The sequence below is a fragment of the Argiope bruennichi genome, chromosome X1, assembly GCF_947563725.1.
Source record: "Argiope bruennichi chromosome X1, qqArgBrue1.1, whole genome shotgun sequence".
Classification (NCBI taxonomy): Eukaryota; Metazoa; Arthropoda; class Arachnida; order Araneae; family Araneidae; genus Argiope; species Argiope bruennichi.
Genome location: NC_079162.1, coordinates 66,513,513 through 66,637,691, shown reverse-complemented (window position 1 = coordinate 66,637,691; position 124,179 = coordinate 66,513,513). Strand labels below are relative to the sequence as shown.

General features: G+C 29.4%; 1 protein-coding gene across 3 annotated transcripts; it reads left to right on the top strand.

The window, feature by feature from the left end:
* Positions 1 to 12,482: 12,482 nt before the first annotated feature.
* Positions 12,483 to 113,882, top strand: LOC129958227 (ankyrin repeat domain-containing protein 50-like). Of its 3 annotated transcripts, XM_056070514.1 has the most exons (8): positions 12,483 to 12,708; positions 42,739 to 42,836; positions 72,111 to 72,285; positions 96,186 to 97,915; positions 99,063 to 99,184; positions 100,839 to 101,249; positions 104,738 to 105,238; positions 107,837 to 113,882. In XM_056070514.1, exons 4-8 carry the CDS (start codon positions 96,277 to 96,279, stop codon positions 109,247 to 109,249), a joined length of 4,086 nt encoding a protein of 1,361 aa, XP_055926489.1. In that variant the 5' UTR covers positions 12,483 to 12,708; positions 42,739 to 42,836; positions 72,111 to 72,285; positions 96,186 to 96,276; the 3' UTR covers positions 109,250 to 113,882. The 3 variants fall into 3 exon arrangements, with proteins under 3 accessions (XP_055926489.1, XP_055926490.1, XP_055926491.1); XM_056070515.1 differs by lacking the exon at positions 42,739 to 42,836; XM_056070516.1 differs by lacking the exons at positions 12,483 to 12,708; positions 42,739 to 42,836; positions 72,111 to 72,285 and adding an exon at positions 86,180 to 86,352.
* The last annotated feature ends 10,297 nt before the right edge of the window (positions 113,883 to 124,179 follow it).

Genomic DNA, 124,179 nt, shown 5'->3' with positions numbered 1-124,179 from the left:
TTCCCCAATTTTTTTCTTTTTCTTTTTTCATACCAAACTGTACAAATACATAAATAAAAATCAATAAAAAAATATAGTAGAATGCAATTTCTTTTATTCTCATTTCTTTCCAATTTCCACTAACAGTTCTAATCATAAGCAATTTCATGTTGAAATAGAAATATTCATGCTCAAACACGATAGTTCATGTCACGGTCATACTCAACTTGAATTTGACTCAAGCAGATCATTTCACAATTAGTTACTGAGTATGGCATATTTTTCTGAGTAGCTTTTGTCCATGCTTCAAACTTAACTTAAAACAGATATAATCAAAAAATCATCTAAATATCATTATAGTGAAATAGTTTGAAATGGTATTATAAAAATGACATGAATATCTTAGTTTATAACATTTAGTATTAATAGTATCAAATATTAAACCTTCTATTTTAACCTATAGACATTTGACTTGTCTGTCGGATGTCAGCATCATTAGGCCAAGTAAAGGTGCCATTAAGAAGTTCTCAGTATTTATTCTATTAAATTTTCTTCGTTTTTCACAATAATTGTTTCAGGAAAAGTATTGACCAATTATTTTCAATACCAAAACTTCCATCAAGAAAAAGAGAAGCAATATCTACTGCTATTCACAGAATAGTAGAATCCTGATGAATTATTGAGTAAATAAAATGTTTGAATTTTCATAAACCTTCGTTAATAAAGGATACGAAAAGGAGTATGTGCCCTTATTGAACAAAAGATGAGCAAAGAAATGCTCTGAATGGCTTGTCGTAATCGTGTCCATGAAATCATGCTTGAAGCAATTACTGCTAAATCAATTGGGGAACAGTGCCTGGTATACTGATATTTATTTAAACGACTCAAAAATTTTTGAAACTCAGTTGACTGAATTGATTTTCATATTGTCTATTTGATGTTTCAATTCATGAAAAAGTAATCAACAATGCTAAAATGTCACTGAGTTTGCTAAAATGATAAAATCAGCTTGAGAAATTCCACCCTCGAGATGATTATAAAAAGCTTTTAGAGCTTACCATCACATTTCTTGAAGATGTTTACAAAATATAGGCTATAAAGCTCCAGAGAGACTGTATCATGCCCAATCGATAGGAAAAGCAATTTATTCGCTCAAAGTATATTTATTCAGAAATCTACATTGCCCGATCAAGAAGAATATGGATTTCGTGATATTTGCTCGTTTATTGTGAAATGTTACGCACTTGGTATCAAGAAATATTTGCTTGTTTTGCCACAAGAAATTATTTGTAGCACTTGGGAAAAAACCTAAGAGAATATGAAAGTATCAATATGTGCAATGAACAAGTTCTTTGGATATTTGTGGTACTTGTCAGAGCAATTTGTTGCTTTTGCGTTTATTGACGACTGTGTATCTCAAGAAACGAAAAAGAAAATAGTTATATGCTTTAAAAACGAAAGAAAATGAGAAACTCTTGAAACGAATAGACTTGATTCAGAGGTAGTCCTCGAAAAAGAGTTAACATGATTTTGTATTAACTAAAATAATGAGATTTTTTTTCAGTCATGGATATAACATCAAATTTTCTGAAAAAGACGTGAAATAATGGAAAGAAGACGAATGCTACAAGAAATGCAAAATAATTATGGGCTCATAAATGCAAAATAATGATGGGCTCATAAATGCAAAATTATGATGGGCTCATAAATGCAAAATAATGATGGGCTCATAAATGCAAAATAATGATGGGCTCATTAAGATTAGAAATTGATGAAGAAGAATGATAAAGTGACACTGATGGAAGAGTACAACAAATTTCACTCAAAAGAAGAACAAAAACAATACATGTTGTTGTTAATTAAAAATTAAAAGCAGGTATATGGACTCGAAAAATTCAATTTAATGTCTTAAAAGAAAATATATAAACGAAATAATATTGTTTTTAACTTCATAGGTTAAGTTCATGCGTAAAAAATTGAAATTCTCTTAGATTGTAATGAAATATTTAATTAATAAAATAAAATTAGTTTAATTGAAGTTAGTTCAATTTTAATTTCCCTTGAAATTCAAAAAATTTCAGCTTTGGTCGTGACAGTCTAAATATTGATTTAAAAATCTCAAAATAATTAACATTTTTATAAAGCAAATCAGAACAACAGAGTGCCAGATTAAAAATTTGCAAAAAAATTACTCTTATATGAGGGTTAACCTAGTATATATGCTGATTTAATATATGAAAACTTTAACTTCTGTTTTAAATATTTGTTATGTTATAAACACTTCAAAAATAACTTTCCTCAAAAGATAATGAATCGTAAGGGGTTTAGTGTATTTTTTGTGACAATTAATTAAAGAATTTTCCATTAATAAAAAAATACATGAAAATAATAGTAAGTATAATAATTTTTAATAAATAAAACGTTTACTGAAGATTAGAAAGTAATTTTATTATATTTTGTTGTTGTATATTATGAAAAAGAATGTGGCAACAGCAAAGGAAATAAAGCTGGAATTTAATTTGTAATGTATTAAAATCAACTCACATCATAGATGTTATATGCGTCTTACACATTTAATTTTGAAAAAATTGAATCAAATCTATTGCGCGTCTTGTAACAGAAAAAATGGACATGATATCACAATAAATTGTAAAATATTGTGCCGAAAGGTCAGCTGGCATAGACAGTTACATTTGTCATTGATTAAGGAGTGAATTAACTTGAACCCATTCCCAGTGACTGATTTAGATATTTTCTTGACGTGGACAATACATACTATTAGACCCACTTTTTAATAAATTGGTAATTCAGTTTCACATCTCAATACATTTTAACTTAATATAATGCTAACGATTTATTTATTTTTGATTATTTACTCATATTGGTAATTTTGTTAAAAAGATTATGTCTTTATTTATTTATTTTGGCCCATAACTTCAAAACATCTACGTTTGTATATGTTGTCATTTAAGTAGATTCTTGGTGTTTGTAAATGCGTAATAACTAAGCAAAAATAGTGAAAAAGATAAGAGGCTGATCAATTATACTTGAAAATGAGGTAATTTTATCAAAATATGAAAACACATTTCATGAAAATCATGTTTTTTTTATAAATATATATAATGTAAAAACACACATTTCTTTAAGCAGTTTCGTGGCCGAAGACAGAATACACTTTGAAATTTTTTAACTTCGCTTTATTCCATCCTGGGAGGCATAATTTATTTACAAGCAAGAAGCAACGAGGTATGTCATTCTACAGCATGACACAAAAGCAAAGAGAGACAGAAATATTTTCCCCGGTGGTTTTATACTATATGATTCTTATAGGGATTTCTTTACACGTGGCGATTTAGGAAACGGGATTTAAGTATCTTTTAAAAAAGCTTAGCATGACAGATTTTTAGATATTTAGGTAAGGGGATTTAGGTATTTTTAAATGAAAGTGGTAAACAGTAAGGATTTTTATTCTTTCACTTGGAGCATGTAAAAGTGCGGATTAAAGCAGTTTTGCAAAGCTCGTGTAGCATTAATTAAATAAAAAAGGTGGAATTGGATCAGGAAATCGGAGAAAATATTATAATTAAGTTAATATGTCTTATATTAAGAAAAAAATTAGGAAATTAATTAAGATTTAATTTAGATTTAGTAATTTCATTGCATATATATATTTTACAACTAAGCTAATAACATCTTCCTAATCAGTTTGCCTGCGTCTCAGCTTAGCGGCCTTAGGCAGATGCCTAGTCCAAAATCCGCCATTGCAATAAATGCATATATAAAAACCTAAATACAATTTCATATTTTGGTATTCGAATGTAAGATACAGCGAAAATGTTTGAGTAGCAAAATCAGTGAATCTTAATTCGTTTTACTTCGGAACAAACAAATCTTTCTATTTCAAAAGTAAAATCGTAAAACTTATAATTTTCTTTTTCAAAAGGAAAAACAAATTTTCTACTGCATTGTTTTAATTAAGAATGCAAAATTATACAAACACATTACGTAAAAGTGTTGAAAACTATTATTAGGAGCTATCGCGGTTTCACAAGACAAGGCCAGTTGTTTGTTTGAAAATTACCGTTAGGCATTTCCCGCTTTATTTCTCAAACCGAAAACTTCGTGTTTTGTAAAGTGACAACATTATGCAAGTACGGTGTAATAAATTATTGTTATGTATTTTACTTTCCCCCTGTATGATAATTTGCTTTTGAACTAAGCGAAGAATGCAAACGAAACAAGCAGAGAGTCACCTGTACAAAGACAATATTTCCAACCATATGATCTTACGTGACTACATTTAGTTGACTCAGCAGGGTAATGAAGGATATTCTCAAGATTTTGTTTCATATTTCTCTTCCACTGTTGATAATAATTCGGTATGGAATCATACAGCCTCAAGAGAAAGAAAAAAAGAAAGCGAAACAAGTTTTTCAAGAAGCTCTCTAATTCAAAAACGCATTTGTGTGATAAGGAAACGTTCTGCTGTGGAGGATGTGGTTCACCGTGGTAAACTTAGCATTTAATTAAAAATTTCGCTTTTTTTAATTCTATGATAATGTTCATGTTGATAATTAAAGCTTTTATTTTAATAATTTTTCAAAGAAGAAATATTAACACATTTTCTAAAACTAAATTTACCTCAGAAACGTTACTTTTTTAAAATTGGTAGTATCATCTGGGTTGATATGACAGTTATGCAACCTTTAGTGTTGCATTCTTAAGCTTATAATTTTTGAGTTGCAACTTTTATTTTCAAAATGCATTTCAAAGTTAAAAGTATTTAGATACAAGTAATTTATTAATTGAATTTACCTCAGAATAATTATGTTCCTAGTTGCTCGGTGTCATTTGAATTGATGTAAACCAATGTGGCAACTGATTTTGTCATTACTGAAGGCTTTCAGTAGCAATGAGTCACACCAGTCTGGTCTCTCTCATAGGCCAGTCTTTAAAACTTTTATTGCTCTTTTCGTTCTCGGAGATACCGCTTAAGACCTGTAGAGGCTTTTAAGCAATACAAGTTTATGTATATATATATATATATATATATATATATATATATATATATATATATATATATATATATATAACATTTTTTATATAATGTAAACATTCTTATACAAAGTTTGTCACAGCTATTGATACGCGAGGTATTTAGCCACTGAAAAAAAGACCATACTATTATGCAAGTGAATTTAAAAACATGAAAAAAATTCATTGAAATAAATATTCTGAAATTTAAGCGAAACATTTTATATTAATTTGAGTAAGTTTGAATACGTTGTCTTTGTATATCAAAGGAAAGCATAAAATATATTACCCTGAAAATAAGCCCCTCTACCAATAAAATCTCGAGGCTTTTCGATCCTCCAAATTTGTAGGATTTTTAGGCAGTTGATAATCCGGCCTTGGCTTTCAGAAGAATGAGTGGTGAGCGTTAGAGGAAAAATAAATATGAATTTCGGTGACCTTGGTGCATCGTAAACAATAGGATTTTGAATTTTATTTTATAATATTTATTATACAGTATAATTTTCTGCTTAATATTGTAATATTTTTCGTAATAAAAGATTCTGCTATTGAAATGCCTTTTTTAAATGAACATCTTCAACTTTAATAATCTTTTGCCCTGATATCAGCCAGATTACTGGGTGTCTGCAGTATTTAAGCCTTTCCCTCTTACTATAAGCACTTATTTCATAGGAATTACGTTAAAAATTTGTGCTGCAGATATGACCCAATGATCTTATAAATTCAGCAATAAGAAACTTTAAACTGCATTAATAGATCCAATGGCGGATCTCCGTCTAAGCTAGCTGGGCAGTTGCCAAAGAGAGAAGGACCGTACACTCTTCGATTGAAAAAATACTGTTAGCCTAAACGCTAAATAAATAAATTTATTAAAAAAATACAAATTTTATGATTTATATAATATCAGAGTAAGAATAACTTTGCATTGAGTCCAATTGACCAGGCTTCTATCTGTTTCTTCACGTTTACTTTGTTATTATCTTAAATAAAGATGAATGTGTGTGTTTGAGCTCTATAGGTCAGACCGTTTGACCTAGAGCAGCCAAATTTGGTATAAATGATGTATTTTGGAGAGTGGGAATGCGCATATTGGAGAGATTTTTTTTTGAAATTTTAATTAAATATCAAATAAATTTTGACGTTTTCCTGCGATAACTTTCAAAAATATTACAGTGTAAAAATAATTTTTACATCATCCTAAAAAATTTTTTTAAAAAAATATCTTTTCTATGATATTTATTATTTCGCCCTGTAATTCATTTTTCAATTTTTAAAAAATACTTTAAATATAATTCCCAGTAATATATTTCATACAAAATAAAAATAAAATTGAACCTACACGAACACGTTATGCTTGAATGAAAAAATTAGCTTTTATCATCGTGTTGCCACCACGCCGACAAAAGCTCAAATTAAAAGATTAAGAAGATAATTTGTTTATGTAGTTTGTCTATTTAGTAATTTTTTTATTATGTTTTTTTTTTTTTTTTTTTTTTTTTTTTTTTTTATAATTTATGTAATTTGAGTCAATAAATGTTCCAATGCATTACAGAATTGCAATTTTTTTTACACAGAATCTCGACCTTATAAGTCATATCTAATAAAATATTCTTGAAGCTCTAATAAAAAAAAATTAACTCTTTTGTGACAAAGACTGATTTGAGGTATGAAAATCTGAATATCACTGTTTTATAAAAACGCTTGATTTTAGACCATTCTATTAACCGTCATGTAAAAGACACCAATCAAAGTTCGGAGTTTGCCCAAGTCTGATTGTCCTAAAATAATATTCCTCATAACTTATTCAGACTTAGTCTGAGAAGATTGAAAATTTTGTTTTTATTTAAAAGTTTGAGTGTTAACAATATTTTGCTGAATAAGTTTTATATGACTGATGGACTGTATAAAATTTAACCTTCATAATTTTTTCAGAAATATATTTATTGACGGAAACAAAATAAATTATTATTATTAATTACGTTTATTTAAATCTTTCTGAAAGTAAATTTAGAAATTGAATTGCATGATGATTAAAAAAAATTTATGACTCATCGTACAGAAATCGTACACTATTTAGGAACAGCATACATTAAAAAAATATATTCTATATTATACATAAGATTTCAGTACTGAACGATTTTATTTTCCTTCACTCATAATTTTAAAAAAAAAAAAAAACATATTTGGTTTCAGAAAAAAGAAGTGTTAGTTGAAGTTTGATCACTTTCGTTTCAAATTCAATTTCAAATTTAGGACAGATAATAAAAAAAGTAGGGAAATGCATAGAAAAATGAACAGAGCTATGTAAGGCTTTTAAAATAGTATGAGTTATATAACTATCAAAATTATACTGAAGAAGCTATTAATACCAAGCTACATAAAATATTTTAATTGACAATTTTAGCGACCATGAATCCCAGCGAAACATCTAGTCGCCAAAGGCGATTAGTAATACTTATGAACACTGAGCGTCTGCTCAAATAATTTTGCTTGTGAACATTTACGTTGCGTAGTCATTTAGACATAATAAATAAATAACATATGCATTTTTACAAAGTTATTAAAGCAAAGAAAACCTAAAATATAAATCATTAAGATAAAAATGTGTTGAAATATGAATTAAATTGTATAAATTAAAAGATGGCATCTCAAGAAAGCTCTTTACAAACTTTGAGAGTGTGTCAGGAATATAGAAGCAAATAATTTTTGCAATAGAACATAGGGTTGGAAATTCAAAGGGTAATCATTGAAGGGGGCCTTTTATTAGTGAATTGGGGAAAAGAAAAGGATGCACCAGACTATGTATAGGTTAATTGGATGCACATTTACTATAGTAGAAGGAACGAAGTTGTATGAATAAGAATATACGAAGCATACGCAGCTTCAGTTGGCAAGCCTTTTGAATACTTATATTAGGTATTTTAAAATTTTACTGTTGATTACTAATGTATAACGTTAATCATGCAGATCTGTTTTTGTGCTATGGTGAATTTGAATTTCATTAAATCTGCATATAATTCCATTTGTTCAGCTTTCCATTGAATCGTATATGCTTTTTTAAAAAGTAAAATAACTAAGAAAATACCACACTGCAACAATCACCTGCTGCATTTGCGATCCTATGTTCTATAACAAAAATGGCATGTTTCTGCAGCCGCTTGGTTCTATCTTTAAAGTTTGCAAAACATTTTTTGAAATAGCCTTTGTTCATTGTTAGGATTAACATTATATGACCTTTTGCTTCTTTTTTCTAGCATGAGCTTTGTTGCTATAAATTGGCACCAGAAAACATTCCTGAAAATGATTTTGGAAAGTGATCAATGAAATTATAACGATGATCTGTACCGCTTATGTTTCTTTGACAATTATAAATAGATACAATTAAAATTTAAAAATATTAATAGCCCTTAAATGCCATGAATTTATAACTAAATTTATACAGTATTAATAAATTAAATATAATAGATTATAATTATTAAAACAATACAATAGTTTAAGTACATTTACGCTTTCATACTCAATGATGCCTCATTAACTCATAAACAAAGTGAGGTAAATGAGACTTTTCTAAGGTTGAATGCTACTTCAGCTCCTCGTTTTGAAGCTATACAAAAATTATTGTGATCTAACCACATAAATGGAAAACCGTGCTCCAGTAGCAAAGTAACACTTCTAAAGAATTAAAATACATTTAATCCAGACAAAAAATACATCGTATATTTTATTAAACTAAGATTCTTGCATTTAATATCAAATATTAAATAATATTTAACAACTTCTCTATAATTGAATAATTGATTTTAATAAAAAAATTAAATAAATAGCATCAATGAAGACAGAAATGTTTTCTTTTGAAGCATATTAAAGAAAACTGAAGTAAAAGAATAAACGCAAGAAAAAAATTTAAGAAAGACGGAAAGAAAATGTAAGATTTGCATTTTTCACAAATACAGCTTAGAAGGCAAAATCGTCTCCTTACCTTCAACATTCGACTTTTTCCATAAGTTCAAAGAAATGTTTGCCATAAACTTAAGCTGGAATGTTCTACTTCTGAAATAGTGATTTTGTTTATTTTCCTCCGTTACTGAGGTTTCACGAAACAGTTATCATTTTTCAAAGCCTAGTAGCGGTTACCAGATATGTTTGACTAATGATTTGACATATATCTTTATTTCAGACTTTCGTTATTCAGATATCGATTATTTGAGTTTGAGCTGAATGCTGTTCATCTTTATTTATTATTTCAAAACACAATAATCTAAGACTATTTAAATGGTCGCCGTATTACTGCTACGCTTTTCTCCGGGTTATCGATTTCAATTGCCACTGACTTTGGGGCTAAAAAATATTCTAATGTGCTTAAAAAGAAGAGGTAAAGGATCCCTTTTTGGAGCAATCGATTGTAAGTGATACCAATACTGAGCAACTATATTTTTTAAATTTCAGATTATCAATATTTTAAATAAGATGTATATTTGAAAATTATTCTTCAAATAAAAGAACTCTTTCATGTTTCCGTTTTATCTTTTTTGTTTTTAAAAATCTATTCAGGGACTTGAAGCTGAATAGAAGAGGGGATTTTAAAAGTATGGAAAAAGAACATAAATAAGACAAAGGTTTATATCTATCAATCAGAATAGTAAAATGTTTTTCTTTAAAAATAAAGATTTGCATGATTTTATTTGTTATGTTAAAATATCAACCTCATGCTACGTAATATGATACTGAGACAGGATATCGCAGTTCTCACTATATTTGTTTGCATATATTTCTGAAAGAAAAAAACATCTTGAAAGTTTACCAATTTGGGATTATAGAGGCAATAATTAATGCTTTCCAATTCAAATTATTATTTAAAAAAATTAGATATTGAAAAAAAACGGTATAAAAATATGTTATATTAGTTTCAATTGATTAAAATTATTCCTTCTTTATAAAAAATAATCATTTTTATTCAAATAATATATCTTTATCTTATCTATGTGACATTTTTGACATCCCTAATTTGAAATACAGACGAGATTTTTTTCATGTGTTCTGTGTTTTTTTAAAGAAAATTATACATAATACAATTGATTGCGTTAACATATTTAGATGTATTCTTTTCAGCGAACGAGCCAGAGTATTTAATTGAATTGATAAATTCTCGTTACATATTTTATAAAATTTTTAATAATGATTCTGAAACACTTGATAATTTTAATATATTCTTTGGCGTTTTTTAAGGCTAAGTGTTTAAAACTTTTAAGTTTTTAAAGTATTTTTAATATTTTTAAGACTGAACGTTTTGATTTTTTTATGCGTTTTTAATGTTTTTTAATGGTTAGAGTTTACTACTTTTGAATTTTTGAGGTATGCAACTGCGTTTTGGATGAACTTTTTAAAAAAATGCTTTGTTATATATAAAGCGTTAGAGCATTATATTTAAAGCTAAAATAGTTATGTTTTTTGAATTTTTGCAAAAAAAAAGATTGAAAAAACATCGATGAAACCAAAGCATACCAGTTAAATGACAAATGTTTTTTTTTTTTTTTTTAATGCGGAAAAAAAGTGCTGTTTTTTTTGGGGGGGGGTGTTTTTTTTAGTTGAAAATAGATATAAAGAAAAATTATTCATTTAAATGTTTATTAAATGATTTGCTTAACATTTTGAAGATAGCTTCAAAAATATATTATCTAGTTCCTGAACTAAAAATAAGCTGTATTCCTATCTGTTCATTAAATATTAAAGTTCGACTAATAAATAACAAGAAATTTTCAATTTTTTTCGCATTGTGAAGCATTAGAACAACTATAGAATATTTATAAATGAATAGATTTCCGATTCTTTAGTTCAGGAATGGCAGAACATACTGAAAAATTATTACGCCAAATTTGAACAAAAAATATGCATTAGATATTAATTTATGAAATTTTTCTGAAGAAAATTTCCTAAAGATCAGAATTAGAGAAAATAGCATCTAAACATGTGAAATAACATTAGTATATAAATGCAAATATAAAAATGCAGTGTAACTTTCTAAAAAATGTAATTAGAAACATATTCAAATGCTTTTTTAAGCAAACTGATCCAACGTTAAGAATATTAAATTTTAAAAAAATTGTATTTTCGCAAAAAAAAAAAAAAAAAAAAAAAAAAACGATTTTTTTTTTAACATAATCACCTGCTTTAATATGCTTTATTAAGATTGATTATTAAGTTGACTTTTAAGATCATAATACATTCTTCGAGGTTTTTAACATTCACAGCTTGTAATTTTTATTCTGTATTTGTTTCGTGTTCCTCTTGTGTCATGAACTTTGTAACTGAATTTTTTGTCTTGTTTTATTTAATTAAAATTGTTGATTATTAAAAGCAGATTGCTCTACTGAGAAACTTAAAGAAACAAAACTTAAGACTAAAGCTTAAACAAATATTTGCAGGAAAAAATAGAATATGAAACAAGTAACTGATATTCTATTTTTTCCTGCCCTCATTAAATGTGAATTCTACATTTTTATATTTTAATACCCACTCACATATCATTTAATAAGTATAATTTATTTATTAAATTTTTTTGTCAAACTGTGTTTGTCTTAATTGATTGTGACATAGAGAAATGATCGTTGAATTGTATATTGTCTTTTCAAAAAAGTTTCAACGAAAGCTTTTCGTTGAATCACTCAATACCAATAATTTGAAGTAAGGAGATTTGGCGAAACTGCTGAGGATTTAATGGCTTTGCATATTCAAAAAACTTCCATATTCACACTAAGAACTAAATGATAATAGAAATGGAATGTTTTTAAATAATTATACTGACCTAGATTTTTTAAATATACATGAGATCGTTTCAGCTTTAGATCGTGATTTTAAATGAAAATCATACATAATATATTTTTCATTATTAATTGGAAACTATATTATGTATAATTGACGAGAAAAAAACATATAAATCGAAATTATATAATTTTATGTCTTAATCTTTTTCAATTTTCTTACGATTATACGTTTTAACTCTGCTTTTTTTAAAATTAATGGGTTAAGTTTTAATAAATATATGTATGGTAATTTTTTCCTCCGCTTAATGACATTGATGGATTGCATTAAGTACTAGAAATTACTTTGATTCGAATACGTAAAGCTCATGTATTCTGTATTAACTTCGCTATCGGATTTCATCACTAAATCTTTCTTTCACTGATGTGTCTAAAATTACGCCTTCTTGGATTTAAGATTCGATCTCGCTTTTTTTCTTATCACACTGCAAAAAATTTCTTCCTACCCCAGTTTTGTTACAAATTAAGAAAAATGAATATAAAAAAATATATTTAATCGCAGAAATCAAGGAACATTGCTAGGAGGAAGGCGAGAAAGCGAAGAAAATGTTTTGGCGTAAAATATCGCGATTGGCGTTTATCTTGGCGACATTTCAGAGAGCGAACACATTTCTTTTCTAGCCATTCGGCATCAGTATAACCCAACTTGCCTCTAGCGACAGTTCTGTAGTTCTGACAAAGCATTGATTTGCCGTGAAATGTGTTGTTATTGTTGAGAGCAGTTAGTAGGAATCTAGAATTAAAGTTAATATAGTTTAGCGAACAGTGAAATGAAATTATAGAATGGTAGTGTGAAGTTTCCACACTGATTTTTTAAAAAAGTATCTGAATATTTTGATCGATCCATGAATAGAGAAAAAGAGACGGAAAAAGTTTGGTAAGTACATTTGATCGTTTCAGTGTGTGACATAAAGACAGTTGTTTTGAGTCGTGCATTCTAGAGTTGTACGAAGGATACATTCGGATAGCGTGTAACGGTCCAACTCCTCCCCCCTTCCACTCGTCTTCTCATCTCTGAAGATTTTCAGTCGTATGGAATATGAAGTATAAATATTCCGCAGTGAATGTTTTTTAAATTTCTTCATTTAAAAGAATTTTACAAATATTTTTTTCTGAATTAATTAGAAGTAGTAATATAGAAAAGATGGATAAGCGTGAATCAAAAATCGTTTGGAATGCGAATTTTAATCGTTTACAAATAAAATTATCTAAATATCAACATAACAAATATTATCTTTGTTCACTGAATAGTACAATTATGAAATTGATTGACTTAAAATAACACTTCAGTCGTGCTGTATTTTATAAAATTTTCCCATTTCTATTATTTTATATCATTTTATTTACAATTTTATCATGATATATTACAAAAAGACTTCTTTTATGTTTTGTTTACTCCAATCGAAAACGGAGCCAATTGAGTGCTATCTCATTATTGAAATATCGTGGCAGTTATATGGGAAAAATAATAGATAAATTTCGAATTCATATTTTTCATTTATTTACTTGTTTGTTTTTGGGATATTTCACGAAAGATTACGTTAATAAACAAAACGGAAAGAAATTACTTCAGGATTATAAAGCCGTGTTGTGATTTTATTTTTGAAGTTTATTTTTTCTGCATCGTTAGGTACCTGGACTACGGATAATTTACTCACCTTCACTGAATGGTTATAGCCAGTTATTGATTTGTTTGCAATGATTCGTCTTTCTCTGATTTGGTGTGAAAGAGCTTTTTACAGACATATAATTTTATATAAACAGATGAAGTAAAAATTTGTGTGTGCTTGCATTAAAATATGTTAATTTGAATTTAGGCATGACATTTTATTGTGCTTTTCATTAATTTTTTTTATTTAATTCTTTTATAAATAATTGTTAAAAGATTATTTTTGAAGTTTGTTGAGTAAAATTGAACATGTATGAAAACAGTGGTCTTTGAATTAAGACCCCAATTTAAATAAAAGTGAAATAAATACAAATTTTAAATTCAAAATATTCATTTGAATAGATTATATTTCTGAATAAAATGTTTGTTATATTGTATAGAGAAAACTCAGAACTTTAGCTCAGTATGTTCTGATGTCAGAAGTAAAAATGTTATAATGTCTTTAGAAAACACTAGAATCTTTTGCTCAGTTAATAATATCAGTGATATTAGAGGTTTATTCTATTTGTATTTAAAAAAAAATATTTTTCTGATTTTTCTCTACTTCAAAACCTTATCATACTATTACACATGACCTAATTTGCTTTCTTTTCTTTCCATATTCACTAAAAAAATAGAAGGGGGGATATTGCTGTAACCATGAACTTAAAATTTAATTTTCACATTCTCTCATTCACGTTAGACTTAGTTTTGCATCAGTTCATTTCTAGTATCACACAATCGGCATTTATTACACTTCTTGGGTTAAACATGACTTTAAATAACTTAACTGACCATAACTTAGGTATTGATACAGTCTGCATTTTTTGTACTGATGTATTTATTGTTCATCATTTTATTTAAAATTTTTCTTATTATTATTAACAAAATAAAGTTGCTACATAAGATAAGATATGTAAGGAAAGTTTCAGTTACACAGGTTCTTGTAAATCATTTATTAGTTTGAACCAAATGGTTGATTGCACATTTTAAAGTTTCAAACTAAAAATTATGGGGTAAAAAATATCAATTACTTTTTCTCCTTATCAAAAAGATTCAGATTTGGACTTTTAATGCAACAAAATAAATGTTCTGTCAGATGTTTAGTGCAAGCATATATATATCAAATGAGAGTTATTTTGGAGGTATAATGCCTATTAATTTAAAATCTGTATTTTAAATTTCTAATGTTGTTAGATATTCCTATTATAAGTTACTTAACATTTTTTAAAACTTTTTTAATTTTTATAAATGTTTTATTGTGTGTTTGTATGAGTGAGTTAATGGCTCAGTTCCATTAATTTCCAGTATCTGGTTTTGAGATCAATTAGGGTCAAAACTGAGAATTGCAACCTTCACCAGAAAGGAGTAGTTAGGAGTATTTCATTTTATTTCATTACCAGATTTATTTAAATGAGTCAGTTTCATTTTTTTCTGTTCTATATGTAGCTTGGGTTTCTCCTGGCAACATTCTATTTTCACATAAAAAAAGGTTTTATGGGCTCTTCATATCTTAAAAAAGTTTCAGCTGCATATCTAAGTAACATAAATTTCTGTTTGTGATTTGACTTTCACTTTGGAATGTTTAAAATAACAATTACCAAAAGAAACAAGAATTGAAATCATGTAAATTATAATGAATTTATATAAATTACACTATTAAATATCAAAATATTTCCTTGTAATGATCAGATTTTATAATGTATATGTGAAATAGGTACTTTAAGCATTTTGAACATTATGTGAAGGAAGGATGCTCCTTACGTGATTAGGGAAGAATGTATGCAAGTTCAGTAAAGTGATTGTCGTGAAATGGAAAATTCTTTGTTATGGAAAAAATACAGCATCTACTTAGATATTTTGAGAGTTTTATCTGTGAATTTATTTAGAATTGGCATTTAGATATAAATCAAATATTTGATCATGAAACATTTTTAAATTAATGCAAAATAGTATGAACTGTAATAATTTTTTTTCTGGTGTATCTGAGTTTGAGATTAATTTGTGTAATCTACTGCAATCTATGTATGGAAAGAGAGAAACTGTCTAAAATATATTTTAATAATTGTAATTCTTCTTATGATATATATGGTAAAAAGTAAGATTATTAAAAACTAATGATGGTAATAGTTGCTGATGATTTTTTTCAGCAACTAATAAAAAAAATAACTGAATGCATTCTTTGGCTAAAAGAATGTTTTATATCATAAAAATTTACAAACTCATTAATTTTTTTCCCCCCATTGACATCTTTACCTTGTTGGAAAATTCACGAGTTAAAATTACTTTTTTAATGCTGTTTCTTGCATTTATGCCAGAATTTATACAACATCTCACTCAAGAACCAGTTATATATACTTATACTATAAATATTTTGCTCTATTTTTTTTAATAAAAATTACTATGTTTGTAGCTGTCTGTGCTGCAGATAATTACTTACAGTTCCTTAAACTTCTTTGCAATTTGTTAAAATGATTAACCTTTTTTTAAATTAATTTTTAAAATTAGGTCAGTGATGTTTCTTTTAGGCAAATAGCTCATAATTAGAAGGCAAGATGCCAAGATTGTTCTTTCTAGTTAGCAAAGATATCGTGTAACAATTTATTCCATGTAGAACTAAGAAATCTATTCAAGTGTGGAAATTGTGGATACTAAGCCACCTATAGAATGTTTCACAAATGCCCTGAACCACTGAAAAATATAATTAGTTATTGGGATTAAAGAAAGATGGTATGCTTCTCTAAAATGAACTAACACTAATAAGTTGGAGATAGGAATAAATTTAAGTGAACAGTTTTTTAAAAGACATACTTTTATTAGTATATTAAAAAGTATAATTTTTTTATAATACTTATTTTCTATTTTTAATCTTAAATTTATGATTCTTTATTATAAATGCTATGGAATATTGGAATGAAATTTCTCTCAAGTTCCACATTGTAAAATAAAATTTTATTTAAATTGATGGATAATTAATTCAGAGAATATTAAAATAGTGTATCATCACCAAGAACATCCAAATGTATAGTAATTCAAAATATTAGCTCATCAGGAAATGGATAAGAAATTTATTAAATAATTCAACTTTACAACTATAAAAATACTCAAGTTATATAAAAGTATTTAAAAATGTCCTCAAAGTCAATTTTGTTTAATTTGCAATTTTAAATTACTGTTCATTTTTACTTAAGTTTTATCATTTTTGCAAAAAGCTGGTTAGTCACTTAAAATAAACTTGTTCTGCAAAATCTTACAAAATTCCTAAGATAAATGATTAATAACACTTAGAATTCTTATTTCTTATAAATCTGTTCTTATAATTCTTATCTGTTTGTTTGAGATCTGTTTTGTTTTTAAATTCTACAGCTCATTAAATTTTTAAAATGTATTAAATTAAAATAATAATTAACTGTTGAGATATATGATAATCACAAATATAATAAAACAGTTAATCTTCTCTTGCCTGTATTTCCTTTTACTTTGTTCACGTATTGCATTTAAAATGCCTTATTTAGATGCATTCTTATGCAGAACATAATTTTCTTAAACAAAGAATATGAAAAACAAAAGTGACCACAGGCCAAGTATTCATCTTGTCTCCCATAATTGTACTGATTATTAATTTGATTATTGCATTTTTTGAATGGCTAAAGCAGTTCTATTTTATAATTTTCTTACAAAATAGAACTGTAGTTTCTTATGAAGTTATATTCCTTAGTAAATGTTTGTAATAATATGGGTGGTTCTTTGAAGCTTGTGAAATATAGTTTCTCTTTCTCTCTCTCTCTCTCTCTCTTTCTTCTTTTTCAAGCTGTGGTAAAATTGCAAATTCTTTGATTGAAATAGCATAACTTAAAAATTAACTTAAATATTTTTTAAATTTTGATTTGAATATTTTTTCCCACATTTTTTTTTTTTTTTCTTTTATGCTTCTATCATCTTAAATTAAATTATTTTCGAAATATAATAATTTTCTTCCCTAGCAGGTAGTATCTTTTCAGTTTTTTTTTTTTTTTTAAAGATCCTTTGTAGTTTTGTTTTTAAAAATTTTTTAATATCAGTGTATGATTTGATTGCTAGATAAAATGCTGATTATTTTTATCGTGAAATTTATTATCAATTTATTATTTTTGGTAAGATAAGTTAATATGGACTTATCTCTCCTCTGGAGATAATTTTCTTATATAAACAATTCTTTTATAATAAAATAAATATGCGATAGTAAAAACTTCGTTTATGTCAATGTCATAAGAAGCTTTACATTTTGTTATTTCATGTGATTTTGTATTATACTAGTGCATACATTATTTTTATTCTATTTGCTTTCTCCTAAATAGTTTATTTTTCAAGTTAAATTTGTATAATTGAAAAATCATATTTTAAAGGATAAAATTATATTCTTAACATATTCTCGAATTTCGCTCACTTATTTGCAGTGTATTTTGGAATTTTTTTGTTGTTCATTCTAAAAAACGCAGCTGAAATATATAAAGCATATGAAAAATTGATTTTTTTTTGTTGCAAAATTTTTATGATAAATTAATTGCATTCGCATTTTAAGAAGTGTTTTTTTTTTTAAATTTAAATATATATAAATATAAAAACGGCTGAAAATGAGAGAAGGGTAGTAATAGTTACTTGATTTAAATATCTTCTGATCATTTACATATGCAAAGAATTAACTTTTATTTTTTTTTATTTTTGCCATTTCCTATTTTCATTCTTTTTTTATTATTATTATAATAAAGTACAGTCGTTGAAAATCGAATATTTTTGTTAAGCATTTTATTTCGTTATTTAAATTACATGTAACTTTTCAAAATTTGCAAGTTTTTAAGGTTTTTGTTAAATTGCATTTTGAATGCTGTAAAAAAGTCAAATAAAACATTTGATTTAATTTACAAGCTATTGAATATATATATTCATTTATGGAGGTTGATAATGGTTTTGTTTTAAAAGGTACACTATTGTGGAAAAGTATGATTTCGAAAATATAACATTCGATGGTTATTTCTAGTTACTCAGATTCATTAGGGCAGGTCTTACTTTTTCTTCCCGCAACATTTTTTCTGGGCCGAAATGCTATTTGAAATTTCAAAGTATTAACATTCAGATAAGAGTTGGCTATTCTACGACAAAAAGATCGATTTAATACACTTTTTTATATATAAATACAGGTGAAATATTTTAAATAAAAATGGCTTGATTGTTTATTCTTTGCAATTGTTATCCACGTCTTCACGACCTAGGTATATTTCTAGGTGGCCCCATTTGGGATAGCGAACTATAGTTTCCTTGGAGCTAAAAATTTTCAATTGTAAAGCATTTCCAGTAAACTATTTTAAGAATAGGAAGTAAAAAATACAAAGTCCTCTGTTTTCAAAAGATAAGCTTTAAAATTGTTCGAATAAATGACGAAAAAGACGAATCAATCATAGCATGATTCAGAGTAAAAACATTTCTTACTTTTTTTCGGAAGGAATATTGTGTTTCACCATTTTTGACGTGACTTTTTTCCTCTCTGATGTATTTCCCCAAACTTTCTTTCTCCTTCTCCCTTTTTTTCTTTTTCAATTTAACCATTTGTATTCTCGGTTTTTCAAAGTTCTCGGAGGGTACAAATTTATAAAAGTAATACTACTGATGTTTAATGATTTTTAGATGATTTGGTTTAGATTTTCTTGAAATGTCAACTAATGATGTGATTAATGACTAATGATAATGACTAATGATTGCGAGATGTTATTGTATTATAGTGGCAGTGAAACTTAGAAATCTCTTGTTAATTTGTGCCCTCTCCCTATTATTACTTCCTCTAACGTTTCAAATTTAACCATCAACTCATTTTTATTGTCTGTGTCGACTTTTCACTGCGATATTTTCAAATGTAATGAAAGTTTTTTTCTTTTTCTTTTGAGATCTTTTTGATTGAATTCTTCTTTCTGGGGGCAAAGGAAACGAATAAACGATGGAAAAATAAATAAAAGACATACTTGAAAGAAATTAGTTTTGGGTATCATTTATCTTCTATTTATAATTTTAACCAATTCATTCTACATGCCGTTACTGTCGCGATATTTATAGTTGAATTCAAAGCAAACGTTTATTTAAAGACAAGGACTTAGTAAGTTGTGTTTAAAACCGTTGGGATTTAAATTTAATCGGATTTTTAATTATTTACGAACATATTTATTTATGAACATATACATAATTAACACAGTTATTATTTCCCTTGTGATGTACGAAATTATTTCTAGTTGTTTATATTTGATTTATAAGATATTTTTGGTGTATCTTAGTTATTTTAATTATATTTGAATCGAAGTGTATCAAATTCAAAGAAGATATGGAATTTTCAGAACTTTAATATCCACTTTTAAAAGATTTTAATCGCAAATTTGCATTTTAATCTGTTTGTGGAGAAATACTAATATAATTTCCAATTGCAAACTGTAAAAGTTATTCGTATTGCCAATTTTGTGTGAAAATTAAGTAAATGTTTTTATCTTTAATATCATATAAATTTTATTTTAATCTCATCAATTTCTGAACCACACCACACAGTAGAAAACGCAAGTGCTATTTTATATTTTTTGATTGGTATCTGATAGTTGATGAGATTTTCATGTACTCCTTTCTTCCAAGATTTATACATCAGTTAATCCAACCATCTTATTTCCATACGTGGAAGTCATAAAATTATAAAATATGGAAATTTGTGCATGAATTCTCGACTGATTTCGGAAACATCGGAAGTCGATTTCTTATTATCATATTTGTTTCCCACTTAAGAACACAAATACTTCAAGTAGCGAAGTTTAAATTTATCGGTCTTTGTTTTATATTGAGAACCGCTGACTTTTGTTACTCTTGCCGATTCGATAAATGACTGTTTTAGTATAAGTATTCTGAGAACATATGTAAAATCCATATTTACGACCACCGCGATTATGCTGGATTAGTGTAGCATGCATTGTTGTTCGTTGTTTTAGTTATATTAATAGAGATGCTCGAACCAGAGTAATAGTAAATGCTTACCAAATGCAATGTCAGAATAGATCATAAGTTTTGTTATGTCATAAGGCTTTTTGATTCATAAGTTCAGATGAATCATCGCAATTTATAGCATTTAACTTGCAAATATGGTCTTATTTATACTAATAAAATGCGCACGCCAAAAGTGAAATAGTCGATAAAAATTAAGTAAACAAAAAAGAACGAATAGATAGATAGGATGAAGCTATCATTTTCTTTTTCAATGCTTTTCAGTCAATAATAATATTAAAAGAGAGTATTATCATTTTCGATTTTAGGGTATGAAAATGAAATCGGCCATTATAAGTATTTCTCCGAACCCATTAAATTTATATTGAAATAAAGAAAAGACTATTTGTTGTTTAAATACTTTTATTATTAAAAGAGTCAGTGTTTCTGATATTCACATATTTTATATTAAAAAAAAAATACTTTTGCTTAAAATACAAAATGATGTATTAAGAATTCAGTGAAGGTAAGTTTAAGAAGTTTTTTTTTCCTTCTTTCTGTTTGTATTGTATCCCTTCTTGTAGCCATCCGGTTAAATGCAAAACGAAGTTCAAAATTTAATTTAAATAAACATTTATTTTCAATTTTTAGAAAATTTATAGCTAAAAAAATTCCATCAAATTGTTTTTCTGGAATTTGCCTAAAATTCTAGTAATACTGTGGAGGCAAGTATACTCAGTTGTGAATAAAGTAAGACATTTTTAACCTTAATAACGATTATTATCGCTTCCAATTTAGTTTGAATGACCTCTAGTAAGTATATTTACAACTCTTAATTTCACAAATAAATCCTTTAACTATTACAACCGATGTTTTCTGGTTTTACACTTTGTCACATTACCCCCCCCCCCAGTGAGAGCACGACTAAAAAAAATAAAACACATTAAATCTGTTTTAGGTGAGTTATTTAACATTTAAAATATAGCTTAAACAGTAGTATTACCACCTTATGCCAAGAAACCTAATAATAAATCCAGTGAAAGTAATGATTCTACAGATAAAATTTTTATATGATTACCACTTTTAAACAATATGAAGACATATAGACGAGGTTATGTATTTGAAATACAGTTAAATATGATTTTTACTTTTTTTTTATTGCAATTTCATATATTCATATAGATTTTTCTTTTCGTACTGCGAATATATCCTTCAAGTGCTGGGTATTGACTTTTTTTTCTTGCGGCATATGATCTCTTTAGAGATAAAGTTTGTGTAAGCTGATGATTGTATTTTCTAACGTACCTGACGACGACTCGTTCCTTCATAACTTGATTATCACCATTCCTCATTTCAGGAAAATTGGTCGGAAATCGATGCGATTACAAAACATTTTATTGATTGGTGGGGAGGCACACCTTTCTACTGTGAATTTATCATATGTGGGAGAAAATGTGTGAACGGTTATGGACTCGATTATCGTGTTATATGTTGATGGAATTGGTTGGATTATAAATCCTGTTGAAGGAAAATGTTAAATATTTCTATTTATCAAAGTCAATTTGATTATCTTCTTTTTTTATCGTTTGGTTTATATTTTAATAAAATTCTATTTCCGCTTGTGTTTTTTGTTATGTTTGAGTTTTTGATACAATTAAAAATGAAATACAAACATTAATAACTTATTCCTTGAAAAAAGTATTTAATGGTGAATATACTTTATATTCATTTTTAATAAAAAACGAAATGTGTTGGTTTTCGTTAAAAGATCTTTAAGGATCACGTATAAATCAGAATGTGATTTATACTATATACAAAGACAGTATCTGAATATGTAATTAAATTTTAAAAGATAGTATCTGAATATGGAATTAAATTTGTAAACCTGTGACTTTTTAAAATATTAACCTGACTTGAAATTTCTTCCTGAATGTCAGATCAGATTCAATTATTTTGTTATTGAATGACCATTTATTTTTGAATTAAGTTTTTGCTATAAAATAAAGTTTCTTATTTATTCAAAATTTACTTCAAAAATTTTATGTTATTTTCAATATTAAATTTTTAGTGTCTTATGAAAGTACATTTTTCTTGTTTGGAATACATTACGTGGACACAGAAAGAAATGACGAAGGATGTACATACAGATGCACACATTTTCAATTTAATGGCCGTAGATTGAAAAAAAAAAATGATCATCATGAAGTGTGCTTGTTGAGAAAGAATAGAAGCAATATTAAAAGATTGTTATTAAATAATAGTAAAAATAATAATAAAATTTTATCACTGGAATTGTATTTTAGTATTCATTTTATGATAAAAATAAGTATTCCATTTTCAAAAAAGTTGAGAAAAGGTTTTCTTTGATATTTGTTATTATAAATAGAAAGCTTAATGAAGATATTGCATTTCGGTAAATTTGCTTTTTGATATACTTTAAAAATAAAATCTTTCCTATTGGACTTTTTGTCGAAATTTTATGTATTTCGTATTTAAAGATATTTTTATATCTGAGTTGGCGATTTTTGGAAGCCAATTAGAGAAAACGATTTTTTCTAAAGATATGAAACAGAATTATTTTTAGTTCCAAACCAATTATATTTGTAATTATAAAATATATATCAGTTTTCTAAGACAAGTATAGTTATATATAAGTAGCCGTAGTATATGGTATGGGCAGAATATTTGTTCCGTTTTGGGCTGCCGAATATCCGATTTCTCGTTGTTTCCACTACAATAATATTTCTTATAACCGTATTTCAGAATGCCATATAATAATTAAATATTTAAAAAATGAATATGGGAGTATCAAATTAGGCTGAAATTTCTAAAAACTTTCTTCTTTAAATATTTACTATATAATTAGAATGAAATGTTTAGTTCAGATTTTTTTTATATTTATAGTTTTATTGACGTCATAGTTAATACTGGCTCTGTAGATAAAACTTTTTGATTTAAATTTCCTCACAGATTGGTTAAGGATCATGGCAATATCGTTAAAAAAAACCAAAGACCCAAATTAATGCACTTTATTCACTAAATACATGAATTCACGATTGTTGTGATTTATATGCCAAAAAAGTTAAATATCGATCACTGGCGTCCAATTACTCGATTGGATTGATTTTATTCTACTATAGCGCGGAAAGTGCAATAAAATCATAAAATGTTTACATTTTAGTGACCTAATGTAGAATCGTAATCCTTAGATTAAATTCTCTCCAACTGTATGTCTAAGCCCGGATTATAATGAACTAATTTCTGCGGGGACGCGAATGCGGAGTGATGAGTTAGTTTCTGATTATGAGATTACCCACTTCGGGCATCTAATGATGCTATAATTTAGTTCCTGGCTTTTGATTTGGCGGCGCAAATAACTTCCAACTCGATTGCATTCCTGCATCTCCCAGCAAGCTTCTCTTGCTTTCTGAAGAGACGAAAATCAAGACGTAAGATGGCGGCATCTTCTAATCTTTTTCAGCTCACATACACTCATTCTATCGTAATTGAAGACAACTACATATTTGTGTTGATATCTTTAATAATACTAGAAAACTTTTAATCTTACAGCGTATTAATTTTGCTATAAGAAATTAAAATCTTATTAATTTTCAGCTTACATGTATTTAGTTTTTGTTCTTTCATTTCTTATAATTACATTTCTGGTCATATTGATGTAAAACAAGACAATTTTTCTCAGAATTGTTTAATCAGATCAGTACTTTCTTAATATAATTATATAAAATTTTCTGATAAATCGCAGTTGTTATAGGTATTGTTTTTCCAGCGTACCATGTTTTAGTTGCATTATGAACGTGCTCGTCATGCACACCATCATATATAACGTTATTATTTCAAGTTATGCGGTTAGAAATCAAAAAGACTTATGTCATCTAATCTGCAGAACACTTAGCTAATGAATTCTGCTAATACATTTGCAGATATTTCGAATGCGGTCAGTAATCGTATAATAAGTGGTTGCATGTATTTTTTTCCCCTCCATTGCGGGTTTTATGAGCTCATCATTTAGATTTTTCTTTTTAAATAGAAAATTCGGGAAAGTAATAATGATTATTCACTAGTGGTTGAACAGAACTAGTTACTATATTTACATCCTAAACAATGTGCTTATTTAGTTATATCTCATGTACATTCACTCTCTAGGAATTTTAAACTTTCTTTTAATTTTTTTTATAATTATTTACCTGTGATTTTATTCGCGTGGAATAATGTTTACTTTCAGCTTGATTTCTTTGTCTTATCGGTTGAACCCCTCCCCACCAAAAAGAAACCGGCCTAAAACGTTTATATTTATTGAAGAAAAATTATACGTGAATATTCTTTGATTAGAAAATGTTTGCTTTTTGTTTTGAAAATATTAAAAAATTCATTGAATTTTTGTTACCAGTTCTAACATACGTTTTTTTTATTATTTATTTAGCATATGAAATAAAAATGAGTTTTGCAAAATTATGTTGCGATTTATATTGACTGTATAAAATGTTAAAAATAATGTTTCATGTGATGCAGTGAAGTATATTATCTCACAGATTTCAATAGTAATTACTTTTTTCAATTGCAAATATATCAAGTCTTTTCATAAAAATCCACGATGCTATGCTATATATATATATATATATATAAACTTATAGGAAGTATTGTCTCCTCAATGCACCGCTCCTTTGAATTCAGTGATTATAAGAAACTATGATTAATTCAAAAATCGTAAAATATTTTCCTGTGATCACGGAAAACCTTGATTCATTCATTTGTAATTTTTGATCTGTCCAAATTTTGTACGTTTTCCTATTTTAGTACTGATATTCAGACCTTTAAACACACTGGAATCAGTCGGTTAGCTCCTTTACCTGTTTCTGAATGCAAGGGGTTAGTTATTCAAGAAATAAACTTGCATGTATCGTTAAAATATAATGAATCTAAAGATCCCAATAAAGACTTTCAAATTTTACGAAATACTTTTAAAAATTACTGTTTGCTTCAATAGTTTGCATATAAATATGTGTCCCAGATTGAAAAGTACTGTTTTGCATTATAATTTTCTACATTTGTTTGTTCATATTTCATTCGCGTGTTTGTTTAAAGTGTAATTCTTTATAATCATATTCATTTAAAATATCAATTATAAAACACATTTTAACAAAAGAATTATTTTTATTTTTATAAGTGTTGAAGTAAAAAACCTTTATTATTCCATAAATGAGTTTTCAAAAGTAATTTGGCAGATTACTTTGTACGCAAACACAATAATTACCTTTCTTCATTTCCGCGTTAAAATTCTCCGAACTCTGCCTACAATTAACCTTTGTGAGTTCATGCGATGTTATTCTTGAATATTCATTCTCCGATAAGCGTCTAAATTTTACGCTGGTATTTATTTACATTACAGTTCTGTCAATGAAGGAGTGAAAACTAAAATAAGAAGTTGATTGTTAGGTTAGGGTGTTCTTCTAACGACCTCTTTAATGAACAAGCCCACATTGGAGGCGAGATTCCACGATCTCGCCGACCATGGAGCCCATCTGAGTAGCGTATCTTTATGGAGTAATTCATAGATAAAAATAGCCTTCTAGAGATTGGGAAATGGTAATTTTAGATGTTGCCACTTCCGGTCGCTGTTGGGGGAAGATATTCATCGGTTGGAGGATTCTAGTGTTCGCTGCTGTAAATTATTGCCTTGACTTCTCCTGGCCACTTTAAAAAAAAAAAAAAACTTACTGTTTTTTTTTTTTTTTTTCTATCTTTTTTATGTTTCTCGGTGCTTTTGGTTTAGTTATGTGGCATAAGAATAAGTTAAGACGAATAAAATTATGAAAGAATTGCAGTAAATAATTTTGGACGAAAATTGGGAAATTATGTGCCACTGTTTTCGCTCGTCGCACCGCTGTATTTCTTTTGAGTTTTGACGTTTTTAATAAGATGACATAATTTTATAAAATAATAATAACGAAAAAAATAAAGGATGGGAATTTTGTTCTAACCTCACGTCGAATTCTTTGTATGGTTTGTGAAAACGAGAGTATAAAATAGTTTGATGTGCATTATTTTTTGTTGATACATTGGAGATGTCAGTAAAATAAGCAACCAGTGTTTAATGAAAGTTTTACCTTTTTTTCTCTCATTCGCTATAATTTTTTAATTAATTATGAAATAAGTTCGTTGTATTAGCATGATGCAATTCGTCCTTTTTCTTCTCTCTTTTTTTTTTCTTTCTTTTTATTAAATTAAATATTTATCTAAAAAGTTAAGACTCGCACCTATCGGTTTTTCTAAACTATGTTTTTGTTAAAAAAAATTCTTTCTTTATCTTTAATGCTTTATTTTTATTTCATTATCGATAGGAAAGTTGGGGAAAGTTATTAAACAAATAAAAAAAATATCGCAAAAAAAAAAAGGAATCTTAAAAAGTATGAGCAATCAACTGCTAGGAGGAAAAAAGCGCATCTGAAAAATTATTTCTTTTCATCAATCTTTGCCATCTGATTTAAACGTAAATTATCAACCCTTTTGTGGAAATTCATAAATGCAGTTCATTTCTGGGAATAAGATGTAGAATAAAGCATTGATATTCTTCTTAGGGGGAATGCAAATCACATTTAAAGCATAAAATCTGCATAGTCCCGCTGAATTTCCCCGCTTTATATTCAGATTTTTCAGCAAACAGTTTTTCTCATTCGTTCTTTTTAACCTCGAAAGCTCTTTAAGTTAGAAAATATTTTTGGTCTTTTTATTGAATCATATTATGCTTGCGATAAAAGAAGAAAAGTTTCGGAGGCAAAAATTCAGTTTTACCTTTTAGTTTTTTTGTGCTAACTCAGTTGGTTACTATCTATTGAAAAAGATGCGTCTAAGTGTGACCTCTACTAATCCGTAGATCACGCTTTCGCTTGAGACTTTTATTTCCAGTAATTTGAAATTCATATCAATTCATATTCATTTGCTTTGTGACAATGCTTATCTGATTCTTGAAAGATTCTGTTTCAACTGTCCTTCAGAAAGAGAAGGCGTGTGCGCGGGGGGGGGGGGGGGGGGAGAACGGAGTAAGCTTTGTAGGCCCTTAGGCAATGTTCTTCAGGGCATTCCTTCACCTCTCAACTTTCAAAGTAAGAAAAAATATTATTGAATTTCTTTTAATATTTATATAAGCAGGTTTTCAGTCATCAATATTATAACAATTTGACATAGCTAAACATTTAATTGAGGGCCAACTTCAACAGAATTGAATTCAGTGACTTGCATATAAATCTTTTTAAATTTAAAAGATATTTAAAATAAACTGATAAAAATATTTTTAAAAAGACTTTAACATAATCTATATACTCTAATGCAAAGTTTGCCAGAAATATTGAGATGCCATTCTGTCATCCAATCATGGAAAAGATTGGATTACACTAATCTGTAGGCGAATTTGAAAGCATGAAAAAGAATCCTGAGTGTAATATGTCCTGAAATTTTAATTCCTTGATATTAATTTGAATAAATTCGAGTACATAACTTCTAAATCAACTGGAAATATGAAATTAGTTTATCCAATAAATATCTCCTGAAAATAAATCTGGAGGCATCGAAGCCCCTAAACAGTTGCCTGTTTAAATAATCCGGTCCTAGGGAGGGGGGGAGTTGCTGGGGAAGGAGGGGGAGGGGGAAGGTAGCTGAATCTTACTGAGAGCCATGTCTTCTTCAAACTTAGTTAGCAGAGTTCTTGGTAACTGTTAACACCTTTTTGATTTTTTTTAATGAATTATTTTTAAAAGCTAAAAAGCTGTCGTCTATTTATTAATTAATTGTTGCTCTTTATTAAGCTTGTTTTATAGTATAATTGAAGTAATGTGTTGTCTCTTGTACTAATACATCGCGATCAAAGACAAATAAAAACGTAAATGGATTTCAGAGGCGCAACGGAATGGATTTAACCCTTCCCATGCCATTTTTTTTCCCTACAATCCAGTCCATTAAGTCGTTTGAAATTCTATTTAATCATAAAAGAATTAGATGCTGCACTGTAATAGGTTTAAATAATAACTTCCTTTGATATAGACTAAACGACTTTGTTATAATCCATTTAAGGTGTTATGACGATGAAGTTCATTTGTTAAAAAAATTGAACACAAGTCTGAGAATGAATTCTTATGAAATTTTGTGGAGGGAAGTTTCATAAATGAATTCCATGAAATTTAGTGGCGGAACTTATTAAGGCATTGTCTTATTAAATAAAAATTTTCATGAATTGTTTTAAAATAATTATTAGTTAAATGCAATTTTTAAAAGAAACGTGATTTTATTAGGGTTCTAAAAGTTGAAAAATAATAATTTGATCAAAAGTCTGGAGATGGAGGGAAAAACTTTAAGTGCTGATGAAAGTTTTCTTTATTGAATTATAATCACATTTATAATATATTTTAGTTCTTTTTGGGTTGTTTAGTATTTCTATTTCTTTTTATTATCATGATTATCATACTGGTGTCAGCACCTGGCGCTTTTACGTTTGTTTCCAGATCTCTAGATTCTAGCTATAAATAATTTCATTTAACTCCCGATTGTCTACGGTTGGCATGTTTGGCATGATCGGTTGGCATGTAGCCACAAATAGCCCGCAGAATATGTTTTTTGTTAAAAGAAGCGCATCAATACCAAAATGCTTTTGAAAAATTTTTATTTTCGGTAAGGGGTCTACATATAAGATATCTGGGTTTGCAAGTTTTACTTTTTTGCAAAATGATTGATAAGTTATTATTGTTTTTATTTTCATGGGGTTTTTAATGTTTTCGCATTGGAATTTATTTTTTCTCTGCTTTTTATTACACTAATAAATGTGAACGTTTTTTTTTAAAAATTCGTTTCATTAATAATCATTTTTAAGTCTTTATTTCATAATTCATCATTATAAATATAGTATTTTGTATTCATTTTTTAAAATTCTTTACTTGATGCTCATGCCTTGTTGAATTAAAATTTAACAAAAATTAATATGTTAATAAATAACTAAGCTGTGATAATATTAAAATTTTATTTGTCTTTGAGAGAAAAAGATATAAAAAATTCTAGAACAATTGATTATTAAATATCATTTTTACTAAAGTGATAGGCGCTGAGTTAAATAAGCAGGTGTAAAAAGCAATTTTATAAAAACTTTGATATTAATATTCTTCATTTCTCAAAACATTTTATAAACTGTGTATAAATGGCAAAAAAAAAAAAATAAAAAAAATACCACTTTTCGATGTCCCCTCTGTTGTTTTTGATTGTTGGTTTTATACTTTAAAAAAAAAATAAACCCGTTCTATATATGTCTGCAAATGACAGAACAAGTTCCAACTAAGTAATGGATTCGTTTTGTGGCCATTTTTCTTTTTTAATATCGAAAAATAAGAAATGGTCGACTTATACCACAAAGATTTGTTCTTTCCATTTATTGATCATACTTTAAACAACCGTTATGACCCATTCTTTTCAAATGAACCCATGACTCATAAAGCAATGTGTGTTTGTATGGCGAGCAATTTTTTGAAGTACTGTGCTTAGAGTTGGGGGAGAAAGTTTTATCAGCCATACCTTTTAAAAATGAACTTAATGAGTTTTCTGGTATCGACTGGTGTTTGAAAATAGTGTTTTCATTTTTTCCCCCCTTCTCATTTTGTTGTGTGTTCTCCCGTTTTATCTCTCTCTTTTCCTGTTAAATGTATGAAAAGGAAAAATAAAAAAAAAGTCTTGAAATGTATATGTTCTTTTTCGATTTGTATCGTTGTTTTTGGAAAGTGCTTTTTGTCCTCTAGTTTTTTTGGAAAGTGCTTTTTTTAAAAAAAATAAATTCTTTAATCCTAGATTTGAAAGCTCATTTTATCAGGGTATTTTGGAGTGAATGGAATTGGCTTTCATTTTGGGGTTTGAAATTGTGATCAAACCTGGTCCTGTTTCTTCTACTGATTTGAATGATTCTCGGAAATGGATGAAGGAACATTCTTAGTTTAATGCGTTTTTATTTTAATTATTCTTTTGAAAATAATGGTGCCTTAAAAAAAAGGAGCTTGGGTTATATAAAATAGAAGATGATTATGAGGGAAATATAATGTGCGAGCTTCATAAATCAGTGCAAAATATTCATTCGTATAATTTAATATTATATACACACGATATTTATTTTAATTAATGTTGCGATCTATTTGCTAATTTTTGAACTGTTAGAAACAGGTGCATAGTTTCAGTTGGAAAAATGTTTTTAAAAATTATTCTTTATTTTATTTTATATTGTTTGAATTAATAAATGTGCTGTTGAAAAAATTACAATAAAACTAAATATTTATAGGCTCTCGGTCCTGTTAGTCCGATTTAATTAAACGTTTTTTGACACCTTAACAAGAAGTTCCACTCTACTGCGACCAAAATTTACCGAGTTATGAAGCTTGGCATATCATTAATTTAGACAGTTCAACGACTGTCTGAAGGAAGGTAGTCCTATCAGTGGACTGCTAATCCAAACTAAAGCGGTCATATTTTCTAATCAGAGACGAGAAAGGTGTAGAGTACGGGCAAAATCCAAAAATACATAAATAAATAATAATTCAGAAAAAATGAAATAATTAACTATTTAAAAATCGAAAATAACTAAATAATAAAACATAATTAATGTACTTTTCTATTTCACCTTCTCTCCAAGTTGTTTCTTTCACATTAATATTATTAGTCTTACCATATTCCTTGCATAGGTGAATTTTTCAGAAGCTGATTTCAGAAAAATTGTACCTAGTTCATCTTTTTTATATATTAAATTTTTTATTGTAAGATTTTTTTAAAAAAAAGCTATAGTCCGGAGCATTTAATTAAATTCCATGAGACCTTTACGCATTGCAGAATTTCGAAAATTAAAATTAAACATTTTTTATCTAGCTTTTTAAAAATAGAATTTAATTAATAATTTTTAATATGAATTGTTTATTTATAAATAAAATTCCAAACAGAGTAGGACCTTTAATTAAACTTGATAACAATCTTAGTGGAAATATTAAAAATTTGGAACGTCGGGCTCTGAAGCTTATTTTATCTGGCCCACTTAACTAAATGCAATTTTTTATTTACTCTCTTTTTTTTTTTTTTTTTTTTCCTTCTTCTTTTTTCTTTTTTGTTTACTACTTTTACGGAGGAATAAATTTTAATTAACGAGATTGGTCAGAGCAGCGGCTTTTTATATGTTATAGCATGTCATAATTAAGTTAGAAATTTAATCCTCGTTGTCCATGCTATGGCACCGGGGTCCTTAAAGTAGAAATGTATAGATTAATTAATAAAAAGAAATATGATTTATATAGAACATTCTTAAGGTAAACAATTCCTATTCTCATTCTGTTTTTAAAAATGCAGTAACTTTCTTATAACCTGTTGTACATCAAAACTTTTTTCTTTAATTCATGTCAGACCTTTTAATTAGATTTTAAATTCCGTCTCTAAAAGGAGTCTCGAAAAAAAGTATGTGCTTTTGTCAAAATTTTGAATATTACTAGGGAAAATAATTTCTGAAAGCCATCTTGATTTAAAACATTTTGTCAAATTTTCTCAAAATTACTTTATTTCCCTGTTTTTATCATTGATGTGTTCTCTTCTATTTGTTTCGATTTCCAGCGTGAAGTACATATATGACTATGAAAAATGGCTTGATATATAGATTTCTGTTCCATCTAAGGGGATTCCCAAAAGATTTAAAACCCGTAGCCATAAATCAGTGACTAATGGATTGCTACATTGTGGCTGAAAAAGTGCTTTTAAAAGGCAGTTTGATATTCAGCCATAACTCAATAATGTACTAGTTCAGGAATGACCATCCTTTTAAAAAGCCCTGGTGAATGAAAAAATGCTTTTAGAAGGCTATTGAATATTCATTCGGAACCCTATATAACATCAGTCCATGAATCTTTATACGGTACAATTTACATAATATACGACACAGAAAAGCAAGTTCTGAAACTAGTTTCTGTCTTTATCATGACTACTACATTTTTAAAGCATTGAAAATATTGGCGGCAGTTATTCGTGAAAATTTTTCAAGGGTTTTTTTTTTTTTTTTTTTTTCTCCACCTTTTCAACGTGTGCCAATTGCATAAAATTCATATTCGTAAACTATTTTGTGATTTTTATTTTGAGGAAGAAAAAGTTGTTATTATAAAATTTATATAGTCACGAGAAAAAAATTTCGGTGAATATTATGAATTTTATATCTGATTTATAACGTATCTTTTACGAAATTCTTTTACGTATCTTACGTATTCTATAACGTATCTTTTACGAACTCTTCATTTCAGAATCAATTAAGGGAATCCTTTATGCAAAAATGTGATATTTGACAAATTTAATTCAATTTATATCCTTCGCTTTAATAGAATCATAAGGCCCATTGAATTTTATAATTTATTTAAAATGCTTGAAAACCAAGCCTTAGCTCCGGAACTGGTTTGCACTGGGTGCATCGATTAATTGCATTTTTGCTTTTTTAAACAGTTAGTAAGCTGTTCATAAAAGTTATAATTCAATAAAAAGTTGTTTAATGCCTATCTCAAATATTCAATGGATTCCCGTTTAAATCAAAACGATGTAATATTCCCAAAATCGGTTGTCATATAATTAGATAGAAAATAATATAAATCATTTAAGGGGCAAATGTTTAGTTAAAAATAAATATTTAATTGAAATTCACGATGTTGTAATGAGTATCCCTCATTAAATAAGTATTCCTCATTCGTGATAGGCATTTTGTTAACTTGAAATTTTACCATCTAGTGCAAGTAGTACATGGACCACAAATACAAATTGTGCATTATGAGATTCACCCCATTTACTCCCTAGAGCGCAGCGAGTTTGAAGATTATACAGAACTTTTCTTTTAAATGAATACTTTTATAGAAATGGCTGTTTCAGAACTCGTAGCCTTCGTATCGAATCGATTATAACCGCAGCGCCTTGACCCAGTAAGTCATGGTTGAATCTGAAGAAAAGTATCAATAGCAATTAGAAGGTTGTGAATTCAATTTCTTTTTCTGGTATTTGACAGAAAAGAGGATAAATCATGAGAAAGGGCAAGATTTGCGATTTTTATTAATTTTGACATATCCAAGGCTGTGAAATTAATGAACCAGTGTATTTTTTAGGCAAATAGGCTTGATTTCTAAGCAAGGCATAGAACACGAAGGATGTTATATTTGAGCTGAATGGAATGAGTTTTATTATTTTTTTTGCGAATGAAGTGGCTGTTGTTACATCCGAATCAGTATTTTTCCGTTAGAGCAGAAAAAAGATGGTCGTATTTATTGAGCTTAATTCTTATGTTTTATTTATTTTTAGTCATATATTTAAAAATATTATTGCAATTTTTAAATTAAATAAATTTTTTAATAAAGAAGTTTTGCATTTAAGCTGATTTTTATTTTTTTATTCTATAATAATTTTAACCATATATTATTATAAAGAATATCTAAAGATTGTGCGATAGGTTTTTTAAAAACATGTTAATTTTTTCACTTCGATTCGGAAAAATGAGTGGTATATTGCCCTGTATGGCTCTTTTTTTTTATTGTCGAACACGATTCAGTATCTTAATATTTTCATTTTTATTATAGCACTGTTCTAGACATGAAATTGCCATTCCGAACATTGCTTTTAATACTTTTACATATTTGTAAGTAATATTTCTAGTTTAAAAGAAGTAACTGGAATATAAAAGTGTGGTAATCTACAATTGCGAAAAGTAAATTCGAGTTAAAATGCAACGTTCTCATAATCTGCATGTTGTTATTATTTTTTTAACCAAAATATATCATCTTATCTATTGATTTGAGTCGCTAAAAGAGTTTTTGCAAGGATTTCAACTTCAAACTTCTTGCAAAAAACAAAAAAATCTTTATATGTGAGTTTTTTAATCTCATTTTAAGCCTATATATCCATTTATTTGTGATTAATAAAAAGTCACCGATTTTAAATAAAATTCTGTTGAGAATTTTAAATAAATTTATGTTTCAGTGTATATCTGTTATATTTATTATATAAAACGAGGTTCATGCTCCCAAATTATTTGGGAGGAGATGCTACTGGTTTCATTGCTTTCTTCTAGTAGAAGTTATACCGGTCCTGTAAATGCGTAACAGGGAGTAATTAAAGACAGTGTGACGTTTCATTAAAGCTGAATTATACATCCCATTTGTTGTCATGAATTTTTACAAGAAATATTTGTCTCGGTAGTTTTAATCAAACGCTATCCTACTGTGGAATGATAATACATCGAATTGTTTGGTCTGATCTTTCGATTTAGTTGCAGTGAGGAATACGTTATGTGAAATATGCATTTGCTTTAAATATTTAAAGCATTATTTGGAATATTATGCACCTTGAGGGGAAAAGATTTTGTTTCTCCTGAATAAATATTATCTGTGAATAACTTTTGAATCTTTTCATCGTTTCTTTAGTATGTGAGTAATGAGTAACCAGTTGGATATTTAATATAATTCGAAATTTTTTATCTGACACTTTTAAAATTACTTTTGTTTAATGATTTATCGTTGAATTATGTAATTAAATCTACATAAAAAATCATTCGAAAATCGTATATTATTTCAATTATTTTTCCATGGATGCATTGCCCTATAACCAGTGATTCTAGTCTTGGTACTTCTCAACTCCTTGCATGCACATTAAAATTAATATTTAAATTGAATAGGTTTAAAGAAGAGCAGCACAAATCAAAATTCCACTTTTTTATGAGTGGATTTGATAAATGTAGATTAAACATTGTGTATAAGAAATGCACTGTACCAGTCTCCCCTTATTGGTTCCAGGCTTGTTTTAGAGCGTCGCTTGTGTAGTAGTGACATGCCAGGCTTGTTTTAAATGTGGATCTGTATAGAACAGTACCTGTACAAACTTATAACCTGATTATCTCGAATCGTGAATTTCGGTTTAGTACAGTTCTTTCCACTGATTCAATTATGAGCCTCTTTTTACTCAATTAAAGGTTCAGTCAGCCCCTTTAAGTAGATTATTATAACACAGCAATAATTAATACTGCAATAAAAGACTGTTTGCTTAGATCCCTCCGAATGAAATGAGAAAATACTTAGAAAGACTTTGAACTGCTCTTATTTCTTTGATGATAACTACAGAGTGTCTTCTGTGTTTCCATTTCTAATTTGATTCCTATTTGTTTGGATGAAGAAATGTGTTCTTTATTATCACAACATAAAGGGATGCACACGTGTCTCATTAACAGAATTTAGTTTTGTTCCTTAGTGACTTGAGAAACAAACTTTCTTTTCATTTTATTTCGTTCTTGTGCTGTAAATAACTAGTGTTTTAGCACATTTTCATTTTAATGCTACTTTGTAAAGCCTTGTTTACTATATGCAGTTTCCGGATTTCTTAAAGAAGATTCACCGGATAATTATCTCGGGGTTCTCTTTCATTCTGTTGCCTGTTGTTCGAAAAGATTTCCTGCCACTTGGGTGACTTCCTTCCTTCCCCGTTGCACTGCACAATACTATTATTTCTTAATTAATGTTTGTTTCTTAGGTGAAAGTTTTATAAAAACACGGCGGGGTGCGAAAACATTTTAAACTTTTGTGTGACGCATTTCTGCCAAAATTAATTAACCGCTGAATTCTTAATATTCAAAATGTTATTCTGGTTGTCCTGATTGGCCGTTTTCAAAACTTAAGGGTAAATCAGGCACACAGAATCAAGTCATTTTTGCGATAGATTTTGGGAGCGGGAATGCCAAGAGATAGCTGCAGGGGCTCTTTGTTAATAAATTGAATTAAAAAAAGGGGTACACCAGAAAAAATATTCATCGCAATGGAATATAAATTTTTAATTGCACAACAACCCAATTGAATGAATAATAACAAATTTGAAAAGAAGCGTTTTTTGTTTAAGACAAGCATATTTTGAAGTCCTCTAAGATTTCTTGTTGGTACTGCATCTCCTTGCTCTTATCATGCTGCGTACGACTTGTTATTTGTGCAACTAAATTGTTGAATTAACCCTTTAAATGGCCATTTTTTTTCTAGTCATATTGTTAAAATATTTTTAGGCTTGAAATTAGAATAAGAAAAGGGATTCATTTAGCTTATTAGATAAATTTAATTTGGTTAATTAATAATTAAGTAACAAATCAAGACACATCATTTTGTCTGAGATAAAGAACTGAAGCATCAAAGTTTCTGACTTACTAAAAAAAATTGTCAGAACTTATATGCCAACCTACATAATTTCATACAAAGGTTGAAAAATTTGGTGGGAAGCATACTTCCCACGGCCCTAAAAAGGGTTAATGTAAATTTGTAATCCAGTCAATCTATGTTGCGCATCTTATCGATTGTATACTATTAATTCATTAGAAAAAGTCACCTATTGAATCTCCCCTTCCCTTTTTGCATTTCCGATCCCATGTACTATTGAAAAATTGTAATATTTATAAACAATGCCTTATAATTTATGTAAAAAAATATGCATAAGGAGCCAGTGTTTTCTTTGAAGGGATCACAACGATAATTTTTACATTTTAGGATCTTAAACTTCTTCCACTAGCGATTCCATCTATGAGTAAAGAAACCTTTTGTGATTATATCTTTTATGTAAGTAGGATAATAAAATAGGTCACCAAAACTTTAATAAATGCTGAACCGAAAATTTAGTTTAATATATGTATGTCAGGGATACTGGACTCGATGGCATTTCTTTACAGGAGAATAATATGAACATGTTTGATTTGTATTCAAATCGAGCGAAAAGTAATATTTTTTAAACCATGTAATTTACCAAATTATTGAGGTAGAGCATAATGTTCTGTATCTCTGTAAAAGGCGAAAAAATACTTATAAATTCCATTTCGGTTTAAAAAAATTGACATAGTGCCCTATACCTAAGAGATATATTTATTAGAAAAGTTGAAATGTTTCAGTTTATTGTGTGTGTATGTGTGTTTAATTCTTTTTGTTAATAACGAAGAATCAGACAAAAGAATGTGCTATTATTGTCTTTAAGACCCTCTAAATCATATACAAGGCCCTATTTGGGGTCTTGATTCACAATTTTTGACTTGAAATAAAGAATGTTTAGTAGATTGAAAAAAATATTGAATCGGAAATCTGATGTGCAGTTTTCGAGACAATATTAAGTACCATTTCCTTTGAGATCTGTCGATTGATTTCGGTGGTTACATACTTATTTAAGAATATTTCACTTTCTTTTCTGTGACAAATCAAAATCTTGAAAAAGCGGTCCACCATGGCTCAAAATAGTAATTATTTTAAACACCTGAACTGAACTTATGGTTGGTCATTGCAGTAGGTGCTTGGATCTGATAAAAAATTAATCTTTGTTTTTTTTTAATATTAAATAAAATAGCATGATAATATTTAGAACACTGCTTAGGTCGCGGACCTATGTGAGGTTGCACAAAAAAATATTGCTTTTCAAAATTCGCGTAGCCTTTTCTCAAGGCTTTTTAACCTCTGTAAGCAAAAATCCGAAGTTCGAAAATTTAATAGTGGCAAGGCAAAATCATAGTGGATACAACTGCAATATTAATTTGAAACACTTATAGTTCTTCGTTGTAGCCACCGGCTTTATGTACAACTTTCTTCCAGTGTGCTGGAAGTCATACTGGAAGAATACTTGAAAAAGAACCAATTTTCCTGATCGCTCCGATGAAGTTGTGTCCTTTTTAATTTGTAACTATTCGATAACTATTGCTTCAAAATGTTTCACCTGTCTTTGGGATTAAATCATTATCATAGAGTAGGGATGACGAACCAATGGCACGCGACACAATATTTTGGGCACGCCTCTGATCAAAACGGTTTGCATTTTAGTTCAAAATAACGAAGTTACCTATGAAGTATTCCGAACAAACGCGAGTGATCAGTAGCGGTGTGCATATTTTCATTCCCTACCCTATTTCATACATGGAAAATAATCAGGCCATATATCGGGCTCGTCTTTATCTTTGTTATTATATGCGAACTTCAAAGTAGTTTCATTTCGTATTGCTGGTATTGTACATCGTAATTTCCGAAGGACGAATTTGGAATAATCGCTGGAAGCACACTCGTTTGTTAATGTCTTGCCTTTGTTACGTCGTGGGCTACAATTGCTAATGATGCCATGTTTGTCTACGCATAGATAGTCAATTTCTTTGACACAACTGTATTTTAAAGTTTATTTGTGTTATATTTATGATTTTTAACTGTTATTTAACATGGCTAGTTCAGCAAAAAAAAAAAAAAAAAAAAAAAAAAGTACAAGACAGTAAGTGTAACAGAGAATTTCAAACTTGGTGGACCGAGAAATATGGCATAATAAGTAAAGGCGACAAGGCGATGTATGTTTTATGTTCTGTTACACGAACATATGCCGTTCATTCAATGCCGTTGCATCTGAAACGGCATTTTGAAACAAATCACAAATTCTTTTGCCAAAAAGGCGAACCAGAGCAAAAAGAATTAATTGCAAGTGCAAAAAAAGACAGAAATAAACAGTCGACGTCTGTGAATAAATATGTTAGCAAAAATTGTCATACAAGTTACTCGGCTTCAAATGTCATTGCTCGGCATAGCAAACTTTTTCAGGAGGAAGAGTTTTTGAAAGAACCTGGTTAGCATGAGCGTCCTCACTTTTCGATGATTTTGATAATAAATATAAGATAATTCAGCGCATCAAAGATATTCCTCTATAGAAACACAATAAAAGAAAGAATCTTAAAACTGGCCGGAAATGTATCAGATCAACAACAACAACAAAAAAAGATATTAATCCCGCTCCTTTTATATCGCTATGTCTTGACGAAAGTACTAACGTCACTAAATCTGCGCGTTCAGCTATTTTTGCTCGATATTGTGCAGGAAACATCATTAAGAAAGAATTAATTGCGACAACATCTTTGCTAACAACTACAAAGGGCATAGATATTTGTTCGGCTGTTAAAAATTCGCTTGCTGAGAAAGAAATTGACTTTTAAAAAAATTGTTTCAGTTACAACTGATGGTGCTCCAAATATGGTGGACGAAAAAAAAAATGCGGTTTCATTAGTTTATTTGAAACAGACGTATGAGATTCGATTCTTGAATTCCACTGCATTATTTACCAACAAGCCTTTTGTGCTAAGAATGGTTTAATATCTCTTGTTAATGTAACGGCATTAGTGACAAAAATAGTCAACCTCATATCGTCGCAGGCTTTAAATAAGCGAAAGTTTGATGCATTGTTCGATGAAGTTAGCTCGGTGTACAATGGCTTACTAATTTATAATAAAGTTCGTTGGTTGTGCCGAGGGAACGAACTTCAAAAATTTGTTGACTGTTTGGAAGAAATCAGATTGTTTCTACAAAATGAGGGGGAAATAGAACAATACCCACAGTTGTTGGATGTTATGTGGCTTTCAAAATTGATGTTTTTTACAGACATGTGCCAACATTTCAATGAATTGAACGTAAAGATTCAAGGCACAAATAAAACAATTATCGTCATGATGGATCTCATTCACGCTTTTGATGTTAAAATGCATGTTTTCAGAAACGACATTATTACAAAAAACTACAAATATTTCCTAAATTTGAAAAAAAATATCAAAGATTTATATGTACATGAGAAACCAGACGAAGAAAAAGTTATTAAGGAATTTATTTCTGTAATTGATTCTTCAACCATGGAATTTTCATCGAGATTTTCTCAGTTCAAAGAATTATTGGAAACGCTCAAGTTTATTATGTACCCTGATGTGACTTCATTTGATAAACTGAACTTGTCCCAATTCGGTTGGTTGTAAATTGAAGAATTTGAAATGCAATTGATTGAATTCCAGTCTAGTTCAATATGGATTCAAAAAATTTATTGAAACAAAGAAAAAGTTGGAATTGATTGAAACAGAAAGATTAGCAGGCAATATAAATAAAAATGCCAATAACGAAATTTTGGAAGCATGGAACTCGATTCCAGACACATTTAACTGTTTGAAGAAGCTGGCTCATGATATTTTAACCATATTTCATCTACCTATGCCTGCGAGTCATTATTTTCAGAGATGAATAACATTAAAGACTCGCTTAGAAACCGTTTGGCAGATGACTCCAATTCAGCTCGCATTCTGCTAAAAGTAACATCTTGCAACCATAATATAAATTATTTGTCATCTAACCTGCAACAACAGAAGTCACACCAATGTTATTTTAGTTTGAATTATAAGTATAACTAAAACATTTACTATATAATGCAAAATATATTTTTTCGCAGCATATAAAGAGGTTTGAGTTGTTAGTACTTAGTTTTATTATTTTTCCAATAATCACGATTCAAAAAGATTTGACGGCACATCTATACCTCATTAAATATTTCTTTAGAAAAAATTTCACGTTGATCCATAAAGGTTCGCCACCCCTGTCATAGAGGCTTAAATCTGGGTTGAGTAACTCCCAACTTTAGTGAGCAAAAGGAGGGAAGTGATTCAATCGCGGATTGCTACTGAATTGTTCCAGAGATTCTTAAAACGATAGATCACTTCATCTGACCCATCAACAGAATTGGAACTGCTTCAGATAACCCACGAATTTCATATAACTAGAAACAAGTTGCAAACAGTACTTACTGATGATTGCAGCGAGAGACTGGAAACGTTTATAGCTATTACCAGTGTTATATTGGCTAGAATTATATGGTATCATCATTAAATTTCATACACTCATATTTAAGACAAAAATCTCGATTTAGAAGATTTTTTCAAAGTATTTTAAATGATTAATTTAATTTAATTTTTTTTTTTTTTTTTTTTTTTTTTTTTTTTGCTTACCTTATTTAATATTTTGTTTCCTAAGTAATGCTATTTTCCAATTTCCGAGGTTCGAGTAAACAAAGTTTGAGAGTAAATAGAGCAGGCCATCCGAACTTTCTTATGTTTTCTAATGTAAAATTGCTTTATTTTTAATTAGTTTATAATTAAATTTTAATTTAATTTTCGCAGCTTGTTCGTTTTTTTTTTTAAATATTTTTTTAAGCTTTGTTCTCTGAGACTCTCCAGTATTTAATTAAATTATTTTTTAGTTTAGCATGAATTTTTTTTTTATTATTATGTTATTAAACTACTGAAATGGAACCGACTTCGCAAATTTATTGTTAAACAACACCCTTTCGGCGTAGAAAGTATCTGAATTGGAAAAAAGAAAAGAGAAAGGGAAAATTAACTCATGACGTGTGCCGAAAAAATCCTCAATGACTGTCTTAAGGGCTGATAAACCCAATTAAAGTCATTCTGTGTCAACAATGATATGGTTTCGTTTTTATAGAATTGTCATAACACATACTAAGGATCTTTTTGTTTTAAACAATATTTTGGCACCATATTGATTGAGTTTCCTAAGCAGGTTTTGGTGTGGTAAATGATTTTGCTACAAAGCTGACAATAACATAATAGTTTGAATCGTCTTGGTCTCCACAAACGTAACAATCGTTTCCTGTTGTTGTTGTTTTTAGCAGAAAAAATTTACGAAGTTTAGTTTTGTCTAAAAAGACACTCTGCCATCGTGTTTTTCTTAAGTGTTCTAATACAAGAACTTTATCTTCGAGAATTTAGTATTTACTTAACTTAATATCTTTCACATTTTTATCAAAAGAATTGACATATTGTCGAATCGGAACAAGAAGTAAAACATCAGAATCTACAAATTAGATTTCAAAACTCAGGGCTCGTGTAAGACTTATTCCGAGGATCACTGGCATTAAGTTATTCCATTGTAATTTATTTAATCACAACTCCGAAAAGATGAAATAAATCCTCACATATATATATTTCCTATCCTAAAATCTTAAAGCTACCTCTAAGAACTGCAAGGCATGATTTATAAGCGATATTACTCTTTGAGTTGGCGCTCAGGCGTTCAGTTTGTAATTTATCATCGGATCATATCTCCAGAAACCAGCTTTCTTAAACAACTTATACGAGGATGCGCGAACACTAATATTCAGTCACGTACAATAGACCTTGAAGGGCTGCCGATTCTAAATTCGATATGATCAAAAGGCTTCCCACGCTTTCTTGCGTAATCTCATTGTTTATGGATCTTAATAACTGTGGTTATAGAGTAACTGACCTTTTGTTTGTGATAGTGATTGGTCTGTCTGAAGAGGGGATTGTGTTTTGAATTGTGTTTATGTATGGGTGTGTATTTTGTGTTAATTGTTCAGATTCGATTTTTTTTTTTTTAATTTGACAAATTGAATACGTTTTCTTTCCAGAGTTCAAAAGAAGAAGAAAATACCTTGTGTAGCCTATATTTTATGTGGAATGGGAAGAAGAGTTGTAATAGCTTATGAAACAACTTGGAATGCTGCAGGTTAGTTATTTAATTTTCCTTAATTCACCTTCCTGTATATGTAATTTTTATTTCATTACCGGGTATTTGCTATCGAATTTACGGTTCAGAACTATAATATTCACCCTTAATAGTTCTTATAAATAGAATAGTGACCTCAAAATAGAATGTTATTTGAAAAACATTGGAAATAATTACTATATTTATTGGAATAGTTTTTGATTATGTATATTTAGACAACTTAATAGTATAAGTTTACATTTGTTTCTTGCTTTTATCGACAAAAAAAAATTAGTAAAGAATTAATAATAAAAACATTTTTATATAAAAAACTATTTTTAGGAAGGAAATATTTTTTTAGAAGGAAATTTATGTATGAAATATTTTTCTATTCTTCTATTGGAAGGTATGAAATATTTTTATCAGAAATATGGAGATAAAGACAAAATCATAAAAAGTGAGGCGCTGATCGAAAATACTCTAAATAAATCGAAATTTTTGTCAAATGTATGATATATTTGTAATGAATGTTGGATTTTTTAAAAAAAAAAAAAATTTTTTTTCCTATTCGTCGGCATAATTCCCTTATAATATTGTTTTGAGACGAGTTTTATCAGAAATATGAAGATCAAAATAAAATCATAAATCAAAATCATAAAAAGTTTATCGCCAAATGTTTGATTAAAAAATATTTTCTTATACACTAAATTCTTCTTTTTTGCAACCTTTAATATTCAGTATAATTCATTATTATAAGTGTTACTGAATCTTGAAAATGAATATTTTATTCAAATTCAGTGCTAGATTCAGAATGTGTATGGAATAAAAATTTAATTAAAAATGATCACTTAACTATTCATTAAGTTTGGAAAATATTAAAAAATTTTATAATCGTCAAGAATGCACAATTGTGCAAAATTTCAGAACTCTAGTACTCTACGAAATATATGAAAAATCGACTACAAAAGTCAATCTTCATAAGCATCAAACAAGTCAAGTTAAATGAAAAATGTATAAAAAAAATGTCAAAATTTTGGAGTAAGAATTGATTATTCGTTTAGTTTTTCAGCAAATTTACAATTTTTTATTTATTTATTTTTCTGCTGTATTGTACTGTAATCCTCAATACAAAGTTTAAAAGCTTTGGAAAGCTTCGAGGGAGAAAAATGGACAGAGAAATTGAGAGTTTTTTCTTTCTTATCTGCATTGATATTTTTTATTGCAGATATTATAACAAATGACTCTCTGATACTATCGATATTATTTAAAATTTTCCCATTAATTTAAAAATAAAAATGATGCCATTTGTGCTACTATGCTTCTCCTGGAATATATGGCAAATATTACTTTGCTGGTTTGCGATGTGCTATAATGAACTTTAACATAGAGAGTGATATCGCGTCTTGAGTTCTGTAGAATATTCCTGTCAGCATCTCTGTTTGCTAATTTAAACAACTCGTATCTGATTTTGACTGTTTCGCCTAATTCACAATTTGCTTAGTAATTTCTGCTACACGCGTGCTAAATTTCCTTTCAACACATTCCTAGCAGATACTAACAATCTTTTCCTCCTGGTTTTGTCTTATCTACAGTTGCGTCATACTCATGAGTCCGTCTCCTCGTTCTCTAGACCTGAGATAATCCAATTCATGAATGGATTTGTTTCTTCGTGATGAAATCACGTCTATCTAAATGTGTACTTATGTGGCACCAAATCAACCTTAAAACGTGTTTATTGGTTGTATATTTAGTTTCTAGAGCTTCCGTTATAGGAAACAGTAAATAAGAAGTGCATTCAAGTTGTGTCCGCCGCTTGGTTGAACTTTATTTACTGGTGGTTTTATGACCTTTTAAAGTACAAATAGTTTAAAGCTGTTAAAATAAATACGAATAGTTGTATTTTCAATCTGCAAAATTCCACCTTCAACGGATTTCACAGCAGTTCAGGTGGGTTCATAGTAATGTTTTAAATTTGATATTATGTAGATGTGTGATAATTCCCTTTATAGAAGTATTTAAAGTTTTAAAGGCTTTGTTTTTGTAATCCTCTCTTGTATTTTTTGTTTTCTAAATTAATCTGTTTTTTTTTTTTTTTTGAAAATAACAAAATAACTGTTAATTACCGATCTTGTCCAGAATTCCGTCTACGAATTACCTGTATAGTATTATATAATACGATTGAATTAAATTGGCTTAAACGACCGGAAGTCTGCAATTTGACCTTGCAATCAATGTTTTAAATATGTAAGTGTGTCTGGCGAAAAAAGATGTGAAGTAGCTATAATATTTGATTTCGTCCAGAAAACTTCTAAAATAAGAGATAAAGTAATTTCAACATTTTTTAGAGTAAAAAGTAACTTTGTATAATTTCATTTAGATAGTTTTTTTTTCATATCTCAAATCAGCGATTCTTCTATTCATTATCTTCTCAAAACATTCTTATATTCTACTCGGGACCGAAATGTGAGATTTTTTCCGGTCTGGCCCTACCCAAATGCATAGCAATTATGCTCGGGCTAAGCCCATGCGTGTCTCAAGTGATTACTTTCATTTACACGATACATAAGTAATTATCCATTCATAGGAATATGTGAAAAAAATGCATGACCTTAAAATATTCTTTCATATATTCGGCGAACCATATAATTTGACCACTGTTTACAAAAATAATAACGTCTCGCCGTTGTGTTGTGAAATTTTTGGAATTTAAATTTTCAAGCTTTATGAACAATTAATTCATTGTGTTTTTTTATATAAAATTGAAATTTTTTATACAAAATTAATAAAATGTTTGCTTCATGCACAAATGTTATGATCTTATCTGCAAAAAAATTATGTAGTGAAACCTGGATAATTTGAAGCTAACGGAACCAAAATGCAAATTCGAATTATCCAAAAATTTGAATAAAACAAAACTTGAGTATCATTCATATAATGTGAACTAAGAAATCATGTTATCAGAGGAAAATTCGAATTATAGAGGAATTCAAATTAGCCAAATTTTGTTATAATTTTTTTTAGATATCACTTTCCTTTAACCCTTCATATATTTATGTGCTGATAAATTTCACTTTTATTGCTGTTTTTTTTTTTTATTAATAAAGACATATTCCTTTCCTGTAAAATACTTTCTCGAGTTTAGCTGTCAAAAGCGCTCTATACCAAACAAACAGTGAACTTTCTAAATGTTTCGGACGCCTGTCCGAGTGTCACAAAACAACAACTGACTCCTTGACAGCTAGCAAGGGGTTTGGCTAATAAAAAGGATGACAGAAAAAATGCCCACTGCTTGGACCATTCTTTAGTTTACTTGTAGTGGAAATAAAAATTCTCTGGCCACATATCCGATGTGAACGCACGTGTTTAAGGGTTATTGTGCTGGTTATGTCTTTTGCTAAGTTGAAAGGATTGCTGGCGACTGCCTTCTTGGCGCCTGTGTCCGATCAATATGAAATCGATACTAGCATCCTGAACTGTGCGACTCCTCTCTCTCCCCTACAAGAATATGGAGCGGTGGGATACTGAAGAGATCATTATTTGGTCAAATGGTTTCTTCTTTTTCCTCATTTAGGATAAAACAGTTCGCTACTTAGAGTAGTGGGACTGACCACGCAAGGGGAATGACATATACTTAAGGAGTGATGGGCATCCAGAGATTACTTAACGTCGAGTTTCTCTTCTTTTTAATCGCGTCTCCTAACAACGTTGAAATACGGTTTTTGTTTACGAGTTGTTTTATCTTCTATGTATGCCAATATATGCTTTACCTGTATGAATGGTATAATGCATTTTATTTAGTAAATGATTGAATACTGAATGTGACGGTTGGTTGCTGAGAGCGACGGCTAGTTGATGTTAGATCTATTCGCTACTTACATTAATGGGAACTGACCACGCGAGGGAATAACATACACTTAAGGAGTGATGGGCATGTGGGGATTGCTAATGCTGCCATTTCTTTTTATCTTCTTTCGTTGCAGTTCTGATGTTGGCATGTTTTGTACTTACTTTGTTGTTGTTGTTGCTGTGAGTTACGGCTTTCATTCCATGTGTGCATTAGCGTATATTCCATTTGTATTAATTCTTTATTGTATTCGATATGGAATCAAATACCGTGTTTAGTGCTTCGGTACAGATGGAAATCGGATTCTTGAATTTCTCTTACTTTTGCACTTTAACTGATTTGTCTAAAGGAAGTTCCTGATGTTAATTAAAATTTGGTCTTGAAAATAATTAAAGAATTATATGAACACAATAAACAGGATGGGAAGTTAGCCCCCCACCTCGATGTTTATTTACGCTATATTTTTTTCAATCATGTTTGAGGAAAGAAATAGCTAATATACAGTTTTTGGCAACATTTTAATGTAATGTACTGATTGAAATCGTCATCTTTGGTGTATCCTAGAAAGATTAAATACACTAACTTTCGAACTTTAACTAACAATACATTGTTACTTAATTTTTGACCGTGTAAAGTTCTTTTCTAATTGTTAATTAAACTGTTAGCTGCTAAAGGAAGGTAGCTCTATTCTGGAGAAGTTTTAAATTTCTTGTGGAAGGGGGGGGGGATTCTTTCGTTTGATGCAAGAAAGATGTAACTGCAATTGTTAGTTTTCGTTTACTCGAGAAATGAAATTGCTGTCTCCTTAATTTATTGCAAGATAGAGATAGCTCCTGAAGTTATCTTTGTTTTGTTTCCATTTGAATATTAAACAACCTTCAATAAGCATATTCCCACTCTCTAATATTTAAAATTGCAAAATATGTAATAAAACTAGCCCGCAAATACGTGCCATCGAATGATTCACGATTTTATGATGAAACTGCAACCGGACAATGCAATAGACGAGTCCAACGTTACTAAGAAGAATATGACAATTGAAAAATGTAAATTTATCTTTATACAGCCAAAATATTTACTGTATTTCCGTTGAAATTTTCTTTAAATAAGATATTATGAGGAGTGTTTTTTTTCCCCTAGAAATAAATTGAATATTTAAGTGTTACTTCTTCTAGAAGATATATTTTTAGTGAAAATACCGTCCTCATGCGTGAGAAAATTTATCAAAACGAATATTTTCAGATATCTTGGAAACTTGAATTTTCATATATTAACTACGGATTTTCGAAAATTTGAACAATCATAGCTACATCTTTTTTTGTGTGCGCACTTTTCAGTTGATAATTGAAAACGAAGAGTTGCATTGAAGCCGAAAAACGAACGAATATATGTCTCTTATTATACACTTGTTTCGGTTGAATGATTTTAACTCTGTTCCATTCTCAAGATATTATATTGCATAAATATAAAACTGTTAAGTCATAAAAATCTTTTAGAAAACTTCTAAATTTATGAAATTTTGACATAAAGCTCGTAAAATCATTTAGATATACATGAGCTTTGATTTTAATTCAAGGCACACTTGTATACGTAATGTTTATAATCTGAAATTATTTGACAGTGAACGTTTATTATTTTTTTGACATTGTATTATTGCCATATTTATTACTAAAATATGAGATATTTAATTTTCACGGCTTAGGTCAGCTCTATTTCTTCATTACATGGCTAAATTTTTGGAAGTTTAATTAAATGAATCACTCGTGTTACCTCTTCGCATGCCAGTTTTCTTATATATATTTATTTATCCTTGACGCGATATTTTTGTTCATACTGGCGTGACACTTTTTTTTTGGGGGGGAAGCAAAATATATGAGTCAGTTAACATTATTCAGTGGCGTTTTGTACATATACAAATGAAGTTGTGCAATGGAACATCTCAAACCAATGCGTTGTTTTAAGATAATACTGAAGAATATTCACCTCACTTAAAAAACAAACCTGGAAACGATGTACTCTATCCAGTCATAAAAAAAGTATTTTTAATAGTTGATGAATTATTTATTTTCTTATAAAATTTGCTTAGTAAAAGAGAAAAATAATTTTCTGAAAATTTGACACCCATATGTAATGTTAAAAAAAATGATAGTGATAATGAAATGATTTGGCTTTGGTGATATCGATGTTGATGACGGAAGTGATATTAAACATTATTTGAAATCTTCGATTCAACGGTATTCGAATTTAACCAGCGAAAGTTTAACATTTTTAACCTCTTAATTAACATTATGCTAGAATTTTTTTTGGTTACCAATAACTAAGTATAGTAAATATTTTACTTTTTTTATTCTACTTAAATAAAGAGTTAATTTTTATTTTAAATTGTGTTCATAACATAATTTAACGGATTTTCGATTTTACGGACAACCTTGCGTCCCAGTCCTTTAAATCGAAAGCTAACTGTATTTCTAATACAATTTTAATGCTATTAATAAAATACACGTGCAGATGAGGCTGGTATGTACAGTAAGTATTCTTATGTTTAGCTTGAAGTACACGAAAACATTATATTTTTGTTTATCAATCATTTTTATTGAGACATTTCTTTCACATTGTAGTCTCCATTCGTTCGTCCTTTCTGTCAAATGAGTATGCTTTAAAATCTATCCTTATGATTTGATTCATATTATATTATGCGCCATTGAAGTTTTAAATGGGATTCCAAGTTTAAAATATATTCCATACTTCCTATTCATATTCCCTATTCCTAAAAAAAAAAAAAAATTAAGTTGGAAAAAGAATAAATTAAAATACAAAAGAGATAACCTAGACAGCTAGTATACTTTTATCAACTCTTAACTTTTTTTTTCACCTGCCTTTTTCTCGTATCCTGCCTGCTGTGTTATTTACGGCCCAGAAGCAGCTCATGTTTTGAAGAATCAATACGAAAGTGTCAGAGAGCGTGATGGATGTTTTCGGTCACATCTTTTATTCTAGTGTATTTTTTTTTTTTTTTTTTCCCCTTCTACTTTTAAACGTAGAAGCAAGAAAGCTTTTTGTGTCATTTTTTCGCTGTAGTGAACCGTATTGTAGGAATAAAAGCATTGTCTGCAGAAACTTTTTTACTTCGTGATAACACGTGATGTAACTTTTGAAATATTTTTGAGCTGGACGGTTGGTTGCATTCTGTTCTGGAGTATTACCTTTACAGAGAGGCGCCAAGTACCATGGCACGAAGGAAGACTGCGTACTGGATTTAATCTGTATGAGTGAGGGTGGACTCTTACATCATCACCCCCTTTGTGTTCGGGGGTGGGATAGGAGAGACCCCCAGTCCGATGAATCTCAGTCTCATCATCGATTTAGTCACCTCCAGCAGCCAGGATTTTTCCCGCAATTGTTCGGGCGTAGCTTTGAAGTATTGTTTGGGCGGAGCTTCAAATCTCCCGTATCTATGATTATAGTCTTCAGAGTTGTTAGTTGTGTCGTTACGAAGATAGGAGAATTTCTACTTCGTTTTTGTTTCTCGTATTGTTATCGATGGCCGTACGTTTGGACCTTTGTACTCATAAATTAAAATTAGATTCGTTATCGTTTGCTACTTCGGCTTTCTGTCTGTTAGGGTATCAATGCCATTTGGTAACTGTTCTTGATGGATGAGGTTATTCTTGTGATAAATTACTTTTTAATAATAATGATTTGTGTTTATGAGTTAACATTCTTTTCTTTAAATTAAATAATATTACTGAATTTTGCATAGACTTTAGAAATTTCTTCTTATCTTAGAATGATTTCTACTCATTTTAAAATTTTAAAAACTATCATGAAATTAAATATAAGGTTGTTCTTGTTTTAAGTAATTTTTCAGCAATGATAATTATTTTTTCTTATTGGTTAATTTTAATTTTTAAATTAATTACTGTTTGGGCTTTTGAAATTTTAACTTATACGAAAAAGATTATTGCCATTTATTTTAAAATTTTGGGAAAATTACCATGGAGTGAAATATGAAGCTGTTTTTTTCTTTCGTTATAAATTATTTTTAAGTAGGAATTATTTTTGTTTATCATTTTATGTCTTAGTGAAAAAAAATTGATGCTATTGATTTTTTCATTGAGTTTCGAAATATTAATTTATTTAAAGATTTTAAAATTCTAGAAATCAACCTTGCATGATTCTATCATAAATAAATTCTGAATATGGATACATATGTGTACTCGTGTGTTTTCAAATTAATAATAAAAATAATTTACATTAAGGAAGATTTTTGTATTTCATTACTTCACTTCACAAAGTTACGTTTTTCGTTTCGCAAAGATTTGAAAAATAGTTATTATGTTTAATTCTCTCTTTTTCCTAAAGGAGAACATTAATTATAAAAATTGAGTCGCTTATATTTTTTTATTTCTAAAAATAATTTCATTACGATCAGCAAGATATTTTGATATGAACAGTTGCTTTTCACTTAACTCTACTGGTATTTCACTTAACTTAAAATCACTACATTATTCACTATTTCAAACATATCGGTTTTATAACATCATAAGGCGCAGTAACCTAATTAAAACGAAACGAAGGTCTCTTAAACTTTGAAATATTTCATCAGAACTTAAAAATACGTATTGATAGAAACAACACAGAACGACTGGTTGTCTCAGACATGAAATTTGATCTTTTGCTTAAACATGATATAGTTAAAAAAAATTAATTTTTGCAAACTTCGACTGATTTTTTTTTCTAAAAGAATTTGAGAAAAATAGTGAGTTCTTGCGTTTTGAGAATGAAAGAAAAAAAAAAATTCAGTTATATCCGGACTTAGTCATTTCCGCTGTGACGTTTATCTCAAAAATTCAAGTCATTATATTAAAAAAAATAATAATAAGGGCATTTACTTATTTATTCCAAATACAAAACTTAAAAGTTAATATTAAATGAAATAAAAACATCTAAATAAAACATGAAGCTTTTCATTAGAAAAATAAGATATATACAAATATATGAAGCAGTCCATTGTCATATATATATATATATAGAGAGAAAAAAACTTTGTGTTGGAAAAAAAGGGCAAATGTATATTACTAGGTCAAAAGTTAAGAGCATGTCCTTGAAAGGATCTTAGTCAGCGTTAGTTATTTTTTACACTCGTTAATTAGGAAGAATTTTATTGTCGTAGGATGACTGTTTATGGGCTGTAATGAAGCGGAAGTTTCATTTAGTTTTCTGTTAGTTTTGTTTTAATTTACTGAGTACTTTTTAATTTCTTTCTCGTCCTGTAAACATTTTCATTTTTAATGTTGTCTTAAATAGATGTGGTTTTTCTGAGTAATTTAATTAGAACTCATATTCTTTGAGTTAGAGGTTTTTCAGTTTAGATAAAGCATTCGCTTATTGCTTTTTTGTTAGTTTGTTTTCTTTGCTGTGCTTAAAATATCACCAATACCTGTATTAAAACAAACAATAAAAAAAATGAGAAGGCTCTAATACAACTGTGTGTCAAAAATTTGTGGATGTTTTTTAATGGATTTTGGAATTTTTGTGCTCTGCATCGCCTATTTTAATGCTTTAGAAACTTTTTTTTTTTTTTTCCTTCCCTTTGTTTGTTTAGTTACTTGAAATAACCTATTTATATAATCTTTGAATTTGTTGTATATGCTACAGTAGAATCCCAATTATCCGAGTTAAACAGGAATAGGCTGATACGGATATATTGGAATTCGAGTTTGCTTATATACTACTGTAGAATTCTAATTATTCGAATTAAAAAAGTGGCAGGACCGCATCGGATATATGTAAAATCCAATTTATTGTGTATAATCCAGAAGAACAATTATCCAAATTAAAAGGGGATATGGAGCCGATTTCGGATGAAACTCAGAAATTAAGTTTAAAAAAAAAAAAACGTCAGGCCAAGAAAAGATTTAATTCATGCATTTATGTTTAATAAACATAAGCTATAGAATGTAATTTCTGTAATTGCAACTGTGAGATTCACATGAAAAGAAACAATTTAAATTATATGTGAGGTTCATTGCACCACATATTAAATTACACTTATTTGGAAATTTAATAATTGGGCTTTGGATAATTGGTGTTCTACTGTATATATGAAAATCATTTTGCAATTTTGAGACTAACAGAGATATGGATCATTAGGGTTTTTTTTTTTTCTTTCTTATTTCCGGTTTATTTATTTCTATAATCGTCAAAAGGTTAATAAAACTTTTCATAACATTAACTTCATTTTTTTTCACTCTAAATAGTGACAATATTCTTTTAATTGGAGTTTATTACATTTTATTTTCATAAACCTAAATTTATTCATAGAAGTATTCTCTGGGACATATAAAGTCACCCACCGTGCAAAAAGTTGTATATTAAAATTAAACTTAGTCTAAATACATTAATCGGTATCACTTTACCATAACATAAAGAAGGATAGCTTTAGCCCCATGATATAAGGTACCGGTTGGTGGATTTCAAAAATATTTAATTTTTGACATACAACATTTTGCACTGTGAGCGACGATATGTTATTTTAATACTACAAAATACTTTTTTAGTTTTTTTTTTAATGTGAATTTTAACAGCACTTGATTTTCCTGATGTAGGCTAATTGTAGATCGCGATTCTTTATAAAGCCAAGAAAATCTGGCATCAAGCTCTTGTGTCAAATTCTGAAATAAAAATAATAATTAAATATCTTCATTTAAATTTCTGATTCGTAAGCAACTTTATTTCCTGATTTATCTTAAGTAGAAGTAACTTAATTACATTACAATTTCTTCCTGTTTTACGATCTCTTTTTATATGTACTTTTAACGCACACATACTCTTCTATCTAAATTAGCTCAAATGTTATATACTTCTAATCCATAAAAACTCACATGAAATAAGTCCGGGCATGAAAATGGATGGGAAAGATATTTTAAGGTGAACATATTCCTTTAAAGAAACTCTGTGCTAACCAAGTTCGTGCTTCTTTTGTATTTGTAGATTTAGCTGTTTCCATGTATTATGGAAGCATTTATAACTAAAAGAAAATATTTGTTTTACGATATATATTTAATATTTAAAGTTATTTTTAGCTAGTTTTTTAAAATAGATTTTGCTGATAAATCATTGTCTTGGAAATCAAATATTATATATTAATAACATCATTTTTCCAATGACCGATATTCCCAAGATTTTCAGCTTAATTTCCATTCATTTAAATAATGGGCTGAAGTTCGAAATTTAGCAGTCAACTTCCCTATTTGAAGGTCTGGGCGCCATCACTTGCATAGAATTTCAATTATGTCCTTGGACGTTGTATAATCGCAGGTATAATGACTTCTCGACGCATTTCGTACATTTAGTGGTTAAACCCTGATATGAAAGGAATTTCCGACATCAATTATGTGTGTCAGCTGCTCTCTGTTATCTCTGTTATAGGTTTAAATGTTAGCTTAGGTTTGTTTAATTTTATATTGATGATGTTCTCTTAAAGATATTTTCATCGGTAGCTTGTAGGAAAGAGGTTTACAATATTTTAAATATACCCATTTGGCCTATTGTTTATGAGTCACGCATGTAGAAAAATACTTCTTAACTATGATTCACTGACAGGAATTTTCGGGCTTTGAAATCAGTGGCTGTTCTTATTTCTGTCAGACTCTTCATTATTAATGAGGAGACGTAATTAAGAAACTTAATGTGAAATATTTTATAAAATTTTGCTAATAATTAATTGTATTTATCAAATAACTCTTCATTACTTTTTCGTATGAGAAATATACAAAGAAAAAGAATTGTAATCGTTAAAAAATATGGAGATTTAAATATGAACTGAAGATTTCGACGGATCTTCAAGTTTTATATCTTCCTGATCCTGTATTTTTGGAATTATGATAACTCTGTAAAAATGATAACTCTGAAACGCTCTGAGCTCGATGGGTGAAATTTTGTAAATGCCCTTTACAACACGAAATTTGTTAATTTATTTCATATTTTGAACTAATTACAATCCCTTTAGGTATGTCTGTTTGAGAGCAAGTGAACACTATATAACTATAAAACACAAAGAACATTATGAATGAAATTTGGCTCATGCTTTTAGCATGTATACCTCCATACCAAATTTTGAGACAAAATCGTAAACAGTTTGACTTCATGCATGTAAACACGATACTCAAAAGTGCAATGACTTAGGTAATTGAAATTTGGTTTTTCATCGTATTATTAAAATTGTAGCTCTGTCCTATATTTGGTTTTCGATAGGCTGCAAAATCTCTTTCAAAATGCATGCTCGTTTTCTTCATTGCAGAGCGAGGCACAAGACGTCCGTGTGCAGTATTCCGGAAATAAAAATATGAGCACTCGTGGCTTTAGGTTCACAATTTTTAGAGGGGAGGATAGCACATATATTAGGAATTACTCTAGATAGCTTCGAGGAGAGCACTGCCGTTGTTTCATGATTATAGTCTACTACAACTCACGTTGACAGTTCGTAAAAGTTGGGAGCGACCATATCTCCAATTGATTATTTCTCACGACGCATTATGATTCTTTGTAATATACTTGATACCCCCCTCCGTACTGCCAGATTGAGCCACTTTCTAATGTATATTAATGTAATGTAATGTATTTCTGTGTATAAATGGGATCGTATGCAAAAAAAAAAAAAAAAAAAAAAAAAATTGTACTGGAAAAAGATGTACACTGTTTTTGTGGCGCTACATGTAACACTAAAAAATCGATTTAAGAGTTCTAGAATATTCTTCCGCTTTCCGCGCCGAAACAAAAATCATAAAGCAGTTTTAATCCGAAAATATGTTAATGGGTGGAAAATACTCTATTTTGATTATAGGATTAATTTTAACAAGTGTTTATTAATATTGTTATCTTAAGTTAATTTTACCTAGTATTTTCTGTGATCTTCTGGTTTTAAATGTAATTCATACTGTCACTTTGTATCAAAATGTCGTATGGCAAATTTGCCAAAATATTTTATTGCTGCAAACATTTGTATAATTTACATACATTTATTCGTAAATTGTTGCACTCAAATGTGGAGTCGTATGTAGAATCTCTCAAAATGTCGTATGTAGTTTGTGGCTTCAGCTGTTAAATCAAAATGTCGCATGTTCTCCTGTGTGTGGTTTCTGACATATGGCATTTGATATAATAACGACAATATAGGATTACTTTTATGGAATTCTTTTATGCCTTTACTTTCTTATTGTTAGATGTGTAAAATAACTTTTGGAAGTTTCGTCAGTGCCAGCGGATAAACACTTTTCAGTGAAATAGTATATTTTTAAGGTGTCAGTCTTTACTAACTATTAAATTTACTTGATCGAATCCTGAGTTCATCTCAATTTGGTTTAAATGTTTTTATATGGTATAGTTGTTATATGCAAGATTCTAGGTAGATGCCTGATAGAATTGTGTTCATAAGTGTAATTTTGATGTATTTCTCTCGATGTAAATATGATGTATTGTTTCTCTGTAGCAGCTTGTAAGGCAAGTAATTTTAACATCCCCCGTTTTAAATTGTAACATTTTTGAATTGCTTAAAAAAATTGTATCGTTCCGATAAAGAGAAATTAAAATTTTATTTATTACTATATTTTCATAAATAAAGTCAATTGATTTGGGCCCTTGACATGCCATTTCACCAAAAGTTTAATTTCAGCTAGAAGTAAGAGATAAGATTCTTGCGTCTCTGTGCTCCTAATTCCTCCTTTTTTTGGATTGGTTCCATGATTTTTTTATAGATAAATTTGATGATCGGTTTTGTAAAACAGTTTTAATGTGTTTTATAATGGAATATGTTTTCCTTTTTATCTTACGCGTTTATTAATAATTGAATCGTATATATTGTAAAATTCAACCAATGCTTCCTTTTTTTTTTTTTATTTACAGTAAACTTTTGCATAATCCCTGTGAATTCGTCTCATCTTATCAAAAATAAAGTTTGTTATGATTACATTTATTTATTTCAGAATGAGCACTGCGGGAAAATACAGTTACATTGCCTCAAAACATAAAATAGCCATAAATAAAGGAAAATATGCAAAATGCATACAAATGAAATAAGTACACAATATAAAGAACAGTGACTGACAAGATATTCACACAAAAATATTAACACATCGCCAATAATTAATTAAAGTAAAAATATTAAAAGAAATATTGAAACTAGCAAGAACTTCAGATTATTTATTAAAAAGTTTAGAAAACTTGTATAACGAAAAATTGAAAAAGCATTGTAATTAAATTGAATGAAACATTTTGAAATACTCTGAATTCTGTTTCTGAAGGTTTTGGCTGCTAAGACAAAGCGAATAAGTATTTCAAGGCAATCGATTGTATAGATATAATGCTTTCTTGTTGTTCTTTGTGAAGCTCTTCGTTAGGAATTTTAAAAGAAACCTTTTCTGGAATTTTAATGTTTCTTCATCGGAAGCAAAACGTCTTTACAAGTTGTTGTGAAATTGATTTACACCCGCAATTTACAGAACAAAAAATTGATTTTCGCTGCTCGTATTCTCCAATAAATTGAATACTGCAGTCAGTTTGTGTCAAAACACTTGCTGCCTTGGTTTCGAATTAATAACATGAATTGGATAGCATCCAACCGTCATTCGGTTGCCAAGTGTAAAAGTTTTATATTAATATGCTGTACATTGCTTCACAAATTAAGTTTCCGCTTGTGCGTCAGAAAACAGAAAAACTCGAGAGAAAAAAAACTGGTTTCTCAGCTTCCGAAAATGCTAATAAATTCAATTATCCTTTACTGAAATAAAACTAAGTATCTTTGGATAATTCTAACTTATTTGTATTTTATTATATGTTTTGTAATTTTATAACTGTTCTAAGGTCTTTCTTGATTAAATTTTGAAAACATTGTTTGTTTGTTTGTTTGTTCTGTATATGTAGTAATTGAATTTTCTTTTAAAAATAAATCAATCATATGCTAGTCTAAAGTAAATTTCTCAGAAGCATAAACTGAAAATTTAATTTTAGTCCCGATCTTTTCCTTTTTGACGTTACTTCCCTTGTGAAAGTAACAAAAAAAAAAAAAAAAAAAAAAAAAAACTGAAAAATAAGAATTGGATAAAATATGAAAATATCTCGCTTGGGCAAAAAATTGGTTAGCTAAATTACAATATTTTTGTATAGTTATATCGCATTATATAGGGTGAGAAATTAGAAAATATTTTATTTAAACTCGCGACTTTATTTATGTCCAGAAAACTAAAAGATCTTATACTTCGATTCGACCCATTCCATTATGAAAGTACAGTTCTAGTCAATACAGTTTCGTCTAACGGTGCTTATAAAACTATAACAAAGGTAAATAATTGCAGGTTCAGAATCGGAAGACATTTAACTTGGTATTTTCTGGTTTTAAGCCAAAATCAGGATTTTTTCGAGTTAATCCACTGGAAGCATCTAACGCCCAGCGGTCGTTGCGCAATTTTTTTGCGCATAAATCTTATAACCTCAGGGAGAAATATTGTATTGCCTTGCACACATATATGTGGTTCAGTTTGTATATTCGCATTTGTATATAATCTTAGGTGTGACATTCTAACCAAAGATCCTAGAGCAATGGAATTGGTGTGTTTAATATTTCATCGATATGTACGATCAAATTTTTAGCGAAATTAATATTTAATCCTTTTTTTCTGAATCATTTCATACATTACAGATAATAATTGTAAATTGGAGTGGTTTCGAAATTATATTCGAGACCTTCGTTAAATATTATCTTTTCAAAGAAATTTACAGCATGCCATATATCATTCAAGATCAAATTTTACTTATATTCGAACTTCTTAAAACTACATAAGCACCCTATAAATCACCATCCCAGTCGTAAAGAACCCAATAAAAGTTAGTTTTAATGCTGAAACCAGTCTTTCAGTCTCTACCTATCAATCTATCTTCTTCGAATCTCCAAGTCACAACCGGAATATAATGGTGTGAAATAACGGTGAGGGTGGTTTTCTTTCCTCCACTTTCTCGTATATCTTTATAATAAAGACCCGTTTTCTGTTTAGTGTCATCGTGCAGTGAGGATAATCGAGTATACATTACGTACTAAATGTCATCCGTCCATCACCTTTTGCATTTTTACTTTCTCGTATTGTAATCATTAAAGAATCTGAAATTGAGATTTTTAACATGTTCCCATGTTTCAGATTCCTCCGAGTCAAGGAATTGCGTTTATCTGTCCTTAAGCACGATAAATCAAATCGCTTTGAACCAGATAGGTGAAATTTGATTTACTGACTTTATACCAAATTTATAGATTTCTGTCAAATTTTTAACGAAATCCATTCGGAGGCAATCTTTCAAGAACCAGCAAATTTAACTACCAAACTTAAAGAGCTAGATAGTTAAAATTTGGTATATACTGGTTTAGCATATTGAATGTATACGTGTATTAAAGTTTGAGCAAAATCCGACAAACGATTGGCCGTTTGTCGATCTATACTTTTGCATACAAGTAAACACGATAATGTGAAAACATAACAACATTAAGACATGAAATTTGGTTCACAGTTTTAGTATATTATGTGTATATTCTTTTTACATTTTGAACCAAATATCCCGAAGGGTTGACCGTCTGTCGGTCTGTATTTTCAGGTACGTGTAAATACAATAACTCAAATACTTAATCAAAGACTTAAATAAATAAAATTTGGTATCCGATCTTGTGACTGCAATGGTAGCTCTAGGTCATATTTTGGTTTTAATCGGTCAGGAAAAAGGGCTCCCAAAATATATTTTCGAATCATTGTATACTAACCGCATTCCAAAAGTTAATCGCCTAAGGTCGTACGATCGACTCAATAAAATTTCCGCCAATATATATATATATATATATATATATATATATATATATATTGTGTTTATTGTTCGCCAATAATCCACAAGACATTCACGACCGTATCCAAGGTCCCAAATTTTATCCTAGGGAGGATAACACCTTTATCAGAGAGTATGAGAAAGTTTTGGGGAGGCCACTCCTGCTTGTTTATTTATTGTGGTCACATCAACGCAGTCAGCTCGATGAACAATTTTGCTTGAAATTTGGTACGCATCTATTATTATGATGATAAATTATGTGCCAAATTTAATCTATTTAGTTTCTCGTGTTTTTGAGTTATTGCATTAAGATGTATCGGAGGGTATGAGAAAGTTTTGGGGAGGCCACTCCTGCTTGTTTATTTATTGTGGTCACATCAACACAGTCAGCTCGATGAACAATTTTGCTTGAAATTTGGTACGCACCTATTATTATGATGATAAATTATGTGCCAAATTTAATCTATTTAGTTTCTCGTGTTTTTGAGTTATTGCATTAAGATGTATCGGAGGGTATGAGAAAGTTTTGGGGAGGCCACTCCTGCTTGTTTATTTATTGTGGTCACATCAACACAGTCAGCTCGATGAACAATTTTGCTTGAAATTTGGTACGCACCTATTATTATGATGATAAATTATGTGCCAAATTTAATCTATTTAGTTTCTCGTGTTTTTGAGTTATTGCATTAAGATGTATCGGAGGGTATGAGAAAGTTTTGGGGAGGCCACTCCTGCTTGTTTATTTATTGTGGTCACATCAACACAGTCAGCTCGATGAACAATTTTGCTTGAAATTTGGTACGCACCTATTATTATGATGATAAATTATGTGCCAAATTTAATCTATTTAGTTTCTCGTGTTTTTGAGTTATTGCATTAAGATGTATCGGTGGGTATGAGAAAGTTTTGGGGAGGCCACTCCTGCTTGTTTATTTATTGTGGTCACATCAACACAGTCAGCTCGATGAACAATTTTGCTTGAAATTTGGTACGCACCTATTATTATGATGATAAATTATGTGCCAAATTTAATCTATTTAGTTTCTCGTGTTTTTGAGTTATTGCATTAAGATGTATCGGAGGGTATGAGAAAGTTTTGGGGAGGCCACTCCTGCTTGTTTATTTATTGTGGTCACATCAACACAGTCAGCTCGATGAACAATTTTGCTTGAAATTTGGTACGCACCTATTATTATGATGATAAATTATGTGCCAAATTTAATCTATTTAGTTTCTCGTGTTTTTGAGTTATTGCATTAAGATGTATCGGAGGGTATGAGAAAGTTTTGGGGAGGCCACTCCTGCTTGTTTATTTATTGTGGTCACATCAACACAGTCAGCTCGATGAACAATTTTGCTTGAAATTTGGTACGCACCTATTATTATGATGATAAATTATGTGCCAAATTTAATCTATTTAGTTTCTCGTGTTTTTGAGTTATTGCATTAAGATGTATCGGAGGGTATGAGAAAGTTTTGGGGAGGCCACTCCTGCTTGTTTATTTATTGTGGTCACATCAACGCAGTCAGCTCGATGAACAATTTTGCTTGAAATTTGGTACGCATCTATTATTATGATGATAAATTATGTGCCAAATTTAATCTATTTAGTTTCTCGTGTTTTTGAGTTATTGCATTAAGATGTATCGGAGGGTATGAGAAAGTTTTGGGGAGGCCACTCCTGCTTGTTTATTTATTGTGGTCACATCAACACAGTCAGCTCGATGAACAATTTTGCTTGAAATTTGGTACGCACCTATTATTATGCTGCTAAATTATGTACCAAATTTAATCTATTTAGTTTCTCGTGTTTTTGAGTTATTGCATTAAGATGTACACAGACAGATGTGCAGACAGTCTTCGAATTTCGTAGGAAATTTGATAGAAATATAAAATTTGTTATGAAGGCCCCGTACCAAATTTTATCTAGGTACTTTTTGCATTTTTAGATTATTATGTTCACAAACAGACGCAATTCCATAAAGGAGTTTTTCTTAAGTATGGTTTCATCCAAAATTTCAAGGTCGATTTTTTTTCTCTCTACTTTGTACTGGTGAAAATAAGAAATTGTGTTCGCACAAAACGGAAATGTAATTTAACAGATAGATATGCATACTCTGAACCGAAGAAAGGCTAGGTTTGCAATTCTGGTCAACATTGTTATATTTATTATTACATTTACAGACAGTCAGTATAATAATAATATATAATATTGAAAAAGGACTATGGTATGTCGATTTTTATTTAAAAAAGTGAAACAGATATTTCTGAGATAATGTTATGATCTGAAATCTATTAAATTAATTTAAAAATGTCTAATATTTCGAGAAATAAAGTCCTTTCATTCTTATTTTGGATCCTCGATGGCCGAAATTATTTCGCAATGTAAGTTCCGGCTTACTGATTTCTATCTAACAGCGCTCATTAAAATTCAGACCATCGGATGTTTTATCTGATTTTTAAATAAATGTAGATGTTTATGAATCCGCATATCATTTCTTATCTGTAAAGAAGATTAATTACAAAGTGAATGTTGTAATTCATTTATTTTATTTGAAAAGAACTGTACATTCAGGAAAGTATTTGGTTTGCCCAAGTTTATCAGTCACCTTTTGATCTTTGAAAATCTCGCATAGTATATTTTTTTTTTTTTTTTGCTCATTAATATTTTGTAAATATAATAAAACGTCTATTATTTTTTATTTATTTCACTCGAAACCTAAATCATAGTATTTATAACTATAATTCACTTCATTTTGGACATTTTCTTGTTAAATTCACTTAGCTCTTTTCATGAATTCAAGTGATATTTAGACCTTTTGTGAGCATTATTATCAATTTTTAAAACTGAGAGCTCATTATGTTAATTTTAATTTGTATTTCTATTCCAATTTAATTTCCTTGGAAAATAGACATTCGTTGAGTCTAAATGGCGGTACAGCGCAGGCGATAATTTGGACGCTAAAAATTATGTAAAATAGCGCTATTGCGAGTTTCTCATCCATTTGGCCCTCACAAATAAATATATTCCGTAATGGAGATGGGGCCGTTAGCCAGCCACGTCATTATTCTGCCCCCAAGGGAGCCAAGAACCTGCTTACTTAAATGGCAACTTCTCATGTTCTTACTCGAGTTGCAGATTATTTTATAAAGGTTGACGAGTTTTCGCTAATTAACGTGAAATACTGACTAAATATTATAAGAGAAGCGTAATATTTCAGACAGATTACCATATAAGTTTGTTTGTTTTTTAACTTCTATAACAAAATGTTTTTAGTATTCATTTATGATTGTTGGTTATAAGTATAATAGTAAAGATTTGTACGATATAGAATTTTTAACTTCGAATTCTAAATAAAGCACTCCTAATTTCGTTTGACGAGGGCACAAATATATTTATAATTCTAAAAATATAAAAAAAATATAGAGATTTTACTTCCTTAGTTTTTTAAATAAATAAATGAATAAAATTCTTTAGACTTTCCTAGTGTCACCAATATATTCTTCAAACACACCGCCTTTTTACTCGACGTTAAACAAGATTTTTCGATGCTTCCAGAAAAATCTTTTTAAAAGTTAAAATAAATAAATATTTCAGTTCGAGCTCAGAGATTTATAACCAAAATAAGATAATTGGTAAATAATTAAAGGCTTGTAATTACAAATAATGTTTAAAGTATAAGCAAAGAGTATGTAAGGGAGAAATTTAAAGATTTTCATTTACGACATTTTTTAAGACCCTAAAAGTTAAACCAATCAAATCATTTCTAAGGTCTTAAGAAGTAAAAAGTTTTCTCTTCCTAAAATATCTTTGATGAAAATCATCGCTGCATTTCTGTTATGTAGTAAGGAAGACAGCGAATTAAATAAAGCAAAAGAAAAAACGAAAGAAAATGTTGAACTTTTAGTATGTAGTATCAACATTGATCGCTATTTAATCACTTTCACAATCCGATCGGAAATTACCAATATAGACAGTTTTTCAACCCACGCGGAACTTAATTTTACGAGTATTTGGATGTTTACGATATTACATTTGACGTTAACTTTCTTACTTTGGACACTTTTGAAGCTAGAAACACAAACATAGACACTTTTAACTGCTATAAAATTCCAAGTTTCCTCTTAAGTGTCGAATATTCAGCACTTAGTATCCAAGCATTTTCTAATCTGTCAGTATTTCGTAAACATTGGACCGTGTTTATAGTCTAAAACGTGCCTAAGTATGGTGTATGCACAGGACAATCAAACTAAAGTGGTTTGTGCTGTTAGATCCAAGTAGGATTAGTTACAAATTTCAGTTCCATTTAAAAAGTTCAACTTCTGGAGTTTCTTTACAGTTTACTGAATCACCATTAATAGCTTTGCTGATTTCCAAATGGTAGCCAGTCTTCTTTGTCATGCTTCCAGTAGCTTTTAAGAGTTATTACCCAGTGCATTACCCTTGCACTGGGATGGCTCCTCTCGGGCACCATTCAAAACAGTGTATCATTTTATTTATTAATTTTGTGTGGAAATTCAACTTAAAACAATTGTTTATTGCTCCGAAAAATAAATATATATAAGTCCTTATATTAGGTGAGTAATTATGCATCAAATTACTTTTCCGAGTACAAAAAGTTAAATCATTTGCTGCAAAAATACTCTGTTTCTGGTTTTTTTTAAATTGCTAAATTTTTGCATCTGTCATTTATCCCAGACGAAGAAAGTTATTGCTTGGGTTATAGGACCTTCTTCAGATCCTACGACTAGGAATGATCTTATTGCAAGCACGACAAAATCTTTAAGAAAGTGTAGTCCTTATCAAAAATGGGGAATAAAAAAATAACTTGCCGCTATCCTCGATCGTCACCCATCTGCAATATTTTCCTATTTGGCGGAAGGCCGCGGTGGCCTGGTGGTAAGGTCTCGACTTCGGAACCGGAGGGTTGCAGGTTCGAGACCCGATTCCACCGAGGAACCGTCGTGTAAGGGGGTGTGTTGCGCGTTAAATCCGTTCTGATCAAACGTTCTCCCACTGGTGTGGTGTGGAGAGGGGGGTGCCAGCTCAGGTGTTGTCCTCGTCATCTGACCGCGGTTCAAAATTACGAGGTCCGCCCCAAAATAGCCCTAGTGTTGCTTCAAACTGCACGTTAATATAACTAAACTAAACCTATTTGGCGGTATTCCGTAATCAGTACTTCTAAATAGTTTTGCCTTGGACACCCTAAAATGTGTAATTTAGCGTTTACTTTCTCTTTTTAAAGGTTTCCCATCATTTAAAATACTTTTATTAGTCTCCTTGGATTTTTAAAAAAATCTTATCTATGTAAACGCTTTGTCACTATTTACCTTTTCTGCCAGCGTACGCCATTATCCTTATGGTCCCATGCAGAGTGTAAAAGAGGATTAAGACTGTCTATGCTCTGTTTAGAGGTTCGATTATTTAAGTAATTTTTTGTTATGCTATTCAATAAATAAAACTTCATTTTTTAAAATACAAATGCATTTCCAGCTTTATCGTAACTTCTGAGCAAAGTGACAAACTTGGCATTTTCTCGGTATAGGTCATGCTTATCTAAAATTACCTTTTCGGCTTTTATTAAATAACATAACTTTCCGACGATGACCTGAAGGCACAAATATTCTAATTCTCTCTCTTTTAATTAATATGGCCTGCTTTCAATATCAAAATATAATATTTTTTCTGTTCTTTATAGCTAGCTTAGTAATACTTAGAGGTTTAAGTTGCAAGAACATAATCTAAAATTGTATAATATATAGAAGGATATAAATCCGTTAAAATGTTGATGCTTGGATAAGGGACTAAGTGCAAGTTTGAAACCCCCCTTTCCATTATTTATAGGATATAATCATGAATAAAAATCGCATAAAACCTGTCAGTATCCCCCCCCCCATCTGTAAACTCACTTACAGATATTACTGAAGGCCTAAATTTGCCAATCCTGCTGTTCTAGCACGGTTGTTGAATTTATTACACTCAGAAAATGATTCAAAATGCATGCAAGTGCCATATATGAACTACGAACTGAATTACATCCATTTATGTTGAGCAATATGATGTGTGATTTATATGCCAAAAAGTTGCGTGACGACCGCTGGACATTAACTGTTTCGAATGGGTTCACTTCAGGAAGCTATGATTTATGCTTAGAGCCACGAAATATGAGTTGGATACCTTCCGAATTTGATCCTGTCATTTATCTACACAGTACACTGCTTTCATCGAAGTAGCTGCCTTCGCGTGTGAAGTTACAAAGAAGTTCTTAACGATATGAAGCGTAAAAAAGAAACAAGTGTATCAAAATACAATTTCCGATGTTAGAATTGACTGGGCGATTGAGTTGCGACACTCACTCAAAGTTAAAATGTGTTACTAGAAAGTAAATAATTATTTAAATTAAAAAATTAATATACAATATTTTTTAATGGACTAAAAGTATGAAAAAAAAACATCTAGCCCAACACAGATTTATAACCCTATACAAATTCCTAATTCAGTATGAGTTAGGAACCTCTATGGAGTTTATAAGTCTGTATGTGACTAGGAGAAATTATATTATACTTTTTAGTTCGTTTTAAAAACATTGTATATTAAAGGAATTCTTTAAATAATTATTTTTTGCTTTTTAGTCTTGTGTGTGTGAAATTTAGCAATCAGTTTTAAACTAACTACCAGGTGTGCTAACAACTCGGCATGGAGTCATCTGTCAGTAAAAAAAAAGTTTTCAACCGATTGCAAACTTTGTACTGAACTTACAAACAACCAGACGACCAGATAGCATTGCATTGTCATCCAATTCTGAATTTTACTTAAAGTTTCAAGTTTCTAACTCATCAGGAAGTTAGTTTAAAATCGATTGCAAAATTTGTACTGAACAGACAAACAGACAGAGCAGAAAGCGAGTTAATAAAAAGGGTATTTGTTGTCCAAATTTTATAGCAATATATAAATAATATCTTAGGTAATGGGTTAAGTTAGGTTAATAATGTCTTTTCCTTCTCAAGTTATATTTTGCTTCTGGTTATGATGCTTTTGATTTGAATTTTTTTAGCAGAATAAGTAAATGAATGCAATTTGCTGTGGTAGAATAGAACTTTGATTTTAATGATAAAATTCAATTTATTATTACATTTAATTTACAAGTTCATGTCTTTCATATTCTCACTGCAAAATACTTATTCTGTGATTTCATAAAAATGAAATGAAAATATTCTATATCATATATAACCTATCATCGAAATGTTTATTATTTTTGAGAAGCTTTTTGAAGTTTTCACCTTTTCTGCATTTCTTGTGAGTTTGGTAATGGTATAACTTGCAATTGAAATTCTTTGAAATTTAAGCAGAATCTTCAAAATGGAATTAAACAAATCATTCATTTTAGATTCCAGCATTACTCATTTCTCTGAAAAGGAAACCGATTATATTAATTTTCTTCATCGGAAATATATATATATATATATATATCAATCTTGTTTCTTTATATTAAAATAAGCCTTTTTTTTAATTATTGGATTTTAATAGATCTTTTTATTGTAGAAAAATAATTAATATTACTCTGCAACATATTTTTCTTGTGGTCTTTTCCGAGTTCTAAAATGTTTCCCTTTTGGTGTTTGCCATTATTTCTGTCTTTTGTGATTTTTTTTAAAAAATAATTTGCTACAAATAAAATAGTAATATGTATCAAAAATTTAATCAAACATATTTTTTCCATTATACATCAATTTTTAAAAAGAACGCAGATATCAGCCCCAAAGTTTCAAAGCTTATCATTCGCTGGCAAGCGTAATTTATACGTAAAATTTCTAGGTTATGACCTTTTATCAGTCCTAATTTATTATAATGACGAAACTTGCCATTTTTGCATATTTGCGAAATTTACGCAAACAAAATTGTGCAACTAATTTCCAAGTTTTTCGTTTACAGTTTTGGTTCTCTCCGCCCTAGAGTATTCAAAACCTAGTCCCATTACTAACAGATTATAAACGCCACTCCTCGCAAATTTTCACTCCTCTCCATCATTAAACGCAACGACTCTGAACTACTTAACCGAAAGTTGAACGGCCTTATCTTCATTTTGCACCCGGGTTCTTTACTTGTTATGTACGGTCTTTTTTTTCTGACTCTTAAGCACTTGCTCTACGCATTATCTAATAAACTCTTCTGTGTCAAACTCTTTTTACTCTGAAAAAGAACTTTTTTGAGCGCTTTAGTTATTTAAGAGTTGACACTACTAACCACTTGGGTGAAATGCTTTGTAGCCTTTTAAAGAAATGACCAACATGTCAAGAGATCGTTCTTTGTAGTTGAGGCTTTTATTTTGTCATTATCATCGAAGAATTAAAGTAATAGGTAATTATATCTGAACGTTGGTTTGGATGCAGTGGAATTTGAGCTAAAAGGCTGTTGGAAGTTACCAAGAAAAAAATATTATTTTAATATGGACTAAAATGTGGCATTGTCGATATGCAGTTAGTAAACGAAAATTTTAAAAATGCAAATTTAGAACTTCATAAAAATGCAAATCATTATAAAAAATTTCAAAATTTCAAAAAAAATGCTGGTCATAATTAAAAATTTAAAAATTCAAAACTAATGCATGATTAAAATTTTAGAATGTCAAAAAATAAATACAAACTAGAATTAAAAGTTTAGATATTAAAAAATGCATCATAAATAAAAAAAATTTTTAATTTAAGTCAGCGGCAGTGATCTCCTCGAAGCTTTCTCATACTCTCTCCAATAAAGATTTTATCCCCCTCCCCCCACATAAATTTGGGTAAAGACGTGAGTGCCTTGCATGGCATTGGCCAACAATAGTTACGAAATATAGATCTTTGGCGTGAATATAGCATTTTTACTGAATTTATGTATTTTGAACTCCTTTTACCAACCAATTAAAAACTGAAATGTGGCACGGACTACAATTGTAGTCACAAGATCACACACCGATTTTTATTGATTTATGGCTTTAATGATTAATGCGTTCGCCTTCATACGAAAGTACAAACCGACAGACAGTAAACCCTTTGACAGAATTTGGTCGAAAATTTGATAGGTATCTATATTTAAATGCTAAACCTGTGAACTGAATTTTATCTATCTAGCTCTTTGCGTTTTATGTTTACCGAGTTCGCTTGCACTCGAACAGATTGACAGAGTTCCTGCGGATGGATTTCGCTAAAGATTTGATAGAAATCTAGAAATTTGGTCGCAAGTCTGTATACCAAATTTCATTTGTTTAATGCAAGAATGTTGTAAGTCTGTATACCAAATTTCATTTGTTTAATTCAAAGCATTCTTGAGTTGTGTGCACAGACGTGATTAGAAAAAAGTATTTTTTGAACTCAAGGAGGTCTGCAGCGTGGCAGTTCATCAAAATCCGTTTGTTCAAATTCTTTGATGATTGTAATACTTCCTCTATACTTTGTATACGAGAAATTTTAAAAAAATTCACTCTATATGTTATTTGATAATAAAATAATTGAAACCATGCTAAATATGTGCATAATAATAGTGACTAAATGCTTTCACCTTATGCCTTCTTCATGTTTTTCCACAAAATAGTGCTCTTTGTATTTATTTTGTCATATAGTGAAAAGGATTGATGATGCGTTTTGTTATAACGTCTCTTTCTTTTGACCGATTTGATCCAAAATTTGGCTGTAATCTAATTTTGGTGTTGGGGTCATAATCTAAAATTTATTTCTCTATTTGTGTGTGTGTGTGTGTGTGTGTGTGTGTGTGTGTGTGTGTGTGTGTGTGTGTGTGTGTGTGTGTGTGTGTGTGTGTGTGTGTGTTAGCGAATTCTATACACAAATAGGCATATTGACAGACAGTTCTATATTGAATTTGATACAAAATTCAATGCACATCTACAGTTATCGTGATTAAACGATATTTCATCCAACTAAAGCGTCGTGTTTTTGAGCTATTGTGTTTGCATAAATTTCGATGAACTGATAAACAGATCTTTTGTTGACGAATTTTGTCCAAATCCGTTTATTAATAATCTGCAGTTGTTGCGTGAAGACCACATACCAAATTAAATTTGGTGAACTCTCTCTGCTTATGGCTTATCGTGTTTCAAGACTTAAATAATTCCAAAAATAGTATTTTTGGACTAAGAGAAATCTAAAAATATGGAAATTCATCAAAATCTGTTAATCAAATTATTTGTTTGGATTAATTTTTAATTGCCCAGTTTATTCTATGGTGCGAATTTTAAAAAGAACAGTTATGTTTTTGTTTCTGCTTCAATTTGGTAAAAAATATTAAATTATTATAAGTTGTACTCTTACATTTCATGGAAAATATGAATTTATTTTCATCCTTATGCTGAAGACTAACGGAATATTTTTTTATCTTATTTAATATATAATATCCTTGGCTTGTCCAATGTATAAAATTTGATAAAGTGTATATTTTCCTCAACCGGAATATGAAATGCATAGTAAAATATTCAAAAGCCCAATCTTCTTAAAATTTTATGATGACTGAGTGTACCATTCATTCCATTCCAACGAGACATCTAAAATGTCTAGCCGTCATAAGACAGTAAAATGCCTTCTAGTCTTGAAAAAATAGAGGTGACATTTTAAGGTACTTGTCACGTTTTCTTCATTTATTTATTTATGTGCTCATTTTTTTTATCTCTGTTTTTTTTTTTTTTTTTCATTGCTTTTCATTCAGAAATATTCGACTTAAAACAGTATCTTGTGTTATAACGTAGTCTCCTTTTCTTTTTATGTCGTTTTGTATTATTTATTTTAATGATTCTCTTAAGAATAATTTTGCAACTTCTCTTGAAGTAGATTTATTTTTTGAAGTTGAATCTTATTCGCAAACGTTATTTATCTGTAAATATAAAAATAAATAACATAAATTTTAAAATATAAAGCATGTGAGATGAATGTGCTTGAATACATTTGAAAAGTAATTCATTCTGAGATTTATGGAAAAATTAAATTCAGGATCTAAAAAGGATAATTTAAAAATTAAATTTCCCTTGTAATATTTATCACGCCCCTAAATTGAAATAAATATCGTTAGGAATCTAAGAAATAAGGAATTTTTTTTATAGTAATCGGGTTTCAGAAATGTTTTTTCCTTGTAATAAAGGAAAACTTAAAAATTTGAACTTAAAAGACTTGCACAAAATAAGCCGAAATGCAGTGAAGCATTTTTATGTAGATGATAATATTTTTTTTAGCTTACTAATCTTTTTTTAAACATTAAAAATAAAAATCAGAAAGTGTTCACATGGATATAAAAATTTCCTGCAATTATATATTTATGTGTATGCAAAATATTTCGTAAACTACGCATGCGCGCTACGAACAGCGCCACCTGTGGTGAAAAGATGTGAATTCTGAAAGTTTAGTCAGAGTTGTTATGCAGAGAAGTGAGCATGTAAGTGCTCCTCCTTATAGGAAAAGCTTTGTTAATAATAAGGAATTAATGTAAGTTTTCATCATTTGTGTTTTGTAGATGTAATAAATCATGATGATTGATGAAATGAATGATGATTTTAAGGGGACTGTGGACTCTATTAGACATTTTTGGGAATTATTCAATCAGAGTCATGAAATTTTTTATGTATAGGTATTAAAATATAAATACGTCAAATTTATTTTTAAAAAACATTTTAGAACGAAATATATTATTTATAAAAAATTTAAAAGATATATAATTTTTGAAAATTTTAAAATATTCCAGGTGACTTAATTTTTAATTTTTTTTTTTTTATTATTATTATTTTCTCTTATTACCCAATGTAAATTTATTTGGAACAAAACTACGAATGATTTTGTAATTTCAATTAAATACTAATTTCTTAAAAATATTTTTATGCATGCACACTTACTGAATTTTCATAGAAATTTTATTTTTCTGAACTAAAATTAACTTTTAACGAGCTAAAAAAAACACGAAACATAAAATGCATGCCCCAATTTCTTTTAACGTTTGACCGAAATTTTTACTATCAATTTCATTTAATTTCTTCTGAAATTAAGACAGAACATTTCAAAGATATTTAAATCTAATTACAATATCATTTTAAGAAAAGTCATTGAGATGTGTCTTTATTCCTCTTAATCCTTCAGATATTTATCTTATTGAACAATGCATTTTATAACACTATTTTAGTTGAATATAAACATATATTTTGGTGATGAAACGATAAATATGAAATTGCTCGTTTTTATCCATTTTTGCTTATTTCGAAGTTCATTGTCCCTTTAAAGGAAATAGTTGAAGGCATAAACTGAATTTCATTTTGTTATTTCGATTAGTACTTGTACTCGAATCTACTACAGTACTGTTTAGTACTGTAGTAGAAGGAAGTACTAAAGGAAGATAAAACAGCTCCATGTTTTCATGTTTTAAATATTATATTCATATGTCCACGTTAAAAGAGTGAAATATCATCACATTTACATTGCATGTACATATAGAAATGTAACGATTGTCAGGATGCTTCATGAAAACAAATACAGTTGATAAATCTGATGTGTAAGCTAGAATTATTTCTGCTTATCATGAAGTGTGTTATTTATTTCTAATTTTCTTGTTTTTATTCCAGAAATGCCTTCTTTCTGCCAAGAAATACGATGAAACTTCTCAGCAAGCGATGCCATGGTTCATGCGAGACCCGCCTGGCCTGCCCCTTGGAGGGGGAATGTCAACCTAACAGAAACGATACCGGGATCTCCATGTCAAAAACGATAGTTCGGCTGCTCTATTCAACTCGTAACGCTGTAAGCATTGCATTATTAAATGAACTTCTATTGTATATCGCTTGGATGGACATAATTAAAGAGGGTGTGTTTAGGACTCGCGTGGCTAGACTAAAAGCACTTTTGTCCCCCTTTTTTTCAAACAATAAAGGTTTTACTTTTGGGACAGCAACAAAAAAAAGTTCATTATCCATACAAGCAAATGATTGAAGTGAAACTTTCTTAGTAGACAGTCTGTTATAAAATAATTTTTATTAGACTTTTTATTTATTTATTTCATTTGTTTCAAATGTCTATTCATAATAAGATAAGTAGTCAAATCATTAAATTAAAATGGATATTGAAACATGACACACATAATTATTGCCTTTTTGCGTTTATCCATAAGCGCTGACATGAGCTTGTACTTTTCGACTCCTAGCTGTAGGATCTTGTTATTGCAGAGACAACCGCTGATCACAATCGGTCACATCATTCATTAAAATCTCGTCACCACTTGAAAATCTTAAGGTAAGTATTTATGTGCGTATAAATCTTACGGGCAATTATTAGTGGTAGTAGTATGGATTGAACAAAGTCTTGCTGTTATTTCTTTCTGCGCAACTCTGTGTCCTTGACATCAAAATGTAGACTGGTGACGACAGTTCTTGGGGTTTACATGGCCTCATATTATGGCCAGCGATTGCCCCATTGTAACCAGGTTCTTACATAACTAGATAAGAATAGACCAGCACTTATTGCTACTCATATTTGGTTTTTAAAGTACAAAAGTATTTTATGTTTGAGGAAATATCGAATTTTATCTCTCTTTTAACTGTGTCTGTTACATTTTTAAATATGTGGAAGCAGTTTCATGATTAAAATATAATCTTTGATGTTCAAATAAAAACATATATATTTATTTCATTCTCAACTCCTCCTCTCCCCCCCCCTTCCTATTTAAACTCAACAAAATAGGGAAAAGAAGGCTTTTTTGTTTATTTGTTATTACGTATCAAATGCTATTACGTATTTTAAAAAGTTCTTGCGTTTATGTCGTTTTTGAAATCGATGTCTGAAATATATAGGAATTTTAAAATCTAAAATATCGGTTTGATATGCTTTATAGTTTTTTTTCCATAAGCTATTTTGAATATTGGAGATCAAGAACGTTATAAAACAGGCAAGAGCAGATTAAATTCGTCGGCGGAACCATGTGAAAACATTACAAATGTCCTTAAGCATTTCGAACATTCAGTCAATATAATTTAAAATACGTTCATAAATCTTTTTATTAATAACTGTTATATAATTTAATTTCTATAGTTTAATTATTCTCTGTTGTTAATTAAGAAATTCGTTTTAAATTCAACAGTTTTATTTGTATATTTTAAATACGTGTGTACATAAATATTATTGAAAGAAGTTTATAAATGGTTGAGTGAAAGAAATGTAATTTGTTCTTTCTTAGCAAAATAATTTTATGTGTTGCTATTGAATAAATAATTTTCAATTTCTAAGCAATCCCTTTGAGACCTGTGACTCATTAAATGAAGTTAATTTTATTCTAAATACTGAAATATGAACGATAAAAATGAGATAAATATTTTTTTAAAAAAAAATTCCTCATTTCGAAGCCCCTTTTCAGCCAGAATCCCCTGAAGCTCGCTTATTACACCTTGCCTTCAATCCCATAAAATCATGACATTTTATAACTGCAATTCAAATTAGAGACTTGCAAAGCTATGTTATTTTCACAAACATTGCCCCAGTACATTCTTCTTTCGCATTCCATATTTTCTTGCAAGCAAAAAAGATTGAAATATTCATTGTGACATGAGAAGTCCGAATAAAATTCGTCGCAGAAATATCTTGAATTGAATTTAATTATTATTTATTCATACTTCATATTTAAAAAAATTTCTTATTTAAAAAGAGTCGTGAGAAAATGTTTTTAAAAGCTTTGTTATTAATATATAGCATATTTTAAAATACAATTGAAATTGCTATTCGAAACCTGTTGGGGCCATAATAAAAATTAAGTTTATTCTAAAATCCAAATAAAACGGTTTAAAAATGAGTGCAATAGAAGAAACAATTCTTATTTTTAAACTAAAAAGGAAATAAAGCTTTATCTTTAATATTTAACAGTTTTAATAAATAACAGTAATAATTATGATAAAAAATGTTAAAACAGTGATTTCAAAAAATAATTAATAATTTTAAATAAGTAGTTTCTAGCTACTTGAATGCAATATTTATGCGATAGAATTTCAAAATGAGCTATACAGCTCCCATTCAATATGTTCAATGTTTGCTTGGTTTTAAGCAAGAAATTTTTATTGCTTTTTAATTGAACACAGTGCGCAGCATTAAAATATTCGAGTGAATTAAAGATCTTAAACCAATGGGCGCGCTCTTTCTGGAACTCAGTGTAAAATTTCATTGATTTAAGTCATTCCGTTTATGAGTTATTGTATTAACATGCATTCGAAAGTACAGAACGATAAACGAGCAACCCTATAGCAGATTTGGTTCAAATTTGATACGAATCTCTGTTTTTACCAGTGTAAGAAATTTTATCTATTCAGCATTTTGCGAGTTCGAGTTATCGAGTTTGCATGTAATTGAATAGTCAGACAGACAGATTTCTTGCAAATGGATTTCACCTATCTTGGGTAATGCCGCAACTGCCTTACTTGGCATTAGCGTGCAGTAGTTGTGAAATATAGATCTTTGGCTTGAATTTAATATTTTTACTGAATTTATCGTGCGAATATATATTTTGAATGCCTTTTAGCCGACCGAATGAAACCAAAAGTTGACGCATAATTACAGTTGTAGTCACAAAATTACTTACCAAATTTCATTGATTTAAGTCATTCCGTTTATGAGTTATTGTGTTTACATGCATTCGAAAGTACAAAACGATAGACGGGCAACTCTATGGCAGATTTGGTTCAAATTTGATGTGAATCTATATTTTTACCAGTGTACCAAATTTTATCTATTCGGCTCTTTGCGTTTTCGAGTTATCGAGTTTGCTTGTAATTGAATAGTCAGACAGACAGATTTCTTGCAAATGGATTTCACCTATCTTGGGTAATGCCGCAACTGCCTTACTTGGCATTAGCGTGCAGTAGTTGTGAAATATAGATCTTTGGCTTGAATTTAATATTTTTACTGAATTTATCGTGCGAATATATATTTTGAATGCCTTTTTGCCGAACGAATGAAACCAAAAGTTGACGCATAATTACAGTTGTAGTCACAAAATTACTTACCAAATTTCATTGATTTAAGTCATTCCGTTTATGAGTTATTGTGTTTACATGCATTCGAAAGTACAAAACGATAGACAGGCAACTCTATGGCTGATTTGGTTCAAATTTGATGCGAATCTATATTTTTACCAGTGTACCAAATTTTATCTATTCGGCTCTTTGCGTTTTCGAGTTATCGAGTTTGCTTGTAATTGAATAGTCAGACAGATAGACTTCCTGCAAAGGGATTTCATTCGAAATTAGGTAGAAATTTATAAATTTGGTCCTAAGTGTATATACCAAATTTCATCCGTCTTTTAAGCTTTTTTGAGTTATCGTGTTCTCAGACAGACATAATGCCAAAAATGTGTTTCTCAAACTCGGGAAGGTCTGAAATATGAAGATTCGTTAACATTTCGAGTTTGAATGTTTTAGCAATAACAATATTTTTTCTACTTCGTATATGAGAAAGTAAAAATTATTCTTTTACGATCACTCAGAATACAAGTTATTGAGTAAGTAACGAAAATAATATAAAAATTCAATTATAATATAATTGTATATTCAATAATATAATATTAACTTTGTATTTACCCAAATAATTTCGAATTATGTTAGGAGGAAAAACACGTGGTGAAAGAAATACTCTAACGACTGACGAATCCGCATTAAAAATGATTCGAAATAGGCTAGTTGCGTTGTGTTAGCTGCTTTTCTCACATAACAAATTATTCATTCTGATCTCTTTCTTAGTAATAGTAATATGTTATTCAGAACCCGAGTAATTTCTTACCATACCTTTGGGAAACTGGAATGTTCCATTAAAAGTGCTAATTGATACAAATAGTTATAGGAACTAGTGGTTGATGTGCATTATGTGAATATTTAATGTATAGCGAATAAATGACGGTTTGGATTACATTTCCACTCTGTCATTTAATAAGCTTCCAGGATAGATGGTTAGATACAAATATTTCAGTTTCTGATCCTGTGGTATTGTCAAAAACATTGAAAAATCCAAAAAATAGCAATGAATAATTGATAACTATAACAATGAATAATTGATATCATTGCACAAATTTTAATTTGTGACTTTTTTTTTTCTTTTCATTGTATTTACAATATTGACCTTTGGCGCACTTTTATTTGATTTTTCTACTTTTTATAGTTTAATATTTTGAGCAGCATTGCTAAATATAGATCTTGCTCCATATACTCCGCGTAACTAAACAACGGATACACTTGAGGTTAAGGAGAAGCTTTCAAATAAAAATAAATAAAAATTTCGCTGAAAATGTCTGGGGAAATTCCTGTTTCTGTCTACATTGTGTCATAAAAATGTCGCGCCATCTTATTGGGATATTGCCCACAATATACACTTCGAATTCTTAGACTAATCTGCCATTTATAGACTTATCCATTCTAGTTGAAAATTGGATGCTGTAAGAATTTTTTAAAGAGAATAATAAGAATTTTTTAATTTTTTTTCATGCTATGAGCTTTTTATTATAAAAATCGTATAAGAAGTCATATTAAAATGGGATCTGGAAATTTGTAAAATTTTCATGAAAGTTTTTCAGTTTTATTTTGTTTACTGAATAGTAATCCAGCATTGAATATGATGCTTCATGGATTTTTTTTTTTTATTTGTAAGTAATGATTGTTTGTGTATTTTTCTTTTACTAGAATTGCTAAAAGAATTTTAAGAATAGAAAAATATGCTTATAGCTAATAAGTTTTCGAAAAAGCCCTCTGCATTTTCTATACTTTATTTTTTTTTTATGTATCTTTTGTTTGAAATATAATTTAGAAATTCACCCTGGTTACAAGTTCATGTCTTTAGTTTTTCTGAATCAAGAAACAAATTTCCCGAGTTGAAACAACAATGATGATTAAAAAAAATTATTATTTGGGATTTATATAACAACATTTTTTTAAAGACATTGTTTATTTTTGAACATTGAAATTTTATAATGAAATGTTTAACTTTTAGAGAAGATTAGAAGATAAATTAAAATGAATAGAATCAAATAAGTGGCCCTTTTTAAACAATAGATATATTTTTAACATCATTATAGTTTGTGAAAAATGGATTTATGAATATATTGTAAGAACTTGGCATTATCTAACAATGTGATAAGATCGAAGAATGGAAAGAAAAGTAATGTTCATTTTTTATTTTTTTAAAATTCCATATTGCTACTTTGACTCATAAAATTAATATTAAATGTGACGCGACTCTTTTGTTTGTGTTCCAAAAGCTCTAAAAACTTTTCGTCCATTTATCTACAGAATAATATATGTGCATTCTATTATGCTAGTTGTAGAGTCCTTTGAAAAATGAAAGATCTCATTAACACCTCTAAAATAAAGATTTCAATCTCTCCGCTGTCTAAAGGATAATAAATCTCCAATAAAACAGCTTAATGGATCATATATATTCACCAAGAATGTATTTAGAATTACTCTACGAAACACGCAATAGGCTATTAGATAGCTGGTTTTAATGAAAAAAGAAAAATGGGTAAACATTTGGAAAGAGTAGCTATACAGTATTTAAATCAAGATGTTTCATTATCGTAAATATTTCCTTTAAAATATAAAAACGTCTTTAATGATCTTTATATGCATGATATTTTTGCGAAAAGTTTTTCACCACACTTTTTGCATATCCAAACAGATTGTGACAATATTCCGGAATGTCCAATATTGAGTAGTTTATAAGTTCTGGAAATAAAATTTTTTGTATATGAATTATTTAGACTTAATGAGTTGATTAAAATTATATTTATTTTCAAAACGCAACTCAAAATAGTCTAAATATGTAGTTTAAAATGGAAATAGCTAATCTGGAGCAGATGTGATGTTAATGCGGCAGAAATAAATCTTACTGAAGAATTAATTAATTAGCTAAGAAATGGGAAATATTTAAGATGATCATTTCGCTATTTAAAAACATTCTTTAACTTTATTAGTGATATTCACACATTCATATTTACAAATAGTAGCATTTGCGGATTTGATTTTCTAAGAATATTAATAGTTGTAAGGATGGATTCGCCTACGAAATTGTGCAGAGAGTGTCGATTCTAACGTATATACACCCTGGGCGAAAACAATTTCTTACATAAGATGTGCAATATGAATTTAAACTATATACTCAAGCTGTGTTTTAAAGGATTTATGCTATAATCCCAAAACTAATACTTAAGTCACTTTTCGTATTTTTTTGCTGCTGATAAAATAATATAGGCCAAAGTGTCCTTGGTCCTTGTAGACTGACCTTTCAAATTGCATTCTAAATGAATAATTACATAATAAGTTTTCTTCATTTGATTATATACAGGTTTCTAACATTGCAGATTGATCTTGGGCCGAAATTGTACAAACCCAAAACGACAGCGTTTTCAGTCTGTACCTTTGAAAATAGCTATTATTCATTGACAACTCGGTACAGAATATGTTGCCATTTGATCCCGAAATGTTACATTCACTTCCATCTGCAAAAATTAACTTTTTTCAAAATTATTGTACATTGATGCCTATTTTGATGTCTCTACTCGGAAACCCATTTTTTAAGGAAAGCCCACCCTCCTCCTCCTGAGCTTTTCCTTTAAGAATCGTTATTGCTCCTAACATGTAGACGGTTGTCGTCTGGACAGTCATTTCCGAAATAACTGACCTATATAAACCAGAAAAATATCTGTCCTTTCTACCAGACTGCAACATAGCAACCGTTGTGAGGACATAATTTTCTATGTAATATTTTTGTGTCTTCTAAGTATTACTTGGTAATACTTCAGAGATAATAAAACATTCTTAAGGCCATTTTCTGTCTGTCTTTCCATTATTGAGCTTATCCAACTAATTTTTTATATATTTCCCAGAATTTAAAATTTTCTCTTTTTATTTATTTTTTTATTATTTCATGTCGTAATTTCTCTAATCAACTAATCCCTTTTGATAATATAAAAATTGCTTTTACTTCGTATTGTTTTAACTCATACACATAATTTTACTTCTATTCACTAGTTTAGAAATACTAATTCTTTCAATTTAATTATTTCTTCAAAATAAAGCTCTAATCAGTGATATTTAACACTAGAACTACCAAGACCGTGATTTTGACGGTTTTCAAATTTCATGCTTAAGAATTTTGATATAATTTATGTATTGTTATAAAACTTTGTGACGACTTTTAATGAAATAAAAGAACAATTGCATATTCCTATTCAATTTCTACTCAGGCATTTTAACTTCCATAATCAGCATGACCTATACCTATTTATACCAAGACCGTCAAAACTACGGATTTAGCAATTTCAATAATAATATTTTATGGATCATCTATGCAATGATGGACATCAGTATGTATTTTCATTTATTTATGCATCGCTTTCAAACATCTGGAAAAATTTGAATTACATTTTTCATATATTGTCCGAAGAATTCTGTAATGAATATAATTCCTGCAGAAAGGAAGTCCCCTCCCAAAAACAAGAAAGGAAAACAGTAGATTGTACTCTAGAAAACTAAAAAAAAATGTCTTTGTGAAAGCAAATTTTTCCTAATTCGATTGTGCAACAAAAACTGAGCGATTTATACCTGTAATGCATGCAACAAACATGCTTGTGGCAGGTGTTCATTTAAAGTAACATATACTTGTAAAATATGTGCCTCATAGTTAGGTCATTCAATATCAACTGTGATATCCTATAAATGCAAATACAAACAGTTTTGCTTGGGTTTTTTATTAATAATTAATGAATTATTATATTATGAATGAATTATGTTATTTAAGCTTTTATTTACATAAACTAAACCAAAAGTTACAATGAAAGCTATAATGATCAAAAACCTATCAGTTCGACGGGTGTGGTAAAACTAGGTATAGATTTAATATCGGTAGTTCTAGTGTTAAGTAGCGTCGTGATTAATTTCCTGTTTTAAAAGCATAAATTCATTCAAAGATAAATTATTCTCGACTAATTACCTTGGCTTTTAAGCCCACAATGAATAATGTGAGAATAATCTGTCAAATGAGTAATAATCGCATTACTCCCTATAAAACAGGCTTTATTTTGACACGTGACATGCCGAAATCTTCCCCAGTGGTAAGAATCCGTTCAGAGTTCCCATTGTTGTACTATCGATTTATCCAGAATTCATGAAATGATTATCTTGGCTTTCTGTTCTCGTACTTGGAAACATTCCAGTGGATTGTAGATTATTAAGAGTAATTAAACTTGGCAATTACCAATAAAATATATCCCGGAAATTAACATTTTGTTTCGCCCCGGTCTGAAATCGAAGTAAACGTGATGAAATATTTTATGTTACGTTGTACATCAGTCACGAAATTACCTTCTTCCTCTCAATAAAACAAAATAAGTTGAATTATTTAAAACAAAAGAATGATTTTCTGTCATTCACTCTAATCAGCAGTTGGTGCTGTTAACAGTAATTGAAAAGTAATTTCAATGTTCAAAAATTTATTCTTTCTCGAAAACATATTTTTACTAATATAACTTGTTTGAACAATACTTGAATATGCGATGCAGCAGCATATTTTGCTTGAACGACCAAGTGCAAATGATTTCGGTAGCCATTTAATGGATGTTTTAATTGGATTTAGACCGTACGGATGAAAACTTGCTTGTTTTATTTCATTGATTCATTTCGTTGATTCTTGGATCCATTTTAGCAACTCTATTGCATGATCTTTGTTCACTTTTGCTCCTCGAATAGTAGGTCATTTATCGAAATGGTTACTTCATGCTATAAACATCTGTCTCGAAATAGAGGTTTAATGGAGGAAAAGAATTATCAGAAATAATATGATGTCTGGCTATTTATTGATTGAATGGCGCATGGGGCCAAATTGCGGAAAATAATCTAATAGAGAAAGAGAGTTGAAGAAAAGAATGTCAGTATGTATAGGGCATTTATTAACTATTATTATTATCAAATTATCGCACTGGTAAGTTAAAATTAAGTCGTTCCGTACGTCATTAAGTTACGTTCAGTCATCGAATAATTCAGAAATATATCTCAAGTGTAATATGCAACACCAAATTATTAAATAGGAAAGTAATAACTGCCTAGGGGCCCCACAATTGTAAGAGGAGTTCAAGCTCGAGCCCTCTAGATTTTTATTTATTATTTTATTTTTTGCGATATTTAGAAAGTTATTTAATTTCGTTCTTTCATTTAGCAATAAAAGCCGTGCAATCAAACTTATTCAGATTAAAACCAAGCATTGTTTAAATTAATTTTGGAACATTATTCTAATCCTAATGCTAAAATTCCCATCTAAAAGTTTTATATTGTGTTATTTTATAACTGTAAAAATAATTGTGGAGCTTTATAATTTTTAAAATGTCCGATCTATATTGTGTTCCGATTTACATTGTGTTAAGAAAAGTTGTGTCTTTATTATTATTGTTATTTCCCTTAAAATTACTTTAAAATTTCAGCTCTCAGTTCATTTATATGCGATATACTGAAACTGACATTTTAGAAAGTAATCTACAATTAAGCTTTTTGTTATTTCAGTATGTTAAAATTTGAAACATAAACCACTTATCATTAAAATCATTAAAAAATATTAGGTTTAGAAAATTTGAAGGGCAAAAGAAGCTCCGAGATTTGCATTGTCGAAAGGCTCCTAGAATGTTTAATCCGGCCCTGGTAATATGAAATCTTATTTGAATCAAATTCACAAAACAGAAAGTCTCATTTAATTAAATAGGGGGAAACAAATCATTTAATAATGTTACGTTCTTTAATTGTGTATATAGGCCTGGTGCACACTGAATCCATCTGGGTGAAACATCGTCTGTAAATATTGTGTGGAAACTTGGGTAATACTTAGACTTTTCATATGTCGTTATCATCATCGAATCCAAGTCGAAATGTTTCTCGTATAACTTTAAAACTGGAAATTAATACAACTAAATTATAATTTCTGATTTGAGATTTTTAAAAAAGGGCTTACATGAATCTGTTATATGTATTACCTAATATTAACGTAGAGTGAAAAATATATTGAATTTAAATATCATTTCTCAGTCATTTTGTACATGCGTAATTAATGCTTAAGGCTTGATTGCGCATTAAAATGCAATCTGTTGATTGCTACTTTTAAAAAACAAATACCCGAAAGAGAATGAAATCTCTGTTTATGCGAGATGGCATCGCGATTCAAAAATAGCTATGATTCAAACGTAGTATCGTCATTGTTTATATTACTCTCGGTGTTTGTGTGATTTCCAAGGTAGTTAATCTTGCAATATGACACATTCATGACTGACTTCATCGGATTTTGTATTCGTTTGATATATTTCGATTAAATCTGAGATTAAAAAAAATCAATTTTTAATGTTTGTTTCTTTTATCTCAAAATGAGAGGAGTGCCAAAGAACGGTTTTTTATTTATTAAATATGATTACAATATAATGTCAAGTTTAACGCCATTTCAAGAACTTTACTTTGGTAACAACTTCGAAAACATTCAATTATGGAAGTGTTATTTCAGCCGTGTTCTTACATGGGTGAGGCAAAAATGTTTTTTAACCTTTTCAGACTTTTTTTTTTTTTTTTTTTTCCATCTTCTGCCTTGAACCTTTTCTAACATGCCTTTCCCACCGACAGGGTCGACAGAGAAAAATAACTTATGTACATTCTTACATACAATGTGAGCGTTCATGAATGATCGATTCGGGAAACTTCCAAGAACGTCAACGTTCTTAGAAGGGTTTCGTTATGCAGGGTATAATGAATACTCCTTATATTTATAAATGTTTATGTTAGTGATTACTTGCTATTTTCTATTACGAAGTATAGAAAAGGAATTGTATTCGTCAAAAAATTTTAACTCGAGATTTAGTTTACGAATAGGTATGTTTTAGACCTCCCTCAGTTCAAAAAACACATTTTTAGCGTCATATATGTCTGTCTTTGAACACAATAACTCAAAAATGGTTTGAGCTAGACGGGTGAAATCTGGTATACCGACTTTGGGCGAAATTTGTAGATTTTTGTCAAATTTTGAACGAAATCTAATTTTTTTTCCATCAAATTTTCAGCTGAAGTCTGTCTGTCGTGCTGTTACGAGTACTAGTGAACTCGATAACTACAAAACGCAAAGATCTAGATTGATAAAATTTGGTACACAGGTTTTAACATCAAAAATGTAAATTCTTAGCAAATTTTGAACCAAATCCGTATAAGTGTTGACCATCTGTCAGTGTGCACTACTTTCTTATGTATGTAGACGCAATAACTCATTAATACAATGACTTAAATCAATGAAATTCGATGTGTGATTTTGTAACTACAACTGTAGTCCCATGTCAAATTTTGGTTCCAATCCTTCGGGAAAAAAAGAAGGGCTTCCAACATATTTAGGTAATAGATTCAGTAAATATGCTATATTCGCTCCCAAGATCTGCATTTTGTAATTACTGTCCGTCAATATGCAAAACATTCATGGTGCTTCCCAAGGTCTACAATTTTATGCGAGTGGTGGGAGTTAAGACCTTAATAGGAGACTATGCGAAAAAGTTTTAGGCAGACCATCCCCGTTGGTTGATTTATGTTGCGTCATAATTTTGAATTTAAAATGAATGTGCATGTGAATTCTATATCTCCGTTTTTTAACACATTCGCTGCCGCATGACCACACCATATGATCCACGCCTACTATCTAATTATCTGACACGTAGTATCTTATTAGATGACTCCATCTGTGCTAAAGAGATAGCAAAGAAGGGATAATCTAATTAGCAAGATGATCTGAAGCACTGGCGTGAATCATGGCAGCGGACATATTAATGGTGAATAGTGAAATTTTAACTGCCCCTTTAATATGTCGCTCAAGGGATTGCTCTAAAATGACATACTATCAAATCTTCGCTCAAATTGCGGTGAATTAGCTACTTAAGTCATGTAATATAACGGTATAAATCTATTTTTTTGTCAGACTTAATAGTTATTTTTGTATTTGATTGAGCTTATAATTTCACACAATATTAAAGAAATTAAAGTGCTTTAAATTTGAAAATATCCGAACTTTTAAAAATAAGTGAGCAAAATGTATTGAAAGAAAATAGATCTTATGTTGCAATTTCTGTACTACGCAGTTGACTGGCTGTTGTCGGACCTTTACGCTAGCCAGATTAGTTAAAGAAATGGCTTTCCGTAATAAAAGGAGGAATAATTTTTCTAAGAATTAAACTTATGGTAATGTTTTAATTATTTTTAAAGTGTATGTATTTATATTGTGTAATCTACGTTTAAGGTCGTCTTAACAAATTTGAGCATCCTGGGCTAGATTCATTCTGCGCTCCTTCAGAAAGGTTTGTTTTTAATAAGCAGTTTTTACTCATTTAACACCTTGAATGTCGATCACCGGTAACCGGCGAGACCATATAAATTGCATTGTAAGAAGTTTAGCGTGGCAGTCAATGTGTTAATGTATATAATTACGATATTTTTACGTTAGCTAGTGCCTATCATGTCAGAAGTATATTTTTCAAACTTTGTTTTTTCAACTGTGAATTAAATTCATTTACCTGCTTTTGATATATTCCAATCTCTGCATGATGTAACCCCGCGCGCAACTGTAGAGTTTATTTTTAAAACTCCACAACTAACAGTTTAATCTTGATGATCCTTCTTTAATGATTGTTTAATTGCACATGGATCTTCAGCCTTTAAAATTCTAGTTCACATAATATTGTTAAGGATAATTCTCTACATATTATAAAATCTTTTGGTGGATTTTTTTTTTTTTTAAATCCACTTAGTATCCAATGGCAACTGAAGTTGACAGTATATAAAATGTTACAAAACTCTTCACCGGTGAACGACGTGACAAATCTTTCTCCACATTATTAGGTGACAAAAAAAAAAAAAAAAAAAAAAAAGCTCCATGAGTTAAACAGTTTTTGCTTTAAATGTGGGGTATTATTGCACAAAATGCTAAAATTTGATATTCCGTGTAATAATAATAATACAAAGTTTTAAAGCCCGCTTTTGTTAATGTTTTAAAAAGGAAAAAAATCCAAAAAGTTAGAAGTCAAAATTAAATCGTAAAAGCGTGAGTCACCAAAAACAATACTATTGGAAAATTGATCTATAATGAATATCATGAGAAAGGAAATTCATAAACATTCATTAAAAATTAAAAAATATTACTAGTATGATAGATAAAAATTGCAATTTACTCAAAAGTATGTCTATCACCGTCTCGCGCTTTTACGATTTTTGACTTATAGACTTATAATCCATCTTTGATTGCATTAATAAATCATGTTTTTAAGAACTTTGTTTTGTGTATATTTTTTGTGCTTTGATACGAATTTCACCATAATGGCAAATCACTATAGTGTGCTTGTGATTTTTTTCATCCCTCCACCTCTCGCATTCGAACGTCACCCTTCCGAAAACAGTAAGCACGTGCCTGCTCCCTTTAAAACGGTATATGACCTTGTTCGAAAAATACAGCGATGACCAAATTCAATTATCTTATCAATTGGCCCTAATCTCTCTTAATTGTTTTATGTGGACATGATTGATAAAATAGATGCGATGCTTCTCTCTGTGTAGGAGTAAGTTGCTTTTAGAGTTCACTTAGGATGCCCGAGATGTTATGGAATGTCTGGGAAAGCCACGAGGTTGAATTGATTTTTGTGTGAAGGTCATAGTTGTGTTTTCTTCCACACCAACTTGGTTTTCCTTGAACACCCTTTCGTCTCTGCTGTTTCAATGGTTTCCGCGTACTTGAGCCCAGTAGCTGACTCGGTGATACCGGCCGTGATCGTAGCTGGTATAAATAGCGGTGGTAAGAGAAACACTTTGAAATCAACTGGAGTTACAATGAGGGGCCGAAGTGAAATTTCATTTCATTTTGGTGGGATTTTTGTTATTATTTCCTCTTTGCGAGTTTGGGTTTCTTTCTGAATCTGATTTACAATGGGGCAGGAAAAATTGAAAGAACATTCTTCTTGGAGAGTACATTAAATTCTGAAATTTTATAGACTATCGATAACGAAAGCAGTATGATAGCAGGGATTATTTAGCAGAAATTAAGATGCTGTTTATATAATATTCATTTTAAAATGTTTTGATATCAGTATTCCTATTTTAGAAAGGCAAAATTCATCCAAAATTGGCAATTAATCTATTATTTTTTTAATTTCTCCCTAATCCTTTATCATTAATAGTGACTTATTTCAAAAAATTTTTTTAATTATACAGGATAAATTAGGAATCATTAAAAAATTGTTTGCTAAAACATAAGTTAATAAACGTCCAAAAAATAAAAGAAAAATTTATCGTAAACAACTTTAAAAAATAATTTAGTGTTTAGAAACTACTCAACACTAAATACTGAAAACTCAATATTGAAAATAACTTAGTCTTCCTGTATGTCATTTAAAATTTTTTGCCTCTAAATTAATATTAAAAATTATATTTAGTCTCAAAATCTAATTGAATTTAGTTCTTTAGTTTCTTAATTACAATTAATAAAAGCAGTTTATCCAACACTTAAGTCGGAATATATTTTCACTCGCTACATTTATTTAAAGTCTTTTTTTTTAAATATTAAAATTTCAAAATTAAAAAATAATACATTTTGGCTGTACATCATTTTCATTTCTGCCTGAATTTACTGTTTTCAGATTCCGGATTTTAAACAGGTATGATTTTCATTATATATTTTTTTTCCAAATTTAATTATATTTATGCGCCATTTGTCTGTTTATTAAGTTTGATTTTTGATTATAATTTCATTTTCTTTTGATTCAACTTGAATCAGATAAAGTACGCGATCATTTTTAAATAAATTTCGTAATTACTTTTTTTTTTGTTCCAGATTGTGTATTTTGATTTTATATGTTTTCCGTCTATTAATTAATTAATATACGGAAATAGTGGCCATTAATTAATATACGGAATAGTTGATTTTTATGTAATCACTATATTAATGCAATTCCCGAAGAAGCTAGCTGACTTGGCTTCTGCCAATTTTTGAAATAATTTACATCGAATTTAAATAAATGAAATGTTATTAATCCATACATCTCATTAGTCAATTACACTTGCATTTAAGTATTTGTATGTGATATAAATATTAGTATAAGTTATATAGGAACTATAAAATAGTTAAATAGTATAAGTTATATAGGAACTATAAAATAGCTAAATAGTAATGTAAAAATGAAAATTATTAGAACTCTGTTATAGTGTCGCAAAACATGACTTCTAAAGCGTTGCGTTTGCATGTATGAATCAAAATATTTAGGACAAATTTAGCAATACATATATATCTTACTTCATAACAACTGGAACTCTTATAACGTAGCAAAACATGACTTCTAAACCGTTGCGTTTGTATGTGTGAATCAAATTACTTGGGACAAATGTAGCAATACATATATCTTACTTCATAACAACTGGAGCTCTTATAACGTAGCAAAACGTGACTTCTAAACCGTTGCGTTTGTATGCGCGAATGATATTATTTAGGACAAAATTTGCAATGCATCTTCATAACAACTGAAAGAAATGCATATATAATAGTGTCAGTCCATACTTATGGGATTCAAACCAAATTTGTTTTATACTTTTAATTTTTATTTCATTTTACGACATGCAGGAGAAAAAGAGAAAAAAAAGATGCGACTTCACAACATAGCGTAAGGCATCCTATAATCAAACATTAGATGGTATGCACAGTTATATTTGTCAAGTGTGTCAAATAAATTGCTTCCGTTTCTTTACTCTGTCTTGTTGCTCTCAGTTGTCTCCATTAAACCAATTATATACTGTTATAGGTATATAACAAAGCGAAATAAGGTGACTGTACATAATATTATTTTTTCACATCTCTCTTGTTCTCTCGTCATAATTAAAATTAAAAAGAAAAATAAACGTCCTAATATTTTTTCTTCATGGCAGTCTCAAAAACTGTCGTTTGGTGCATCTGTACTATATTATTGATATTCGTTGCTATGCCACTCGTTTGTTGTTCATTGAATTACTCTGACAGTTGATTGTGATTGGATTGGATTTGTAAATCAACATCTCAATTTAGAACTACTTGGAAGCTTTTGGAGGAGGCGAAAAACAAAAGGAACTGACCAAGAATGTTCGTTAAACTGAGCTAGACTGCATATATTATGAAAATTATAAGTTAACTAATCATCTGGTATAGATTCTTTTAACCCACTTTGTAAAGAAAACTTTTTTCCCCATTTCAATATGATATATAGCTTCGTTTAGCTAGAATTGAAGTTACATCGTAACCTATGATACCTCATTTAATATCGTAATTTTCATTTGGGATCAAATGTCGAGCACAACACACAAACTTCCACTTCACCCTCGGTGTGTTGCGGAAGTTTGGAGAGGAAGATACCAGCTCAGGTGTCGTCTTCGTCATCTAACCGTGGTTCAAAATTACGAGGTCCAGCCCAAAATAAACCTAGTGTTGCTTTAAAATGAGACTTAATATAACTAAACTAAACTACGTTTCGCCCTCATCTACTCTGTACCACATCAGTATATCAGTATGGGACATTTTAATTTCAAATATATATATATACACGATTGGATTTTAAGAAGATTTCTTTAAACAATCGTCTAACAACTTTTTCATGTTTGTTTGTGAAGATCACCATTTTATTTATAAAATTAAATTTTAAATTACAGACAAATAAAGTAGATGTCGCTAAAACATAATGAAATGTCGGCTTCTAACTCGCTAATAAAAGTGAGTTTTTTAAATTTGTTTCTGTTTGTTTATTTTTTTATTTTTTTTTCAGTATTTCTGTTTGCATTTGGAAATGCATAGATAACAGAAAAGACATGCTCAAAAAATGCTTCTCGAAACCTTAAATTTTATTAACAAATTATGTTGCTTTCGCTTTCCTCCTCTCTTGTCACTTAGATTGAAACAGGCCACGTGTGAAACATCATTTGCATGCTACTTACGTTACAGAAAACTTTTAAAGAATAACAATGAAGGTTTTATTGTCTTGTAATGTGTTTTAATTTCTCAGATATTGAGGTTATCATTCACTTTTTGTTTCTCTTTGATGTTACTTAACTTCTGACGTAATGAGTAAGTGGTTTATAATTTTACCATCCTCAGTTTCTGCGTTTCAGGTTTTCAGTTAATCAGATTTTCATGACTACTTCTTTTAAATTTAGTTAACCACTAGCTGAAATATCCAGTGTTATTTCGGATGAAATGTTTATTTTTTCTGCTTATAAAAAGCATATGGTATATTAGCATTACGTAATATTAGCACTCAATAGAATCCCAACTCATCATAAACAAATAATTTATTTAAATAACTTATTTTATATGAAATATTATTGTACTGTATATAATTTTATTATTTGCAATATTATTTTTAGTAAATACTCTTTAAGAGGTTTTTTTAACATATAAAAAAACACTGCCAAAGATATTAAAATAGAAATATAAAGAAGAAGATGTATTTGTTCAAAATTTCGTCATTGCCTAGCTATGGAAAATATATAAATTTCCTAAATTGAAAATCGTCTGCATCTATTCAATTATATAATAAATTTTTTAAAGTTGAATAAAAAATTTTAATGAAATGCAAATGGCATCATTGGAAAGATAAAATTTTAAATTTTACAATGTTATAAAAATATTTCTTGTATGATAATTTACTTCAAAGCTAATGCAATAAAATTTCGGTTAATTTCTGTTTAATTGATTATTTAATTAACTATTGCGCTTTGAAAAGTTGGCAATATTCTTTCTGTTCTTAAATAATAAGTGCTTAATTTAGTTCAGTTCGGCCCAGTTGTTTGAAAGAAGATGTGGAGTGTGCATACATAAATAAACACAATGGTATTTATATTAAGATCATACCATTAAGCATCATTATTGAGCTTTTACGTCAATATTTGATTCAGTGATGATAATCTCGATAATCAACAATCATCACGATCAGCAGCAATTCACGTTAATAATCATCATCACGTGATTCATGTTAAACAAGCTGCACCAATTTAATTTTGGAATCTTTTGTGTGTTTGGATGAAGAGAATAGAACGTAACGCTACGTGCACATCTGAAAGACAAATGATATGTGTTATTGGATTTGTCATGTGATTGCCCCGCCACATAACTCCATAACATGACGTGGGAGTGTTTTAAAGTGTTTGTTTTCCGCTTTTTTTGTTTGTTTGTTTGTTTTTTCCTCCATTAACGTCTTTTCAAAATGGAAACAGTCGAAATTTGGCGTGCGCTGCTAATATTAATGATTAAGTCGTATTATTTTCAAAAGTAACTTCAAATTGTGATAGTGATAAGACATGAAATATATTTTTGTTATTGTATTATAGTTGTATATTTAACTGCTCATTTATACTATTAAATAACATATTAAATTGCTCTCTTTTAATATTTTTGCTGCATCACTAAATTATTAAGAGTTGTGACTTCAGCTAAATTCTTCACTTGATTTTGCGTCATTTTTTCAACCCGATATATCTTAGTTACAGAATATGTTCTGCGTTAAAATAGAAGCTTTCATCACATATTCTATTGGGTTTGTTATGGAAATGTTATTTTTAAACCTGAAACTATTTTCCCTGAGTGTCGTTCATGCGTCGAGTTACTAAATTACTATATTTTTAAACTTATGATCTAAAATTGCGTCATTCATATACACTATAATTCTGTACTAATTTGACATGTTACCTATAAATTAAAGTATTTTTCGGAATCAGTTCTCTTAGTTGAATCATCGCAACAACATGCAGTGGACTCTCAATAATTCGGCAAATATCAGACCAAAGGACTACTATATAAATAGAAGTATCGGATTAATGAATGTCCATAGCATTTTGATAGCAAAATTTCTGTGTGTTGCGTACAATACTGAAAAATGTACTCCCAATAATTCTGCAACTACCCCACCTATGGGCTGCTGGTTTAACCATTATGTCGGAGTAATGAAGAATTGTAACAAATGCATTGCATAAAATATCGAAAATTATATTCTCCCACAGGTATCCTACCAGAAGATTGCCGGATTAGTACAGTTTCATAAAAAAAGGGAGAAAAAAAAACACGTTGACTGCTGCGCTGAATTTCTTACAATGTATTTTATACAGGCCGGTCACCAGTGATCCCCACGGTAGTCACGGTATTGATAGCAAAATCTATGTTTATTGTACAAAATATACAATTTTTTTTAGAAAAATTTATAATTTATCAGATACAATTTAAAAAATGAGCGGCAACCTATTACTTAAGTAATTGCCTTTGGAAAGCAATGAGATCAGATATACTTGTTTTCTTTCCAACGCTTTTCGCTCGCTCGCTCTGCTGAAATACCGCGGTAATCTTTGCATTTCTAAGAGAGATTAAGAGTACTGCATTCCCAGAACAGAATGATATCATCTAAATGAATATTAGAGAAAACGACATAGATAAGGGATTAATATGATCGCTTAACAAGCAAAATCACCCATCTCAATTTTGTGAATTTTAGAAGTGGAAAAAACAATGGATTTTTCTATGCTAACAATGAATATCATCCCCTATCCAATATGAATAATCGGCTTTATGTTCATATTAGATGTGGATGGAAAAAACAAAAAACTCCAAAAATGGTCGTTATATTCGTTCATTTCTTCCTTCGATATTTGAAAAAATGAAATAATTGATATTATTTTTTTAGCGTTGATATATTTATTTGCTATAAAATTTGTGAAATATTTGTATTGATCGCGTTGCTTAGTACTCTTCAAAATGCAATCAATCTTAATAGCTACTATTTAATTTAATCTATGAATTTTTTTAAAAAAATGAACTGATGTTCTAAATTTTGTTAAAACTTCTTTAATGCATTGTCTAATGAAACAACTTAACCCTACTGTGATTTTACAGTAATCTAAAAAACAAATGGGGTGTTTTAGGGTTCGAAAGTAAGTACATCTACCTATCTCAATACTGAAACTAATTTCCCTTTAACTTATATTGAATAGGATATTGTCGATTTAGATATTTTCTCTTGAAACTTTGCCAAATGTCCGAATTACGTTTTTAAGCGCTATAAAATATAATATTGTTTCTGGAATAGTTCCAGAATATTTTCCAGTGCTTTGTGCATAATTATGTATGCAATGATTTTCGAAAAAATGTTATGCTTTTTATGACCTCTTTGACCTTCACATATAAATCTACTTTAGTATTGTTTAATTATTATTCCGTGTATGAATTCAGATAGCGTATTTATGTAAAAATAGTTTCCAGGTGAGTTTAATTGATTTTTTTTCTAAGCATTTTAATTACTAATGCTATACTAAGTATTTTTCTAACACTTTGTGTCACATTATTATTGTATAGTAATTATTCCCTGTAGACATTCAAAAAGTGTGTTAACATAAAATTACTGTCCAGAATGTATCTAATTAATATTTTTCTAAATATACAAAGTATTACAATATTGATATTAAATAATGTTTAAGATATTTAGTTATATAGAAAAATAAAAAACGAAATAGTTGTTCAGATTTAATTTTAAAATCCAATCTATGTATCTCTTCTTAGTATATGTGACGGAATAAGAATAGGCGCGTAAATATAATAAGTTTAATAAAAATAATTTTTTAAATACGTTATTATTAAAATACCAAAAACTAGATTTTTTTTTATTTATAACTTATTATTATAAATATTTATTATTAAAAAAATCTTGATTCCATACCAACGTCAGCACTTAATATATGAGTTTGAGAAACAAAAGATTTAAAAGTGGAAATTAATTAAAGTCAATCCTCTGTTTAGTGCACTAATAAAAGTGTGTTTTTAAAACTCTGTTATTTCTTTCTTTCTTCAAAAAAAAATTTTGAATTTCAGAAGTATTTTTGTGGAGATAGTGTGCTATCATATAAACTTAAAATATGCAGTTTGTATGAGTTTACCACCATCCTGCAATTTCTTTGTGTTGGAAGTCCATCTGTTTTCTGTTGCTTTCTAATGATTTTCACGTGTTAATGCGTTTATTTTTTGTTAATAGAGTGTTAATTGTATTATATAATTGTGAGTTAGGATGTAAATAATAATTTGTTTCTTTTAAAAAATATTTATCTTATTTGCAAACATTGCATTTATATAGTGATTTTAAAAAATCGGCACTTAAAGGCTTAAGGGGTCAACGTTGTTTTACGATTTACATCTTTTAAAAATAATGATTAAAAACGCATTTCAATACAGCTGGGATATTTACAACGTTTTCTGACATATTAGGAATGAACATTGAAAATTCATTCACTGTATAGTCTTTCAGTTTTATTGATTCGAATCAATGAGTTCACTAATATCATCAGTTTTATTTTTAAATTCTAAATTTGCTTTCCATTTTATGAAAGAATAGTTTTAAACTTACCATAAAATGTACTACTAGTCCATTTATTAACAAAGCTTCAGAACTAAAGAGAGTATTCTGTACTTTGCCTTTCTTCCATATGTTGACAGAATGTGGCATATCTTATGTTTAACTTCGTCATATAATGATGAGAATTATGTATAAATTTTGAGCATCTTCCCTTTGGCCCACAGAATCCAAAATTTCACACATATCTACAGTTTTGTTATCGAAACCACGTACTCATTAATTTACTGCGTTCCTTAGTTGTCGCAAACACGTAGACAGTAATAGACAGACACTCAACCGTTTGACGAAGTTGGTCGGCAGTGTTGTTCAGATTTATTGTTCTGATAATAGAACCGTACGTCAAATTTCATCCTCCTAGCTCTCCTTTCGGTTATAAGTTAGAATGTTCATATGTACACGAATGGACAAACAAACTTACCTTTGACGTCTTTCTTGTTGATCGATTGAGCCCAAAATTTATTAGATTTAAAATTTGGTCACAGAACCACACACCGAATTTCATTTATCTATGCCTTTTGAGTTATCTTGCTCATATGACGGAAATTTATAGACCGATATATGGTCAAGTCTCGAAGAATTGGTCCGAAATTTAATACAAATCTAAAATTTTGATTCTAAAGTTAGCCTTTCTTATTTATCATGATCACACGAGCATTGGTTGACAGACTGATTTTCTTTTCACAGATTTTCTCCAAAATTTGATGAAAATATAAGTAATTTGTCAAAAATCCACTTACCAAATTTCATGCCTGTAGCGTTTTGGACTTATAAAATGTAGAAATAAATCAAAATCTAGGGATCAGATTTTTGGATTAATATAATACGTTGTATACTTCCTTTACAAAAATGTAAAAGCTTCAGGATTTAAATTTCAAATTTCTTAATTAATTTCCAGAATGCTCTTTTTTATTTAGAAAGTGATGTTTTGATTTCTAATGAGCTGCTAATTAAATGAGTTCTCATTTCAAAAGACGCCAACAGATATTATCATCATTTAAATCAAACGTGTTTCAAATAAATCCTGTTTTAAATTAAAAACAATGTTTTCCCCGCCATTCATGTTTGACGCGATGCAAAAAAAAGTTACAATGTCACGCAATATTATTGAATAAAAGATAACATCTATCTTTCGAATACTGTGTGTTGTGAATCATTGATATCTTTCCCCGCTTATAATGAATTAAACTTTTCTGTGAAATGAATGGTATGAAATCTTTCTAATACCCAAGAGCACAGTATGAGTTAGAACAAATCATTAGTTTATATCTTGTATTTTGAACTCGGGGAGTTTTATAGTTGCCATCATTTACTGCAGTTCAATAACCCTTGCATTTATCCAGCTTCTTTTGAGAAAAAGAAAAGCTATACCAATACTGCAGCAGAAGAGCTTATGGAAATGATTCATAAAATTCCCCTTTCGCATGTCTGTGTGAGTCTTTATTTCGATAACTACTAAGCTGTTCGCTTGTTATTTACATAACTGAAGGGCGTGGAAGGACTAAGCAATAAAAACTAAATAAGTGAATTGGGTCACCATCAGTGTTACGTGAGCCTTAATCCAATTATAGTTAAATAAAGTGGATCTCTCTCTATCCTGGATAGAGTAAAGCAATAGAATGTTCGGCACTCTAGAACTCTACTTGAAATCTTTCCATTTCTGACCTTCTATCTTAATTGAAATTATTTGCTTTGTTTTTAGCAGCTGTGCAGCTCTTGCTTCGTCGCTTTACGTCAACTATTGTTCTTTTTACTTTTCTACGTTTTAGTATGATCTTCATTTCTATTTAATAATCTCAGAAGTATTTTATGGTTTCTTTTTTATATATATATATTTGAAAGTTTTATGGATGCTTATTAAGTAAATTTCGCCACGAGATTGGTTGAGGTAACGCATTATAAATATTTATGTCGTTGCTTTTTGCATCTGTTCTGTTATTGCCTGGCTAAATATGAGTGCTTAAAGGTAGAAAGTCTTTTTAAATTACGATTTAGATTATTAATGCTTGTTAGATATTTTTGTCTCGAAATTGAATCGGATTTAGAGCATTATGGTCTTAAGAATAATTTTGGGACAAGACATATAAATATATATATTATATATATAAAGCATCGATAGAGGTAAAGGTAGGAACGTATATTCCCTCCTACATTCTATTTCTTTTTTGTTTCCCCTTCTTAATTTTTGTAATTCCCCTATTAACGTTCTTTTTGTTTCTGTCTTTAGAATGCCTTGTCGCCGAAAAGTCGAGCTGAAAGGAAGAAAGCGCTGACTCTTGCCGCGGTTCGACTGAAACTTGAAAAATTTAGATATCATCATGACCCAAAGTCTTCTGCACGGTAAGAGGTTTTTCTGCAGAGAATGGGCTTTCGCCAAGATTGGTCATTGCCTGGAGAATCGGTCGTCGTCCAAAACATGTGGAACTTTGATTACTGGAGGTCCAGGTTCAGGCAAGACGGCTTTATGCTGTGAATTGGTTTGGCCCACAAATATTCAGGGGAAGCAGAATTTGTTAAGCAAGAGACTGTTGGCTTACCACTTCTGTCAAGCCCATGATGTCAATAGTCTTTCCCTTTCCTTTTTCATCAACAGTATCATTAGTCAGTTAGCAGCTTCGCCCTTAATCAATGGCTACAGTGATAGAATCAAAAGTCCAGAAATCGAAGCAGCGCTTCAGTTATCTGAATGTGAGCGAAATCCTGACGAAGCTTTCAAAAAAGGTGTTCTTTTCCCTCTTCTTGAAATTGATCCTCCGAGTCAGTCTTGCTTTATTCTAGTAGATTCTGTTGACCAATCTATCTTTAGTGTTGTTGGTGATAGAAATGGAGGCAACAGTCGAAGCATTGCAGAATTGTTGTCGAATTACCATCACTTGTTTCCAAGGTGGCTTCTTCTTGTTTGCTCTTCAAGGAAACAAAGTAAAAGTGTTACTAGGATGTTCACTGGATTTCGGAAAATCAGCTTGGATGATTTGAGAAAGTCTCATGTTGTTCGAGACGTTCAACAGTATATATTATGCAGGCTGGATCAAGAAGAAGCTCTTCGACAGCATTTGAGCAGAGAAACTGCAGAAATGTTAAACCAGCTTCACATCAAAAGCAATGGCTGTTTTATGTATCTAGAGAAGGTGTTAGATGGTGTTGGTGAGAATTTCATTATGCTGAGAGAAATTCGAGAAATACCTGGTACCTTAAATGGTCTTTATCTTTGGTTGTGTCAAAGACTGTTTGTTCGAAAGCAATTCAACAAAGTACAAGCTATCTTGAATGTAATTCTTGCTTCTAGGAAGCCTTTAACTGAAGAAGTATTATTTCAATGTGTGTGGACACGAAATACTAATTTAACTTGGGAAGATTATCAAAAGCGATTAGGCCTTTTATCAAAAATTCTTATTGAAGGGAAAGGAGGAACCAAAATATTGTTTCACCACAGTTTTGCTGAATGGCTGCTTGATGTAAAACATTGTACTCAAAAATATTTGTGCCATGCGAAAGATGGACATTGCATGATTGCCATGAGATACACTGTTGCTTCACCTCATTTGACTTCTGAAGAAATTTTGGACTTCGCTTTGCATTTAAGTAAAATTCCTTTGAATACAACTCTGCAGTATCATCATTTAACATTGTGGCTAATGCATTGTAACTTACCGCTTGAAAACTGTCTTTCTAAAACTTCGATTCCCAAAGATCCGTTAACTGTTAAACTTCTAGTCAGTGCTGGTGCCCTACTGCCAACTGGAGATGCCATCAAAGATAGTAGTCCCAAGGTACCCGATGATCCCTTGAAAGCTTTGCTCTCCATTGGCGGAGACATAAATCAAATAGATAATAGTCAACGGACATTACTCCATCGTTCCTGTCATGAAGGAATTGATAATCTTGTGTCCAGGCTTATTGAAAAAGGGGCCAATTTGGAAGCAATTGATAAAAATGGACAAACACCTATTAATCTCGGTAAGTAGTGTTTATTTCTACCAATATATACATAATGTCTTACAATGACTATTGTGAATATAATTTCGTAAATAAATTATTTAGGGAAATCAAGTTGTCAAAATTTGAAAAGTGGCTCTATTGTTCTTAAAAATATAATATTTTGTTTTATTTGCAAAATTTCGGCAAAAAGATGTCCAAAATACGTATTTGCGCAATAGATTGAGTAAAAATGCTTCTATATTTCGTAACATTTGTTCTCCAATATCTTGCAAGATATTTGTAGCCTTACGCAAAGTCTATAATTTTATGTGGTAGGTAAAGGAAATGAGACTTTTATTGGAGAATATGCGAGAAAATTTCAATGAAACTACATCCGCTAGCTATTTGCATATATAGGTCATTTTTCTTATAAATAACTATTTCTATTTCAAACCTAGCTCTGATTTTTTTTTCTCTTATAATTTAGTGTAATAAGAGATAAAAGCAAAAAAAAAAAATTCTCTTATAAGTTAATCAATTTTGCTATGGCTAAACAGATTTAACCCGTTCGCCGCCCACTCTTCTATGCGAAAATTTGTTTTTCCTCTTTTTTTCACCACCTTAGAACAAACAAAAATAAAAACTCAAACAAGTAAAAATTTACAAAGTGTTTTAAACGATTTAAAGTTTTAAAATGTAGAACAACGATTGAAGCGCGTTACGGCCGCCCTGCAGAAGTTTCACTTGAAGCACTAGACGCGTTACGGACGACTAAGAGGTTAATGAGCGAAAATAAAATATTACTTTCTTTGCAATAGTAGAAGTAGAATCTCATTATTCCTATATTGTTTTGTGATAGTAGTGACCTTTTTGCCATTGTTTTTATATTTCTGAAGAGTTTAACTTATATTTTTATACTAAATTTAATATTCGCTTTATTTCCGCGCAATTAAATCTTTCTGTAAAAGTATTGAGTTGAATATTGATAATGTTTTGAATATCTATAAATATGAGCTACTTTCCCTGATTTGTTGTATAAATGTTGTATTGTTTCGCCGTTGTGTCAAATGTAATGGAGATGTAATGAGCAAAATTAATTTGAAATGTAATGAGAAGGACGAAAGTATTCCATGCTTTTACTTTACGTATTTATTTTTATAATTATAACTTATTCTACTTGCATTAGCTGCTCGTCAGGGTCACAGTCGAATTGTTGAAATGTTATTGAAAGCTGGCGCAGATCCCGATCATGCTGATAACGATGGTTGGACACCTTTAAGATCTTCTGCTTGGGCTGGTCATACAGAGGTATTTTTCCTATTTCCGTTTGTATTATCTATTTTTACACAAATTATTATGAAAATTAGCAGATAAGCTCTAATTACTTGTTAAACAGCACTGTTGTGTAAACTTAATTTCATCAAATATGAAAATTTTTATTAAAAACGTGTAACTTTCATTTTATAGTTTTAATATTTAATATAGAATTTAAGTTTTTTTTAGATAAATAATAAGTAAGTAATGATTTTTTAAGAATATCCTGTAATCCAATGGAAAAGAGTTTAGAGTATATAAATACAAGCATATTGTTTGGCAGGTAGGACTTCTCCAAGTTTAGTAATAGCAAAACTACTGTAAATTTTTAAACGAGTGTTTAAATATGTTAATGCATTATTTGCCTAGCTTGGTTTGTTGGCTGTTAAATCTTCTATTTTGAAGATTTAACAGCCAGTTTAGTTAACAGTTAGTTTTATTTTCTCAACGATTGAAATTTTATCTATCAAAAATTTTGGTAGATTTAAATTTGCATGTAAAGGTACATAAAAATGGCCTTCGTCACCAGAAGCATTCATTAATTACTCTTTATGAAACTGGCTTTGTAAATGCTACCTTTTTACCCTTCCGTGTAAATTTTTTACTGAAATATGTTTCGCATTCTGAATTGTTTTGTTTTAAACATTTCTTAGTGAATAGTTATTTAAAATGACTTGAATTTCCTTTCATAAAGAATTTTGTTTTTAAAATAAAACCCCTTTTATATCCTCACTTTTTCTATAATTTCAAATTTCATGTTGAATTTAAATTTCAAGCTTCATTTAGCATTAAGTGTAAAGTATAATTTAACTTTTAGTAAAGTAACGAAGGAGTTAAAGAATTATATATATATATATATATATATATATATATATATATATATATATATATATATATATATATACTTTATTTTCTTAGCTACCAGATAAATAATTTTGTAAAAAATACAAATTCTATGAATGATAAAATAGTATTTAGACCTTTTTAAGTATAATTGGTCAGATTCTTATATGTTTCATTGTGTTCACTTAGTTATTAGAATATTTGTGAAATCGAACATCTGTTTCAACAATATTGGGTACAAGGGATGATGCTGGATTATCTCCATCATAATAGATAATGGATGCACATTCACAGATCTAATAATTAAAAAAATGTTGAAATGCAAAACTGTATTGCCCATCGTATTAAAAGAGAGGCCTCATAATGTGAACTACCTAGGCCCGTAAAATACCTAAATCCGAAACTGATTAGGATTAGCTTCTTTTTTTTTTTTTTTTTTTTTCCATAATAGTATTTGAAATTATTTATAGCTAAGAATTAAAATTGCCATGTTCTTGTGTGTAGCTTTCCCTTTTATTTTTTAATCTAAAATTAGTCTTCTGGTTATCTCTGTAGTACGGTTTGATAGAATTTATTCCCATTCCATTATATATTAACCATTTAACCTTATCCGAAAGAATTTGGAAAACATGATTGTAATGGGTTTAATGAATTTTTAAAAAATGAAAAATACTGATGTATAAATATCCAAATTGCTTGCATTAATCAGTCTTAATTCAAAAACAGAAGTACAGGGTAGTTTTACTTGGAATCTTGACCCTTTTAACTATGATAGTTTAAAAACCTACAATCCTAAATTTTTCAGGTTGTAAATGTATTGTTAGAAAATGGAGCTCAAGTAGATCTGGCAGATGCTGACCATAGGACAGCTCTTCGGGCTGCTGCATGGGGTGGCCATGAAGAAATAGTATCCCGTCTATTATCTCATGGAGCATGTGTGAATAAAGTAGACAATGAAGGCCGCACAGCTCTGATTGCAGCAGCTTACATGGGGCATACTGAGATTGTGCAACAACTGCTTGACCATGATGCAGAAATCAATCATGAAGATAATGATGGTAGAACAGCTCTTTCTGTTGCGTCTCTGTGTGTTCCTGCTTCAGAAGGCCATGCACGAGTAGTTAGTTTGCTGCTGGAGAGGGGAGCTGAAGTAGATCATCGTGATAAGGATGGAATGACACCACTTTTGGTTGCAGCATTTGAAGGACATAGTGAGGTAAGAATTCATATGGAAAATTATTTTTCTATTACTTTCGGGCAATGTTGTTTGAACGTTTTCTTGTTAAACGTTGTCTTATTAAAGCTCTTCATAATGGCTCTTTGTTTATCAATTATTTTAAAGCGTTTTTTATTTGTTGATTAGGTATTAATATTAAATCACAGAAAAAGTATATAAATTTAGTAATAGTTTTCATGTTCTTTTAAACAATGTAAATTTTATTATCTTTAATGAAACCTATAATGCGATGCAAAACGAAGACATCTTGTTTAACAAATTGTAGTTAAACATACTTGGCATGCATATTATGTTATCTACTCTTTTAACCAGCTTTACTTTTTGATTTAATTCCATGTATTTTGTGTACTTTCAATTCAATCCTTTTGTAACATAATATAATCATTATTCCATCTGTAATATTATGTTTTCTTGCATTTTAATGATTTTCTAAAGTCAGAGAACAAAATTCATTATGGTGTTTCTAACTCTAGGATAATTATTTATTATTAAAAAATAAATACATTTAAATCAGAAAAATATTTTTTAAATATTCATTTTCAAAAATGTTGTACTTTTTCGATTTAATTACTTGAAGCGTCGGCTATATTAATAATTGCAGATGATTCATTTTCTTATATAAACACATATAATGATAACGCAAATAAGTGCAAAAAAAATGTATGACAAAGCACAAAACTTCCATACATGTACAAACATTTATCTTTGTCACACACAAGTTGAGTGTATATAGGTTTTGTTACATGATGAAAACTATCCAACATCCCTACACACACATACAGTTTTCTGCATTTATAGAATTTTTAAAGTCAAAATCTAAATCAATCCAATACTTATCAGACATTTGTTTAAAGTGTCTCTGGACAGTTTTTGTCTGAACATCTGCATCAGAATCCTTAGTATTTTTATAGAGAAAACATAACCTTCATCTTAGTCATCTTTGATGAAGTAGAATTTTTTGTTAATGTGTCTAGTGCAACATCTCACTTCTCAGTTGCTTATTCAATCAACCCTTGCCTAACAATTTCGACAAGAATTAGGGGCTTTTTCAAGAAACCTTCATTTAGCTACTCCAAAAAAGAAATGCACCATTTCACATCTCATAGGTAGTCACACACTGCAATCTGATCCACTATTGACAAGGCCAGAATTTCTGTTTGTTGTTTAACTAGTCAACAACATTTTCATCAAATTTCAGAAAATATCTATTGCAAAATTTAGCTCCTGTTGAAGTACCCAACTTGAATCTGTACAAGCTTTCAGTGTGCCAGGTATTGAGTTGAATCTTAGGCATTAATCCATGGAACCTTTTAGATATCTTAGAATTTGCTTAAGAGCGGTCCAAATGAACTCTCTTGGTCATATTACTGTAATTTCCTTATAATGTATGAAATATTTAGTCAAATTCCATTTTCAAGGTGAATTGTAGATCTATATAGCCTCTTGATAGATTTTTTAAGATTTTTTTTATTACAATTTATGTTATCTGCTATTAAATACTTTGTAGAATGCAACACCACCAAATGGTTTTAAGTGTGGTACATTGGATTTCTTCCATTCCATAGCTGACTATTTTTACTTTCGACTAGCATCTTTTGCATTAATTTGTTTTTTCAAAAGATTCATCCCAAAAATGTCCACTTGTTATCAGGAGAGTTCTTATTGTAAAATTAGCTTATTTTCCCTTTTATTTATTAACTTCTTTAGAACATTAGCAACAATATCTTCGATTTTTATAAATTCTACAAAATATTTTGTAAATTAGTCAACAACTATTTCTTGTCCCTTAAAGAAGTTATTTTCAGTAGTCCTCATAAATCAATATGCATGAGTTCTAACAGACCTTTTTTTGGTCTGAACATAAAGTTTCATATGAACAGAGGGATATTTTTCCTTTGATAAAGGTATAACAATTTTCAATCTGCCTTGAGAATTTCTCCTAATCTCTAACCATCTGTTTATATAACGTTGCTTTTAAATATTCAAAACTAGCATAGCCTAATATTTTGTGCCAAACTTCATTTGTATTTTCAGTAGCTTTAAAACAAGTTTCATTTTCTCTTTCACATTATTATGAAATTAAGTTTATGTTGAACAGCTTTTCTTCCAGCTTTACTGTGCAAATTAATTGTAAGCAAATTATTTCAAAATTCAGATTAAAAAAACAACAAATTCAAACCACAGCAAAATACTATAAGACAGTTAGACAAGTGATAAACATCAATATTAAGATTGAAATCAAGTATAAAAGCAAAGAAACATTTACTAGTTTAATGTAAATATCCTCCAGTGTGATTTGTTTCTTTAAAGAAAATATATTTTAATCTCCCCCCCCCCCCAGATGTCTTTTGCCTTTTTTATTCCTTTTTAACAATGGTTTATTCCTCCTTCAAGCTAAGAATGATAAACCCGAATGTCTCTTAATATTTTTCTTGACTACGTTATGTGCTTCCGGATGCTATTTTTGTCAGTTTTGTCTTTCACAGATTCACTATTTTCTATCAGTTCTACTAAAAAATTTTAGTATTCAACAGAGCTTCAATTTTTATATTCCGTATTCCAACCATTGAATGGTTCATGTCATATATTCAACTTTCATGTCATATATTTTTTTCAACTGTTTGGCCTATTGAAATACCCCCCATGAAATTTTTGCCTACATGTTTCAAACAAAGCATACACCAGGGCTGTGTGCTGATCATAGGTGTGACTTATACTAATAATTGTCAAAAAGCATCATTTTCTAAGACAAACATGTGTATTTATCTGACAAAACACAAATTTTTCTCCATATATGTTGAAACATATATCTTGATTACACACAAGTGGAGTTGTATGTGTAATGTTAGATGGTTAAAACTGTCCACCAATCATTAGTTCCTTATTTTAATGTATTTGAGGAGCTAATAAGCAAATTAAAAGGTTTTTCTTAGAGTAGAATGAATTATCATTCTCAATGTCATGTTCTACTGATGTAGAAGTGTTTCAGTTTATAAAATTACTTGTTGGGAATTAGAAGATTATTAAGCTAGATTTGCAATAGTTAACTTCGTGATTGAGTTTTCAAACTAAAATGTGCAGGCATTTTACAAATGTAAGAAGTCTGGACATCATCATGTAATACCTTATGTTAGTTAAACACGTTCTAATTACTTAATGTATTTTTGATTTAATAATGTAAATTATTTGTTTTATCAACGCTTCTGGTGGAAGATTTTTCTCACCAAATATGTTTTACATTCTGTCTTTACTAGCGTTGGTCTTGTATGTATGAATGAGAAATTCTTAAAATTTTTACTCTTCATTCTTAAAATTTTTACTCTTAAAATATATAATTATCTTAACTTAAGGTTTCTAAATCTTACGATTACAAAAATTTGTATCACTGATAAAATATCTTCAGCTCTTGAAAATTCAAATTTATGGTATGTAAAATGACTTTGTACATTTTTCCCTCTTTGCTATAGGTTTGTGAATTACTATTGGAAAATGAAGCTGATGTAGATCATGCAGATAACAATGGGCGAACACCTTTAGTTGCTGCTGCTTCGATGGGTTATTCCTCAGTGGTTAGATTATTGTTGTTCTGGGGTGCAGCTGTTGATACAATTGATACGGAAGGACGTACTGTTTTATCTATTGCTGCTGCTCAAGGAGATCCAGATACTGTTCGGCAGTTATTGGACCGAGGTTTAGATGAAATGCATCGGGATAATGGTGGATGGACTCCTCTTCATTATGCAGCTTTTGAAGGACATATTGAAGCTTGTGAATTGCTATTGGAAGCTGGGGCTAAAATAACAGAAATCGATAATGATGGAAGAGTTCCTTTAATCCTTGCTGCACAAGAAGGACATACTGAACTAGTGAGAAAGTTACTAGAACAAGCCCCTTCTATGGTTGATTGCCGTGCCCATGATGGCAAGACAGCATTAAGAATTGCAACATTGGAAGGGCACAAAGAAACAGTTAAGTGAATTTTGCGAGCATTTTTGTGTAAGAATGAAATATATCTATGTTGTTGGTAAACTAATCGGTCAATTCTCCTTTTAAAAGGCCTGGTTATCATTACATAGAATAAAAATATCGATTAAATCAGTGTTGTCTCTTTAAAATAAATATTACAAATGAAGTTTACATAATGTAAATATTTACGATATTGCCGAGTTAAACAGAAATATAAATCTAAATGTTACCTTATTCCTCAGACAATATGGCATCAAATGGCATTCACCAAACAAAATTATTCAGCTAAATGAAAAAACAATATTATAAGAAGTTAATGTAGAAATTGATTAGAACCAAGTAAGCATGTTTGCTATGTATAAGGGGAAACCAAATAAAAACGAGACAGATGGAAAAAAGTAAATAAACTGTTTATTATTATATCAAAAATGATCTTCATAATTATTAATATATTTATCCCACTGTGAGACAAGACAAACAATGCCTTCATTGAAAAATGTTTACTGTTACCTTTGGAACTCTGATTGTACCCAAACGTGTACCTTTTCGTCCGAAGCTTTGCAATGAAACTTCTCCAGTGTAGTCTTAACATCCTAGGCAGCATGTGGGCTCGCATTATCCGGCAACAGAATAATGACGTCTATCAATATTCCTGGCGTTTAAAGTTGATAGTGCGCTTCAAATTTTACAATGCTACCATGTTCCTTTCAATGACATCGTGTCTCCGTGTTCCAGAAAATCAATTCGCAACGATCCCTTGCAATCGTAGAAAAAGGTCATAATTTTTTCCTAAAGCTAGCATGCATGACTTTGGATTTTTTCGGTGGGGGGGGGAATTCATGTGCTCCCATTATTGGCTCAAACGCCTGCTCTCTGGCTCAAAATGATGATACCATATTTCATTTTCCTTGACAATAGGAACAGAAAACGATACACTTGATTGTGATATCGTTGCATGTGTTGCCGTGATGTTGGTATTCTCTCCAATTTCTGTGCCTCCATCAAGCTGTGGGCACATTGTCCATTGTGCACAAATTTTCCAGTACTTCAGATGCTCTGTCAAGATGGCATGAGCGGTACCGTGACTAATGGCCAACATGAACCAAATGCCTCCCATCGTTAATCTTCGATCTTTTCTGACCATAACATCCACCGCAGCAATGTCTGAAGTAGTAATGACAGGACGAGCTTGTCCTATCTACCTGCTGTCTTTCATTAACATTCGATGTCATTTGTTCCATTCAGACACACGTGGCATGCCATTCACAACAGAAATTCGGGCGTGAGTTTCACTTCTTGACACTCCTTTCTCAGCAAAAAAAAAAAAAAAACGCATTACAGCATGATGTTCATCATTCCCGGCCTCCATTGTGATGTTGGACGCACAAGACTCGCTGACTTCATTTCGAGTACGTCTAATAGATAAATGACCCAGCGGTGTATGTTCGCGCTGTTCCTTATTCCCAATTGAAGGCGCTTCTATAAACAACCTACGTATGTTACCAATTTCCCCACCATGCCCGTTATTAGTCTGCCTCGTTTTCATTTGACTATCCTTTATTATTATAGCACATAGAAATGCAAATATGCTTATGTTTCATTGGGTACATAACAATATTAACAAAATCATTTTAGTAAAAAAGAGCAAACATCAATAAATAATATATGCATATACAAAATATGTACGTCAAATCGTTTATTTTGCCAATTCGTTTAAGAAAAAGTTTAAATATACAATCATTTATTATTTTAAATGGACAATGATTTTATGGGTTCTTCTAGTGATAAGAGGTGTTTCATTAAATATAAATCAAACTTGAAAAAAAAATTCGGGTTTCTTGATTTTTTTTTTTTTTTTTTTTTATGCTACAAGTTCTAAAGATATCTTAATTTCATTATAATAATATTGCCTTCAGATTAAAAGAAATTATATTCACTATTAAAATAAAATTCCTTTGAAATAAATATTTGCATGTAATAGGTTATAATTTTTCATGCAAAAGTGGAATTTATTGAATTTGTGCTCTAAATTCTTAAGGTTGTGCATTTTGATTCATATAATAATGTTTCGTATTACACGAAAAAATTTAAGTGACACATTAGAATCCTTTGAAAACTAAATTAAGCCAAATATTTTAAGCATTTATTTTATGAATAATACTAAAATGTCAAAAAATAGATAAAATACATTATAATTTTATAACTTTTTTTTTTTTTTGCATTCATTACAATTTGATAAAATGTGTTAGTTTTTAGATTTCATAAATATTTTTCTGTCTTTTAATTATATTTAGCATTCAAATTTATCTTCAAGCTTTTTAATATTCTTTATCTTAATAGCTTTATAATTTATTATATTAATTGTCATTGAATATTTTATTATAAAAGACATATTAATCAACAGACACATCATACATTATAAGTTTGTAGATGAAAGGTTGTTTCGCATGTCTTAAAAAGTCCTGTCACAGATTAATAAACATTACTAAACTCATCCCAAATAATTTTTCTGTCATTGTTAGCTATAATGGTGGATTCATTAGAGTCTTGATTTACAGATTTTATGTTTTGGAAAAATTCCTAATTGTTTTTATTTTTAGGTTCAATTATTGATATATCATGGGGCCGATCTGAATTACAAAGATGCTGATGGCCGATCAACTCTGTATCTATTAGCTCTTGAAAATCGTACAGAAATGTCAGAATTTTTGCTATCTCAAGGAGCTGATGTGGAAGCTCGTGATTTAGAAGGTCGCACAGCCCTTCATGTCTCAGCCTGGCAGGGTCATACAGATATGGTTGAACTGCTTTTAAATCATGGTGCTGATGTTAATGCTATTGATAATGACTACCGTACTGCTTTGCAGTCTGCTGCCTGGCAGGGACATGTCACTGTAGTGAGACTGCTTCTTGAAAGAAATGCCATTGTTGATCACGTTTGTAATCAAGGTGCGACTGCTCTTTGCATTGCAGCTCAAGAGGGCCATTTGGAAGTTGTTAAAGTGTTGCTGGAATATGGTGCTGATCCAAATCATGCTGATCAGTTTGGAAGAAATCCTATTAGGGTCGCCACTAAAGGTGGACATGAAAATGTAATAAGTCTTCTTGAAGAATACATGGCAAATCTTCAAGAAAGCAGAAATGTGAATAATTTCTCTGGTAGTGTTAGTACAACATCTCTGACGTCAGCTTCAACTGCTGAAACAAAACCTAGCAGTGCTATTTTATGCCAACCAGGAGTTGCAGCTCCATCTCCAGTGGAATCTCCAGAATCAACTGTTGACAAAAGGCGCTCTTTCATCTCAAATCAATCGTCATCAAAATCTTCTAGTAATTTGACAAACTCTACTAACAAATCTACTTCTAAAAGCCATTCTCAACCTCAGCAACAGCAGTCTCATCAAGCCAGTCAGGATGAGGTTTCCGATTTGCCAACTTCTTCAAGCATCCATAACAGCAAGAGAGGTTCTCCCATGACTTTCACACAACAACTTCAACAGTGTACTAGAAATAGAAATCGTATTAGTCGATTGCTTTCTCCTTTAAGTGAACCTCACAGTCCTGTACTTAGTCCACCACAAAGCCCATTAAGTGATGTGCAAGGTCAGCGACTATCACCTGTCCAGATGACCAGTCCTCAAGGTGGACCTGGTGCTCCTCATTCAACTCATGTACCTATTGTAATATCTTCTGTGACTCAGGAGACAACCAATAATAGCAAACAGTCTCATTTACCTCGACGTATATCTGGGAGCAGTGGTCCCATAGATTCCATTCATCCTATTCCAAGACCCACCGAACCACGCATACGGCGAAATGGAATAGTTACCAATCCTAATTACAAAGGTAATAATGTGCTGTCTGCTGTTCCAGTTAAAAGTAATTCTATCAAGCAAGTTACTAATATTGCCATAAATAATCACTCTGGACAATTAATAAACAAGCATGTTTCACAATATGATGAATCTGTGAAACCAAATGTGTTACCCTTTAAGAAAGAAACTCATTTATAACAAAATTACCAGACAAAAGTAATGAAATCATATACAGTTAACCAAGCTGCTTTCCAAAAGACGCTCAAGTTGTTATGTGTCTTATCATTGCTTCATATTGTAATAAAAATATGATATAAAGCTAGAAAAACCGAAAAATATGTATATATTTACTGCAGAAGTATCAAAAAATAATTTGGCTATTAAAGAAAGATTAAGTTAGAAGTTCATTTAAAATCCATTACAATAGAAGTTAGTTCCTTTATATATATGTATGTGTATGTGTTGAAACATGTTTCTACCTATAACTGATACTAGTTATGTATTTGTACTTTTGATTCCTTCCTTTAAATTGATAAATGGCTGTTTTCTGTGTTGATTAATTTCAGTAAATACTCGGCAAAAAAATTCATTATTTCAGAAGAACAATTTTTTTCGGTTTTTAATTAATATCATACTATCGGAGAGCTTAATTGTAAATTATTTTTAAAGCTTCTTGTAATCTTAATAATTAGGCCTTTGCAAATAAAATGCAATATGTGACAATCCTATATCATATTTCTTGGTTTATCTGACTTTATATGTAAAATATCTCGCAACATGCATAGAAAGGGCTACAAGATGCTTTTAAAATTATTTATTAGTAGACTCTATTGCAGCATAAAATATCTTTAAAAAGAAACTGAATTTATTTATATAACTAGTCTATTAAAAAGTATACAATGCATGCAACATTCATAGTTGGATCAATTGAGACTCGGCTGAAACTGTTGGTTTCGTGGGATGAAAACTCGAAAACGTCTGAAAAGCAATCAGTGAAGAACATTATTTATGATTTTAAATAATCTACTAGTCAATGGACTTTTTTCATTTTTAGCTCAGTTATGTAATTTAGCTTTTGTATTTTTTTTTTTTTTTTTTTTTTTTTTTTTTTTTTGTGAATGAAATTTCGTTATTATTATTACGTCGTTATTGTATTATCTTTTCCTCTAGGTATATTTTTACTTTATTCTATTATTAAGAAAGTCGCAGAAGTTAAAATATTCTTATTGCATTTTTATATGCTCAAAAATAATTTTACTTAAAATTTTAATTATCATTTTATTGAAATTTTTCACTAGTTAATATATGCTAAATTTTGAAATTTTAAAACCTCAAAACAATACCAGTTTCGTTACTTGTATTTTTTAAAGAGTTTGTGCGTGATTATGAAATCGTATTCATTTTTCCCCCCTTAATGGTAATGAATTATTACACTATCTTTTACATATACAAAGATAATTTATGTGCAATGATTTTTAGATTTTTAAACTCGTGAATGTTAACAATTTTAGTTATTATTCTGGAAAGTTTGCAGTATTAAAAAAAAGCATCTAGATTAAGATCAAATAAAAAATATATTTTTATGGGGAAAAAATACAATTACTTTTATATTTACTACAGAGTTTGATTTTCAGTAACCGCAAACTGTTTATTGACTATGTGCAATGTTTTGATGGCCTGTTATACAAATTGCCAAATCCTATTTAATAAAATTAATTTCCTTTATTTGAAAAATTTAATTTTCAATCATTTTTTAATTGCTGTATTTTAGGAATATTATCCAGATTGATGAAATCTGACTATTTCGTTTAGTTTTAAAAAATTGAATGAATTATGAATTTCTTTTTTATTCTCTTATTTTCTCTAACCATAGTTCATTATTTCATCTGAATAACATGAAATATGTTTTTGATGCATTGTAACTTTCAAAGCACGCACATTTGGAAGCACATTTTTTCCATGTTCTCTTGTTTCAGATCTGTGCATCATGAAAAAGGAACCTGTTATATTTTTGGAATGTATATATATATTATGATAAAAAAAGCTCATGTGTAAAGTGTATATTAATTGCACGCTTAAAAAAAAATAAGTGGTGTCCTCTTCAGCAAGTCATAAGAGATCCATCCCATGATTACCTATTTCAACTGATTCTTTAAGCTTAGCAACTTTTTGGTTTTAGGAAGAAGTAATTTCGTGTTTGACCATTTTGCTGCTATGTAACTACTTGTGTTGTTGTATTGGTTGTGAAAATAGGCGTAGTGATTGCCTGGTTTCCATTTAAAAAAATCGCAGCATATCCTTTGTATATAAATCAATAGTACTTTGTACACGATGTATAACAATAGTAAACTTTGTACACGATACCATTATAATACTGATATTTTAGAACTTTTCAAGATTTCTATAGAAAGATTATTTTAGAAAGGGTACAGTATTCATTTCAATTTTAAATAAATACCTTTGTACCTTCCAAGGATTTTTTTTTTTTTTTTTCTAATTTGAACTTTAAACTATTATTTTTAAATTGGTTCATTTTTATTTTATTTATTTAATTATTATTTTAGATTCTTTCAAACAGCCAAGTTATATTTTTTTCCATTCGATTTGTGTATGAAGTGATTCTTTACAAGACATAATTCTACTCTTTTCGAGAATCCTTGTACGATTTATACATATTCCATAGTAGCTTTTGCTCAGAAAACAAAAACTGGACTGTTATAGTTGAATCATGTCCCAGCTTTTTGAAATAATTATTGAACCTAGCAAGGATGATTTGAAGAGGGATGCATTTCTATAAGCATCAAATTTTACTAGCTATTAAATCTTCAGCCATATCTAAAAACCTTACAAGACTAGGTCTCCCCTTTAATTAACAATGCTACTGTTTTTTAGGTAAATAAACTACTGGAATGAATGTAGCTGAGTATTTTTATACTCTTGATAAATTCCTCACTTTTGATGCCTTTTTATGAAGCGTATTTATATGTCACTTAGTGTAGATTTGTACAAGTATATCTTACTCGGATTTCTAACGCTTTTTACTTTGATGATAGATTTTTCATTAAAAGGTTAAGTTTTTCTTCTTCTAAAGTGGTATTAATGGAATCGCATATTAAATTTTTTTAAAAACCATATCGTTGGATTTTTTTGCAAAGAACATGATATCTTGGTAGGAACATTATGGAAATATACAAGTGAGGAATGATTTTTAAAATGTTCTTTCCTTCCTGGATTTTCAATATAATTTTTTTTTTTATGAAGGAGAAGAAATAACTACTCTAATTATTTGTTTTGCACCTAAACATCCCTATTCCCATACCTATCTATATTCATTTTCACTGTTTTAATGCATGACTTTTCTAAAATCAAAGAATTTTTTTTTTTTTTTTTTGTTTCATATCCTTTAAAAAGAACAAAGTTAAATCACATATCATTCTAATCATGAATTAACTTCATTAAAGAGTTTGCTGTGTTTTTGTATATTTTAGGGAAAAAGTTATGTTTGAAGAATAAACTTGGTCACTGGAAAATTCTCTAAATGCTCATACCATTTATGCATAAAAATTTAAATTTATTACAACTCTTTGATGAAAGTATTTATTTAAAAAAAAAAAAAAAAAAGCGCTTCGTTTTATTGGAAGCTCAAATATTTGGTTAAAGTGTTATTTTTCGAATTCTCTTTTCTTCTAATTTTGAACATTTAAAGCTTCCCCAGTCTGATATGCAGTAACTTAAAAAGGGATTTTTTTTTCCCCTCCCCTTCTCTGAAAAGGGTCTGCAGGATAACATAGGTTGTGTTTAGAAAAAGTAGTATATTAAAATAATTCAGTATTTATTCTGAGTAAAAAAAAAAAAAAAAAACTGTTATCTTTTCGAACTTTTTTATGCATGAGACTACCCAAATAAATGTATTCTTTTAAATGTTCTTCAATATATTATCTTAAAAAGCAATTACATAGGATATCTTCATTGCAGAATGTGTATTCACGGCTGTATTGAAAGATTAGCTTTAAAATAAAATTTCAGTGAAGTTCGATTTATTTATTAGTTGAATAATGACTTAATATCATAAGGCTTTTGCAGTAATTTCTTAAATTTTGCAAAAATTATATCTTTTAAAGTTTTATCATTTAAAACTTTATAAATTGTAATCGAATTATGATTGATAATTTAGTTTAATTTCAATTCTCTTTAGTTATTGCATGAACTTATTATCATGACATCCATTTTTTCTTTAATAGGATATGGGTTCTTTTGTATTTTATAATGAAATCAGTTTTCTAAAAAAATCAATAAATTTGAAGAGCCTTTAAGGAATATGTCTGATGACTATACAGAAAAATTTAATTCTAAAACTTACCTCGCCTTTTTGCATTTTCATAGTTCTTTTATACAAGCGAAATAAATTATTTCAAATGTTTGACTTAAATTCAAACCTAAATAGATGTTTTGTCACACAAAGTGCCATAGCCTAACGGCAAATCAGTGATTTTAATAATGTAAATTTTCAAGGAAACCAGGCAATTTTTTTATACCATGTGTTTATTCAATTCCTTAGAAATATGGCTGCTGAGGCTATTTAAAATAGATAGCAATATGGTAGAATTATTCTAAATGCTCGTTTTTTTGTAAGTATGAAAGTGTAAATTCATTACATGTAATTTTTTGATAAAAAAATTTTTGAGATGTCAATCTATACAATTAAATGCTACGAGTTGCTCTTAAGTCTATTGACACATCTATCGGCTGTAAAATGTTCAAAAGTGGCTGTGCATAAAGGAATGTAATTGGATACTTGTTAATAAAGCAATTATTTAGTTTTTGTAATAAACGGCATGTGTTTTTTTAGTTTGTTTCTCATGTTCATGCTGTAAAGTTTACATTTTATCTCCTCTCTTCAACAGATTTATTCTTAGTTTTGTATACTTTATGTTTTACTGAGGAAAAGAGGTGTTAAGCTACCATATGATGCTTATATTATTCTTATATCGTTCAAAAAATGTTAGTATAAAACTAACATTTTTAGATTTTTAATTAGTTTAATGCTGATATTACGTAAAATCAAGATAATATATGAAACAATATACTGATATTAATTTATTGAAATGTTTCTGAGATAAGTGGTATAGTGCTAATGCTCGACCACAGTGAAAGAACAAAGACGGCAGTGTTAGTTGTGAGCGTGATTGTTCCAGTTTTTGCATTTGACAGAGCCAGCAGAAAATATGGTGACATAAGAACACTCTATTAGCTAAATGTGAATCTTCAGTAAAAATTCTATACGCTTTTCGTGGAGCTTCATCTTACACCTCACCAGAGACGGCGGCAGAGATTTGCCGACGGGGAAGCAAGACAAATCCGACAGAGGGGCAAGCACAATATCTCTAATTTGGCTTCAAAATAACTCATAATAATTAATTTCACATTTAATTAAAGAAAATAAAGTATTATTTAGCTTCTTTTTTATTCAGATACTGACCCTTTCTTTCATTGTTAAAAATTTGCAGATATTTATAAAAAAAAAAAAAAAAAAAAAATGTTGTTCTCAGTTTCTTTTACTGATTGTCAAAATATCACTAATACTTGAGTCTATTTTTTATGAGACTCTTGATATTTAATTGCACTGAGATCTAATTTAAGAAAAAAATATTGTTATATTTTATTCTAGGTTGTAGTATATAGATAGGAACATAGATTGCGCCAGAATGACGTGTCATTCTAAATGAACAAATGCATGTTCTTATCGTGGAATCTATGTAAAATGAATGTTGAAAGAAAAAGTTTTCTAAAAGAAACTTTATAGAAATCCAAAACAATAAATAAACTCTATTCGATGTTTTCACCAAAAAAAAATTTTTCAGCGTAGTTCCCTACCTAAAATATTTGTTAAATAAAAATTACGACAACGAGCAAGGGTGTTTCAAATCCAAGGAGAATAAGTGCACGTACTCAATAAAAATTTACTATAGTTCGGACAGAAACAATATAGAATGAGGAAAAGATACAATGATGTTGTTTCTTAAGAAGGCTGGAGAAAATATATTCTAAATATATGCATAAATTTACTATTTTATGTAAGATATGAAATATATTCTTATGAAAAATAGACTGCTTAAACGTTAGATTCCCCCATGTATTTAATTTTCAATATATATTTAGGCTTAAAAACCAATGCATTTTATTAAAAAAGAATTTGATCTTGAATATGAATTCCCCTATCTTCATTTTTAGGCACTCGTTCTTATGGTTAAGTTCTTTTTTAATTCGAAGCTATTGCAAACTAACATTCCACCCAAAAACTTGAGTTTTATCCCCTCAGTTTGCATGCATTGGTTTTTCTTAACCCCTTCGTATATAAAGGCGAATCTGAATCGCTTTTGGAATTATTGAATTTTAAAGGAAGCATTAAGTAATTTAAAATGCAAAAATCATTTGAAAATGCATCATTACCTCAAATGCCCTTATATTATTCTAAGAATTACAACAACAATAATTGTCCTAAATAAGATCTGCCATCTAATTAGGAAGTTAAGTAAATTCTTATGTCAAGGGGATAATGTGTTATTTATGAATATTCTAAAAATAACTATTTTAATCATCTTTTTATCAAGACATTTTTATTCAAATGCTATTAGAAATTTAGAAGCAGCTGAAATTATATAGTTTTAGCCGCGAATAATAATTGAAAGTATATATATATATATATATATATATATATATATATAAATGATACGTTCCCCGATTACATAATCATAATATTGAATGGGGAGTCTGAAGATAGGTAGTAATTTATTTATTTAACAAATTCAGTGCATACTTGGATAAACTCTTTTAGTGTAGCTAAAAAGCTACCATAACACAAATATTTATTTATTTTTGTCGTCACCTGCAGTCGGTAATATTTCTTTAGTGCAATAATTGTACACTGATAAATTAGATTGCAAAAGAAAACAGATATTTTACTGTTAAATAAATTTAATTAACAGTCATACAATTTACATACTTCAGTGATTTATAATGAATTCACATAATGTGGCTACAGCAAAATAACTCTTTTTAGCATGCATATTCACAAGAGTGTCAAAAGAAAAGTGTTTTATTAAATTTAGTTTAACCATTAATTCGATTTTAGTCAGATTATTCTCATAGTGAAATAAATAAAATAAATTATCAATTCGTTACTGAGGTAGTAACAATTATATAAATAAGATGACCATTAATTTTTGAACTTTAATTTGAATAATGAATTATGGAAAACAACTCTATCGTCCTATTCGTGAATAATATAAAAGCATCAATTTCTCTAATAATTCCATTGGAGGTAATCGAAGTTTTGAAAAAAAAATTTCCATAATCTATGATAAAATCTTAGCCGAAGGACAAAGATGTCAGGAGAAATGTGACATCTTATTCATTGGCCAGCTTATTGATTATGACATTTAAATAAAATGACATTAATAAATGAACATTATGACATTTAAATAAAATGACTGAGAATTTGGATTCGTCAACAACCATTCGCATTGAATTCTTAGTCGACCGTTCAAAATTTTTTGACAAATTGCGACATGTTTTATTCACATGTCACCTTGTCGGCTATATTGCTAAAAGTAGTGCAAATTAAACGCTTGATGAGCAACATTTGAATCAAATATCTGAAAATCTGTGGATAAAGTCATCGCATTCAATCCATAGTTGGTCGCCCAAAAGTTGTCGGCAGAATGCGATATCTTATTCACTTGTCGGATATATTGCCAAATCTAGTGTAAATTATAAACTAAATGAACGATATTTCAATCAAATGTCTGAAAATCTGCAAATTTAATGTCTTCGGCATTAACCGCATTGAATTCAGAGTCGGCCGACAAAAAATGGCCAGCAAAATGAGAATATCACCTCGCCGATATCTTATTCACTTGTTACCTTGTCGGTTATATTGCCAAATGTAGTACAAATTATAAGCTTAATGAGCGACATTTGAATCAGATTTCTAAAAATCTGCGAACTTAACATCTCCACATCCATTGCATTCAGTTCTTAGTTCGGTCTATCAAAAATTTTCCGCAAAATACGGTATATTATTGGCCTACCGCCCTATTGATTATTTTGCCAAATATAGTCAAAATACTTTAACCGTTACTTGGAATACTTCGACTGTTTACAATATATTTACTAAGGTGGATTTTAAATAATCATATTCGATAATGCGCAATTCTCTACAACCGCCCTAAAATGGTGAATACTTTTGCCGACGAAACTCTCAATCTCTCGCCAACGGGAGGGCAAGAGGCTGCCGACAGGGGAGCAATTGCCCCCCTGTTACCGCCACCTCTGATTTACAACTAAGCCAAATTGAATTTCAGGATATATAAAAATAAAATACAAAATTTTTTATCAATATCCTATTTTATATTCCAAGTCTCCAAAGTATACTTGTATCAAATATGGCAATTCTTACGTCAAACGATCTAGCCGGTAATGCGCCGAGAGACACAGACATTTTCTTTTAATATTAGAATATATAATTGCATAAAAGTTTAAATATGGATGCTTCTTTAATCTAAAAGGCATCGAAAAGTCATATCCCAAGAATGTTTTTTTAAATACATTTTATAATATTATTTCGAAAGTTTTGAATGAAACTTTGCTAAACTTGCTCAGAAAATTTGATACAATATAAATTAAAGCATTTTAAAAAATCCTTAAATCAGAAATTCTAACAATTGCTTGTTTAGATTTTAAAAAGTAGAGAAATAAAAAACAAATATGCATTTCATTGGTCTAAAAAAACTTACATAAAGTGCTCACAATACACTTAATCAAGTAAACACACACTTTAACACATATATAAAGATAATAAAGAAAAAAATTATATACTTTATTTTCGTTATCAATATAAAATTTTAAATCTTCATCATTTGGAACTGACTTTCTTTATATTTTACCGAACAAAAAAAAGGGGGGGGGGTCATGCTTTTTGAAAATAGGAATAATATTTTATTTCTTATTTGTCATCAGTCTTGAAGAAAATTTGTAAGAAACTGTAGTTTTTAGGGTGATTAAGTGTTATGTTTCCTTAGATCTCATGAAGGAAGGATAACCTCCCCTTCCCCCTTTGTGACACAAATCTTTGAAAAGTACCATAACTTTTCAAAGTTTTGGTTAATAAATCTCTGTTAAAATTCTCTCAGAGGCGGCGGCAGAGATTTGCCGACGGGGGGCAAGCATAATATCTCTAATTTAGTTTCAATATAACTCAAAATTAATTTTACATTTAATTAAAGAAAATTAAGTATTATTTAACTTTTTTTTATTCTGATTTCTGATGCTGATCCTTTCTTTCATTGTTAAAATTTTATGAAGGTATTTGTAAAAAATATTCTCAGGGTTGTTTTTTTTTTTGTTTGTTTGTTTGTTTTTTTACTAACCATCAAAAAATTGTTAATATTTGAGTCTAGTTATTATTGAGTTTCTTTATGAGACTCGTGAGATTTAATTTCTCTGAGATCTAATTTTGGAAATGAATGTAGTCATATTCCATTCTAGATTGTAGAATATAGATAGAAACACAGATTGCACCAGAATGACGTGTCATGCTAAATGAACAAATGCATACTCTTATTATTTTATATCAGAAGCTATATAAAATGAATGTTGAAACAAAAAGTTTTATAAAAGAAACTTTTATAGAAATCCAGAATAATAAATAAACATTCGACGTTTTCGCCAAAAACCGATTTTTCTGCGTAGTCCCCTATCTATAATATTTGTTAAATAAGGACTGCAACGACGAGCAGGAATTAAGATGTGTTTCGAATCCGAGGAGAAAAAGTACGGAACAAAAATACAACAAATTACATTTAATACAACAAAAATTTACTATAGTTCCGACCCGATGATTATAATGCGGGAAAAGTTGCAATGATGTTGTTTCTTACGAATACTGGAGAAAATATTTTGTAAATATATGAACAAACTTATGTAGGATATGAAAAATATTCTTATGAAAAATGGACTGCTTAAACATTAGATCCCCTATGTATTTATTTTTCAATATATATTTATGTTTAAAAAAACCAATGCATTTTATTAAAAAATAATTAGTTCTTGAATAGGAATTCCCCTATCTTCATTTTTTAAATGCATCAAACACTAAGAAAATAAACAGAATCGTTTGAAATAATCGGCCGAAAAATGTTAAGACTAAGCCTCATTAGCGTGGGGAAAAAATGCTGCAGCCTTACTCATTTGGCGGTGGGGAAATGAAGATTTTTTTTGGCGGGAAAATTAGTTTTTAATTAGTAATTAAAATTTCAAAAATAGGGAACCCAGGTGCACATTCCCGACCTCCAAGGTATACACGTACCAAATTTGGTAGCTGTAGATCAAATGGTCTTATATATATAATTATATATAGATTATATATATAATTGAAACTCGGTAAACATATCATTACTTATGAAAAGCAAACATACTGCAGTACTGGCCTCTGTTTATAGAATATTGTGTAGTAAAGAACAATCAAATTTTCTTTAATATCATAAGCTATGATTTGACATAAAATGACAATTCAAATTCAATTAGATGTAATAATTTTTTATAATTAAAAAAGAATTCTTTTAAGGTCAAATTCATAAGGCCGCAGATCAATTTAAGAAGGCTATAAAATAACAAAAATTAGGCATGGAAAAAAGAAATAATAATAATAATACAATAATAAAAAACAAAATCAGAAAAGATTCAAGTATTTTTCTCTGTCATATCATTAAGCCTAAAATCTAAGTACAGAGTTTTGAATATTTCATTAAACATAACAAAAGACTTGCATATCAAGGCTTCTGAAGTTTAATTTTAATAATAGAACAGATATAAATATGGATTATAAAACTTGTACCATACTAAAAAAGTGGTTCAAAAATGAATAAATAAACCAAAAAAATTCTAAATACATGTTTATGAATATGCACTGCGGTATTCTTCAACTCATACGTTGAATTTTACTCTATCAAAATTATTTATTTGCATATTGTCTGAATTGTATTTGCTGTAATTCTGTTTTTAGCAGAAGTTAATATTAAAACATCTATATGTGTTATTAAATAATGTATAAATTAAATTCATGAACTATTATTTCACAACAAAGAGTCTTTAGGCTGCTTTATCTTGACATTGTTAATAACTTAAAATAAAATTTAATCTCTTTCAAAAGCTAACAAAAATCTAGAAATTTAACATTTCTCCAATGGTGTATAATATGTTCTTAAATTTCAGAGATGGAACCCCAAGAAGACTAGAAATATGTACCAAATTACAGATAAAAAACATCATTTATCTTAAACCCTTTGATTAGTAATTAATAACAACTAAGGGCCTTAAGGAGTTGAATATAAAATTCATACAACATAAAAATATATCCTTCAGTTGTCCATTTTTTTTTTCTACCTATAGAACAGATGAAATGAAGATATGCATAGTTGTTAGTAGGTGATAAATCTTTTCTCTGAAGAACCATTTCAAATTTCAATACAGTTCATTTCGCTGTTCTTTAAATTGTTTTAATTAGAAACATGTCAGAGGATCTGATTTTAACGCAACTCTTTTGAAAAATGCTAAATCAACTACATTACATTATACAAAAAGGGACTTCTTCCTTTTGGGCAGTTCTCAGTGCCACAGAAGGATGCTAACATGAAGCAATGCTTAATAAAATTGTTTTTTCAAGATTTGTATTCCCATTTTTATTATAACTCATTATATATCGTAAACAGATTATCTGATTTTATGATATATATTTCTATCATCAATAAAAATATAAGGTGCAATGATTTTAAAACAAATTCTAAAATAAAATACACCAAAAGTGTAAAATTATATATAATAAATATATAATAAGTATATAATAAAATAAATATAAATAAAATAAGTATATAATAAAGATCCTGTTTATTATTATTGTTTTTTTTTTTCATATATATCTTTAAAATGAAGAACACTGACATTAAATATTTTCTATCAGAACAATCTGTATTTTTTAAAACTCCAATATATATAATAGTTTCTTTATTTTCACAATCCTTACTTTGATTTTAACTCTGTGTATAAATATTTCAACAATAGAACAATTTGTACTGGTATGTAACTGTCTTTATCATATAATTTTTTTCAAGTAAAAAGAAAGAAAAAATTAAAGAAAGTTTTTTCAACTGAACAAAAAAAAAAATCAAACTTGTTGTGTACTAATGAAGAAAAACAAGTCAATGATTAATTTCCCATTATAACCACAAATAGTTGGTTATAATGGGTAATAACCACAAATAGTTGGTTATAATGGGTATAAAAAAAAGAAAATTAGAAAGGAAAAGTAATTAATAAAATTCTCACAATTAGCAATTAGTTGAGAAGATATTGGTGATTGTTAGAAGTAGAGAATATTCCAGAATATTCCTTCTGAAGGAGTATTGAAATCAAGCATCTTTTGCATGCTCTGAAAGCAAATTTTGTTCTTGATTACTGATAATCTATCATTATTCAACATGAAAGTAAAACATTTGCAAGAAGTTTTTACTTTAATTTTAAAAAACACCATTAAAATTTCTTGATACATATTTACAATCAAGACATATGTAGTCATCAGTGAGCAAGAGAAATAGAATATATGCAATAAAATTTCTAATATAAAAATTTTTAGAACAAAAAATAAACATAACAATAAAGGACAACTTTTGTTTATGTATTTACTATCTTCAACATACAAACATCTGCTCAAGAATTGAATCATATGTCATTATAAACCATGGCAAAACAGATATTTAGAAAAAGAAAAAAAAGTAGAACATAGTTATATATATTTATTGACAGTACAATACTGTAAGTTTTAATACAAGCAAAGTTTGTGAACAATATCATGATTAGACTAAATAAACATATTTGTTTTTTTACATCTAATAGTCCAAAATAATAATTTTTGGAACTCTAAAAGAACTTTCTGGCAAAATATGAAACAAGCAAAGATTACAAATAAACATTTGTATCTCCAAAGCATAAAAGATTTCATGTGAACTTTGTGGTGACTAGTCACTAAAGGGTTCACATGAGCCTAATGATTTCACAAATGATATTTAGAAATTTTAGAGCATTCACAAATTTAAAAAAAAAAATGTGCGAATGGAATATTTGATCATATCAAAGGGTTGTTACATAGTGACATTTGCTTAAATAAAGGCGAACCACGACAATTAAATTTAATAATTTAACAATTCTTCATATTATATACAAATAAAAATTAATATAGCACAATAACGTGAAGAATCGCTTACCGCTTTCAAAAATCGACGACGCATTCCCCTCCATATATTTGAAATCGACTTGCATACCACAATAGTATAACTAAAAAGCTACAAGGAAAATAATAATAATAAATGGGCAAATTTTCACACTAACCCAAAAATGTACATAGCTGCTTGCTATAAATTTCTAATTCACTAAACATATAAACACAAAATTACAAATGAAAGATGTAGATAATAATATAATTTGGATTTGATTATAAATCTTAACTCTAACAAGAATATGAGAGGTACCCGTCTCTAGAACTGTACCAAATAAGGAACTCTGTAACAAAATTTAGATACTCTGACAAGCGGGCGAATTGTTATTATAATTTTCAAGATTCATTATTTTCGTTCAGAATTTCATATTTCGAATCAGAAACAAGTGTTTAAATACAGTCTTCACAGCTTCCTTCTGCATGTGCGCCAAAACCTGGAGGAACTCATCGGATGTGTAATAGACGCCCAATTGGCATACTGAAAAGATGGAAGTACGGATGCTCTAGTGCGACCCTTTGATGCTCTAGTATGACACTTTCAAAATGTAATGATAAGCTATGTATATTTTCTCCTATTCTATCAACCAATCAAAATAATTTTATAGACAAGTTATGCCAGGACTGAGGATGTTTTCTATCCCTACTCACTAAAGGTCTAGGTTTGCCACAATAATGTTTACGGGATGCTGTTTTTTGCTGTTTATCTATTTCTTAATTGTTGTCAATTTTGAAATTTTTCGAAAAAAACTTATATGACTCGAGAATCGGTAACAAAGACTTCAGATTTTTTGCATGTGTCCCAGAGAACAGATTTTTGAAAGAGCCTATCATTTTAAATTTGTTATTTATGAGATCAAAATAGAGAAAAGCACTTCTTATTTAGAATAATAAGTTCCGCAATAAACGGCAAGAATAAAAGATGCAATGATTCATATATCTTCAAATTAAATTCATGATTCTTAGGATCTAACTGACTATTTCAAATTACTCTGCAATTTGACTAAAATCATTTGCATGTTTTTTTTTTTTTTTTTTTTTTTTTTACATCAATGCCTCACTTTAAAAGTAAACATTATAGTTTGCTTGAATTCAGTTACAGATGATAAATTAAATCATGTTTGGAAACTAGTATCTTTAGAAGCTTAGAATGCTCCTTTTACATATAACTAGATTTTAACCATCTCGTTTAAGTATAAATGTTTCGAAAATTTTGAAATCATTTTATTCTCTGTACAGAGTCTATTAAAGGTTAAAATTATTGAAAAATAACTGCTCATTGAACACAAAGAATGTAAGGAAAACAGGTTATATAAAAAAATTTTGATGTCTGAGTGAAAAAAATAAATAGTGATGATTATATGCAATATGAAACTCACAGGCAATTATTAAATTTTTCTTTTTCAGAAGAAGATATATTTGGAAAAAACAAGGAATTGAAATTGGTCATTTGGTGCAGGAACAACTGCCGTGTCGATTTTCGATATACAGAGGAAAAAAAATCGATATTTCTGAAATCTCACTTTGTCGGTATGAGTTAAAAAGAAATTCGATTTATTGTTATCATAACGATCAATCATGGCTTTTGATAAATCGCTATACAATGATTGATGCGCAAAATTAATTTTCGTTTTCAGTGTTTATAGGTAGTAAATGGAATATTTATCATTGATACTCATGTAGAGTTTTTACAATTGTATATTTTAATGTTGCATTGCTCTTTTAAAATCCCTTTGATTTTAATTATCCTTTAAGAAACTGATCCAAAATTACATGTTTTGAAATAAATTCCTTAAAAAAACGA

Excerpts from the sequence above, each read along its gene's own strand:
- LOC129958227 (XM_056070515.1), top strand. The coding sequence starts at position 96,277 with ATGACCCAAAGTCTTCTGCACGGTAAGAGGTTTTTCTGCAGAGAATGG. Across the intron at positions 99,185-100,838 it reads CTTGGGCTGGTCATACAGAG|GTTGTAAATGTATTGTTAGA; the intron begins GTATTTTTCCTA and ends TAAATTTTTCAG. Across the intron at positions 101,250-104,737 it reads CATTTGAAGGACATAGTGAG|GTTTGTGAATTACTATTGGA; the intron begins GTAAGAATTCAT and ends TCTTTGCTATAG.